Consider the following 140,894-nt stretch of genomic DNA (forward strand, 5'->3'; position numbering starts at 1 on the left):
CATATTAATAGCAGCTAACCCCATCATGTCCCTCACATTAACCCTTGTGTACCTCACATAAGACTTTACAGATAATGAACCGTCACTTGGTGTTATGCTGGTGCCTGGAAATGGCCTCTCACCGCCATATCAATATAATCAAAGAAATTTCCAGCACTCAATAAGTATGCTTCCAAGAGTGAATATTTATTTTGACAAAAACGTTTCGGTCTAGAAGACCTTCGTCAGTTTGTCTGCAAAAGATATAAACAAATATACAGTTTGTGATGTACATATATACAAGTCAAAATTGAAACAGAAAACAAAAAAAACACAAACATAGATACAGACATACACTACATATAATACGATATGTACATGGAATACAGATATACCAAGGTATAGAAAAATGGGATGTTTCTGAATTATAATGGATCAAGGTATACATTAGTAAATACATAGCCTAAGGGAGCTGCAGGTGAAGATTTAAACGAGTCATGATATAGCATGGTATCCGTGGTGATAAACATGATGTAAATGCCTGGTGACTAGAGGACAGTTTACAGGGTAGACAATACATCAAAATGTCAATTTGCCAAGGTAAACAGTACAAAACAGTACATCAATAAGTAAATAGTTTGAGCATGGGTGCCCAGCTTGCTAAACAGTAACATGTAGCCTAACTCAATCTAGTATCCTAAACAATCTTACCGGTAGGAGATATGAGTAGCAGGAAGCCAAATGTAGACATGTGGGAATTCAGAGATGAAGATGTGCAAGGTGTTGTTAGTAGGTGGATTTATATAGGGGAACTGGCGCCAGAAGCCGTTGGGCCGGGAGCCCCGCCACTATTCCGGCGTGGCCCCAAGTCCAAAGTCCCCCGGCGCCCCCCCTCACTGATGCCAAGATGGGTAAACATTGGTGGTGTACAGTGGTAAAGTAGAAGAGTCATTGGTGGTGTGGTGTGGAGAATAAGGCCAACCGGCCTGTCAGTAGCGATCCCGGAGTCCAACTGAGTGCAGAGAGGGTAACTTCCGGTTTGCGATCGCAAAACCGGAAGTGCATGCGTTCCACGGAATAGGAGCACTGCAGATACCCTATATTCAGCCAGGCTGAATTTCAAGTGGGGGGAAAAAAACAGTCTCAGGGAAGGGGCAGTTAGACAACTTTGTTTTCCAGCTACAGCATTTACCGTACACGAAAAATATTTTTATAGATTGGTAGAGTGGGCGTTTTCGGACACAGGGATACCTAATGTGTATATGTTTCACAGTATTAGTTTTATATGTGTTCTAGGGAAAGAGGGGGTGATTTGAATTTTTTATACTTTATTATTTATTTTTTTACTTTTTTTTTTTTTTTTTGCATTTATTAGACCCCCTAGGGGTATTGAACCCCAGGGGGTCTGATCACTAGTGCAATGCATTACAATGCTAATGCATTGCAATACATTGCAAAAATCGTCATTTCTTTTGCAGGCTGCATAGAGCAGCCTGCAAAAGAAAAGCACTGCAGCTGGGGAGCCTTTACAGAGGAGCTGAGGGGAATCCCCGGACGCAGGCAGGAGTATGGACCTGAAGTAAGACCTCTGCCGCCGGACCTGAAGGGGAACTGTGGCCGGCCATCGGCAAAAGCGCTGAGGGGAATCCCCGGCAGACTCTGCTGCCTGGATTTCCCCTTAGCGCTTCTGCTGACGGCCGGCTTTTCTTTTGCATGCCGAGGTCTTCAGGTACGTGCTCCTGCCGGGGATCTCTCCTTCAGCTCCGGCGGCCGAGGTACGCGCTCCTGCTGGCAGCCGGGGATCACCCCAGCGCTTCAGGACAGCATTTGAGAGGGCGGCTCTCTCCAGGGGCATGGCGGCATCTCCACTGTAACTATGCCATTACCACTGTAAGAGTTACAGTGGAGGTGCCGATTCTAATGGCGACCGCTCTGGAGCAGAGTGGTTGCCATTATAGCTACAGACTACGCAGCACAGACCCGGCATCCAGATACCGGGGCAGGTGTCAGGCCCGCAACATCGCCATGGCGATGCTGTTCATCGCAAACTACAGAAGTACTTACGGTACTTCTGCTAGAAGGCCCTGGTACTTCTGCCAGGAGCGTGGCGATGCTGTGGCCCGGCACCAACCCCCATGTCTGTATGCCGGGTCTGTAACTACGGTATTACCGTAATGACCCGAATATAAGCCGAGGCAGACTTTTTCAGCCCAAAAACTGAGCTGAAAAACTCGGCTTATACTCGAGTATATACGGTATGTCAGACTTCAATTGAAAGTAAGTTTAATATTTCTATCATTTTCATTCAAATGATTCATGAAAATTTCCAGATAACCAACTGTGCCCTGCCAAATCATAAAAACGTCATCAATATACCTACCCCAAATTGAAAATATTCAAAGGGGGAGGTTCAGTAAGAAAAATATGATGTTCCTACAGCCCCAGTAACAAGACACCCCCATAGCTGTTCCCTGAAGCAATAGGTAAAACATATCCTTAAAAAGGAAAAAAATGTGTCAAGGCCAAAAATAATAAGTAATGTAAAAGCTCATCTAGATCTTCCTCTATGATAGACATGGCTATATTGACTCAACGAGAACATCAGTTTTGCTTCATTTTTGTGATGGTTATTTTTATTCTTTGTCTGGCGATATGTATTTTGATGGTTGCTTCTCTCTGGTATTTGTTTTTATATGCTTGTCATTGTGTTTGTAATATTTTGTTTTAACTGTTTGTCTTCTCTTTTTTTAACGTTTAGTCAATTTCCTTATTTTGTGTCCAACATCTACCTATTGTTTATATCCCCACCTGCATCTTGGACCTATAGAAACACTTCCATGTCCTGTTTAATCATGCTATTCCTGCATTTGTGCACTTTATACAGATTCGATACATTTTTTTCCTTAACTTTATACACTTTATTTTTTTGTGCATATTATTTATTTTTGAAGTATTCATGTATATATTTTCACTTTTGCATATATTGTTATACCTGTTTATATATAGTGCGATGACACCGCTTCCAATGGTATTAATATAGAGATCTTTAATGATTGATACACGAATGTGTGAAAGCTCATTTGCTTACTATGGAGCATGAGATACTTTGCGTTTTATTGTGCATGCATGATTTCTTTCTTTAGCGCTGTTACACATCTGATTTATTACGCATGCTCGCATAGCACAGGTGATATTTCAATATCGGTCCTTTTTTATGTTTATGCATGTTCTCTGCTCATTATTTTTTTCAGGATTACACTTTAGAAGCAGGGTTTTGGTTTATTTAGTATATACGAGGGGTGGGGTGACTTATTTTAGTTATGCCTTGACACCCATGTGTTATTATCATTATCACGCATGCATGGTTAATACATGGTTAATGGTCTCTGCCCTTTCTTTGTGCCTGTGTTTGACACACGTCGCTATTGTACATCTGTGGCACCTATTACATGGCTGCAATAGTAATTTTTTGAGCATTTAGCCCATTTCCTGTCCCTGGGCTCATGATGCGGTATCCATGTATATGCTCTACAATGATTGAATTCTGATTTACACATATATACTATTGTATACGTACACACACACACACTTCTGGCACTCCCCCTGCCGAAACCATGGTGGTGAAACGTGCGTTGGGGCATGCACATTGTGACTGGTTGGTGTTTTACTGCATTAAAAGGGCTCTATCAGCAAAATCATGCTGATAGAGCCCCACATATGGAGGGTAGTTTAATATAACTTTAGCGGTGCCTGAATAGCCTTAAAGGCTATTAACGCATATGTGGGGCTCTATCAGCATAATTTTGCTGATAACGCCCCTTTAAGTTGTGTATTTACATTACTATATGGTGTGGAGAGTCTGTTTGGGTATTTGAGGTATTCATTTCATTGCATACTGTTAGGATGGGGTCCCGCAGGTTTCTGTCCCGGCGCACAGCGCCACCTGCGGGTCAATCCAACGCTCGCCCTCGACCTCGTGCGGTGAGGCCTATAAAGGATAAGTCCCATTTTTCCTCTACTGAGCATCCTCGGACCTTTTGGAGCCGCTCAGAGGCTAAGTCCCATTTTGCCCATACTGAGCATGATCGGTGAGGTCATGGCCACCGCCCTGCTGGGCGGGGACTTCCCTTTATATGGTTTGAGATTGCCTCCGCCCGGTGCTCACACTTTGACTGGAAATTGTTAATGACAGAGGTTCCAGTTTAGGCAGGTAGCCAGACCTGGCCTATGTGTTAGGATACCTTGGCCCCAGTCTGAGCATTGCTAGTAAGACCTGTAATCCTCCTGAACTGACAGTTCTACACTAGGGCTTTGGAGCAGTGGTCGCTGTTCCAGCCCGTGGCGCTGTCAGCAGGTTTGGTCTCTGTGTTAGGGAGCGTTCACACTACCGTCGGTGTCCGACATGTAGTGTCCGCTCCTAGTGTCCGCTCAAAATCTGTCACGGACACTAGGAGCGGACACTAGATGTGTCCGTGACACCTGTCATTCACTTAAATGGGCATCGGGTGCGTTCTTTTGCACTCCGTGCCCGTCCTTCCCTGTCCGCAAGAGAAGATGTCCGACTTCTCAAGCGGACAGAGGAACCCATGCAGGGTTTTTCTGTCTGCTTGAGAAGTCGGACATCCTCACTTGCGGATAGGGAAGGACGGGCACGGAGTGCAAAAGAACGCACCCGATGCCCATTCAAGTGAATGACAGGTGTCACGGACACATCTAGTGTCCTCTCCTAGTGTCCGTGACAGATTTTGAGCGGACACTAGGAGTGGACACTACATGTCGGACACCGACGGTAGCGTGAACGCCCCCTTAGCCTGTGCCTTGGTCCTCTATCCCTGTCAGTTCTAAATACTAGGGGTCTGTGAGCCACTGACCTCTTTGTTTGTGTTGCTGACCAGGGGCGACATTTAACCCCTGGCAGCCTGCACCTGTGTTTAACCAGTGCAGTTAAACTGGTGAAACCTTGTTGCAGTCTGTTCACACTGTATCACAGACTCTATTATCCCAGTGTAGTTGAACTGGTGGAAACTTTGTTGCAGTCTGTGCACACTGAATCGGACAAATCTCGACTGTCCAGTGCAGCTAACTGGCAGTCGTGACTAAGGCCTTGTTCAGACAGACGGCTGCCCTCTGGGGCCTGTGGGCCTTGACTGCAGCTACCAGCGCAGTCTACAGGGTTCTGCCGTCATTCACATTATAATTTAAATATATATAGGCAGAACCGTAACACATACTTGTTTGGCTACATATATACATATGCTCAGAATTTTACCCAGGAACCTCCAGATTTTCTTTCCTACAGGTATATTGGGTGTTCATTGTATTCATATGTGCTGACCATTCACAATGTTGTTTATGTGTGGTTACTTACTCATGTTTTCCTCCTTGTATCTTTTGTATTATCTATTGTATCACTTATTTAATAAACATGTTTTATTATTTGTCTAGTGAGTTTTCTATGTGAATTTACTGTTTGTTGCACACAGACCACTGAGATATTTGGGTATTTTTGCCTTTTTTCTGGTTGTCAGCTGTTTATACGGTATACTGAACTACAAGGATAAACACTTCACAAACATTTATTGACAAAACTTATGCAAAAGCTCAGTATGTACAGTGTTGTTTTTGTTTTTTTGAAAGTATCAAACAACAGTAAGGCCTGTCAGACCTGTATGGAAGGTCACGAGAACAATGAAACGGGGTGGCCAAACGCCCAACTTCTCAAGTGCACATAGGTTAAGCTGCATGTTAAATAAGGTACACAACATGTGATATTATATATATATATTCTATTCTATATTGTTAGCTAAACATTGGAAGTTGAAAAATGTATATGCTGAGAATAGGGCATGCATAAACGTAAGAACAAGTAGTTTTGGACTATGGACAAGGGAAAGGAATAAAGAAAAGAAATAAGGTTAAGGGGAGGGAGCAGAGGAGGCTAAAGTTCCACTGGTACCAACATTGTAGATGCTTTTCCATGGTCTCCATAGTTTTTCGAATTTGTCTATAGAGTCAGCTAGCATATGGGACAGATGATCATCTGCCATGGTCCACGAGATATCTGTCACCATAAATACAGTTGAATATATTGGGAGTGCTCAATGCCTGGCTGTGGCAATTTTGGCTGCCAGTAGACAAAGTTGTGAGTGAGTCACCCGCCATGGATGAAAAGCAACCCCACACATGAATAGTCTCAGAACGCATTAATGTTAGCATGACACAAAACTCATGGTAGTGTTAAAGGGACCCTATCATTAAAATTGAATTTTTTTCTGCCTACCACGTAGGAATAGCCTTAAGAAAGGCTATTCGTCTCCTACCTTTAGATGTCTTCTCCGCGCCGCCGTTTGATATATAATCTGGTTTTTGTCAGTATGCAAATGAGTTCTCTTGCAGCACTGAGGTGGGCCCCAGCGCTCAAACAGCACCACCGCCTCCATCTTCTTCAGGAATGGGTCTTCTTCGCGTCTTCTTCCAGCAGTGGCCCTAGCCCCGAGGCCTAGAAGTTTGAAGCCAACCCCCGGAAGAAAACACATGAATACCAATTCCTGAAGAAGATGGAGGTGGCGCTGGAGAATTCTCTCGCAGTATTGGGGATGCCACCAGTACTGTGAGAGAACTCATTTGCATACCGACGAAAACCGGATTATATACCGAACGCCAGCTCGGAGAAGACATCTAAAGGTAGGAGATGAATAGCCTTTCTTAAGGCTATTCCTACGTCGTAGGCAGAAAAACATTTAGTTTTAATGATAGGATCCCTTTAACCTTTTCTTCTCAGGACAATCAGTATTTGTTTCAGTCTGAAGGTAGCTTCATCAGAGAAAATAACCCTAAATCTCTAAAGCACAATCCCTGTTCTTCCTTCAGAATGTCAATATTTCCTTTTTCTTGGGGGAAAAGCAAATTCTTTGACAAATTTCCCATACCATTTTAAAAATGTACTTATGGTATACTAAAGTACAATTATGAGTATAAGATCTAAAAACACTGAAGTAGAATGCATAGTGAAAAAACTAAATTTGCATCAGTCTTTAAAGCTTTTGGCCATGACGATAGAACGGGTGCTGGAAAACTGTGTGGGAAAAAAGGGCTGTTCCTCAACCAACTATAGCGGGAGAGAGCTGTAATACATTGTTCCCCTTCAGGCTTTCTGGATCTGATTTTCATGTTCAGTCAAGACTGACTGGACTGAAAACTGCAGCTAAATTCCTCACTTATGACTATTGTCAAAAAGTCCATATTTTGAGTGTGTAAGAGGACGGCAGATATTTTTATTTATAAAAGTAATTATCTTCCCGGTTAAGAATGAGCATATTTTGCTGGTTAACCAAACATCCACCATTCTATTAGGCAGCTGTTGGGTATTTAAATGTGGAATCACTCAGGAGCTGAGCAGTCACCACAGCCACCAGGTGTTTGCTGTATTATACCGCAAAGACCCAGTGCTAATGCCCTCAATCAGTGCCCCCACTGATCGCTGGGATTAAGGCATAAAGGCGAGTCAAGGCACCATTTTCCAGCTGGAAAAGTCTTTTTGGGGAGGATTGCTGGTATCCTGAAAGAGATCTGGGCCCACCGACCCATTACCCTGACAGCCGGGAGCCTATTAAAGACTCCCAGGCTTGTTTCGGCATTACTTCTATGCAGCCTGGAATAGAATTGCCAGTATTTTGAAACGCATTAGCAATGTAATGCATTGCATTACTGACCCCATGCTCTGGAGTTCAAGACCCCTAGGGGATCTAATAGATACATTATAATATATATATATATATATATATATATTAATAAAAATTTAAATTTAATTTGAATCACCTCTCTCACCTCCCTTCCGTTCCCTAGAAATCTGTAGTTACATCAGCCATCTTCTCCGGAGTGGCCTGCTGGGGGAGTTGCATAACAGCCAGGGACAGAAATAGACTTGACAGGCTGATTAGAAGGGCCAGCTCTGTCCTGGGGAGCTCCCTGAACCCAGTACAGGTGATGGGTCACAAAAGGGTATGGTCTGACACATAGGGCTTTATTTTTGCATTTTTTACATACAGGAAATATAAACAAAACGAGGGAAAACGTGTGTTTTTCACTTTTTTAAAATTTATTAGCACAAAGTGCTACTCAAACTTTTTAAAATAGTTTTTCCTCTCTGTTATGGTAATTTTTATTTTTTATGGCACCGCCTGGGGTGGGGCTAGAATCTGTAATAAGGGTGTTTTATTGGCATACTAGCCACTGTCTGCGACTTCGTCTGCGTGTTGTTGGCGTCGATGATCTGCCTATATTCAGCAAATTGCTGCCGTCGATGGTTTGCCTGCTCTGGCATTTCAGGGTCTCTCAAGCTGTCCTGCTGCTGAACTTGTTCCTCACACTGTGCCTGTGATTGTTCCGGCATCTCAGCAGCTTGCTGGAACACCATATAATGATTGTGTTGTTGGTGTTGATGATCTTTCTGCTCCGGCGTTTTGACAGCTGTCAAGCTGGCCTGCTGCTGAACTCGTTCCTTGCGCTGTGCCCGTGATTGTTCCGGCATCTCAGCAGTTCACTGGGAAGCCATAAAATAAGCGTGTTGTTGGTGTCGATGATCTGCATGCTCCAGCGTTTCGCAGCTCTCAAGTTAACCTGGCACTGAAGTTGTTCCTTGCACCGTGCCTGTGATTGTTCCGGCATCTCAGCAGCTCGCTGGGACGCCATTTAATGAGCGTGTTGTTGGCGTTGATGATCCCAGTCAGCTCCAATTGAGGAGAACTCAGTGACTTCTAGCTACCTTCATAGCTCTTGTTGTTTGCGACAAATTAGATTTTATTTTTCTCGGCATGTTTAAAATTGACAAACTGCCAATTTGGATTAAAGGTCTTTGCCCATGTCAGTGTGTCAGCACTGTCTGGAGCAGATCAGATAATATGCAAATGCCTGTACACAATCCACTGAGGATTAGTGCTGTGTTTACACACAGAAATAACAGACCTGGCTTTATCAGAACCTGAGATAAGCTGCTGCGAGAACAATTTAATATAGTATGTGAACATAAATTCATAACAGTTGTAAAGCCATGTCATTTACCGGTATAAAAAGTAGCCTGTGTGTTAATCGAGGTTAGAAACTATCTATGACCCTGCAGCTCTAACAGACTCTGCTCCCAGCGGATCCTTGTGACCGCCATGGTCAGAGAAGAGCCACATCATGGACGTATATAGTCTATGGGCGATCCAAATGAGGTTAAGTGTATTATTATGTTTACTAAATGGAACATATTCTTGTTTATTCGGGAGCCCTCCCTTAAGATAGTTTCTCTAATTGATTTTTACAGTCATCTCAGTTACTAACAAATGAGGAATTTAACTGTAGGAAAATTTGGGGAAACCCAGAGTTATGAGGAAGTGCGATTTTCTATGTGAAAGGTGTGCTTGCATTAGATCAGCTCCTTTCTAATTTCTGGGTCTCTAAGTTTTATTTTAATTTCAACATTTTTTTAATAATTGACATTTATACAAATCAAAACATAATGTAGTTTATAAATTGTGGAATGACTAATAATAGTACAGTGTGTACTAAAGCACATAAATCTTGAAAGTGTTTGTGGAAAAAAACAATATAAAACCCACCTTATCTAATGAAGGAGCAAAATCTCATTCACCTTGCTGGTATTGCTTTTCCACAGCAAGAAAAGCTATCTATACTGCTGGCTTATGTGGAGTTAAGACTTTTCCTAAATACATTGCTTCATCGAAACTACTTTGTTTGGTCGCTATCTTAATTTATTTACTTCATTGTTTACACTGTATTTTCATAACCACTGACCTGGGGATGGTCTTATCTCTCCGCCCAGGACAAGTGATGTAGCTACCTGCTCTCAGGGAGGGGAGGGGGAGCTGAGTGTGTGGTGCTTGTATTTCTGTATCTCTGCCCAGGATAAGTGATACTGTAGCTCCCTATCAGGGTGGGCGAGCTGAGTTCTCAGGAGAGAGCTTGTATTTCTCTTCCAGTTATCAGTCTGCTAATTGAATTTAGCTGATAAGGGCTGAGACAGGGAGTCTGTTACCTCAATGTGCAAACACAGACCTAAAACGTAGTTTATTGCAAGCTGAATCTTGTTCCTGTAGCATGTAAGTTTGGGATTCTCATCACCTATCAAATCCAGTTCTGGTACATCAGCTTTATATTGTGCATCTTCTAGTGATACTGTGATAATTTATTTTCAACCATCCCTCATTGCTGACTGAAAACACATACTGCTTGTAAGGATTGGAGTCAGGGTCAGGCAGTGCAAAGTGACACAGCTTGGAAAGCAACACTGTGCAACTAATGACAAAAGGGGTCGCAGGCCCTGCAGCTATAACTATGCTGTAATATCTGAGATGAGGCAGACCAATGCACTTCCTAATTGAAGTGCGCCTACCACGGCTCCTAACCTTCTATCCGGCGGCTAGGATAAGGGGAGAGGAGGCCCTGAAAGTCCTAGGGACTGGAGTCACGGGGTCACACCTAAACAGAATGAGGAACAAATGATAATACCGAGCAACCACAGGAATAGATTGTTAATACAATACAAGGAAGATTGGCAGCAGCAGTAATTCAATCCAGAACCCCTTAGGGAACAGAAGATGCAGGAGAATGACCGATGGATATGAAGAAAACCGCGCTACTCTCTTGGGATAAACCAATACACGCACTTTATTCCACTTTCTAAAAACACAACGCTACAACACAGCGTTTCGGGGATTCCCCTTTTTCAAGTGTCACAAAACACACAATATACCCTAATAAAAATAACAAATGGCATAATAAATAAATGCAACAGAAGGCAAAATAAATAAAAATACACATATGCATATAAATATATAAATATATAAACATATAAAAATAGGGAGAATGGCAGGTCTTAAATATGAATGTTCCATTACACAAGTATTTGTCGTTGTTTGTCATTAATCCAGCAAAGTCAAACAAAGTTGCTACCCCAGCTATTGGTGATAGTTGTAGCTACATAAAGTGACCAACTGTAGTATAATGCAGGTCAGCAAATGTTCTAATAATAAAAGAGTAGGGTAACCAAGTATTTCATAGGCATGGCTCAGACAATAATGAAATATATAAATAAATAAATAAATTACTGTACCAGACAAGGAGTTAGGAGCATGAATCAGGAGCAGGAGCTTCCTTGTACGAGTAGAATGTGATGCACAGCGTGGAGTGTATGGGCTGCGTGTGTAACGCGGGCTTATTACACCTGGGCGGGCTGGAGGGGAGGGTCACGTGCCAGGTGTTGCTAAGAACTCCCCGTTACTTACTTAGAACTCAAGCCTGAAGGTCATATATTATACAATCCACATAATGACTGTGGATTGTAGAGACATCCAGCTTATTTGAATAAAATTGGATCGCTACTCCGCGATGCTCGTGTCTAGGGAGAGCGGTCGGGCCCGCTCGTGTGTTTAACCTAGTGCGCATGCGTATTGCACGGCACTAGGTTACGGGAAAAGCCGAGCCGAGTCGACGAACGACCGCTCGTGTGTCGGGTTTAATACGCATGCGCGTACTCGTCCGGCCGCATAACCGGCACTAGCAGTACACTGGCATGTCCTGCCTATTGGATTCTAACGGCAGTTAGTTTAGACGGATGTCAATTAGTGTGAACCGCATACTGACATGTCTTGCCTATTAGATTCTTACAGCAGTTGTTTAGATTGATGTCAATTAATATAAGTAAAATACTAAGGGCCATTCAAGCCTCTATGGAGTTAATATTTAAGCAAACCATAACATGGAAGCAGCGGACCCTGATGCTGCTTTACAAACCATAGATATTTCAGATGTATACACATCATTCTGATGAATTAAAAGATTCATTGCCAATACAATATTATTGTCAAAGAATTACATTTAAAAACAATTATCTTTTTTAACAAAAGTCTTGGTCCTAAAATAATGACATTTGTAAACATCCACCTAATTATTAGTATGAATATAATAAAAATAGTAGTGTAATAGTGAAAAATGGACAAAAAATTAAAATTAGAATCAAAAAATTCCATAAATATAAGAACAAAAGTTAGAGTGTACTAACATAGTAATATATCAAGAGATTTTTCTAAAAACTGAGATCATAGTGGTTACTCTTTACTTCTCTATGCTTAACAGCCAACATGTAATATATAAACATATAATAAATATATAAAGGGACTTAGTAGGAAATATCCTCCAGGGCTTCATTAAGACCCTCAGGATGGAGGGTATTTAATTTAAATATCCAAAACATCTCTTTCTTTTTTAGTGCCTCGAACAGGTTGTAAATGCTGGTAGGTATTTGTTCGAGTGGAGTTACAATAAAATTGGAAAAACTGCACCCATGTTTGATCTTGGCATGTCTGGAAACACTATGCTTTTCGTACCCGTTGGAGACATTGGAGCGATGTTTCTTAATTCTGTCTCTAAGGGACATTGTTGTCCGTCCTACATACTGTAGGCCACATGGGCAGCTTAGAATATATATAACGTATGAAGATGAGCAGTCTAGTCTCGATTTGATAGAGAATTTCTCGTTTGTGGATCTACTGGTAACCTCACTTATATTATGTGCTATATTTAAACAACACTTACATCTAGAATGTTCACATTTGAAGCTACCAGCGTTTCCACTGATATATGAAAAATTGGTACTGGTTCTTGTAGAGGATTTTAGTTTACTTGGGGCAATAATACTCTTTAGAGTTCGAGCCCTCCTAAAAGTCATCTTGGGTTTTTTTGGGATTACTTTTTTCAAGAATTGGTCATTAGCTAAAATATGCCAATGCTTCTCCAAGATTTTCCTGATGGAACTGTGGGCTATATTAAAAGTTGTTATAAAGTTGTGTTTGAACTCATTTTCTTTTTTGGTAATTTTTTTGGGGACAAGGCATTCCTTTTGACTCAAATTTGCTGTTCTAGACTGAGCTTCTTTTATAAGAGAGGCTGGATAATTTTTGTCCTTAAATCTTGAAGCCATAATCTTACTCTGAGCCACAAAGTCCGATTGGTTTGTACAATTCCGTCTCAATCTTTTGAATTGTCCATATGGGACATTCTTAATCCACTTATGGTAGTGTAGACTTTTAAAATTCAAAAGACTATTACTATCTACTTTTTTGAAAAATGTTTTCGTTTGTATGCCTTTCTCGTTACCCATTAAGACTAAATCCAGATACTCAATTTCCTTTTCATCTATTCTGCCTGTTAGATTTATCCCCCAGTTATTATTATTTAAATAGGCTGTAAATTCGTGAAATGATGTGGTGGTGCCTTCCCAGATAAAAAGCAGATCATCAATATATCGTTTATAGAATTTAATATTGGTGGTCCAGGGATGATCTTTTAATATAAAGGATTCCTCGTAGCGGCCCATGAAGAGGTTTGCAAATGCCGGGGCAAATTTAGTCCCCATGGCCGTTCCCTTTACTTGAATGTAAGTTTTTTGCTCAAATTTGAAGACATTATGAGTGAGAATAAAATTGATTCCCTCCAAGATAAAATCTTTTTGTTTCTCAGGCATAGAGGGATCAGTGCTTAAGTAACTCTTAATCGTCTCTAAGCCTTTATCGTGTGCAATATTACTGTAGAGTCCTGTAACATCTAATGTGGCCCACTGATAATTTTTACCCCATCCCATGGGTAATAATTCATCCAAGTAATATAGCACATAATATAAGTGAGGTTACCAGTAGATCCACAAACGAGAAATTCTCTATCAAATCGAGACTAGACTGCTCATCTTCATACGTTATATATATTCTAAGCTGCCCATGTGGCCTACAGTATGTAGGACGGACAACAATGTCCCTTAGAGACAGAATTAAGAAACATCGCTCCAATGTCTCCAACGGGTACGAAAAGCATAGTGTTTCCAGACATGCCAAGATCAAACATGGGTGCAGTTTTTCCAATTTTATTGTAACTCCACTCGAACAAATACCTACCAGCATTTACAACCTGTTCGAGGCACTAAAAAAGAAAGAGATGTTTTGGATATTTAAATTAAATACCCTCCATCCTGAGGGTCTTAATGAAGCCCTGGAGGATATTTCCTACTAAGTCCCTTTATATATTTATTATATGTTTATATATTACATGTTGGCTGTTAAGCATAGAGAAGTAAAGAGTAACCACTATGATCTCAGTTTTTAGAAAAATCTCTTGATATATTACTATGTTAGTACACTCTAACTTTTGTTCTTATATTTATGGAATTTTTTGATTCTAATTTTAATTTTTTGTCCATTTTTCACTATTACACTACTATTTTTATTATATTCATACTAATAATTAGGTGGATGTTTACAAATGTCATTATTTTAGGACCAAGACTTTTGTTAAAAAAGATAATTGTTTTTAAATGTAATTCTTTGACAATAATATTGTATTGGCAATGAATCTTTTAATTCATCAGAATGATGTGTATACATCTGAAATATCTATGGTTTGTAAAGCAGCATCAGGGTCCGCTGCTTCCATGTTATGGTTTGCTTAAATATTAACTCCATAGAGGCTTGAATGGCCCTTAGTATTTTACTTATATTAATTGACATCAATCTAAACAACTGCTGTAAGAATCTAATAGGCAAGACATGTCAGTATGCGGTTCACACTAATTGACATCCGTCTAAACTAACTGCCGTTAGAATCCAATAGGCAGGACATGCCAGTGTACTGCTAGTGCCGGTTATGCGGCCGGACGAGTACGCGCATGCGTATTAAACCCGACACACGAGCGGTCGTTCGTCGACTCGGCTCGGCTTTTCCCGTAACCTAGTGCCGTGCAATACGCATGCGCACTAGGTTAAACACACGAGCGGGCCCGACCGCTCTCCCTAGACACGAGCATCGCGGAGTAGCGATCCAATTTTATTCAAATAAGCTGGATGTCTCTACAATCCACAGTCATTATGTGGATTGTATAATATATGACCTTCAGGCTTGAGTTCTAAGTAAGTAACGGGGAGTTCTTAGCAACACCTGGCACGTGACCCTCCCCTCCAGCCCGCCCAGGTGTAATAAGCCCGCGTTACACACGCAGCCCATACACTCCACGCTGTGCATCACATTCTACTCGTACAAGGAAGCTCCTGCTCCTGATTCATGCTCCTAACTCCTTGTCTGGTACAGTAATTTATTTATTTATTTATATATTTCATTATTGTCTGAGCCATGCCTATGAAATACTTGGTTACCCTACTCTTTTATTATTAGAACATTTGCTGACCTGCATTATATTACAGTTGGTCACTTTATGTAGCTACAACTATCACCAATAGCTGGGGTAGCAACTTTGTTTGACTTTGCTGGATTAATGACAAACAACGACAAATACTTGTGTAATGGAACATTCATATTTAAGACCTGCCATTCTCCCTATTTTTATATGTTTATATATTTATATATTTATATGCATATGTGTATTTTTATTTATTTTGCCTTCTGTTGCATTTATTTATTATGCCATTTTTTATTTTTATTAGGGTATATTGTGTGTTTTGTGACACTTGAAAAAGGGGAATCCCCGAAACGCTGTGTTGTAGCGTCGTGTTTTTAGAAAGTGGAATAAAGTGCGTGTATTGGTTTATCCCAAGAGAGTAGCGCGGTTTTCTTCATATCCATCGGTCATTCTCCTACACCTAAACAGAAAGCACAGTGTAAATGCAATGCAAAACAAAAGACAAAACAGCATGGAACCAGGGAGTACCACAAGTCCCAGCAAGACACAGAAGAGAAGATGAGGTCAGACGAGCAAGAGGTCAAGCCAGGAGATATAATAAAAGGTACCAAATCAAAAGACAAGGGATAGTCAAAAATACAAGCCGGGTCTAAAAACCAAGAAACATATGGAATACAAACAGACAGGGAATCAGACTGAGCAGGGGGACCAGGAAACACAAAGTGAATGGCTGGCAAGGATCCATGCCTGGGTGGGGATTAAATAGCAGCAGAGAAACACACCTGATGGCTAACGGCATGGAGACTGAAGGAAAGGAAAAGATTAACCCTTAATGACCTAAGCACACCCAATAGAACTCCTAACACGTCTCCCAGGGAGACGCCGCGCAGCAAGGAGACCGCGGCGACCCCGTATCCTGACACTGCTATGAAAAGAGATAGCAGAGCTGGCTTTGCCTGGGAGACAGCATGTGAAACCCCGCCCACCAATGTACCAATAAAACCAGGAAGTGAACAGAGAACTCAGCATGCAGGTTGGTGAACAAGCCAGTTGGGAATTCCCCTTTAAGCAGTGTGGGGCCTTATTTTAAGGAGGTCTAAAAGGCTCCTTTGCTATATAAGGGTCCTATGCCAGGACTTCAAGTCTTGTTAAAGATTCTGCATTTCGTACCAGGTGCTTTAAAGCAGTTGTCAAAAATAAATAAATAAATAAATTGCAAATTTAATAATAATAATAATAATAATAATAATAATAATAACACCTACAAATGCTACTCACTTCATCTGCTATTTCTGCAGCACTGATGCTGTAGTGCTCTGCCAAGGACGGTTCATATTTGCTTTTTTTTTAAAAAAAAAATGAGCTAACAACTCATATCAGCACTGAAAATGGGTCAGATTTGGTAACGGCATTTTTATAGTACAAAATAATGTTTTAAACAAAAGACATGAATGGAGTTAAAATCAGTCAGAAATCTAAATTCTGTGTCATAAAAGGTATTTCTGTACATGGATGTAATAAAATAAAAATACCTACAACCGGTGAACTAATAATAATAATAAGAAGAAGAACTTTATTTATATAGCACCAACTTATTTTGCAGCACTTTACAAATCAGTGGGTACGTAAACAAACAGTATTTGACATTAAAACGTTACAAAGAATATAATACCAAACAATAGGATTGAGGACCATGCTCACGAGAGTTTACAATCTATGAGGAAGTAGTGACAAAAGGTAAGAGGGCTTGCTTGGTACAATGGTGATAAGCCTGCCTAAACAGCTTTAATTTTAGTGCATGCTTGAAGCTGCTGTAGTTAAGTATTAACCTACTTGTCCAGGGTAAAGCATTTAAGAGCACTGGTGCAGCTCAAGAGAAGACAGAAATGGGATGTTCGGATAACAGAGGAAACAAGTCTAAGGTTGTTGAAAGAACATAGAGGATGGTTAGAATGGTCTGGTGGCTACATTCAGGACAGAATAGGTATTCTATCTGGGAGAGTCCGCATGAGGACCCCCCTGAACGGAATACCAAACATAACTGCAAGCGGTGTGCCAGTGAAAGTACACACGCCCCATAGACTATAATGGGGTCCATGTGCTTGCCGCCAGATCTCCGTAGGGATCATATGGAGAGGTAAGTAGTTCACAATCTACTTTCCTGCCCGCATGATTCATGCAGGCAGCACACGGACCCCATTATAGTCTATGGGATCCATGTGCTTTTACTGCACAGCTCTTGCAGTTGCGTTCAGTATTCCATTCGGGGAGTCCCCATGCGGACTCCCCGAACGGAATACCAAACACAGATGTGAACGAAGGGTAACAGGAAACCAATTAGAGAATTACAATAGTGAAGATAAAAGTAAATGGGATGTATTCTGGAGAAAGGGCGTATTCTGGAGATGGTTTGAGGCGCAGCTTGCAAGTGCTGCAAGTGTCTGAATAAGTGGCATGAAGGAGAGATCCAACAGATGAAAATGAAAACTGTCAGAGGAGGATCACAGGTAAGTCGCAGCAGTAATGCACACTAATATGGCACTCAGGGCAGCTCATTGGCTGCTCTGTTCACAAATCCCAGAGGGAGAGACACAGAGCAGAGCAATGGCCGTTACTTTAAACTGCCCTGCACATTTATAATTTGTCAGTCTGTACAGCCTGACCAATTGTGGTGATGGTAGGGTGGCACCACTGCCCAGCTCCCTTACACTCAACAGTGATTGGTGTTATGTATAGAACCAATCACTGACGGTTTTCCAGAAACCTGTGACACAAATCATTGCCTATGCAAGAAAGAAGATTGTCCGCTGTCATAAGACCCCTATGTCACATGACAAGAAGACCCCTTAACATCCGGATGAGCTATTATATCCATTTGTGTCAAGTACCAGCCACCCAGGGCGTAATAGTACGTCCAAGGTTGTTAAGGAGTGAGTTTAACTTTTAATTGTGTGAAGACTAAATATGGTTATGTTGATAAGAAAACCCTTTTGATCCCTTAAGGACAAGGCATAAAAAGAAACTTAAGGATCACAGTTCTATTTTTCAAAAGTGACATATGTGGTGACAACAGTAGGATTCTTTAACTTGGGTGGTTTTGAGTTAGTTTTTTTTGTGACACAGACAATGGGTACTGAAAGTATTCAGACCCCTTTAAATTTTCCACTCTGTTTCATTGCAGCCATTTGCTAAAAGCAAAAAAGTTCATTTTATTTCTCATTAATGTACACTCAGCACCCCATCTTGACAGAAAAAAACAAACTAGATATTTTTGCAAATTTATTAAAAAAGAAAAACGGAAATATCACAGTCATAAGTATTCAGACCATTTGCTGTGACACTCATATTTAACTCACATGCTGTCCATTTTCTTCTGATCCTCCTTGAGATGGGTCTACTCCTTCATTGGAGTCCAGTTGTGTTTAATTTAACTGATTGGACTTGATTGGGAAAGGTACACACCTGTCTATATAAGACTTCACAGCTCACAGTGCATGTCAGAGCAAGTGAGAATCATGAGGTCAAAGGAACTGCCCAAGGAGCTCAGAGATAGAATTGTGGCAAGGCACAGATCTGGCCAAGGTTACAAAAGAATTTCTTCAGTACTCAACGTTCCTAAGTGCACAGCGGCCTCCATAATCCTTAAATGGAAGAAGTTTGGGACAACCAGAACTCTTCCTAGACCTGGCTGTGTAGCAAAACCGAGCAATCGTGGGAGCAGAACTTTGGTGATAGAGTTAAAGAAGAACCCAAAGATCACTGTGGCTGAGCTCCAGATGCAAGAGGGAGATGGGAGAAATTGCTTATGGGTGTGGTGGGGTACCGGGTTATTCACAGTGGGATAGGGTCCCAATCCATATATTACAAATTAAAGAAGATCCCACTGAGGCTAAGTGGTTCCTCCCTGCTCACACAGTACAGCACGATAGGAGATAGGACTGACTGTCAGAAACGCCCTTCTGACTGTACCGGGACCGATAGCACTTTACCCGGGGCACAGATCGGGAAAGCCGATAGTGCGCTGAATTCAGCGCACTGTCGGCTTTCCAGCAGTATATGGAACTGCCTGTGCCCAATCTGATGAAAGGTCCTCTTTAAGGAGTTTATCAAGGGGTATAGTGAGCATTTTGGACACCAAAGATGGACAGATTGCTGCCTGACACGGATTACAAAAATGAGCAACCCTCCTCTAAATCTGAGTATACATACTACTAGCATCACACAAACGTACACAATTTATAAAGAACTTCAAAAGAATACACAAGTTAAAACCATTGCAATGCATATTACAAAGTGTCCCCATTAGGTTTCACCATAGATTACAGCTAATCACTGGGAAGCCCAACTCCAATGGGTTGTTTTTATAATTCTGAAAAGGACAGGTCATCCACAGCAAAAGACTCTCCCTTATGCCAAGAGATGAGGATCCTAAAAAGAGGACCCCTTCTATTTACTTACAATTCCTTATCAGAGTATATAAATATTAGTTTTCTAAATTGTACAACTCCTATAAGTTCCACGTAGGCTTTAGAGGAGCCTCTTCACCAGAAATAAGTATAAGCTCTGAGCCTGAGCGTCTATCAGTCTAGACGCTACAGCGATGCCTCCGATCTGTGCCAATCTCTACATTGGCTGCCTATAAAGTTATCACCCCCATCCACAAAGCTCTCCATAATGCTGCACCTCCCTACATTTCCTCCCTCATCTCTGTCTACCATCCAACCCGTGTTCTCCGTTCACTCAATGACCTAACACTTACATCCTCTATTATCAGAACCTCCCACGCTCGTATACAAGACTTCTCCCGAGTTACATCACTTCTCTGGAATGCTCTATCCCAAACAATCAGATTAACTCCCAATTTCTACAGCTTCAAGTGCAAACTAAAGACACATCTTTTCAGACAAGCCTATCACAATTCCTAATGTAAACCCTTCTGTACCGTAGTTAGAATCCCTAAAATTAACCCTTCTCTGTTCCAGCTCCCACATTTCCCCACATGATATGATGCCATTTCAGGCTAACTTTATATGTCCAAGCACCATCCACATGTTAAAGGACACAACTGGTGACGGCTCAAAGTTTTATGTTTGTGCAATAACAGTAACCTGTATTACAAAATTGTCTGACTACTGTATAAGCAATGCTGCCCCTGATGCAGTCCCTGCTACTTCTTGTGCTACACATTCTACCTCATAGATTGTAAGCTCTTGCGAGCAGGCCCTCAGTCCCATTGAGTGAAGTGACTATTTCTTTGTAATGTATCTTTTTTTTTTTTTTTTTAAATGTAGATTGTGAGCCCCACATAGGGCTCACAATGTACATTTCTTCCCTATCAGTATATCTTTTTTGGAATATGGGATGGAAATCCATGCAAACTCCTTGCAGATGGTTTTTTGCCCTTGGTGGGATTTGAACACCAGGACCCAGCGCTGCAAGGCTGCAGTGCTAACCACTGAGCCACCGTGTGGCCCCTGTAATGTATCTTTTTGTCTGTTCTTGAACCCTACAAATTGTACTGTGCTGTGGAATATGTTGGCGCTATATAAAGAAAATTTATTATGATTATTATTATTCACACAAAAATTAAAAAACGGCCATGCAAAAGCTGTCACACATTGTAAGAGTAGTTTTGTCATGGTTGCTTCAGTCATCTCGCTGAATGAACCCTAAAGTGCTCGAAATCTTATTTTTGCCTTATGTTCTTCATTTCTGTACCTTTCCTTGACTTCAACAAAACATACCATCAGTTATCTATTCTTTATGACTCACTTTGAGTTCCACTTCCAAGTTAGTGAATGTTGTGGTGTTTTTCAAGAACTGAATTAAACTCTACAGTTGCTGTCACAAATTTGAGGAAGTTGCCATTCCTCACATCACAAAGCTTTTAAGATCTTCCATGAATGTGAGGTTTAATTTTTCCACTGCTGTGTTTCAGATGCAAAAAGTTCTTTTCATCTTTAATGGTTTGATTTAGCCGTGGTCTAATTTCCACATTTTTCCATTTAAGGAAAGCTGTCATGCGATTTCGTTTTTCATGACTACCCAAATTTCTAGAAATATTTTTCCAATCACTCATCCACTTAGTTCAAAACACAGATACAACAGATCTAGATGAAAACAGTTTTCAGCCAAAAAAGTTTACTGAATAGTAGGTTGTTGAGTACATTGCCTTTATGATATTTCTTGGTTAGGCAGTGCTCCACAATAATGTCTCCAGACAAGTCTTCTATCGTATTTGGCGTTTGGAAATCTAAAGGACGTGATTTGGACCAGTCAAAACTAGGAAATCTCCTGTTTATATTAATTTCATCACAAATCAGGATCTTGAAGAAGTGAATAGCTGAAATTTCGAGTCTGCTTCAGACGGTGTTTGGCCCTATGTCCCATTATCAGTTCTACAATCCTCAACTTATACAACCATTGTTACTGTTGATGCAGTAATTGTCTTTTCTGAGTTTTTCACATCAGTTTATAGTATAGCTGTAGTAACTCATCACCTGCTGCTCCTGTGAAAAGTTCTTGAGGTTCACATGAAATTTGTGAAGATGGTGTTGTATGTCTAGGCAGTTCTTTAGTTACTGCCTGAGTGCCAGAAAGCATACTTGTACGTTTTACATCAGGACTGAAGGCTTCTCTCTTTGGTCTTTAGAGGATTCTTGCATTTCAGAAAAAAATTGTTATTAACAAATGCATTAAAGAGACAGATAGTAAGTTCCGAAAACCAGGCACCCCTGCACACTATCGTAAACAGTGCTTAGCATCTGGCGTCCTCCAAACCGAACCAAAACTAGTCTCCAGAAGTTTTCACCAGCGCTCCTGATTGTGGAGATGGACTTAGCTGCTTCCTTTGGCCAGAGTAGCAGTAGCCTGGAGAGTGCAGGACGCACAGCACACCACAAGTCACAGCAGGCCTAGAAATCTGAAACCACTCACCTGAGCACTTGCAGAGGTTGATGGAGAATCAGAAGTATTTGCAGACAGGTTCCAGGTAGTGGCAGAGGATCAATTATAAATGTGTTTGTACAATCCAGTCGGCAACAGGAGGTAGTGCAGGAATGAGGCGTGAGAATAGTCAGTAGGCTGGGTCGGTATCAGGAGGTCAGCGAAGTACACAAAGGAATCAGTGAGGAGTGGTCTAGAAGGCAAGTGATGGTCACAACAGGAGGAAGTGGAGATACAGAACCAGCAGGCAGGAAGCAACGTAGTCAGGGAGCGGGAGCAAGAAGTCAGACACAAGAAAACATGAGACATAGATCAGTAACTAATATCCAGAGAACTGTATAGCCAGCGGTTCAGGAGCGGCACAAGTACACAGAAATAGGTTCGGGAGCAAAAGGAAAAATATCCCATGAAGAGACAATTACCATCATGTGTAAGGAAAAAAGCAGCAACCTCATAGGGCAACTCCAGTCCTAACAATAATTACTTCAGAATCACTCCTTTTTCTTTTGAAAGAGCTGCCTCAGGTTGTTTTTTTTTTGTTTGTTTTTTTTGGGGGGGGGGCATGCTGCACCAAAAAGCTATTTTGGTCCATCAGACGTCATTACATTTTCTGTTGCACAACACTTTTCTAGGAGAAGAAATAATCTATGTCTAGTCTTTACTATACATTTAGAGAACTATTTATCCCATGCCATGCCACTGCCATGTAATACACCAATACAATATACAGAATGTATTGTAAGCTGATGGCTGGTCAGGTAATGGCGGGGGTGTACATCTCACCCAGACTACTCAGGTGGGTGAGATGAGAAAACTCCAGAAGGAATGTTTGTTCTCAGCAGACAACTTTCATCTGCTGAGCATTTTGGTAAATGCTCAGTATTGAGCAGGATTTTTAGTAATAACAGGTAGGTTGGTAGTGGGACCTGTCATTCCACCCTCCTCCAGTCCACACTTTGGGGATGTTCCGGAAGCGACTCAGCTGCAGAGAGTCTGCTCATCAAGGAGGCTTAAGAAGCCAGCTCCAGCAGCAGACCTTTGGCAGAGATTGGCTGGAGTGACAAACAGAGAGGTCATATTTTTGGAGCTGTGTCCTGAATGATTCTACTGGCTTTTGGATTTCTGTTATCCTAGGTGAGGTAACCTAGTCTATGTTTAGTTAGAGCTTAGCCGGGCAGGTATTTATTTTTGTATTGTTTCCTTTTGTTCACTGCATTTTTGAGTAAAAATAAAACTCTACCTTTTTGGACTAAAAATCTGAACTTATGTGTCTATGCCACCCCACCTAGCAACCTCAGACCCTGACAGTATATAAAAAGAATGGCTAGGATATCACTTTGTGACACTATATCACAAATATTTATTTTGGGGCCCTAGTAAAGGTGCTCTTTTGGCCTTCACTGGGATGCTACACAGCAGAGATGGGGAAACTGCTCATGATTTATTTTGTTTCTGGTAGTTCAGAACCAACATTTGTTTTGGGTAGATCAAGTTTGGTACGAATCACAGCTTAAAACAAAGCGTATGAACACGTCTCCTAGGAAACTATCACATTTCTAGCTCTTTCAAGGGAATGTGCAAGACTTTGAAAACTTGGCTGCTTTCTTTTTCTCAGAAAGTGACCTCACATATCTTGGTCACATGGCAATTCCAAATCTCCATCCCATTAAAATGAATGGGACTGAGTCGCAGCATGACCATGTGACCAACAGACATGTCACTTCCTGAGGAAAGAAAGCAGCCAAGTTTACAAAATCATGCACAACAGGCAAACACAGCCAAAGTTATGTCAAAGTGAAAGTGACATGGAAGTCTATGGAAAAATGGACAGAAAGCAGTGAATACAAACTGCGAAGCCACTCATTTTTGAAGTTTTTTAAATACTAAAATGCATAAAAATTGCCCCTTTTTGGGAAAATTTCTTGCCTGTTTTTATGTAGACAGGCATGGTGGTTATATTGCAAAAAACAATGGTTTTATATAAATATTAGCCCCTTTTTATGCCTTGTAAGTGCTGCAGGTTTGTTGTCTGGTTTGGGAGACAAATTTAAGCATAGTTGAAAAATGATGAAAAATTGGCTTTTCAAAAAACAAAACAACAAAAAAAAAAACCTGGCACTGGCAGAGGAAGTGGATTGCTGGCTGAGTGAGTTTGACTAGGAGTGGGAAGAGTCCACCTGGGTACATATGCGACTGGACGTTGTGGCATACTGGGTATACACCCTATCCTGATAATATTCCAATTTTTCTTCCCTTTAGGAGACACTTCGCCTTTATAGAAAGGGTATAAGAGCACTGGCATCCGGCACTCATCTCTCTGCTTGATGCTAGTAATATGCTTCACCTTAATGTGTAAGTAGCAGAGTATACATTCTGCCATGCTTGTCAGTGTTGTGTGCACAGACCCAGGGGCCTGCAATGGTTGGAGTTTCTTGGCCAGCATGGTCATCACCATTTTGATAGAAATAAGGGTCATGTATCTGCCCTGCATGGTGTTGGCCACGTGCTCTAAACGAATGTAAAAATTAAAAAAACGCCTGGCTTATATGTCCCACATAGTTATGGCATAAACAGAGAGCTATAGAGGGTCACAATCCAGTCTACTCCTCATAGCAACATATTGCCTCTGTATTTACCAAATATAGATGAAGAACAGGGCCATCATTCATAAATTTTATTTATTTATTTTTTAAATTAAAAAGTTTTTGTTTTGCAAAAATAGTAAAACTTGAAAAATATGCAAATTTGATATTAATTTAATTATATCAATCCAGTGAATAAATTTATCAGGTTATTTAAACTGCATGTGAATGTCTTAAAAAGGCAATGACAAGACAGCAGTTTTTTTTCTATTCCCTCCAGAAAGTGTTAATATAAGTTAATCAATGAGGTTTCTATACCCCAAAATAGTGCCCTTAAGTACTGATAGTTGTCCTGCAAAAACAAACAAAAAACAAAACAAAAACAAAACAAACCTATAGAGCTTGTTACATGGCGAAAAATGCAAAAAAAATAAATAAATTGTGTGGTCATTGTAAGAGGGGAATCAATATTGGTTATTAATATCTAATCAAGATATCAATAATTAATAATTATTCAATTTCTATCACCTTTTCCCTTGTATTAATGATTATCTCTATTACCTTCCACAATATGACAATGAATACTCAGTGTAGGATAAAATATGTTTATTAACTATCATGAATACACTAAATATTAAAAGGATAAGACCGTACAAAGTAAACAAATTTACAATGCAATGTCCAAACTATGCATACTTGTACGTATGAAGCAAAACAATAAATCTACAACTTCATAGTATAGTATCAATCAAAAAAAAAAAAAACAACACAAAAACATTTAAAGAGGACCTTTCACCATTTATCACACAGGCAGTTCTATATACCGCCGGAAAGCTGACAGTGCGCTGAGTTCAGCACACTGTCGGCTTTCCTGATCTGTGCCCAGTGTGAACAGCTTACGGCCCGGTACTGTAGCTCTTCTATGGTCAGAAGGGCGTTTCTGACAGTTAGCCAGGAACGTCCTTCTGCCTCGCGGCGCCTATCGCGCTGTGCTGTGGAGCAGGGAGGAACGCCAACTCCCTCCCTGATAATGCTCGTCTATGGACGAGTACTGCGAGCAGATGGAGGGGGCTTTCCTCCCGGCTCCACAGCACAGCACGATAGGCGCCGCGAGGCAGAAGGACGTCTCTGGCTAACTGTCAGAAACGCCCTTCTGACCATAGAAGAGCTACGGTACCGGCACCGTAAGCTCTTCACACCAGGCACAGATCGGGAAAGCCGACAGTGCGCTGAACTCAGCGCACTGTCAGCTTTCCGGCAGTATATAGAACTGCCTGTGTGATAAATGGTGAAAGGTCCTCTTTAAGGCTAAGGCCCCACTTTGCGGAAACACAGCTTTTTTTGTTGCAGATATTGTTGCTTTTTTTTTAGCCAAAGCCAGCAGTGGATTGAGCAGAAGGTAGAAGTATAAGAGCTTCCTATATATTTCCCATTCCTTATGTAGCTATTCATGGCTTTGGCTTGAAAAAAAAACAAAAAAACTAAAAAAAACCCCACGTTTTAAAACCCATTTATTTGAATGGATCTTAAAAGCAAACCGCCAGTGTCCGTATGCAGCCTCTCCGCATTGAAAATGTTTTTTTTTTTTGGCCAGATACAAGGTCCTGCATGTCAAATGAACGGGTTTTAAAACTGACCACCGGGAAGCCGTCTCCTATCCAGTTTCTCTAGGGAATAGGGCTGAGACCCGGCTGGTGGACACGGGCCCAAGTGTGAATGCCCCCTTAAATGATACATTAAACCCACTCACAATATGGATATTGTATACACAATTCCTTGAACCACCAACAATTGCTATCCCAATATTTGAGACATATTAGAAGGGGGTTAGATATGACAAGTGGGGAGAGGGGCAGCAGTAATAGGAAAGAGAAGAGAGGGAACAGGTGGGGAAGATAGAATTAACTGAGAGCACTTAAGGGTGAGAAGGAAAGAGTGAGGTACATGCTAATATATTTGATGGGTACTGTAGAAAGTCCACCACAGGTTTCTTTTTTTTTTTTTTTTGAATCAAAAGTTTTATTTGGTTTTTACAATATTTGTAATAGAACAAAACAGAGAACAGCAGATGATAACATGTTAAGTATCTTCAAAAATAACATGATAATAAGAAAGAGAAAAAAAAGAAAACATTTGAACAATAGTAGCGTAGAAGCTCAAAGTTACGAAAGCTATCAAGAGAGCTAAACGCCACTACTTATACACAACTATATTTCACGGTCTTCTGGAGTACGAAGCAGGAAAAGTAAGCCAGACCCAATAAGGGTAAGGAGAATCCAGAGAGTGAGAGAGAAGAAGAGAAAAGAGAAAAGGTAAGTAAGAGGGGGAACAACCAAAGAGGCCGTCAAAGAGGGGAAAAAGAAAGAAAAAGAAAGAAAGAAAGAAGGAGAGCTAAAGCCAGAAAGAAAGGGTTCCTTAGACGATAAAGAAGGCAAAGAGGAGGAAGGAGGACATGCCAGGTAAGAAACTCAAGAGACATGCAAAGCCGTTTCAAGCATGCTTCAAAATCCGATTATCAGCAGTCTCAATGCTTATGTAAGATCCAGGGGGTCCACGTCTTGACATAGCGGTCATGAGATCGAGTAGACCAACACATCAATTCATCAAATCGAGCCACCTGGTTAACCTTATCGATCCACATCGAGAGCGGAGGAGCCGCCGGATTCATCCAGAATAAAGGAATAAGTGACTTCGCGGCTGCAAGCAAGTGTGTGATCAGTCTGTCTTTTCCGGGTTTGTAGTCCCCAGACGGTAAAAATAGAAAAATTGTTTCAGGTGTAAGCCGAGAGTATGGGTAGCTGACGGCACATATCACCTCCTGTATCTTTTCCCAGAAATCCCGTATGGCCGGACAGGACCAGCAGATATGTAGATACGAGCCTTCTCCAGTCTGACATCGCCAACAACGGTCCGAGCTATACAGTCCTTTGCGAAACAGCCAAGCCGGAGTCCGGTACCACCGGGATATCAACTTATAGTTGTTCTCCTGGAGCCGGACACACGGTGAGAAACCATGGGAGTGCGACAAAGCCGTGTCTACCTCTTCGTCCGTAAGCGTAAGCTGCAGCTCTCTTTCCCATTCCAGGATGAAGGATGGTCGAACAGGTACATGGGGATCTATGAAGCGAGTAAGACAATGCGATATTTTCTGCAACATCTTGGTCTGGGAGAGTAATAATTTCTCAAACTCGGTCAGAGTTAATCTGAGTGAGAATTGGCGCTGCAGGCTGAGTAGCGCTCCATGGAGATGACGTTTATGCAAAAAAGTGAAGCGTTCGTTAGGAAGCAGCTCACATATTTCGTCAGCCGATAGCACGCCAGAAGAGTTGACAATGTCTCTGAGAGAGATCTCACTGAGCCTACTCCATAGATCCTCATAGGCGTCCGTCGGGAGGCCGATCAGGTAGGGCAACATGCTCAAGGGAAGGACCGGTGAGGGAGAGGGAAGCAGCACTTCTAGTAAATCCAGCCAGGATCTTGAGGTGTCCGGTAACAGGGGACAGGTGCGCCAGCTCTCGGAACGGGCTCTGCGAGGGAACCATAATGAAACTTCAAGTGGTGTCTCCAGGCTGTTTTTCAACAGAGAGGCAGGAATCGAGGACGTGAGCGGGCAGGACAGCTCCGTCCACCAGCTTAGTCGAATGGAAGCGTGATACTTCTGCAGGTCTGGGAGACCAATACCGCCCTGGCGTTTTCGTTTGGTCAGCTGTTGCCAGGAGATTCTAGGTGTTCTATGTCTCCAAATGAAACCTGTGATAAGACGTCTGATAGCCTGGAAGAATGTTGCAGGTAAGGCAATGGGGAGCATCGCCATTCTGTATATGAGTTTGGGGAGAAGATATATTTTAACGAGATTTTTCCTGCCGAACCACGAGAGTGGGAGATTCTCATAACTGGTCAAAGAGCGTCTCAATTCCTCAATCATAGGAGGGAAATTGGCAGCATATAAGTCTTCTAAGCGTGGCGTCAGGAAGATTCCCAAGTATTTAAGCGAAGACCTGGACCATTGAAAGAGAGTGGTATCTTTCAAGGCCGAAACCTCGTCTGTCGACAGCGTGACATTCAGTACCTCCGACTTTGAGAAGTTGGCTTTATAACCCGACATCACTCCATAAGACTGCAGTATATCCATAAGAGCTGGTAGTCCCCTGGCGGGATTCGAGACAACAAACAGCACGTCGTCAGCATAGGCGGTTGATTGGAAAAGATGACCTCGAACATTAACGCCAGAAACTGAGTCATCCTGCCTCACTGTTTGCAGAAGTGATTCCAACACAAGGATGAAGAGGGTGGGGGAAAGCGGACATCCTTGGCGTGTGCCGTTTGATATGGAGAAGCTGTCAGAAAGAGTCCCATTAACTTTCAGTCTCGCAGAAGGACACGCATATAAGGACAGGATAGCTCGTATGAACTGATCCGGTATAGCAAATCTGCGTAGAGACGCCTCCATAAAGTCCCATGCTACCCGGTCAAAGGCCTTCTCAGTATCGACGCTGAGAAGGACCAGTGGGAATCTGCGCCTGCAGGCTGAGTATATCAAGGGTAGCAGCTTTGCTGTATTATGCTTCCCCTCACGGCCGAGCACAAAACCCGATTGATCTTCATGGACCAAATGGGGGACTAACGGTTGAATGCGTCTGGCCAGTATCTTGGCCCACAATTTCACATCCTGGTTGATGAGAGAGATGGGGCGATAGTTACCGCATTGAGCGGGATCCCTACCTTCCTTCGGAATGAGCGTTATATGCGCTTCCTGAGACTGCGGAGGCAGAGGAGAGCCATTCATTAGGGAATTGCAAAGGAGGGACAGTTGAGGGAGTAATGTTTTGGCAAACTTTTTATAATAAAACAGCGGGAACCCGTCAGGGCCAGGGCTTTTCCCAGTGGGCACACTACGTACAGCATCTTCAACCTCCTCTAGGGAGATCAGTCGCAACAAAGCCTCGGCATCAGCTTCAGGGAGAGAGGGCAGCGATAGCGAGTTAAGGAACTCTCGGATTTGTGCGGGTCTATTTGTACTAGGTGGCGAGCCAGCATTCAGGTCATACAATGATTTGTAGTATGAAACAAATTCCGCCGCTATATCCTCAGTAGATTCAAGACATTTCCCGGTGCCATCTTTGACAGAGGATATGAATGACTTCGCTTTCTCCTTCTGTATAAGGCGGGTCATCAATTTCCCCCCTTTGTCGCCATGGGCGTACATAAGTTTCCTGAACTGTAGATAATGCTTCGCCGCTCGGACATTCAATAAGTCCAACAATTTACCCCTCAGGAGGGTGAGTTCTGCCAGGTGAGTGACCAAAAGAGATTGTTTATGTTGTCTCTCTAACCCAGAGATCTGGGTGAGCAAATCGTCCAGGTCTTTCTGTCTCTGTTTTTTGGTCTTAGAGGCTAAGGCTATAAGTACCCCCCTCATAAACGCCTTGTGCGTTTCCCAGACAATCGGGTAGCTCACCTCTGGTGTGGTGTTGAGAGCGAAAAAGTCCTCCAACTGTTCAGAAAGAAATTTGACATTATCATCAGTATCTAGCAACGTTTCATTTAAACGCCACGTCCAGTGCGGTTTGGGCAGGCGCTGTAGTAGGAAAGTAGCGTGTACTGGTGCGTGGTCTGAGACCGTAAATACACCTATAGAGGCTCTCCGAAGCAGGGGAAGCAGATGGTCAGACATGAAAAGATAATCCAATCTGTGGTAAGTATTATTTGGAGTAGAAAAAAATGTATAGTCCTTCCCGGAAGGATGAAGAGTTCGCCAGACATCGATAAGGCGGAGGTCTTGTAAGGACGACAATAGTTTCCGAATGGCCCGTTGGGAAATGCGCTGACGGGAAGAGGACGAGGAATCCAAGGCATGATGAAGCGCCACATTCAAATCTCCGCCCAGTATAATCGAACCTTCAGCGAATGTTCAGAGAGTAAGCAGGGCTGCGAGAATCCAAGCGAGTTGACCGCTGTTGGGAGCATAAAAGTTAGCAAGGGTATATCGCTCAGAGGCGATGGTGCCTTTAAGAAGCAGTATCCTGCCTTCTGGGTCGAAAAATGTCCAGAGCACACAAACGGTACGTCACGATGAATCAGCGTAGAGACCCCTTTAGAGGCTGAGGTCGGATGTGGGTTATGAAAGCATTGGGAATATTGAGATTTCGGAAAACAAGGAATATGCGAGCCTTTGAAATGGGTTTCTTGTAAGAATACCAGTCCAGCTTTAGCTTTGCGAAGGAAAAGAAAAACATGTCGCCTCTTCTGCGGTGAGTTCAGGCCCTTCGCATTATAGGATATACAATTCAGTTCCGCCATGAGCCACTGACTTGCGCGGGCAGAGGGAGAAAGAGACAAAAGGAGAAAAAAGAGAGGCAGAACAAGCAAGAGAAACTATAGAAAGTGAAGAAAAGGGGTGAAGCAAAGTAAGAGAAACAAACACAAGGAGGTGAGGGCGAGGGAGAGAGAGATCACAAATAAAGAAGAGAACAAGAGACAGAACCAGCCTACCCTAACATTCCGGTACAATATACTCAGGACGTATCCTAGAAGCAGGAGCCGTAAGCACTGATCTCAGTCGCCCAGAGCGGTCATATGCAATACAACTCCAACACCAGCAAGACCTGTCAGACTATAATGTCAAAACGACCATAGTGTATAAAACAACAACGGGGGGAAGTAAAAGTTCCTGATCGGGACAGGAGTGCCATTCGCCCCAAAACAAAGGTAATAAACGGAACAAAGGGTCAAGGGCACAGAGACCGAAATAAGTATCAAGCAAGGTAGCGAGCCAAATAAACTGTGCAATACTATAGAACTTGAACAGCAAATCGTATCTCACGACAGATACAGAAGGCTAGTTATATCCCTATGCTATAAAGAAGGTGCCAGGGCGGGATGCTACTAGTTACCAAGACATAGGGTATGACTAAATCTCCAGCTGTGGAAAGGAATGAAGTGAACCATATAAGAAGAAAACCTTAATCCAATAAACGAATAAACGACTAAGCCCTGCAGAAACTACTGGGAGGAGGAGTTGGAAAGAAGAGGGGGAAGGGAAGGGAAAGGAAAGGGAGGGGTGTAGGACCGGCAGCACGACAAAGTCCAAAGGAAGAGAGTACAGCTTCCAACAACCTATGATCAGGAACACCTCCCGAAATATGCCGCTGCATAAATACAACATTAAGGCGAGGTATAGCCGAGAACAGAGAGAGAGATAAAAGGAAGGGGAGGGGGGGGGGAGAAAAGAGGACGGGGAGGGACCAGGGTAGAGGAGTCAGAGAAGAGAAGAATGAGAAAGGGAAGGGAGGGGAAGAAAGAGAGAAAAGAAAGAGAGGTGTAGGTGGGGAGAGGAAAAGGAACGAGGGTAATAGGACACGAAATAGAAAAAGGGAGAGGGGGGGAGGGGGGTTAAGAAGAAGAAGAATAGGATTAGATGAAGAAAAAAAAAAAAAGGGGGGGAGGGGAGGAAAGGGAGGGGGTAGGACCAGGAGGGACGGGGGAAGAAAGGAAAGAAAAAGGAGGGGTAAAAAAGGGGGGGGGGGGTAGAGGAGAGAAAAGGTGGGGGAGGGGAGGAGAGCACGTGAAAAGAGGAGAAGGAAAGGAGAGAGGAAGAAAAAGAGCTAGAACAAGCCGACCTGGCCTTGCAGCGGATCGCTGAGGATAACTGACAGTCAGTTCAGCATGTAGGCAGTCAGTCCTTCATTGGCGTGGAGCGATTGGAGGTGTTTCCAGAATGGCAAAGTAGCGCTTTCCTCGCTTTCGGGGTACCTTGGCGACGGATATGTCTAGAAGAGTCTTGCAGGGATGTGTGCAATACGGGAATCGGTATAGAGTCCTCTTGGACAGGGAGCCACGATGGTAGCACAATAGGGGGGATATCAAGCACTTCCCATAGCGAGTCTAGGTCTTGCGGTGAGTGCACCGTATATCGCCTGCCTCCCTTCAATATAGAAAGTCCAAAAGGGAACAGCCAGGCATATCTGATCCCCTGAGACTTCAGATGATCCAAGAGGGGTTTAAGTACTCTCCTCTTCTGCAAGGTGGAGGGAGCCAGGTCTTGGTATAGCCATAATGCATGTCCCTCATACGTCAGGTCAGACCAATCCCTCGCGGCAGTAAGTAGCTGAACAGTGTGAGCGGAGGAAAGGACGGCACATACTATGTCTCGGGGAGGCTCATCTGGGCTTGGCTTGGGCCGCACGGCCCTGTGCACCCTCTCAACCGCCATTCCTGCTGCCACATCAGGACCCACCAGCAGTTTAAAGATATCAGAAGCTATGTCCGGCAGTTGCTCCGGTTGGTAAGTCTCAGGGAGACCACGTATGCGCAGGTTTCGCCTGCGGTTCCTGTTCTCTAAGTCCTCTAGGGTTAGATATGCATTATTCAAGTGTGCAGTGTGCATATCTAGGCGCTCTGATACAAGGGAAGTAGACTGCACTAGTTCATTGTGTCCCGCTTCTACCCGCTTGGTAATACGGTCAAAATCAGCCCGAAGTGCCGCCAGTTCCATGGAGACTGGAGCCAGCGCCTGGGTAAGTACCTTCTTTAGATATCCTTTGGATATGGGAGCAGGATCTTCATCACGAGCAGAGTCGTCATCACCAGAATCCAAGGCCGAGGCCTCCCGCTTCCTCTCCTCCGGCGCCATCTTTCTCACGCCGGCAGGAGAGCCTGTCGTCTGCTTTTTCAGGTATTTCTGCAGCCCAGCTTGCTGTGAAAGGGTGCCCTTGTGGTCCAGAGGATCCCTGGACCTTTCTCCACCAACCTTGACCATGTTCCTGCTATTATAAGCTATTGTAAGGCGAATTCGGCAGATCCCTGAGACGGAGCTCTAAGAACAAGCGTCCATCTCACTACGCGGTCAGGCCACGCCCCCTCCCACCACAGGTTTCTTTAACAGTTAGACGGCAAACACTTTAAATAGGACATATATGGACCACCATTAAATTGAATGATTTAATACCAAAGGGTTCAGTGCTTACATAAAAAAGGCAAACAGAGGGTGACAACCCCCCCCCCCCAAACTAATGATGGGCATGGCTCATTCAGACACAACTCCTCTATTCAATAGTCCCATTCAGTTCAGATGCCTCTGACAGGACACTTCCCACCCTGCATGAGGAGGAGGCTGAACTGCCTCATCCCCACCTGGGAAAGCTGAGAGAAAAAAACTGAAAAGTGGGACGTGCAATATTATTTGGCCCCTTTACTTTCAGTGCAGCAAACTCACTCCATTCAGTTCAGTTAGGATCTCTGAATGATCCAATGTTGTCCTAAATGACTGATGATGATGATAAATAGAATCCACCTGTGTGTAACCAAGTCTCCGTATAAATGCACCTGCTCTGTGATAGGCTCAGGGTTCTGTTTAAAGGGCAGAGAGCATCATGAAGACCAAGGAACACACCAGGCAGGTCCAAGATACTGTTGTGGAGAAGATTAAGCCGGATTTGGATACAAAAAGATTTCCCAATCTTTAAACATCCCAAGCAGCACTGTGCAAGCAATCATATTGAAATGGAAGGAATATCAGACCACTGCAAACAATACAATCCATTGATAGTACTGTATATACACATTTTCATTACAATTGTTACCTAAGGGGATTTTCAAAATGATTACTGAGGAGATTGGTAGAGTAAAAAATGTTAGGATTAGTCAGAGTTCTTAGCTTCAAAGTTTATTCATGGTGGATTTCTGTTTCCAGATTTTTTAAACATTGTTTGCATCTTAGATACAGCATTTTATAGATTGACATTATGGAAGAGATTGTATTTTAGATAAATTTAGTAATGGGAAATTGAATGAGTTTTTCACTTTATTGGAAGCTTTGTACTTTGGCATACATAAAATGAAACAAAGTACTTCCAATAAACTTTTTTTGGGATACTGTTGTTACCTGATTGCCATTTTAGCCAGACACGAGGGAAATTTATCGATCCCTCTATGCCAGAAAACTCAAATGATATTGTGCACCGCTTTAGGGGTTCTGCACCAACTTTACTACACTGTGTGTATGTGAGAGGAGCCGGGCAGGCCTTCTCAGCCAGACATATTTATTATAATTTAAGCCAACTTTCTAGTGAGTTTTGTAAATCTATGCCAGTTCCTAACTGGCATAGATCTCTACTCTGGATCTCCACCTTATCAAGACTGGAGTACAATATGCCTGTCTCAAATCTGCCCCAGTGTGTATACAGTATAAAAAAAAACAAACAAAACAAACAAATTGAATGATTTGGCTGTTATTACTCAGGGCTAAGAGGAAGGGAGATAGTGTGTTTGAGTGTTAGATGCAAGATAGAAAAAAAAAGTGAATGTGAAAGACAAATGTGGTTGAAAATTGTGAGAATTCTGAGTGAGATTGCATGGTAACCACTAATAAACATACTTTTTGGCATAAGCTAAAGACATTCTAACATAAATAAAGAGATAGAAGATCAGTTGTATAAGCAAATTGAGTGGGTGGCAAAGGCTGGTATGGCAATCTTGCTAGGAGATTTTAACTACCAGGATTTTAACTACCAGGATATTGAGTGGAGTCAATATCCTTAAAAATAACCTACATGCAATATATGTTCTGGGGATGGGGGTTGGGAGTAAAGCTGGGGGAGTCACTGATGAAAAAAAGACCTCGAACTTATAGATCATGGGCTAAATAGAAGAATCAGATTGACATTGCATGGTCTACGTCCAGCATGATATTGCCATGTATTAAAAAGTGGTATGGACTTACTAAATAGAAATGTAATACCGTATTTTTCGGACTATAAGACGCACTTTTTTCCCAAAAAATTTTGGAGGAAAATGAGGGTGCGTCTTATAGTCCGAATGTGGGGGGAGGAGCGGATTTGCAGCATGGCCGCGCTACTGCCACCGCTGGTTTTCTTCAGCGGCAGGAGCGTGACAATCTGCAGGCCCCGGCAGCTAAGACACTCCCCGGCATCCGCCGGTCTATTACAGCAGATGCCGGGGACTGTCTTAGCTGCCGGGGCCTGAAGATTGCCACGCTCCTGCCGCTGAAGAAAACCAGCGGTGGCAGTAGCGCGGCCATGCTGCAAATCCGCTCCTCCTCCACAGGTCCCGGCAGTCAGTTAGCCCCGGGGCCGGTCCCCACCGGCCCCATACCTTTAGTGATGCAGGCCGGCTCCTGCACGGCGAGGCCGCAGGAGCCAACCTGTTCCGATGACAGCTGGGAGCCTAATGAAGGCTCCGAGGCTTGTCATAGATATATATTACTATCGCGGCTGGTCTATGACACTCCGCGATAGTAATGTATAGAATCTCCCATAGATGGCAATACACTTGTATTGCCGTCTATGGGACTTGCAATCAAATGATTGCAGGTTCAAGCCCCCTAGGTGGGGGATAATAAAATATTATTAAAAAAAAAAAAAAAAAACACTCTTAAAAAATAAAATCCAAAATAAAATAAATAAAAGTTCACCTCCTTTCCCTAGAATACATATAAAAGTATAACATTACTGTGAAACATACACATTAGGTATCCCTGTGTCTGAAAATGCCCGGTCTACTAATATTTTTATGTACAGTGAACGTCAAAATCAAAAGTGCTAAACTGCCGGGTTTTCCTCTCTGTTTTGCCTCGGAATTAAATAAAAGGTGATCTAAGCAATAAACATTTCCCAAAATGGTATATCTAAAAAGTACACCTGGCCCCACAAAAAAAACCGCCCTATACATCCCCATACAGCTGCAGGGTCACCTGTCAATGTGGCCTTGCAGCTGTTCCAAAACTACAACTCCCATATATTAAATATTTTACCATTTTTTGCCTGAAAAATTTTTTTCCCTATTTTTCTCCTCTAAAACCTGGGTGCGTCTTATAGTCTGAAAAATACGGTATATACTTTATGAATCATTGGTGTGGCCTCATCTGGAATATGCAATTCAGTTCTGGGCACCAATTCATTCACAATGGAAAGCTTTTATAAAAAAAAAAAAAAAAAAGCTTAGGTGCCTGCTTATAGCAAAATAGCATTGATGTTTATGTAAAATTATAGGATGCTTATTTCCTTCAATCTTCCCTTCTTTCATGCAGTTTCCCATTCCCTAGTTGAATTTGATGGACATATGTCTTTATTGAACAATGTCCCTGTGTAAAGTTTGTAGGAATATTGAATATGATTTGGCTACGCAGAGACGAACAAAGGATTAGCTGGATTACCAACCTAGCTAAGCATTTAGGGAAAAATTAATATAAAGGCATACATAACAATAGAAAAGTGTGAGAAATCCTCTCTCTACAATAAACAAAGTCTTCACAATGGACATTCAGAACCACTACAAGAAATGTATTTCCAAGCATCTAGGTATCTTGGATTCCAACACATAACCAGACCAATTGGTTACTACAACAAATATTCTTGAAATTCCTAATGATCTCAAAGATTATTGTAAAGAAGTCTTAGGGTCCCTTCACATGGAGTTTACACAGAATGGGGTGGAATTGGAGAAAAACTGCATTTGCACAACAAAAATAAATATTTTTTTTTTAGTTTTCCACCATATAACAAAAAAAATATTACATTCTTATAGTCACCATATTCTGATACCTGTAACCTATTTTTCCGTGTATGGGGATGCATACAGAATGTTTTTTGCAGGTGCTTTTTAGTTACACCATAAATTCTATTTATTTTAGTACTTTTTAGCCAAATCTTTATGGGAGGTAAAATAGTGCAAAGAAAAAAAAGAAAAAAAAAAGCAGTTAGGTGCTTTTGATCTTTCTTTTTTTTTTTGCCACTATGGCATTCACCATAAGGGAAAGACATTTGTTTTTTTAAATGTTTTTTAAATGTTTTTAAAATCCGCATTTTCAGACACCGAGATCCCTAATGTGTATGTGTTTCACTTTTTTTTTTGTACTTTTAAATGTGTTCTAGGGAAAAGGAATGATTTGTCCCCTAGGGGGCCTTGAACTACAGAGGGTCTGATTACTGACACAATATACCAATACAGGCTGCATGGGAGGTTTCTAATATATAGGCCTTTAAAATCCCCATCAGAATTGAAGAGATTCCTAACAAATGGATTTGGGAAATTCTCTTGTAAAATTTGAAGAAACCCCCCCCCAAAAGAAAAAACCCATAGTTACATTTGTAAGTCTTCTAACATCCAAAATATAAAGTATGATTAAAAGATGCCAATAATAGTGGAGATATGGTAGATAATATTTATTAATGTATTTGGGTGGCATGACCATCTGAAAAGCAGAGCATTTTACATTTTGAAAATTTCAAATTTCTTTTTTATAATTACTAAAATATAGATTCATTTGTGCCACTAAAATGAAGTACAATGCGTTATGAAAAAAACTCTCAAAATCACTTGGATAAATTAAAGCATTTCAAAAGTTATTGCCATAAAGTGACACATCAGTTTGGAAAAATGAAGCGGTATCCTCAAGGTACTTTTAGGCTGTGTCCCTAAGGGGTTACAATAGATTGAGTTACTATTCTTTGCACTGCACTTTACTAGTAAGTATATAAGTTATAAGGCCACTACCTTGGATATTTATATATTTTTACGAATTGCATTCATTACTAACATTCATTACTATATAGATGTATGTATCTATATATTTTGTTACCATACAATGAATTTTTTCTGTTAGTGTTCTTGTCCCCTAGAATTTATACATGAACTTGCCGGTATTTTGTATTATCTCCTCATCTGTATGTTTACATGGGATTTTCTAAGAGACATTTTACATCTCCAATAGTGTCTGACACCAGCTTTTTGTGTACCATCAGTCTCATCCTTTTGATTTCTTTTAATTTTGTTTAAAATTTAATAAAATATGTTTTTTATATTTGTGCTTAGCGCATTTTTTTTTGGTTGGTTTGTGTAGCTTTTGTTTTGATGCCTGCACACCTATTTAAGGGCATACCATAAGATAAATGTGAATTATATATGTCACATCCAGAAACTATGCTATGTACAGTATGTTCATGTGTGTGTATAATATATCTATAGCAAGACAGGAAGAGTATTGCACATAATTACAGTGTGTACTGGGCAGATAAAGAGTTTCTGAGGAAGGTGTAATGGGCGTGGATGAAGAACTATAAGGCTAAGGCCCCACGGGCGGTAATCGCAGTGCTAAAGCGCTGCGGAAAGAACCGCGGCGTGAACGCACTGCGGTTCTTTCAGCAGTGCTTTCAACATAAAGTTCGCTGAGTTTTCCTCCGCGGACTTTCTGTTGCAATTATATCTATGGGAAAGCCGCTGGCGTTTCCATAGATATACCGTATTTTCCGGACTATAAGGCGCACATAAAATACTTTGATTTCCTCAGAAATCGAAAGTGCGCCTTATAGTCCGGTGCGCCTTATATAAGGCTTGAAGCGGCGGCACGCGAGGAGTTAAGCGGCGGCCGCCGGCAAAGTCTCCATGCCGCTTCCATACATTGCAATGGGAGCGCGCTATTCAAATAGTATTCGTTCATCTCTAACTATTTGAATAGCGCGCTCTCATTGTAATGTATGGAAGCGGCATGGAGACTTTGCCGGCGGCCGCTGCTTAAAGAGATTCTACTAGAGATGAGCGAGTACTGTTCGGATCAGCCGATCCGAACAGTACTCGCTCAACTCTAGATTCTACCATTAAAAGAACCTCTTCCCCCTAACCACGTCGGAATAGCCTTAAAAGACTATTCGTCTCTTACCTTTCCCATAGCCAGCGCCGCCTTCTCCCTGAGCTGTGTTTGCGCCTTCCGTGTCGTCTTCTTTGGGCCTCATGGATGACGCATGCGCAGTCGGCTCTGGCTGCGAGAGCCTGTTAAAGCCGACTGCGCATGCGTCATCCATGAGGCCCAAAGAAGACAGAGACGGAGCTGCGGAAGAAGGCGGCGCTGGCTATGGTAAAAAGGTAAGGAGATTATTCCGACGTGATCAAGAAGGAAGTTCTTTTAAAGGTAGAATCCCTTTAACTCCTCGTGTGCCGAGCGCTTCCATTCATTTCAATGGAAGCGTACCATTGAAATGAATAGAAGCGGCTGGCACGTGGGGGGTTAAGCGGCCGCCGGCAAAGTCTGCCGGCCGCCGCTTTCAATCATATAAGGCGCACCGGACAGCGCTGCGCCTTGTAGTCCGGTGCGCCTTATATATGGACCTAGGCAGGACTATAAGGCGCTCATGGGTAATGCGCCTTATAGTCCGCAAAATACGGTAATCAACATGCTGCGATTTGCAAAGCTGCAATGGCTTTGCAAATCGTAGAGTGTCCGCACTACTTTTTTTTCCGTAAAGTGGGCATGGGATTCGCATGAATTCCATCCCCATTGCTTGCACTGTTAAAAGCCGCAATTTTTCCCACAGCGTCTCCGCTGTGTTTACGTCCCGTGGGGCCCCGGCCTTAAGCAGAGTTCACACAGAGTATTTTGGGCCGGATTTTGACGTGGCATTCGCCTCAGAATCCGGCTCCAAAAAACACCTCCCATTGACTTCAATGGGAGCCCTTCACTTCTTTTTTCTGCTAGCAGTTTTTTCCCCACTCGCGGAAAAAAAGAAGTGAGCTGCCCTACTAGGCCCATTCATTTGGGCCTAATCCAGAGCGGAATGGTGGGAGGCGTTTTTTGGAGCCAGATTCCCGCATCAAAATCCGGCCCAAAAAACTCTGTGTGAACTTATTATTATTATTTTTTATTATTGCTTATTTATATAGCACCATTAATTCCATGGTGCTTTACATTTGGGGGTTTACATACAATACACAAAATATACAGGTAGATATAATACTAACAGTGATCGGCTGGCACAGTGGGGTAGAGGGCCCTGCCCGCGAGGGCTTACAATCTATGGGGGAAGGGGGGAGAGACAGAAGGAGAGGGGGAGACTGTATAGATGGTGGTGTGGTAATAGTGTTATTGGAGGTTGTAGGCCTTCCTGAATAGGTGAGTCTTCAGGGCCTTCTTGAGTCCTGAGATTGTGGGGATCAGTCTTATGTGTCTTGGTAGGGAGTTCCAGAGTATGGGAGATGCACGGGAGAAATCTTGGAGGCGGTTGTGTGAGGAGCGAATGAGAGAAGAGCGGAGTAGGAGGTCATTGGAGGATCTGAGGTTACGTGTGGGCAGGTAGCGGGAGATTAGGTCCGAGATATATGGAGGGGCCAGGTTGTGGATGGCTTTGTATGTTAGCGTTAGTAGCTTGAACTCAATTCGCTGGGCTATAGGTAGCCAGTGGAGGGACTGGCAGAGGGGAGCAGCCGATGAAGATCGGGGGGAGAGGTGAATTAAACGAGCAGTACAGTTTAAGGTGGACTGGAGGGGGCGAGGGTGTTAGCTGGGAGTCCATGGAGAAGGGTGTTGCAGTAGTCTAAGCAGGAGATTATGAGGGCTTGGACAAGCATCTTGGTAGTTTCAGGGGTGAGGAAGGAGCGGATTCGTTGGATGTTCTTGAGCTGGAGGCGGCAGGAGGTGTTGAGGGTTTGAAGGTGTGACTTGAAGGATAGGTCAGAGTCCAGGGTTACCCCAAGACATCGGGCTTGTGAGACAGGGGTAATTGTGGTTCTGTTAACTTTGGTAGATGGGTCAGGTGGAGGGGCCACATTGGGTGGGGTGAAAATGATGAACTCCGTTTTCTCCATGTTCAGTTTGAGAAAGCGGGAGGAGAGGAAGGAGGCTACGGCCGCTAAGCAATCTGGAACTCTGGCCAACAGGGAGGTAATGTCTGGTCCAGAGATGTATATTTGGGTGTCATCGGCATAGCAATGGTATTGAAAACCATGAGATTCTATGAGTTGGCCTAGGCCAAGGGTGTAGATGGAGAACAGGAGGGGTCCTAGGACGGAGCCTTGGGGGACACCTACAGAGAGAGGGCGTGGTGAGGAGGTGGTGTGCGAGTGGGAGACACTGAATGTGCAGTCAGTGAGATAAGAGGAATCCAGGAAAGGCCCAGGTCTGAGATACCAAGGGATGAGAGAATTTCTAACAAGAGGGAGTGGTCAACTGTGTCAAAGGCAGTGGAGAGGTCAAGGAGGAGGAGGACAGAGTAATGACACTTGGCTTTGGCGGTTAGAAGGTCATTGGTGACTTTTGTTAGGGCAGTTTCAGTGGAGTGCCGAGGTCTGAAGCCTGACTGAAGTCTGTCAAAAAGCAGGTTGGACGAGAGATAGGAGGAGAGTTCGGAGTGGATGTGTTGCTCAAGTAGTTTTGAGGCGAACGGGAGCAGTGAGATGGGACGATAGTTGGCTGGAGAGGACGGATCGAGGGACGGTTTCTTAAGTATAGGAGTGATAGTGGCATGTTTGAAGGCAGATGTGCTCAGATGTGCTGTGCGCAGATTCTGGAAAGGGCTGCCTAGAAAAGCACTGCCACTCTCACAACCAAGACATTTAAACCAGGAGGTATGGCAAGAGCGTGAAAATGAGAAGTGGTTACTTTTAAATGAAAAAAAACAAAAAAAAAAAACCCCACAAACCCAAAACCCTACACACGCATGGATAAAAGTTATTGTTACGTTCGTTCAATCACATAACAGCAATTCCTGCCTTTAGTCAAATTTTCTTACTACAGGAAGACACGTTAGGGGTGCTGTTGAATGTGTGTGGGATCCCTGGAGTATTGAGTTTGACATATTATAAATGGAATAGCCCCTACCTTTTTAATGTCCAGGAAGTGGGCGATATGCATAAACCGTGTGCACTGTTCACTCTCCAACCCTGCAATAATCACTAGCACCAAACTGATGAAAGTGCTTAATGCTTTATGAAAAGATTACCGGCAATGCAGGGAATCCTTCAGATCAGGAAGAGTCCCTGCACTAAAACGGGGCTAACTTGTTTGTGCGTAATGACAGCGTGTAAACCCTTGACCGTGACGAACCCCTGCAAGTGATTAAGTTGCTGATTACCAAAGAAGGGGAAAATCACACGTATTATGCCCCATAGTGGCCCCAGCACACAGTATTATTCCCCATAGTGGCCTCTGCACACAGTATTATAATCCATAGTGACCCCTGCACACACTATTATGCCCCATAGTGGCCCCTGCACACAGTATTATGTCCCATAGTGGCCCCAGCACACAGTATTATGTCCCACAGTGGCCCCAGCACACAGCATTATACCCCATAGTGGCCCCTGCACACAGTATTATTCCCCATAGTGGCCTCTGCACACAGTATTATAATCCATATTGACCCCTGCACACACTATTATGCCCCATAGTGGCCCCTGCGCACAGTATTATGTCCCATAGTGGGCCCTACACACAGTATTATGTCCCATAGTGGCCCCTGCACACAGTATTATGCCCCATAGTGGCCCTTGCACACAGTATTATGCCCAACTGTGGACACTCATGAACAATTATTATACTCTGGGGTCTTTTCAGACCCCAGAGTATATTAATCGGAGACCGAGAGGAGACACCAACATAAAAAAAAATAATTTTACTTACCTATCTCTGGCTCCTCGGTGGTGTCAGCCATCTTTAATGACGTCCGGGATGTCACATGACCCGAGACGCAGGTCCTAGTCATGTGACGTCAGGGGGCGTCCAGAAGTAGATCCGAACCTGCCCGGGGAGGTAGTAACACTGTTTTTTATGTTACTTTACCTCCCCTGGACCTCCGATCGTTATACTCAGGATGTGTGTGTGTTTGGATGTTTGTTCCACTTTCACACCTAGCTGGGCGAAAGGATTTGGATGAAATTTTGCATACACATCCCTGGGGTCCCGGATTGAAACATAGGCTACATGCTGTGGCTGTAAAACCCCGGAATTCACAGCCGTGCCCAGTAATTTGCAGTTCTGCATTCGCTGAGATGACGTTATCCCAGGCCCTTCAGCCGCTCACCCGGTTGGCTGCTGCTTCACTGTGGGCAGAGCTATCGGCCACCCAGCGTCCACAACAACATGGCGTCTCGAAGAACTGCACAGTGTTCGGAACAAGCAGCCGTACTGTGGGTCAGCCAGCAATGTATCGGCCGCCCCATGACCACACTGATCTGCCACGGCCGGCCAGGGTTTCGCCTGCTACGCTGTCTGCAGTGCCTGTTCTGCATGCTGTCCTGTGCTGGCTGCGAACTAACCACTCTGCAACTGATTCCTTCCTGTTCCCTATGTCTGCACTCTGCCACAGTGTCGCGGCCCAAGGTATGGTGCGTGCACTGTGTCATTCGGCCGCGCATTGGGGATGTCACAGCAAGGAAGTTAGGGGACTTTAGGGAGTGGGAGGTGGGGGTTGCTGAAAGGGGGGGGGGGGTTTATTGGGGGTCCGGGGATTGACGGTTCGGTGGGGGCCATGGCAGGGGAGGGGGCCTTTGTAGCTAGAGGCAGGGGGCCCCTGGGAGAACGAGGGGCACAGGGGCGCTGCGAAAGGGTCCGAGAAGGGGATGGGCCGCGGGCCATGGTGCTGTGGGTCAGGGGGCGGGGACATAAAAATGCATAGGGGGCCTGGCCCCGCCAGGGCAGGAAGGCCCAAGAGTGTGAGGTACCAGGGTGGCCGGGAGTAGCAGGGGGCCTTGGACGGACTACACTAGCCGGCTTTCCTCTCTTAGATCAGTTCTGATGAACGTCCAAAGACCGAAACGTTAAAGAATTATTTATCTATTGTTCTTCCTATATGCCAATTTTTTTTATGTCCATGGCACAACGACTGTAAACACGATTTTTGTCCCTGTAAATAAATCAACTGCATTCTTTTCAATTTAGTGTGTGTAGCAGCATTTTTGCATATTGGACTGTAGGGTCGAAGGACCCTTTACTGCTAGCACCACGCTACGTCTATTGTAGGTGTGCGGTACCATTGCTTTTTGCATATTTGTGATGTTAAGTACAGAGGCCGCGGAGGCGGCCTTGGAGCATATGTGGCCGAGGCACACAAGAGTAGGCGTGGCAGATAAGAAGCAGCCGTGCATGCTTTACTATTACCGACTCACCGCCAATGCTAGTCACGGGCAGATGCTAATACGAGGGGTGATCCAAAAGTAATGATAATCAATAATAAACACAATGAATATAGTAAAAATAATTATTTATTTTTCTACATAGTCTCCTAACAAGTCTATACATTTAGTCCATCCCTTTTCTAAACTTAGAATTCTCTTAGAAAAAAATTCTTGATCTTTACCCTCAAAAAAATCCCTAACAGCGGTTATCACGTCGTTATTGTCGTCAAATTTCTTGCCCCAGAGTTGTTCCTTGAGCCGAGGAAAGAGAAAAAAGTCACTGGGGGCTAGATCTGGCGAATGGGGTGTGTGTGTGTGTGTGTTCCACCAGTTCAAAGCCCGCTTCTTGGACGGCAGCCACAGCAACTGCAGCTTTGTGAGCCGGCACGTTGTCTTGGTGAAACAGCACTCCAGCCCACAGTTTGCTGCGCCTTTTCTCCCTGATAGCCTCACGCAATCTCCTTCTTTGTTCTGCGTAGTAGGAGCCCGTAATAGTGGCTCCCTTCTCCAAATAGTCCACCATAATAATTTTCCAGCGTCCAAAAAAAGGACGCCATAACCTTCCCTGCTGAGCTTGACACTTTGAATTTCTTCGTCGTTGGTTCGTTGGCTCGTTTCCATTTCATTGATTGTTTAGTTTCGGGATCAAAGTGGTGGATCCAGGTCTCGTCCATGGTCACAAAATGTGACAAAAAATTTTCCTGGTCTGCTTGGAACTTTTTGAGATTTGCTCTTGAAATGTTGACTTGTTTCTTCTTTTGCTCGTCGGTTAACATTCTCGGCACCCAACGCGCAGAGACCTTTCTCATATGCAATTTGTTCTCAAGGATTCTTTGAATACTGCCATATGAGATCCCTGTGACCTCAGCTACATGCCTGATAGTCACTCTTCGATCTGCCAATACAACTACTTCAACCTTTTTCACGTTATCTTCAGTGAGGGACGTGGATGGGCGTCCTTCACGATGTTCATCTTCTGTCGATGTTCTTCCCAGCTTAAACTCCTCGGCCCAGTGTGCAACTGCGGAATATGGAGGAGAAGAGACCCCCAATGTTTCCACCAAGTCGTTGTGTATGTCTTTGGTAGACATTTTTTTCAAGCAGAGGTATTTGATGACAGCTTTGATTTCGTTTTTTTCCATTTTGATGTTGACTCCTCGGCAGTTCGTATTCAAATGAATGTAACTCCCGGGAATCGTGGCCTATTTCAGAGGGCTCGTTCACATCTGCGCCGGCACTCCGTACTTCAGGTTTCCGTTTCCTGCATAAAACAGAGCAGGAGACGGAAACCTGCAGGAGGCTTTCTCACCCTTTCATTTGAATGGGTGAGAAAGCTGTCCGGCCGTGAGTGGCGGTGAGCGTTTTGCGCTCTCCGCCGCGAAACTGGGTCTTATAATCCGGACACAGAGTCAGACACGCAGTACTCTGTGTCCGGATTAAAAAATCCGGTTTCGCAGCGGAGAGCCTAAAACGCTCACCGCCGCACCCAGTCTATGGTTTCCGTCTTCTGGCATGCAGAAGACGGAAACCATAGAACGAAGACCCTAAACGCAGGTGTGAACCTAGCGTCAGTGAGTTTTTTTTCCTGAACTAGTGGGTACCTAAGCGAGTAGAGGACATTTTATTTTTGTGTGCAATAGAAATAACCGATTATCGTTACATTTGGATCACCCCTCATATATACACGCACCGGCCACTTTATTAGGTACACCATGCTAGTAACAGGTTGGACCCCCTTTTGCCTTCAGAACTGCCTCAATTCTTTGTGGCATAGATTCAACAAGGTGCTGGAAGCATTCCTCAGAGATTTTGGTCCATATTGACATGATGGCATCACACAGTTGCCGCAGATTTGTCGGCTGCACATCCATGATGCGAATCTCCCGTTCCACCACATCCCAAAGATGCTCTATTGGATTGAGATCTGGTGACTGTGGAGGCCATTGGAGTACAGTGAACTCATTGTCATGTTCAAGAAACCAGTCTGAGATGATTCCAGCTTTATGACATGGCGCATTATCCTGCTGAAAGTAGCCATCAGATGTTGGGTACATTGTGGTCATAAAGGGATGGACATGGTCAGCAACAATACTCAGGTAGGCTTTGGCGTTGCAACGATTCTCAATTGGTACCAAGGGGCCCAAAGAGTGCCAAGAAAATATTCCCCACACCATGACACCACCACCACCAGCCTTACCGTTGATACAAGGCAGGATGGATCCATGCTTTCATGTTGTTGACGCCAAATTCTGACCCTACCATCCGAATGTCGCAGCAGAAATCGAGACTCATCAGATCAGGCAACGTTTTTCCAATCTTCAATTGTCCAATTTCGATGAGCTTGTGCAAATTGTAGCCTCAGTTTCCTGTTCTTAGCTGAAAGGAGTGGCACCCGGTGTGGTCTTCTGCTGCTGTAGCCCATCTGCCTCAAAGTTCGACGTACTGTGCGTTCAGAGATGCTCTTCTGGCTACCTTGGTTGTAACGGGTGGCTATTTGAGTCACTGTTGCCTTTCTATCAGCTTGAACCAGTCTGGCCATTCTCCTCTGACCTCTGGCATCAACAATGCATTTCCGCCCACAGAACTGCCGCTCACTGGATGTTTTTTCTTTTTCGGACCATTCTCTGTAAACCCTAGAGATGGTTGTGCGTGAAAATCCCAGTAGATCAGCAGTTTCTGAAATACTCAGACCAGCCCTTCTGGCACCAACAACCATGCCACGTTCAAAGGCACTCAAATCACCTTTCTTCCCCATACTGATGCTCGGTTTGAACTGCAGGAGATTGTCTTGACCATGTCTACATGCCTAAATGCACTGAGTTGCCGCCATGTGATTGGCTGATTAGAAATTAAGTGTTAACGAGCAGTTGGACAGGTGTACCTAATAAAGTGGCCGGTGAGTGTATATATTCACACATATTTAATTATGGATCTATAAACACACGACAGCCACAAATTATATGTAAATATATTTATAGGTCTGGGACTGTATTGTCCCTCCGTATAGAAACGCCACACTAGCTTCCCCTGTAGTGATGTGATAGATTGCAGTTTCTGTGGCAGCTCCTGTCAGCCCTCCATTCTAGTCACGTCAGGCTCCCGGTAGGTTCTCCCGCCATCATAGACATAACCCTGCCCTCATCTATTACAGGAATGGCGTTACTATCCCCACTTCTGAATGAAGGGCCTGTAACGCTGTATTCCGCTATCGCAGTCTGTCCTATAGCGTACATACGTGCACTATAGTTATCAATCATATCGCGGTTACACACACAGTTATGGTGGATTAATACTGTGGTCCCTACGAGCGGCCTCAATTCACAAGGAGAAGACGCTTCACAAATAAAACGAATTGCGCAAAGAAACATGAAGCAATGTCTCCGGCGGTAACGCCCCTAGGCCTCTCTGACGTAGGCTGACGTCAGCAGCTCAGTACCTTCTCGTTGCCATGGTGGTCTGCGTCACGCCCAATGATGTCAGAAGCCGGAAGTTCGTGTAAACTAAAGATGGCTGCAGGAAGCAGGAAGTGATAGCAGTCTTGGCTATACGGACTCCTAAAACCGGAAGCGTTAACGAAAAAAAAAAGTTGTAAACAAATTCACCGGGTGCGATTCTTCTAGTACGGGACACGTCTTCCAGACAGCAGCCGGAGTCCGGGTTCAGTGTGAAGTGAAGGCCCTGGAGAGAAGCCCCGGAAGTACAAGGAACCACTGTGGTGAGAGCTCTGGCTGGTATCGTCGAGTACACTTAGAGTAGCCTGGTGGCGGACTACATGTCCCAGCAAGCCGTTTACTGGCGACCTGTGGTTCATTTAGCCTGACGTACATACGGTTGTGGTGGGGATAAGACCTTACGGCTGCACACACAGACATTGGCTTCTGAGCCAACAGAGTGTAAATATGGTGGCTTTTAAAGGGAGCTGAACAATGTGTCTCAGCGATGAGAGGTTTAGTACACGGCAAATGTAGTTAGAGCAGCTCTGTCTCAGTTCTGGGGTCACAGGTACCTTCCCTTATAGGTGACACAATGATTAATCCCAGGCTATTGCTTATTACTGGCTTCATTACTAGCAACACCTCAAAATCAGTCATGAGAAATTTAGAATGAATCAGTTTGTTGATTATTAGGGATAGTACATCTGACCCCAGAACTGACTGATACATTTCAGCCTGTGCCAGTCTGCTCAAATTTTGAGATAGGCCAAACATGGCCTGTGTGTGCAGTGTGGGACAAACCTGATTTAAAGGGACACTACCATTAAAACCCTTTTTTTTTTCTCGTTGACACAATGGAATAGCCTTAAGAATGGCAAGCCCCAGCACTCAAACAGCACTGGGGGGTGGGGGGAGGGGAGTCCCCAATGCTGCGAGAGAACTCTCCAGCGCCACCTCCATCTTCAGGAACGGGGTCTTCACACATCTTCCGGGGGTTGACTTCAAACTTCTAGGCCTCGGGCAAAGCCGACTGCGCATGCCCACCAGCCACAAGAAAATCGCCGCTTACAATACTGTGTAAGCGGCCATTTTCTTGTGGCCAGCAGGAAAAAAGATGCGTGAAGACCCCATTCCTGAAGAAGATGGAGGCGCCGCTGGAGAGTTCTCTCACAGCATTGGGGACACCCCCAATGCTGTTTGAGCGCTGGGGCCTGTCCCCAGTGCTGCGAGAGAACTTATTTGCATACTGGCGAAAAGCAGAATTTTAACTGAAAAGCATCTAAAAGGTAGGAGAATAGCCTTTCTTAAGGCTATTTTGTCATGGCAATGAGAGGAAAAAAAAAAAAAAAGGTTTTTAATGGTAGAATCCCTTTAAAGAGGACCTTTAATATCCTCATGAATATGAGGTTTTATATACGACTAAAAAGTCAAGAGTGAATTCAGTGCACTGTCAGCTTCCCCAGGGCTGGAGATATTTGAGAGGCAGGGGCGTACTTCATTACCCATCGATGATGCTAGGCTGTGAGGAATGCTTTTCTGACAGTGGGGAGATATCTCCAGGGCACATCCCGGGGAAGCCAGCTTTCTAGTTATATATAAAACAGTATATTCATGAGGACATGAAGGGTCCTCTTTAAGCAGTACGATTGCCTGCCGTCATCTCCTATTTTATAAGTTGAATCCTTTCCACGTGCATAACACCAAACGTGGAGTTCCGAATTGCTTTTGTTTTAGAGAGTTCAGTTACATTGCAGGCGGGTACATAATGGGCCATATTTATCAATGCTGGTGAACTTTGCCTTTGTCTTCAAGTCCCATTTGTAGTTTTAGGGTGAATTCACACTGAGTAAACGCTAGCTTATTCTGAACGTAAAACACGTTCAGAATAAGCGGCGTCTAAAGCAGCTCCATTCATTTCTATGGGAGCGGGGATACGAGCGCTCCCCATAGAAATGAATGGGCTGCTTCTTTCACTCCGTGCAGTCCCATTGAAGTGAATGGGGAGTGCTGGCGTGTACGCTCCGGCATGAGCAGAGCTTGCCGTATACGCCGGCACTCCCCATTCACTTCAATGGGACTGCACGGAGTGAAAGAAGCAGCCCATTCATTTCTATGGGGAGCGCTCGTATCCCCGCTCCCATAGAAATGAATGGAGCTGCTTTAGACACCGCTTATTCTGAACGTGTTTTACGTTCAGAATAAGCTAGCGTTTACTCAGTGTGAATGCACCCTTAGACATATTTATGAGTCTGTCTCACTTTCCAACAAGCCAAAATTGTGTCTCATTTTGACCATTGCAACAGAAAAATCTGTCTTCATTGCCCATGGGCCAAAAGTCTACCTTAATTGAATCTTCAACTAAGTTCACACCAATTTAAACTTAGTATATTTTTTGCCAGATAATCCACACTGTATTAGTCTCAAATGTGTTGTAAATTTAGTCACACAAACTTTTGAAAAGTGTTGAACCAGTTGTGTTTTTCTGTTTTTTCGGCACAGGTTCATAAATCTGTTGAAAATGCCTCGTACCAAAGATTTTGTCCTAAATGTAGATAGAAAAGTGTTGGACTAAAGATATATATGCCCCATAGTTTGTCTCCAGTAACCTTCACATGGTGGCTGTGTAATAATGGAGATCTGATCTCAGAGCTCCTCCTATTGTCCGGCACCTGACATTGCCTGAATGACGGCACAGGATGCTGAAGGATTCCTGCTTCACCATTCTATTCCCAGTTGATAGAAATACGTGTGGCTGACTGTGCTGCAGCTGCCAGCTTTTGTCCTGGTGCCATTTGCAAATTTCTAGTCCGTTACCACCATTTTCATTGCCATCTGAAGCACAGCAGTTCTGTCTCTACTAGATCAGGTTTTTGCACCACAGTTGATTGTCCATACAAAGAGGATTTCCTGATTGTCTGGTTTAGTAAATACCATACTTGTATTCTTGCATAACTCTGCTCCTTGTTATGCCTGCAGAAAATATGTGAATATCTTCTCAGCTGGATGTCTCCTTTTGCAGTGGGAATTAGTTGTCAGATTATGCCTATATTTTCAAGAGGAATAATATGAACACCACACTTTGCCTGTGGAAACTTTTTTTTTAATACTCTGTTCACACCTTTGATGGAGGCCCATCACAGAGTCTGTTAAATAAGGAGACATACAACAAACATGTCACCAAAGGAATATCAAAAATCATCAAGACATACCAAGTTCCCTCTGTATGGGTCACATCATAAACAATGTACTCCTGTAACCCAACTAATAAACAAAACTGGAAAAATGGAAGGAATACTCAACATAGATAGATATAAAAATAAACTTTATTAAAAACACTGGGAAGGATAGTTATTAACAGACAGACATGAGTCTGCCCCAACCCAGTATCAATGGTAAGGTATGTGTAACAAAAACAGTTCAAATGTATAATGCTGGATGGTAAAAAAGTAGCAGAATAAATACCATGTATTCACTGAATATGACCGACTGACATACTGAATACCATAAAGCCCAAAGTTGGGAAAGAGCAGATCTGCCTAGATAGTCATATAAAAAGTGAACAATACTCCAGTAAAATACTGGAAGCACAATAATGAATATGGTAGGGAAATGTAGAAAAAACGGTACTATTCCGTTATCGGGCCAGCAGCAGCGCATTTCAGCACCAGCTTTCGGGACAGCAGTTCAGTTCAGCAGCGGGAATTACAATGACATCCGAGGACTGCTGGCCCGATGCTTGTGCCCAGTAGCCAGTACATCAATGACCCCCCCTCCATCTCCTCCTCCTTCCAGTGCTGCCCCCCAGCTCTCCTTACATCTACCCCGTACCCTCTCCCCGCCACATGACTAAGCCGATGCTGGCCCGATGATAGAGGCCGTGCTTGTGTGTAGTAGGCAGTACATCGATCGATGCCCTCATCCTCCTCTTCCTTCCAGTGCTGCCCCCCAGCTCTTCTTACATCTGCCCCGTACCCTCTCCCTGTAATAGGCCTCACCGTAAATCTTGAGCAATGAATGCTACTAGATAGCCGCCGGACGCTGCAGAAAGTTTGTCCCTCCGGCTCGCTGTAGCTCACCGTTCCTATAGTCGGCGTGTTTCTTGTCAGGGCCTGGATTGAGCCCCGGTGTCTTTCCTTTCGGTCTCGGTACTAGCGCTGAGGTGAGGCCTAGTCGTGTGGCGGGGAGAGGGTACGGGGAAGATGTAAGGAGAGCTGGGGGGCAGCACTGGCAGGAGGAGAAGGATGGGGGAGGGGGGTCATCGATGTACTGGTTACTGGGCACAAGCATCGGGCCAGCAGTCCTCGGATGTCATTGTAATTCCCGCTGCTGAACTGCTGTCCCGAAAGCTGCTGCTGAACTGCGCTGCTGCTGGCCCGATAACGGAATAGTACCGAAAAAACTACCTGTATATAAGGTGTATGCAGTCAGAATTAATGAACTGAGTAAGATAAAGTTGCCAGTGCAACAGATAGAGACAAAGGGGTTAAGCGTAGTCTTAAAAGCTCCTAACATACGCAAATGTCTGTAGTCTTACTTTACCAAATTGATACCAGACACATTCTTTATGGCCAGTGAACATCAGTATACAGTGTTGAGATTATGGTCAGTAGTGGAAGGCAAAGCTTGTCCACAACAGATAGACATTGTCACACTTGGTAGAGTGCAAACAAGGGGTGTCTGTTTTATTTGTGTAGTCCAAAACCAACAGAAAAGAACAGCCTTCTAGAACATTAACAAAAAGAGACGTTCTGGTCTATACCAAGTGCCGTTCTACCACTCACTGGGCACAATACAATTATTAATAAGCTTTGGTCACTTACAGGCACATTACAGAGGCCAAACTCTTCCAGAATCCATCCAATACTGAGCCCAGCCCTTGTCTAGGTTTTTTCAGGTGCAGCAGATTAAACCACAACTGGTCCTAATAACAGAGATGGACTAGGAACTGGAAATTCAGACAACTCTCTCGAATCCAATTCCAAAAACCCTGTTCAGCTTTTCCAAGAGATCAGTACTGAAAAGTCTGAGCTTTCCCCTACTGACACCATGTTCCTAGTGTACATATGCGAGAAACCTGGGGGGAATATATCTTCCATCAATGATTTTCCCCTGTTAAAACTGCAAGAAAAAAGGGTTATGGAATAGTGTAGCGCTGGATATTGATAGCATGGCCTATGAAGTCTATGGAATAGCATAGTAGACTATTCTATCCTATGGTGATCAGTTAAACAATGATTATGCTTCATGGAAGCCAAAATAGCCTGTAGGTGAAGGAGGCTGTTGTATGGGATCCATCTCAGGCTTCATTAAGGCTAAGGCCCCACATTGCAGAAATGCAGCTTTTTTGTTGCAGATTTTGTTGCATTTTTTTTTTGAGACAAAGCCAGGAGTGGATTAAGCAAAAGGTAGAAGAATGGCTTCAATAGGAATGGGATATATATAGGAATCACTTAGGCTGAGTTCACATAGAGTTTTTTGGTCAGGAATTTGGTCAAGAACTCTATTGGGAGGCTTTTTTTGAGGCGGATTCCTGATCGAATTCCTGACCAAAAAAACTCTGTGTGAACTCAGCCTTATACTATACCCTCCTAGTAAATTCACTACACTGTGGCTCAAAAAACCATATTGCTATACATGGGAAAAGGGACTGCAGCAGCATATCTCACTGTATACCTGTACAGTCAAGGTAGATGTTTGGAGTTAAGACTGTGTTCACATCTGTGTTTGGCTCTTCGTGCGAAAACAGTTTTTGAAACCGTCTCAAAATTCTCAAAAGCTGATTTCAGACTGTTCATATTAAAACCTAGTGATTTCAATGGGTGTAAAAACCATCCTCAGGTGTATGTTTGGAGCATTTCTGTCTGGTATCCGCTCTTTTGGGCGGAGAAAAAAGGAATTTTCTCCATTCAAGAAATAAGGATGCCAGACTGAAAGCAACCAAACAGTGTTTATTTAACACTGAGGTCTATGGAAAGAAGATAACAAATGTATAGTACTGTATATACTTGAGTATAAACCGACAATTTTTATGCTGAAAAAGCCCCCCTCGGCTTATACTTGAGTCAGGGTCCAACTCGGGGTCGGACTGGCCCACTGGGGAACCAGTGAATCCTCCGGAGGGCCCCCAAGCCCCAACTATTAATCCTCCTTTCTTTTTTTTTTTTTTTAATACAAATGCATTGGTCGGGGGCCTTGATCGGTTCCTTAACCAATGCGTTTGCATTGGCAAAATGAGGTATGGAGCACAGGATCTTCAAGGACCTGCATAAATTAAAGGAAGGTGAGGTTCTTTAGTGCTACAGTAATGATATAGGACACCCCCCCTCTTCTCTAGCAAGAGAGATGAAAGTCCGGGAGGCCCCTGCTGCTGCCCTGCATGGAGGAGAGGAAGCTATAATAAAGTGAAAGTAAAACACACAGGTATCTGCTGGAATACTATTCCTATAATGTTAGGCATTTGGGGTTATTGATTTAGTTTCAGTAACTCCATGTGCCTCACGTTAATAGCAGTTGTCCCCATCATGTCTCTCATATTAACCCCTGTGTGCCCCATATAAGGGTTACTAATATGTGAGACACATGAGGGTACTAATAATGCATAATTATGAAGATACCTAATTATTACCTCCATATGTCCCACATATCAGTAACCCTTATGTGAAGCACACAGGGGGTTAATGTGAGGGACCTGATGAGGTTAACTGCTATTACTATGAGGCACAGGGAGTTACTAAACTGTAATGGACATGACGTCTCAGTTAATGTAATTTTATTGGTATCCATTTTAATTTTTGAAATTTTCCAGTAGCTGCTGCACCCCCCCCCCCCCCCCCCCCCCATGGCTTATACTTGAGTCAATAAGTTTTCCCAGTTTATTGTGGTAAAGTTATGGGCCTTGGCTTATATTCGAGTATATACAGTAATCAGTTTGTGTCTGTTTTTTATACCATTTTTCCCTCTGCGCGTGCTCAGAATGATGAAGGGAAAGAAAAACAGTTGGTCAAGAACATTCACAAATGGACACAAACGGGCAGTTTGTTGTTGTTTTTTTTTTGAATGGAAGCCCATTGACTAATCCATCTAAAAAGATGGATTCTGGTATAACTGCTTTTTATTTGTTTTTTTAAACGGTTTACAAGCAGAGAGATACCAGGCTCAAGTGTGAACCTAGCGTAAGGCCTCGTTCCCATATGTATCGGTAATCCGCTCGAGGGAGTCCGCATGGGGACCCCCCCGAGTGGACCACCGTATGCATTGGCAAGCGGTGTGCAGTGAAAGACTATAATGGGATCCATGTGCTTTCCGCACGATTTCTGCATGGAACATGCGGACAGAAAAGTACTTCACAATCTACGTTTCTATCCGCATGACTCGTGCAGAGATCTCGCGGCAAGCACACAAACCCATTATAGTCTATGGGGTCTGTATGCTTTCACTGCACACCACTTGCCAATGTGTTCGGTAGTCCATTTGGGGGGTCCCCATGTGGACTCCCTGAACGGGTTACCAAATGTAAAGCAAAACAAGAAAACTCAGCCCTCAAAACAGATGTTTTGAATCCTGAATTTGTTGTGTGAAAACTGTTTTTACAAGACTATCGCATAGTGCATATGGACATCATAAATCTAGTCCTCTGTTTGGAGCTTGGGTCATTATTTGAGCCAGAATGGAGAGCAGCTACCAAAATGATTGTTTTCTAATACAACTTTCATCTTGCAGCTGAAGCAGGTGAAACATGCAGGCACATGCATTTTTCGAGAAATGGTTGCCAGGAGTTAAGGGGAACAGACAATCCTGTGATATTTTTGGGGTGTTAAGGAGTCATAAAAGATTTTACATACTGATAACTCACCCACAAGATAGGTCATTACTAGAACCCTGCACAGATCAGTTGTTCTAGCAGTTTCTAGGTGTTAGAAGCTACTAGAAGAAGGAGAGCATGCACAGCACAGATCCTATTCAAGTATTAGGAGCAGCATCACAACCCTTTCCATCTGTACTGATTGTTTTGTTGAGTTGCAGCACTGCTCCTATAACATAAAGGAGTTTTCCGGGCCAAAATAAAAAAAAATAAAAAATTTATATATATATATATATAAAAATATATATATATATATATATATATATATATATATATATATATATATATATATATAATTTTATTTTTTTTAAAAGTCTAGTAATTAGTTAATAAGTACACAAAAATATCTTTAGCAGTGTTTTCTGGGTGTCTGTCGGAGCTCCTGGCATCTTCTGCATTTGTTTACATTGTGTAGCTTCCTGCGTACCTTCCACACTACCTCCCTCTCAATGTCCCCCTCCTTTCTCACTCCGTTATACCCCCCTCACTGTCTCCCTAACTAAACTGTCTCGACCTCTACTAACTAACTCTGCCTCCCTCATCGCATCATACTTAGCTATCTTCCTCTCTGGGAGACGGCTCCTCCTTTCTCCTTTACTGTGTGCAGGCTGGAGTCACTGTGCACAGACCATAAGTACCTGTTAGGCCTGCGCAGTAGAGATGGAGTGCCAACTCTACTGCGCATGTGTTGAAGGCAATTTCAGACTTCAGCACCACGCTTGCAGAGAGGAAGAGGGGAGGAGACATTTCCAGACTGGAAGACATGTAAGTATTGATAGCGTTGGGAGAAAGAGTACTCTTTCGCTTGATCGCCCCAAGGATATGGATGATTATAGATTTATTTTAATAAAAGTAAATTAGAAGTTAGGCGGGGGAGGGGGTTTAGTTTAAGGGTTAATTTCAATTTTATGCCAGACAAGCCCTTTAAAGTACCTGATTTCTAAGAGCCGAACATCTAAAGAGATTAAAGGGGTATTCCCATGACGCTTGTTCACTAACCTGCAGGCTGTTGTGCTCTCTTCACTTCCTGCTTTTCTAGACACATAGTTGGGCGGGGTTTCACTTGCACGGGATTGGTTGTAAATGCATTACCACAGTGTGAAGCTGATGTGGCAGAGCTGGATTTGAGTCAGTTTGCATTACATACAGAGGTAACGACTCCCTATCTCAGCCCTTATCAGCCAAATTCAATTAAACTGACTGATAAGAGCTCAGAAATCCCGGAGCTCTCTGAGAAGCTCCGCTACTTCAAAGACACAAACAGCTCAGAGCTGCTCCCAGCCCCTCCCTCTCCCTCTGAGAACCGGCAGCTACATCACTTGACAAATGAGCAGATAATCCCAAGGACCATAGAAATGGAGTGTAAACAATGAAGTGAATAAATTAAGCTAGCGGCCAAACAAAGCAGTTTTGATAAAGCAATGCATTTAGGAAGTCTTAAATCCACATAAACTAGCAGTATAGATAGGATCCTTGTGATGGGACAACCCCTTTAAGGCTAGAGGCACATTGCATGCAAAAGCAAATGTAGGTTGAATAAGAACTTTGAAATCACCAGGATAGGCTATGACTCGTTAGTGGGTGCAGCCACACGGGACTGTGTGCTTGATGCAAGCTGCCAGCAATGGAGCTGCTGGATGATAAAGAGAGGATACAGCATGTGTGAGCAAGAGGGGGGAACTAGGGGCAGATGTAGGGGGGCAGTTAAACTGAATGCACATGGAGAGGGGACATTAAATTAGGGGGCAGATGGAGGGTGACATTAAACTGGGGCAGCTGGAGAAGGATATTAAACCATGGGGGGTAGCTGGAGGGGGACATGTCTGCCTCTAGTTGCCCCCAGTTTAAAGAGGACCTTTCATCAGATCGGGCACATGCAGTTTTATATACTGCTGGAAAGCTGACAGTGCGCTGAATTCCCGATCTGTGCCCGGTGTAAAGCGCTATCGGTCCTGGGACTAGCGCTTTAGTGTCAGAAGGGCGTTTCTGACAGTTAGCCAGGAACGTCCTTCTGCCTCGCGGCGCCTATCGCGCTGTACTGTGGAGCGGGGAGGAACGCCCCCTCCCTCTGCTGACACAGCTCGTCCATAGACGAGTATTATCAGGAGAGGGAGTTCCTCCCCGCTCCACAGTACCGCGCGATAGGCGCCGCGAGGCAGAAGGACGTTCCTGGCTAACTGTCAGCCAGGCCCTTCTGAGACTAAAGCGCTACGGTCCCGGGACCGATAGCGCTTTACACCGGGCACAGATCGGGAAAGCCGATAGTGCGCTGAATTGAGCACACTGTCAGCTTTCCAGCAGTATATAAAACTGCCTGTGCCCGATCTGATGAAAGGTCCTCTTTAATTTCCCCCTCCAACTATCCCCACTGTTTAATGTCCCCTCTAGTTTCTGCTAGTTTATACTGGTGCACCAGGAGAGGGACTTAATACTGTGGGGCATTTGGAGGGAAACAGTGTGTATAATGTGGGGGTGTACAATGTTAGGGTGACTGTAGGAGGATTATACTTTGTGGGGGCACATGGAAAGATGATTGAGAATGGGTGGAGTCATCGTATAAGTGGGTGGAGCTAATTTTGCAGCGGCGCGCATGACCTTCTAGAACTGTTACAATTTCTCATGTGGCCCCATGGGAAAATTAATTGCCCACCCCTGGTCTAGTAGGACAAATGATTAGGCATGTCATCATCCTTCTTTCCCTTGTCATCCAGAAATATATCACTGAACATTGTATGCTGGAAAAAAAAAACTTGGTAAGGGTGGGGCACTGTTCAGCCATTTTAGCTGTTTATTTCAGTTGTTTTATTATCCTTGTAGTTACTTTCTGTTTCTCTTCTATGTATGTGACCAAACAGGCTGCTGTGGTGGATTATTACTTCTTGCTTCTACACTAGGTTACACTAGTTACAGTTTGTGTTCTTAACATCATGGAGTAGAAAATGTTAGTGTATGTTAGGTAGGACTGGGCTGTTAATCAGAAAATAACCAAAATTTAAAGGGATTCTATCATTGAAAAAAAAAATTGATTTGAAAATGTTACCACAAATAAATAGCCTTTTTAAAGGCCATTCATCTCCTACCTTTACTTTGCTGGTCCTTGTATTTGTTTTCAAATTATGCAAATTATGCTCAGAATGTACCACCTCTGTTTCTGCTTCCTGATTTCTCTGTTTGATTTTCCCCCACACGCACAGTCAGCTCCGTCACTTTGGGTTTGGGCAGAGCTGAGTTCGCATGTGCAGTCGCCCATTTTGTGCTTGTCCATGGAACTACAAAAGCGTATTGCACATGTGCAGTATGCTTGTTTAAGAAACCACCACCTCTGTCCAAACCTGAAATGGCAGAGCCGACTGTGCATGCAGGGGATTTCGATTCCCAAAGTTGCACTCACTGACTGATTCAGTGGAGAGGCAGCGTAATCAAACTGAGGCATCACGAAGAAGAGAAAGATACGATGCTGCAACTGCTCGGAGTACAGGGAGAACGCCCCCTGTGTTCTCTGAGCATAATTTGCATAAAGACAGAATGGAGAATAATTTGAAAACGGTGGCAAGGGCCAGAAAATTAATGTTGTAAAGGCTATTTCTTTGTGGTAACAGTTTAATATCGATTTTTTTTTTTTTTTTTTTTTTTTTTTTTTCAATGATAAAGTCCCTTTAAAGTCAGCTCAATTAATGGTTGTGAATTTGCTCACATAGCTGATATCAATTATTTTGCATCCACTAACTGTACACTATCCAATCAGGATTTCTGATATGTGAATAACCATAACCAAGATTCAGTTGCATGGCACATAAAAAGGGAAGTAGGGAAATTGACTGGGTTTCAGACCATAGAAAATTCCTGCATTCATGGTCATATCCATTACCAACCAATTAAAGGGGCTCTATCACTGGGAAAAGTAATTTTCAACTAATCACATCCTTGCATAGCCTTTAGAAATGCTATTCCGCACCTACCTTTAGTATGTAAATTGCCTCAGTGGTTTCTGAATACGTCAGTTTTTATGCATATGCTAATTAGACTGGTGCACGATGCATTGTGCACCCCCTTTGATATTGTTTCCTATGGGTTTATACAGCACAGGCTGCTGCTGCTGATGACTCTGCTTCCTGTTTGCATACATGCATAGGAGATAATGGGAGAGGGAACTTCCTGTGCTGGCTGGAAGCTCATTAGCATATGAATAAAAACTGACTTATTCAGAAACCACTGAGGCAATGGTAGGTAAACTAAAGGTAGGTGTGGAATAGACTTTCTAAAGCCTATGCAAGGATGTGATTAGATAAAAATGACTTTTCCCAATGATAGAGCCCTTTTAAGACAACACTGTCACCACCAAGATGGTTAGAGAAAATTATTTAAATTTGCAGAAATGTTTAACTGTTATTGCCAGTAAATTTAAATATAGTTATATTTGTTGGAAATACCCCTTTAAAAGGAATATGAAGCCAGGAAATGAACTATTATTTAAGGCTAAGGTCCCACGTAGCAGGCCACAGCAAAAAAGCGCCGCGGCGATAACCTAAATCTGCTGGATGAATTATGGGTAAAAAAAATATGCAAATCTATTCTCCAGGATGGAATTAGGAGAACAGTGCACTCTGTACGCCACCCTATAGAGGGCAGCATCCTTAACATCATGCATGACTCAGTTATAAAGTCTTTTTAATCGTGATGTGGATTTAATTGCCAAATCAGTATTTCTGTCCCAAAAGGAACAGATTCCCAGCAATGGACAGCGCTGTTTCGGCCTATTAAGCCATCCTCAGCATAGCGTAGGGATACTGATTTGGCAGAGTGAGAGACTATAGACGAGGGTCAGGGGACAATCGTACACATCAGGGAGAGTGTTTTCCTACATAAGCAGTACGGAGACTTACAAGTCATTCCTGCTCCGCTAGGGATTCTGGGTAAAAAAATATGCAAATCTATTCTCCAGGATGGAATTAGGAGAACAGTGCACTCTGTACACCACCCTATAGAGGGCAGCATCCTTAATTATGGTAACTTTAAGGACAACCCTTTTACGAAGGTCTAGTTCTAGGACAGTGATGGCTAACCATTTGAGCTCAGTGTGTCAAACTTCATAAACAAACCCAACTTGGGTGCTGTGTCACAAAAACTAAGAAATATCCACAATTTTGTGACATTTGTAGTTCTAGAAAAGAAGAGTTATATTTTTGATATATGAATTTGTATAACATGTATTTCAGGCCCATCACATGATATATGTTCCCCCTTTTTTCTTTTTTTCTTTTTAAAGCCCTCCTCATATATAATCCCCTTAGTATACGACCCCAGATTTTGTGGGCCCCCAACAGTATATGTTTTCTTACTTAGGCCACCCCCACAGTATATAACCCCTTACTTTTGGCCCTCACGATATCTGACCCATTCTTGCCCCCCCCCCCCTTTTTTTTTTTAAACTACTTTTTATTAAAATTTTTATAACTTACAAAGCAACGTAACAAGAAATGAAGTTGAAATAACAGAGAAAATAATTCATGGGAAATCATCTAATGGCAACTCAAATAAACATAGTGGGGGGGACAACATGGACAAGAGGGAAAGAAGGGAAGGAGTCAGAGACCATGTAGAATACAATATGCATCCCAGGATGACCACACAGCGTTAAAAGCTGGTGTGATTGAGAGGTCGTCAAATACTCCATGCTATGGACGCCTTCATGCAGGCAATAAGCTCCGGACTAGTGGGAGGAGTGGTCTTCCTCCATTGAAGGACAATGAGGGTTTTGGCAGCAGTACAATCTAGAGGTCCACTTACCTATAAGCAAATAGGTAAAGGGATTCAGGGAGACACCCTGAATAAAAAGGGCGTCGGTAAGGGATCTGGCTTCAGTATAGAAGGGGCAGATCCAAGGGCATTCCCAGAAAATGTGATATAGTGCACCCACCCCTGCCTGACATCACCAGCAAATAGGAGGTATGTTAGGGTTAAGGGAATGGAGCAAGGCAGGGATGGGTTACCACTGCATAAGTTACTTATATTGGGTCTCCTGGAAAGTAATACATGTGGAGGACTTGGCCGCATGGGACCAAAATAAATGCCATTGGCTGGGTGAGATCTGCCTATTCAGAGCCTCAGACCACCTGACCGTGTACTCATGAGAAAGGGGGATCTGACCCCTTTTTATGGCTCCCACCCCCTGACGCTGAAGAATGCTGAGATGCTGTATGTAGCATGCCGGTGTTCTTCACCGTCGTAACATCAGTGTAGTTCCATTTAGAGGAGGAAGCGGAGGGCGACCAGGAGAGGCGTCTGAACAGCTGAGTAAAATTTATTAGTAGCTGCTTTTTGAAATAACACAATAAGTAGCTGCCCATTTGTATCGCCTAAAATGTCTTGGAATGTCACCTGTAACACACATGTAATAGGTTCACCATCACTGCACTAGGGAGTGTACCTGGAATAATTTATTTGATATCCTTCAATTGAGATAAAAAATACAGGGCACTGTACAGTTTGTGTTTTGTTTTTTGGGGGGGTTTTTTTGCTCATTTTTATTTCTCTTTTTTTATTCAATTTATTTGTTTAGACAGATTTCTCATGGCCAAACAAGGCCCCACAATTGCCTATGGACAGTATAAAGGCGCAAAAATAAGAAAGCAAATTGAAATAATTGACTTAGGGATAAAAAAGGATTAGATTATTGAGCTCCTCCCAAGGCACGTCAATAGTGAAGAAGTAATACAGGTAGTGATATTGCCTCTCCTTGAGACTTACAACTGCTATGTAAAAGAGCGTTAACAATCAGACATAACATTTGGTAAAGCTTAACTACTTTTAATTTTTTGGCTGTATTTGTCTCATTAATAAATTTTGTAATATACTTTATTAACAAATTTATCTCCTTTCTGTGAAATCTTGCAACTCTTTATTCTTTGACCAACGGGAAGAAAATCCAGCATCAGGCCACTTCAATTAAAACTTAACTTTTAATGTATCAAATCAACATATATACAAAATGAGGTCCTAATTTAATTTTGTATCTATGTTGATATGATACATTTAAAAGTTAAAATTTAATTGAAGTTGCCGGATGCTGGATTTTCTTCCTGTTGTCTTCGATTTGACTCCAAGCCCAAGGAGACCTCTTCGTCTGTGCAGCAGCTATACTTCTTCAGAATGATGATGTCAGTTATACTGTGCAAGATACCGGGAGTGGGATGTGTTTTCCTCCTTTTTCCCCTCTTCATTGACTCTTTATTCGTTCCCTTGCTTCTATATTGAGAGGTGTTTAACACTTTCTTTTAAACAAACAGTCTGCTGGCTTACGAAATCCCATCCGCTTAAAAAGTGGTTGCCTTGCTTGCAGGTCTTTTCTCTCTGCATATTTTAAGCTGAATAGGGGACTGAGTTCTCAAACAGTTATACAACGCTAGTGTGACCGCACAATATTGTGGCACAGACTTTGCCAGTTCTAACCATGAGATGACCATGTTAGGTTCAGATTTGGGTCCTTGGTAACACCAGCATAAGCATATATGTTGCCTGGACTGATGGCCTCCCCTCCCTTTTACTGTGCAGTACTAATGTTTGAAGGGGTTAACTGCCAGAGTTATTTTTAATCCCCTTATATGATGAAAATCGAGGTATTGAAATAAGCCTCAGACATTTTTGTCACTGGTTAACAACAGGTTAAATCCACTTTGGGATACTTTTGCACAGCCAAGTTGGTGCCAGGAAAACATGGTCCATGTATAGACTAGATTCACTGATCACATTTCATCTCAGCTGATCCTGGACTCGGCGTGATGGTTCAGTTCAGTAAGGCTAAGGCCCCACAGGACGTCCCGCTGCAATAAAGCACTGCGTGAAAAACCGCAGCAGGAACACATTGCTGTTCTTTCTGCAGCGCTTTAAATAAAAAGTTCATGGAGTTTTCCTCCGTGGACTTTCTGTTACAGTTATACTGATGGGGAAACCGCCAGCATTTCTGTAGGTATAATTGACATGCTGCGATTTCCAAAACCGTGGGATTGTTGATTAGTATAGATGGCATAACGTTTTTAGAAGGGGAAACTGAACTTCACCAGAAAATCGGAAAATGTGCCTAGGGTGGTCGCATGACCACCCCAGCGATCTATGTAATTATAGATTTTTGGTACACTAAGTAATTTAGAAGGTGGGGGTGGGGAGTAGCTTAGATTGGAAAGATCAATTTATCCCAGACAGCCCCCTTTAAATGGAGTATTTCTTATTCAGGACTGCTGCTCCATTCTTGCAAAAGTCATTCTGTTATCCCTATGCAAATTAGCAGAAAAGGGCTTTAGAGGCATTGCTTTCCATCAATGGACTTCAATATCTGCTGCTGCTAACTGCTGCTCAGCAATCTAACTGTCCTGTTCATGTTTCGGCTGCCCCCATCTGATGCCAGCTTTCTTTACTTCCGGGTACAGTGTGTCATCATCAGACAGGCACAGGGTGGAGCTGAGCAGCCGTTAGCAGCAGCAGGTAGTGAAGTCCATTGATGGAAGTAATGCCTCTAAAGCCCTTTTCTGCTCATTTGCATGGGGTTAAAAGGATCATTTTTACATGAATAGAGTAGTGGTCCTGGAAAAGAAATAAATCATTGTAAACTGTGCGGACAGCCATACAAGGTACATTAATTAGTTTATATCTTAAGTTTGTGCTAGCAGAATTCCTTTAACATAATTTTAGTATTATCTAATTTTGCGTGACAACAGATCAGGACAATAAAACAAAAGATGACACTTGTCAATAATGTATAGTGGAAAAGTGTACGTTCTTATTCATTATTTTTGTGTAGTCACAGCATTCCCAAGACCTTTGTGTGAGTGCATGAGAGTATTAGAACAAGAAGCTTCTGCTTATGAATATGTATGCCACCAGTCCTATTGAACTCCAGCCCCGAGGATAGGGCAGGGTACATACTCTGTGTGTAACAGTGTACAGTTTTGCACAGTGAACATGCATTCCATCATTTCTCATAGATATTGCATGGTGTCAGACCAGTCTGCCAGAGGCTACATGACAGGCAACATAAGGGTGCATGCACACAAAGTAACGCAGCTCTGATTCACGCATATGTGGGGTTCATACAGCAAAATTTTGCTGATAGAGCCTCTTTAAGGAAGGTACGCCGGAACGACACAGGTAATGATGTTGCATGCCCTTCACTATGGCTGCTGATGCGCCTTAGCGGTCTTGTGTGGTGGGGACCTTCCAGAATAAGGCTGAGTTCAGACGGAGTTTATTGGTCTGGAATTTGACGCGGAGGCCACTTCAGATTCCGGACCAAAAAAAACGGGTATCCGCGACTGGTTGCCAATGCAATGAATCTTTGCACTGTGCTCTGGATTAAGCCCAAATGAATGGTCCTAGTCGGGAGGAGGGAGTGTCTTCAGGCAGAGTCGCCTTGCGAATGAGCACGACCGTTCTTTGTTCCGGGAGCCAGAACAAACAGCTCCCGGAAAAAAGAACTGACCGCCTCCCATTGATTTCAATGGGAGCCATCTTTTTGGTCAGGATTTTGAGACTGATATGGCCTCAAAATCCTTACCAAAATACCCTGTGTGAACTCAGCCTTATTCTTCTTCACTTTCTGCTGTGTAAACCTGGCCTAAATAAAGCAAAGTTGGCTCATGGAGCAATCTGATTGGCTTTTTTGGTCTATAGTATTTTGTCCATCCATGAGTCATTTCACTTAAGACCAGATGGAAGAAAATGATATGACTGAAATCTTTTGCATCGCATATAATATTTTAAAGATGGGCACACTTTTTCTTACTGTTAGTCATGTTATTTACATGTTTTAAATGATATAATTACTCACCTTTATTCCTTCCCGTCTACCTTTCTCATTAATCCAGACCCACTGACATCATGCTACCTCAAGGATCCTAATGCCCTGCACGGTGTCTGTGATGGACAGGGGGGGGAGATACCCACAACCTGAGTCACAACACGGAGCCAACGGAATGTGCTCGACTGCTACAATACCATACCAGCCCACCTTGTCTGATGTTGAGGTGAGGTTCTTGTTATTGTTTTCATGCGTTATTGCTGTGGATTTGGATTTCACCCTCTGCACTGCAAAGCTTGTAAACCACAGTGATAATTTGTTGCAAAACTTATATCCTGCAGATTTTATCTTCATCACAGGTCATTTTCTGCTATTTTTTTTTCTTGTGTGGATTTGATTTGTTTAAAGGGATTTTTCGAGGCATTTTATTCATATAGGCAATATTCATTTGATGGCCTATCGACAGGATGGAACCATCTACCTCCTGCATTGAAGGCTAAATGGAACATCAATACAAGATGCCCAGAAAACTCCCTTAAATTTCATCCACTTTGCTGCTTCTATGAAAGCAGTGGATGTTGATGGATTTGTACCCCAATGGTACGTGGATGACGTCAGTGGGACGCGAAACAGACAGGAGTAGGGTCTGTCATGAGTTTTGCTCCTTGGCTCACGGCCCCATACACAAGACCATGAAAGTACACGGTTATGTGTATGGGGCAATAGAAATGAATAGGTCAGTGTGCAAGCCGTGAACAATATGGCTAGTAGGCTGACAATGCACACAGTATTGTGCATGAGGCCTTAAAACTATGCCCTTTCTTTGGCATCTGTTTGCATACTTTTATTTGTACCATGAAGCTAGCCTCAATATGCATTTTTGGTACTTTAATGGTACGCAAATGCTCCAGTTAAGGTTTTTAAGCTTTGCTGAATTGTCCTAGATAAGGAAAATGAGTTAGTCTTTTAGTCTTTGTTAGATAAGTAGAAACTGGGTTAAAGAGGTAGTCCAACCAACTGTATAACAGTAGTACTCATTAGAATTAATTGGTTATTCCTTTTTGCTGCCAAGATGGGAATATCTGCTCCCAAGTACCAATCCCTGCTCTAGACTGTGTTCATACCCTCTATAGAAGAGAATGGAAGCTACAGAAACAGTATGGCACATCAGGCTACTCTGTTTCTGTATCTTTGAAGTTACAGAAGTAGTGTATCTCAGCTGTGCTATGCTTTATCTGTAGCTCCCAGTCTCCTCTACAGGGGTTACAAGAGCAGCAATGCTTTGCTGTTTCCAGACGTTCCTGACGTAAGGGTCAGGACGGGACTAGTTATTCCCATTATGGCATCAATTTCAGAGAGAAGGGAAAAAACATTTTAAGCCTGGGAGTAGATGAATAAATAAGAATAAATCATTCTTCTACTTACTACAGAGGTTGAGTCAACAGGATATTACAATATGTTATCTCACAGTAAATTTGCTGGGCTGAACATGTGTTACATACATTTGAATGGGGTTGTTTCTGCAGCATGTGCATGGATTTCTGCAGGCATCATTCTGATGTATGGAACAATAGCTGTACTTCTCCCAACCCTCTGTACTGTTCAATATCTGATTCTGTTTCACATGCATGCACTATGCTGGTTGATGTCATATTTAATAGCAGCAAAGGGGCTGCTGATTTTAGGTCAGTGCATGTTATGTGACCTACTTCCTAACAAATGGAAGGAACACAAATATAGATGGCATAATATGGTCTATGGTTTATAGGTAGTGAGAGGATTAGTGGGATAGGTATGAATGATTTCTGATGCTCCTTTGCTGTGATTTCAGACCCCGGTGCTGGCTGGTACCCAGTGGACACATTTCTCATATTCACCTGCTCATTGCTTGCCCCATGCTCCTATCACCAGCTCAAATCCGTAAGTTTCACCTATCCCTCTTCACCTTTTGCTTGCCAAAATTTGTTGCTGTTGTTGCAAACTATCTGCAATATTTTTTGCACTTACATTTTTTATTTCATTGGCTGTGGGATGTGTGTGTTTAGACTTCTCTTTTATTTCATTGTATATCTATATTCAGATGTGTTTACATTTTCATTAGTTTTTTGCTAGCTGGTCTCAACTTGGGCTCAATTAAAGGGGTTTTCCAGGATGTATCCTTAGAATAGCTCATCCATATCCGTTTGAACCAGAGACCCCCACAGATCACCTGCTTGAAGCAGACATTGCCTCTTTTGAGACTTTTGACATCATTTTCATTCATGATGTGGAATATTTAAACTGCTCAGTACTATTCAAATGAATGGCATTACAATGCTAAGCACAGCCCCACTGCGGTGCTTGGTATTCAGTGAAGAGGTTTCAGCGCTCACTTGAATGTTATGAGGTGTCCAAACAGCTGATCAGAGGGGTGGTGGGGGGTTGGTTGGTTGGGGTCATAACTGTATAACCCCCACTGATCAGATACTGATGACCTATCCTAGGTTATCAATATGTAAATCTTGGAAAATTTCATGTCAGATTTAATATTTAATTTAATATCTAATTTGTATTACAGTATAGTGCTGAACAATTTAGATGAAAGATGTGGTTAAAAATGTTAACGGAGTTGCCTGACAAAAAAAAAAAAAAAAAAAAAGACTAAAAGTACTCAGCAGTATGTAGGTAAATGTACAGAAAAAAAAACAACAAAAAAAAAAAGAGCCCATTTGCCTCTCCCTGTAATTCCAGCAGCCTTGTGTCTACCAACACATTACATCTCCAAGCAGGCATGGCCACTAAGTTACATTTTCTGCACATTTTCTGTAGCTTCACAGTACCATTCACATGGCATGCACTTCCTGCTGCAGATGGGTCAGTCCATAGGGCACAAGTGCACATCTTTCCTGCTACTTAGAGGTTCAACTTGTGCGATAGAGCCTCATCATAAATCTCTCGATCCCTGCGTCCGTCGAGTCCTTTATTAAGACTGGTGTACTATACACCGGTCTTAATAAATTTATCCCACTGTCTGTAAAAGAAACCCTGCACACTTTAAAAATAATTATCAATCCATTTTGCGCTAATGTGAAAATAGATCAACCAAGGACACCACACATCCTAAAAAACAAAAAAAAAAAAAATCAATAGAACCATGAAAAACAGATACATAAATAAGGCCTTAAGAGAGACTATGCGAATCATATTTATCCTGTTGATTTGACATCTTCCCTGTATATCAGTGCGTGTATACAGCAGTCTGTTACTGAATGGGAGGCAGAAATCGAGACTTTTATTATTTATCCTTGGAGCCTTGTCGGGAGTTATTCCACCTCTTAATCAGAATATCTGCTCCAAATCCTATATACTTATGTATTGCATGGCTCAGCTGGTTTCCCTGCAGTCAAGACAGGGCAGAAGAAATCACCTGACAGGTTCACTTTAAATGGTCCTTAAATTTTCAATCGGCAATTATTAGAGACTTTGTAATATAAGAAATACACTTCTTTCTGCTCTTATCAGGCTGTTTTCCTGTTCTCTCTCCCTCTGCTAAACTTTCACTCTGAAAATTCTGCTACATCTGTCCCAAAATGGACTGCAGATTACATGCTGAAATTTCAGAGGGAGAAAGAGATGCTGCAGAAACACAAGTTTAGTTTGATGCTGGAGCTAAATAGGAGCTTTCTATCACAACCAAAGCGTTTTATTCAAGTACATACATGTTAGTAATTCTCAATATATGTTCTGCATGGTCCAAGGAATGTGCTGAATGGTCCTAGTGCTGATTGGGAGATAGATAGATATGAGCAGATTGTCTTGAACTTATTGGCCCAGATTTACTACTGTGGTTATGATTATACACTGGTATAAATGTGGTGCATCATTGGCGCAATGTGTATCTAGTTTGGGATAAAATTTTTGGCTTGCTAGACATGTTGATATGGATTCTCCTTAAAAAGAGGCATGGCTTAAATGTGCCATGATGTAATAAATCTGGTGCATCTACAGACTATCTGTCTAACTATCTGGCACATTGTATGTATATGGCAGCTAGTTTCAAGCTACAGGGAAAGTCTGCAAAGGGAAAACTGATTTAAATTTCATATATGTGGCCAGAAATAGTGTTACTTCTGATGTACTGTGGGAAAATAGCTTGGTAGCTGCAGGAGTTTAAGAGAAAGGTATGCTTTAAGGAGACATTAGTAAACACAATCAGTATATTATATTATACTACACTTATGAGCCAAGTCCACCCAGAATCCTATTCCTAATCAGACTTATATCTGTCAAACCAACTGGCCGACATGGTGCTCTATCTGGATTTTTTCTTATACATAAACAGTTAACATTTTTGCTAAGTTTATTTAAACAGGTTTTCTGGGCTAAAAATCTTTCTAATTCAATATCAGATCGTGCAGTTCGACATCTGGCACCCCCATGAATCAAATGTTCTCTGCAGCTGATACACAGAGAATGGAACAGGAAGCAGACAGTTCTTTTCTGTGTATTTTCCACACCAGGGTATTACAGACCAGCTTTCATTCATTTGAAAGTGAACAGAGGTACAGTGACTCAGTTCAGCACTACACACAACAAAACTGTCTGTTTCCTACTCTGTTCTCTGTATATCAGCTGCTCAGAACAGCAGATCGGTGGGAATGCTGGTTATTAGATTTTCAACAATCTAATATTAATGACCTATCCTTAGCCTAAAACACACACGCATGTTCCGGAAAGGCTGCAGATTTTTTTCCATATTTTTCTACCTTTCTAATAATATAGAAAATATATACAAAATAACTTTGCCTGAAAAGTGGCAAAAAGAAACTTATTTCTTTAAATATTGCACAGTTTCTTATATTCACCTGTAAAGTGGTTTCTAAATGGAGGTACGCTTTAATTAACAGAAATTTGCTCTAGGATATTGGAGAAATTTTGAGGCACATTATTGTATCTTAAGCCCCACCCACTTTCAGACATTTAATAAAGAGGCTGTCCAACTCCTTTTTATTGGTGACCTGTCGCATTCGCTGATCAGCTGTTTGAATGGGCCGTGGTGCTTGTAGGGACATGGTGACCTCTTCACTGTTACTTTGCATGCAAGGTATATCTTTTTTTTTTTTTTTTTTTTTTATAGCGGCTATGCAATGTAATTACAGCCTTGTGCAATGGAAGGAAAAGGCTATATTGAATGGTCACTATAAAACAGATGGTGTGAAATGTAAACGGTGAAGAGCACTGCAGCCCATTCACACAGCTTGTCAGTGGGGATCTTGGGTATTGGACCATTTACAATCTTACTGATGTTCTATCCTAAGGCTAGGTCATCAGTATAACTCCACACCTCACACATCAGTTTTCAGAACAGTGGAAGTTGTTTTGGTTTTTTTGGGGTTTTTTTTAGGTGTATGGGCATGTCCAAGTTTTGGTCGTTTTGTCACATTTGGACCCAATACAAGTCTATGAATCAGTTTTTAGCATCCCTCAAAATGGATGTAACGTGTTGCAACTCACGTGCAACTATTTAAAGTATTTTTGGCATATTACCTTTTGCAAATGCCAAAGTTGTAATTGGGGAAACAAGGTAATAGATAGGAGGTTGGGAAGTGCAATATAACTTTAATAAGTACATTCAGAGAAGCATATAATACATTTCTGTTTTTATAGCATGTTCATATAAGTAACATATCAGTAAGTCATTTTCTTGAGACATTCTGATGTCTTCTTCTTTAGAGAAGAGGATGGTGCTCATACTGTAATACATTTCTTTGTGAGTATGTAGCCAAGATGACAGGTTTTCTAGGGGTAGAAATGAATTACTCCTCCACTATGCACTCAATTTGTCCGTGTGTGTAAGTGCACAGCAGTCTCTGCTTTTCCAGCTTTGAATAGAGTCCACCTTTGCATAGCTTTTCCTCATGAATATTACAATTTTGCCATTTCAGAGCACATAAGAATTTGTACCAGGAAAGTGTCAGTGTCTAGTCAGGTGCTGAGCTGCAGAACAGTTCATGTTGAGTCCTCACATAGTATATCCACACTAGTTCTCCATGACTTTTTAATATACCAAGTATATATTTTCAATTGCTTCTTGCTTACTCATTGCCTGCCCAAAATATAAGTGTCATCATTTGTCTGTTCAGCAGATGTTCTTCACCTTTCGTTAGGCTGAGATTACAAATTCCAGAAAAGCTGTTTTATTTTTTATTTTATTGCAGATATTCCTTCAATAGGAATGTGAAATATAGCGGAAGCATTTATACTTCTCCCTTCTGCTATACCCACCAGTGGCTTTTAAGGCTGTGGAGTCGGTAGGCCAAACCGCTGACTCCGACTCCTCTATTTTTCCCACATCCCAACTTTTGCTCTATCTCTGCTCACAAACGGCTGGTGGCCGCATTCGGTCAGAAGCCGTAATAATCCCTTGATAGTTCAGAAAAAAACAACAACTAGTGGCTGAATGCCTATGAAAGTAAATATGCAGAAAACTAATTATACAATATTAGTAACTGTACAACATAAATAAAATCATTTTATTTTGAAGTCGGAGTCTATAACTTTATTCCAACTCCAGGCAAAATTGGTCCTGACTCCAACTCCACAGTCCTTTCTTTCCACAGTCCAGGTGGTTTTGGCTTAAAAAAAAAACAGTTGCAAACTTTTTTAAAAAACAAACCAAAACCCCAGAGCTTTTCAGCAGTGTGTGTGCCAGCCTAAAGATATTTTCTATGTCCTTTCTGTGTTCCATTTTGTTTTTTATGTTTTTTTTTTTCTTCTCAGATTACATTATAATGGTCAAACTGAATATTACAGTAGGAGCTACTCAGCACCATTCTCTAGTTACTTTACTGAGAGCCAAACCTACGTTCAGGTAAGCAGTTTGTCTTTAGTCCATTTGCATGAATCTGTGGCTTCCTCCTCTCCAGCAGCTCCTGCTTCCTTATTGCTCATGTACCCTCATGAATAGTCTTTTACTTGGTCCTGAGACTGATTGTGTTCCGTCCTGGCACTTCTTTTTTCCTGCTTTCCCATCTTCTACTTTTCTTTGCTTTTCCTATCAACCAAATGCTATCCTTTTCTTTGTTAACCCTTTATTCACTTACATTTTATTTAGCTGCAGTGTTTTCAGCCTCTTTCTGTGCTGGCTTCCTCTTCTTTCTCTAACCTTTTTCTTCAGAAATGGTCTTGCATTGTATCCCCAGTGCCGCTGTGAGCCCTCCCCTCTCCTGACCCTCCCCTCTGTCTGGCTGCAGTTTTGTGGTGACCTGTGCTGAATGTTGCGTAATGTTGTGCAGTGATATTTCCAGTAATGTATATGTGATCAGACTGAGCAGTAAGATGGGAGAGGCATTCTCCTCTGTAACCTGTAAATATGCTCCCATTATCATTGTGCTGCGCTTTGTGCATTGGATAAAGGCAAAAATCTTCCGAAATTTCCAGATTTCTGTCTGTGGAAAATCCCAGGAAGGATTATATGATATACTAAAGTGCAAGAGGAACTGTCCTAAAGTTTACAAGCTGCTCTTAACCATTGCTTTACCAAAACTACTTTATCTCTGTGTTTCTGTGCTGAAGGTGTATTCTTGTATTTATGGATTATATCTGATTTTGTGAATAATATTTCTGTTTGATTGCTGAGTCCGATCACTATCCATAGCCACCATTTTTAAAGTGCTTTATAAAATGAAACGTGCTGTTATTGACTGCTGTGTCCAACAAACATTTTTTCTTTGAGTTGGTTTTCAGAAATCTCCCTCCAATTTTTACAGTTATAACGAGTGTAAATAGTTATGGTGCAATCTTTATTTTATGGTTGTTTTTTTTTTTTCAAGAATATTTCTGTCATGATTTCTTCCCAACATTTGTACAGGGGTAGAAAAACATGGGTGCTGTCTTGCACAGACACTGCCCCACTTGTCCTTGGTTGTCTTTTGTATTGGTATACTACCTACACCAGACATCTGAACGTCTTAGGCTCGGGTTTCCGTTGGGGACCCCCTAGTACGGAAACCTAATCCGCATAAAAAAGCAGGTTACCGTAGAAAACCCATGGACTATAATGGGGTCCATGTGGTTTCAATTCAGTTACCGCACGAAAAAAGCAGAGAGAAAAGTGCTGTTTGAAGTGCTTTTCTCTCTGCATTTTTCATGTGGAGAGGGGAATGGAATCCCTGAACGCATATGTGAACTGAGCCTTATATGAGATTTGTTATACCAGTTTCATACAGATAGTTGTCAACCAACCTTTTCCCCCACATATATGTGCAGACGAAATTTGATAAAGCATGCATGTTTATTTCTTGGCTGCTCTGTCAGTTAAATATCTCCCTTATCTAATATTATATATATATATATATATATATATATATATATATATATATATATATATATATATATATATATAATCATCCCTTATCTAATATAATTTTATTTTATTTATTTCTTTTGTATAGCACCAACATATTTTGCATTACTTTTACAGACCTTGTCAGTCACTGTCCCATCTAGGGCTCACAATATAATTTCCTTATCAGTATGTCTTTGGAGTGTGGGAGGAAACCAGAGTAGAGGAAGAAAAACATAAGAAGAGCTTGTAAACTCCATGCAGATGTCCTTTGTCCTATTCGAAACTATAACTCTACCGCTGCAAGTTAAGAGTGCTAACCACAGTTCTGCTACATCCCATCATTTTTCAGGGGACATATAATACACAATAGATGGCTGACTAGTTCCTACCAACTTTCCAATATTTATAGGGAGCTTAATACTTTCCTATTGTGTAGTTTGGAGTTGCCATTTCAGATTTTTTTTTTTCTTCCTTAGCAGATTTCAGCCAGAGCAGTTGTCATTTTTATATTAAAGAGGTTGTCCAGGATAAAACTTTTTTTTTTTAAAGTTAGGCCAGGGGAGGTGAAAAAAAAAGTGTTTTCTTGTGGCAGAAGCCCTCTCCAGCTGTGACATCTCGGTTCCCTTTTCTTAGGCCACTGATTGGCCTCAGCGACCATGTGCAGCAGGGACTTCTGCCAGGAGAAAACATCGGAGCAGCAGGACTGGATCACAGAGGCATCAGAGCACCAGGGACAGGTTTTTTTTTTTTTTTTAAATCACCTCCCCCACCTAAATGCATAAAAAAAAAAAAATATCCTGTACAACCTGCTCAAAATTTATATTAGAATGCTTGAAATAAAAATCTGTGCATCTAAAATAACCTGAAGAGCATGTTTATATGGGGCAGTTTTGGTACAAGTTATATACAGAAAATCTGCAGCAAATTGCAGAATCCTTTTTCAAAATTAATTTTCTAAAAATCTCGTGTTTTTATTTTTATATATATTTTGTGATATATATTGTTGCATAATTTCAGATTTGTAGCACTCTTTATTCTGTTGCATTGTGAGAAAGGCAATATCCATCAAATGGTGTCAAAATTGGCATGGATATGATGCCGCAGCAAACCCAACCTGTGTAAACATATACTAATTTTGCATTGTTTGATGTTCTGCAGTTTTGTTACAAAAAATAGCATGTTTTTTGAAGGGCACTTTTAATGAGGAGGGTGGGTCTGCTGCTGGTGGGGGCTAGTGAACCATGTTTAGAAGAGGTTTTCATTCTTAGTTCCTGTAGCTGGTGCTAAAGTTAATGCATGTTCACGGTCTGCGATAAATATTAAAGTTCCTGGAATCCTCTCCATTCCCCTCAATTCAATTGCTCTCTTGGGGGAGGGAGGAATGAGCAGAGAAGGAATCAATGTCTAAGCAGTAACTAGTCACTTGGGTGAGGACCTTCAGGGAAGGAGTTAATGAGTTGGCATGTTAGGCTCTTCCAGCAGAGAAGAAGTTAATGCGCTCACAAGCAGTAACAGTGCAGTTCTCCGTGTTCCAGTAGGCGAGGAGTTAAGTTCGCTGCAGTTCTCATGCTGTGATTGGCTGGCATGGCAGGTACAGGTACATAAAGAGGAGGAGCGTGCTGCCAGGCACAGTAAGTGTTGTGACTGCCAGGAATCCTCGCATAGAATCATTTCCTGAAAGTCAGAAGAGCACTGAGAGGAAGTGGGATCAGGGCTGGCCATGCATACCCTGGGGGGAGGGAGGTAGGATAGTATGGGGAGGAGAGAGTGCAGCAGAACTGAAGCATCAGGGGGCAGCTTCTAGAGAAGGAGGAGAGGAGGAGGGGGGGGGGTGCCAGCTGTTGTCATATTGTACTGTCATGTGTAAAGCTGCATCTCGCCAGCCATCACCCGCTTCCCATCTCCTCTGTTCTGTTGGTATGTCACAACTGCACTTCTGGCTGAAGCTTTCCTCAGTGAACAAGGTACTGACACTCCATGTATCTCAGTATCCGTCTACTTGATCTTTGACTTGTGCTGAGAACTTGTGTAAGTGCTTTCTTTTTCTCTTAAGGACACTCTGAACACTAGCATGACACATTCAGTTTCATTTAGATCATTCTCACTAGAAACATAAGGCAGAGCAAATATGTTTTAGTGTTGGCTTCTTCCTCCTCCATGTCACACTTGGGAAGGTCCCTAACTTCACAAGGATATGAGCCTAACTACTTCTCATAAGGTAAAAGTTTTTTTTTTTTCTGAGAAAAGTATTGAGTCACATAAGAAGTCATAGGGAAGACAGCGTAAAGGGCTTTCTGTCTCATGCAAATATACTTCCTTGTACCCATAGGCAAGTATCTGTTTTTCTGTTTGTGTTGGTGGTTTTCTCCTTGTAGATTTATCCGGTATCACGTTTATGTTGATTGTAGTTTTGTTCCTGCATACATTATAAATATCTGTCCAACTTTGTTATATGACATTGTTCTGTCCTACTTTTTTATATAGTTCTGTTGGTGTGACAAGATGGATGCACTTTCTATACTGTACCTTTTTATACATGTGTAAGGAACGACTAACAGCACCTTGGGATCCTTGGAAAACCAGACACATTTTTATACATCTGTTAAAGTATTATGATTTTATTTCTTGTATAATGGAAGAGTAACTGTTCGTTCTGAAGAGTTTATGTGCATGTTTATGTATTGTGTCACAACCTCCCTTTGTTTTTATGATTCCCTTTTCTCAAAAAAATCTTTGAGAATGATAGCAGAAATCTTTTCCAATAGTATTAGTTTTAATGAGGGTTACTTGGGAGGAAAACCATAGGGGGTAGTGGTGGTGGGTGGTAACATATTTGCATTTACTAGTTTTATTCCTCCATAAATTGGTTTATGAGCGTGCCATGTTGAAAAAATGAAAAATAAGAAAAATTAAGAATTGGTAATGAACCTCATTTTCAAAACTTGATGGATTTTGGTGTCCTTTTTGCTATATAGAAGGAGTTTTGGAGAGGAAATATATGTTTATGGTGATTAATAAGCCTTGTGTATTATGGAATCTGCCAAAATTGCTGTCATTCTGTTCTGGAATAAATGTTGTAGTCTTTTATAATAGTGTTAGGCTAGGCCACACAATACTTGTAATGTTGGCCCACTTAACCAGAAATACGTCCACGGAGTTCAGAGGTAGTTTTCGTAATTTTGGTATTGAAGCCATTTCTCGGCATTATCAACAAGAGGGGGGGAATCGCATTTTTCCAGTAATATAAGGACCAGGGGATCTATCTCCCAATACAATAAGGGAGGGCTCTTATGGCTATGGGGGTTGGTGGGGAGGGGGTAGTCTGTCTTACTGTAATACCTAGACTAGGGAGGTGTTTCCCAGTAAAATTGGCATCCTCCTAAGAATGAGCGTTTGCTGTAAGGGTCATATATGTAAATAAACTGTTTCAGTCGTCTGTGCATGGTATTAACATTAATATAGAATGTCACTTCAACTGGTTAGTCAGGTGGATAAATAGTTGCACTGTGTTTTGGGGGGGGGGGTTGTTTTAAAGTAGTATAATTACATTTCTGTTACTTTTATTCTAGTAAAAGAATAACCAAAAGTTTCTCTAAGTGACAGGTTTACTGTTCGGTTTACCATTTTTTTTCTAGTCGGGTAATACTTCCCAAACACACATTTTAGGGTATGATAATAGGATAATAGCGTCAAGAATTGGGTCTGTATTAGACATGATAGGTAGATAGTAGCTATAGCACAACGTGTGGGGTTTTATATTATGTGAGTTTGTACTTTTTGCATTCACTGTAACAGTGTTTACAACCGGTTTCCCCTGAAATGCCATATATTGGCACATTCAGTGAATGGAGGAGATTTCATAACAATATAGTAATCATTACAGAAAGAAGTAATAGGGCAAAAGCATTCAGCTAACTAAAGAAATATTACCAAAGATTAATTCTAAAATATGCTGTCTGTCACTTCTAAATATGACCCGGACTCTTCAAAGAAGGTACAGTCTTGTATAACCATGGCATCGTGTGTGTAAAATATTCATATCATTTTCTCAGTCTATGTAGATTGAACATCTTTCACAACACTATGAACTCATGTTTTAGTCATGCAACTATTTGCATAAGAACCTGTCAGTATGTTTTTTTTTATTGTGTGGGTGAGACTGGAGTAGTCAGTGACAATAGAGTGATTGTCTATAAAATTACTTATTTTATGCCATCTGGCAACCCACACACACTAAACGTTGCAAAGATCATATGATACATGTTTACAGGGTAATAAGGAATGAATAAATCCCATTTCATTCAGACACATGTATGTTTAGCACGCTATATACATATATTTCACATTATGAAACCGCTCCTGATACCACCTGACTGGATGTAGGGGTTCAGCTGTTCACAATCTTTTTAATCAGGATTTGGGGTAATTTTGAGTCTATTTGGAAAATGCAAAATTAAAGAGTCCTGGAGTTATAATTAGAAAAAACTACACTGTCGGGGCCACACGGTGGCTCAGTGGTTAGCACTGAAGCCTTGCAGCGCTAGAGTCCTGAGTTCGAATCCCGCCCGGAACAACATCTGCAAGGAGTTTGTATATTCTCCCCGTGTTTGCGTGGATTTCCTGCCACTCTACAAAGACATACTGATAGGGGAAAAAAAACAAAAAAAAAATGCACTGTATGCTTTACTTAATGTATCTAAGAATGAAGGCAGCATTTGGCTGTGGATAACTGGACATCTCTGAGTGAAGTCGCTATGCTAACATTTTTTGGTGAATGTCTTTGCCGTAATGGTAAGTTGGTTCCTTTCTCCTGAGAAAATACAAAATCCTTGTGTAGAGGTAGAAGAGAGGAAAAAGGTTGGTCGCATTTTAACCCTTAACTGCAATAATGCCATTGTGTCTGGAATTAGAGGGTGATTTAATGGGAGTTTCCATCAGCCCATTTGTCATCGCAACTTGTACTAAACAGTTGCTTAACTTTTACAGCTTCCTTCTTTCATTCCAAAAAGATAGCCAAGTTCTGTGCCTGGCTAAGATCTGGCAGTTGCTGTAGTGCAAGGTCCAAAGATTATTTGTATCAGGATATAAATTTCTTAGGATTCAACAGTGTTTTACCAAACTATAACTTCTATTAGATTATTCTACCTGAGAAATGTAGACATTGGTCTCTTGTCACTTTCGGCTGTGGGTTTACTAGCTTATTCTGCTATTGTATGGGGATTTCTTTTTTAGATGATGTCTTTGTACTATTATATCTCGTACTGGATATACAAGCAAGCTAATACATAAATGGCAAGCACATAGACTAGTGCGCTCAACTTCTCCAATGCATCACCGTGCTGTATACAACTACTATGGACTTTGCCTTTGGCAGTCTGCATGCATACTAGTTTTTATATGACTAAACCAGTACTGGGATGGTTTAGAGACCAAATGTCCAATCTGTCTTTAAAATGGTTTTACAGTGTATTACAGATATATAGCTATATCTGTGTGTCTGTATAATTTGTTTACACCTTTTCAGAGTTCTTTACTGCGACATTCCTTGTATGTTTGCCACTTTGTAGTGACATATAAAAAAGTGTTATATACAATATTTTTTAAAAAATATTTGTGATGTGTTTTGTATTGTTTTTTTTTTTTTTTTTGTTTTTTTTTTAAAGTTCTGTATGGTTTGGGGTTCTTCTGTTTTTCCATTGAATTCACTTTGGGACTTGAACCCTGAAAAAAAAAAAAAATGACACAAAATAAAAAGCTACCAAATACTCATGTATTACTGCCATAAAGAGTGCAGGTTACTTTCAAAAACATTGCCAATTTTTACGTGAATTTATTTGCTCAGTTTAATGTGCCATAAACACTGTGTGACAGAGGTCTTTAATACATTCCCATCTTCTTATTTTGATTCTCCATATAAAATATTGCACTACCAGTCTTTTATGCTGATATACAATTCACCTCGTAACCTTGATAGGGAATGGATGTTTTCACTGAAAGTGATCTCATTCGTGTGGTTTTTCCAGCAGTTTCCAGTAAATTCAGTCATGAGAACTTTTTGCTAATTTCTAGTGCTAGTATGTTTCTCAGCATGTTGGTGGCTTGTTTGGATAGTATAATGGCGAGAACAATTGCCATTGTTGTCCCAGATTGAGAGCTGTTCTGGATATATGTTCTTTTCTTTTCTCAGAATAATTAGGGTCATTTAATAACTTGTATTTTTGCACCAGACCCTACAGGTATGGGTAGAGATTGGTGGTACAAATATTACAAACCAAGTGTGTTGCTGAGGGGTGTATTCACAGTGACATTTTATTTTTCATTTCCATTTGTCTGCTCCCTTCTAGGAGCAATGTACTGGTGACCAATGGACCCATAATACTACCAGAAACTTCACATTATGGATGTGAAGACTGCCTTAGTGCTTCTAACGCCAGTATAAAACTATCTATAAAACCTAGTATTCTGTTGAATTAACTTGATCTCAATTAATGCATCATCTGAGATCATGTATTACGAGTGTCAGAAATCCTAATATTGTGAATTTCTTTCAGCTAATATGTCTTATGACTTGCCAAAAACCAGCGATTTAATACCTTTTTAATTGGAAACTTTGATGAACTTTGGGAACTGGTTGTAATTCTATTGACTGGCTCATGTGGTGCGTCGATAGTTGGTCCATGTAATTCATTTAGTTTGATTAATCTGCTCCCTTCAAAGATGCACAATTCTCATCTTCCTCAGAATCTGGAAATCCATTTGAGTCCTACCCCAGAGTCTGGTATATTCGATGCAAGCTTTCTCCTCCCATTGGAAATAAAATGTTCAATTTCTTAACTGTATTGAATAGTTGGGTGGTAGGGCATCAGATATATCGGACTCTGTCGCATAGTGCCAGCATGCTGATTTTTTTTTATTTTTTTTTTTAAGGCAATTATCGTTTGAGAATTATTATTTGTAGGCAAAATTGCGAAGCATTATTCAGTAAAATGGAACATCTGCAGGATGAAAACTCAGACTGTAGTGGTAATGGGGTCTGGGGTTTTTTTTTTTTTTTGTTTTTTTTTGAGGTTCATGGATCTTGAGAGGTTTATGATTACATATGATTGTCTTTTTTTTTTTTTTTTTAATGGTAGGACAATATGTGGAAAGCTTGGATGGTTTCATAAAATATTGCAATTATGTATTGCTAGTTATCCAGTTAATATTAGAAGTCTTTTCCTGGTAATTTTGGGTTACACTTTTCCTACATGTCAGACAGTGTTAGGATTTTAGGTGCTTACTTCCTTTTATTTATTTTTTTTGTTTCAAGTGTCCTTCCTTTCTTTCTTAAAGGACCCGCCTCCTTATTTTAATGACTTATCCAACCACTCCATCCTTTCTTCTCCGGATTCTTTATCTGATATCAAGGATACACAAGATTATCTGCCTGTTGACAGTCTCAGCAATGTACCCACAATATGGGATATCACACCACAAGATACCAGCAGTACATCGGTAAGTGCTGCCTGGGAACGTTCTCTGCATCAGTACATCATTAGATTGTCTTTCTGTTCAACTATGCAAGTATTACCCTAAACTCTGTATGCGATCCTGCAGCCAAGGTTATCTGGTTTTATAAAAAAAATGTTGATGCTGTATGGTATGGTTAAATATATACTCTAATCAATTTCTTCTATCAACACTTCTATAAATTAAAAAAAAAAAAAAAATCCTGTAGTTGTCCAGGTGTCCCTAGGCAGGGACATCCCTGTTGTTGGCATTTGCTAAATATTAACCCCTTCCTGTTCTGCACTGTACTATTAACTCACTGTGAGCGTATAGTTAAAGGAGAGGTGTGACTCTGGCATGACTTCCTGGTCTCTGCCGTATTATACAGGCTGGACCTAGAACTACACGACGTAGTCGGAATATATTCCGACTCCAGCGGCTCAGCCCTCCAGATGCCATGATCAATAGCGATAACTGCATCTGGCTGGTTATGGGGCAAAATCGCCTCCCCCTTTCCAATTAATGGCCTTCTGGCTGCCTATCTCAGTTGCACATAGGGATACTATGTGTGACGTCCTGCAATACAGTGTATTGTAGTACATTGCACTGGGGATGAGCTGATCCGAGGCTCAAGTTTCGTTATAGAACAGGAAAAAGGAAAGTGTAAAAAAAAAAAAAAAAAGTTCAAAAACCTCCACCTTATACTTTAAATAATGCATAATGTAAACATAATAAAGTAACAAACATCCATCCTAGGTATCCCCATGTGCGTATAAGTCCACACTATCCAAAAATAGCGATATTTATCCCATAAAGTAAACAATGAAAAAAAAAAAGTATACCACAGCATTCAAATTAATTTTGGTCATCTTACTCTCTACCCCCCCCCCCCCCCAAAAAAAAAAGAAACAATAAAAATTGATCACAGTCATACATATCAAACATTGGTACCACTAAAATCTACAATCTGTCCCGCAAAAAAGAGCCCTGACCTAACTCCAATAACAAGACAGTAAAAAAAAGTTCTAGGTGTCAGAATACGATAACCCCAACCAAATTGTTCATTTTCAAAAAATGTTTTATTCAGTAAAAGTGGCAAAACGTAATAAAAGCAATACAAATATAGCATTGCTGTGATCGTAATGACCAAAGTTGCCATGTCATTTCTTAAAGAAGAGTAAATGCCATAACAACAAAATGCTAAAATATTGATACAATTGTAGGTTTGTTGCATACTGGCACGGATTCAGTTATGAATTTTGGAAGGCGGAGATTGAATATATAAAAAGTTGCTGAGCATTAAAGTCCAATTTACATTGCATCCTTAAAGGTTTTAAAAAAAAGTCTCCCAGCTTGTAGACATCTGATTTGCTTATATAATATGTACAGTCCTTTGGATTTGTCTTTGGTGTCATTTTGGCCATGTCATTTGAAGAGCATGGGGATTGTTTGCTGCTATGTATCACAACAGTAAAGGCAGACCGATCTTGACTTTTGTTAAATTTCCACACATGCCAGAATTATTTACATTAACTGATTTGTATATCTCTTCTCTTTGGTCAGCTTCTTTCCTCCAATCGCCCATTTCTAGGTCTGGACAGGTTTGAGGACCTGCAAGCGATAATTAATACGCCATCAGTACAACAACGTGTAAGCTATAAATACCAATTCTGCACCCATGGGTGACCTTTACAGTCGTCATGTCGAAGATAAATTCTTACTTTTGTTCTTTATTTTAAACAGCCATCAAATCCTGTTGTAGAAGAAGAAGATGATGATGATGAAGATGCTGAGGAGCTGGGGCACACTGAGACCTATGCAGATTATATGCCTTCTAAATGTATGTTCATTTACAACAGCTGAATTAATTTATGTGTTAAATTCTATTATTAATTATATTTTTAATTTACCATGATGTTATCATCGTTTTGTCTTGTGTCAGCCAAACTAGGTATCCAGCACCCTGACCGAGTAGTGGAGACCAGCACCCTCTCCAGTGTCCCTCCTCCAGACATCACATACGCTCTTTCTCTTCCTAGTTCAATTGTGGATAAAGGGCTTTTGTCTGCTTTACAGCTTGAAGCCATAGTATATGCTTGTCAGGTGTGTAATGACAATATTGCTGAAGCTTGTATGTTGCTTCTTGCTTCTGAAGACATTGGTTTTACATTTTCTGTTCTGCTCTTTTAAAGCAACATGAAGTGATCCTTCCCGGTGGTCAGAGAGCGGGATTTCTGATAGGTGATGGAGCTGGAGTAGGCAAGGGACGAACAGTTTCCGGGATCATATTAGAAAACTTCTTAAAGGGCAGGAAGAAAGCTCTTTGGTAAATTTGTCTCTCAGTGTATGACTTATTTAATATTGATAATTATGTACTTTTTTTTTTTTTTTTTTTTTGCTGGACACTCAGCAAATAAGCTGTCCTATTATGGAAAAATGTGGTGACACTTTCTTGCTGGCAGTGGCAGTTTTATGTAAGATAATAGCATGTCTGATTCGGGGCTTTTTATGTTAAAGAAAACCTGATTTTTATTTTATTTTATTTTTTATTTCAATTTTTTTTTTTTTTTTTTTTTTTTCAAAAACAGGGACAAATTTGTATGGTAACCTTTTTTTTTTTTCTTTCTTTCTTTCCTTTTAAAGAGATTTTCTCCTCTCCCCTTCTCATTCTGGTTTTTAGTTTAGGCAAACATCGTACTCTGTGCTTGTTGTAAATTGTGCAATCATTTCTGGATTTACATACAGAGTTAAGGGTGGCTCTGACCAGCACTGTTCTAGCCCTTATCAGGGCTTAGCAACCAAGAGTACTTTTCAGAGAAGGTGAAAGAAGAGACTATAGGTGGCCAGGAACAGGTACTGAGTAGAGATGAGCTAGCACTATTCGAAACGGCAGTTTTGAATAGCACGCACCCATAGGAATGAATGGATGCAGCTGGCACGCAAGGGGTTAAGCCCCATCTGCGTGCCGGCCGGCTCTATTCATTGCTAGGAGTGCGTGCTATTCGAAACGGCTCATCTCTAGTACTGAGTATTCTGCCCAATCAAAGAAAGGTGTTAGTAGGCAACGAGCTGTAAACACTGAGGAGACACATTCAACTATACCTGACAAACAGAAATAGATAGATAATGCAATGTATTGGGTAGTTTGATTATGATCCTGGAGATGTAAATACCACTTTAAAATTTAAGGGCCATCTACATCATCTGTCAGTGTAATACAGTGATCCAGATTGTTCACTTTTTTACATACAATACAAAACATTATTTTTTTTTAATCTACTCTACTGGTTTACTTCTTTCCAGGTTTAGTGTATCCAATGACCTCCGCTGTGATGCTGAACGAGACTTGCGAGACATTGAGGCCAATGGTATCCCAGTGCATGCCCTTAGTAAAGTAAGTCTGTCATAGTGTTTGACTACTTGCTTGTATACCTGTCTTTTATGTGTAAGTTAATCATCAACCAGATTTGAACCTCGTGAATGATAGATCAATTTTAATTTATTACCCACTTTTCCTGTTGGAAATAAACAACCTATAATTTTCCATTCATGAATAATTACTCTATAAAACTTCCGCCCGGCTGCAACACCCTCCATGTTGGCTCATTCATTTGAGCCGACGGGAGGTGAAAGCCGCGACCGCGATGGTCGCGGCGGGCGGGTTTTGACAAGAGAGAGACGCGGCTCTCTCTGTGTCAAAACCCGCGCGGGCAGTTCACGTGTGAACTAGCCCTCAATGTATCCAAAATAAATAAAAGTGTGTAATCCACACTTTCATGAGATCATATAAAGGGTATAGTGAATGCAAGGCTATCTGCCTGCTATTTATAATGTCTTATATCTCAGACAATCAATAATTCAGATACAATAGCTATTGTCCCAAGATCTGGGAGTAGACAGAACTTGTATTTCTACTTTATCCTAATATATTTTCTCTATCCTTTTATAATATATATATATATATATATATATATATATATATATATATATTATAATTTTCTCTGATCTCAAGTAGTATGGTAATTATGTTGGGATATCCTGAAGTGTCTGAAGTACACTCTAGCTCTAATAGTGAAAAATTCATTAAAATAATACACTCCCCTGACATGTTTCACCCACAAAGATTGTCCTCAGGGGTATAGGATAAGTCGCCATTGCTCACTAACACAGTACTTATATAGGGCTGGCAAAAGCTAAAGTGCCTCCCTTATGTAACATATACCCTCACTGAAAGTTAATGAGTACAATTCACCACCAAGAGCATAGATCAAACTTCTGCCATTGCACCAATCAGAAACTACACGGAATGCTCATAAATGAGGCATGGACGCTTTGGCAAGTGCATTGCATACCCGAGTGAACTTAGTCATTATTCAGAATCACAGGGTGCAAGTGAGCACATGTCCAATCATGCATGTGCACTGATAACTGCTCAGCATTTACCTTCCGATGCACGAAGAGAATGCCAGTGCACCTGCACAATTTGTGCGTGTGCACTAAGTAATCCCGTGCTCTTGGTCAATATTTGCCACATAAGCTACAAGTGCTTGGATCAAAAATGGTATTTGGTATGAATACTTCTTTTAGATATTAAATGCGCAGGCACAATGGCACTCCCACTCTAATTTATTCTTGAGATATTTATCTGTACGTATGTGACTATCTTACTTAATGTACATGTTGGCATGGAAATTGGTAAAATAACAGCAAAAGGAGCAAAATTATCTAGTAAGGCTTAATTTACTAAAAATGTCATTAAAAAGCCAATAAGATCTATAAGCTACTGAAATAAAATCTCCTTTTCATATTCTATCTCAATCATATTAGATGAAGATCAGCAACAAGAAAATATAAAAGTTTAGAAAAAGAAAATACTACAGTGTGCATCATAATATGCATAAAAAAACAAACTATTAAAATATCACTTTTTTTTTTTATCCTGTTTTTTTTTTGTACCTTGCCCCCCACCATACTCCTAGAATAAAAGATCAAGTCAGCTGTACCAAAAAATAGTACACATAAAAACTACCACAGTAAACTATGCTTTTCTATACTTCAGAATTAAAAAAAAAAATTACACCACTATATTATGGCATGTGTTTGAGGCATCTGTTTAATATATAGAGCATGCATATGTTAAGCATTGAAAAAGAAAAAGATTTGATCATTCCCTTGCACTTGTTGCCTGTGTTTATTTTTAGATAAAGTATGGAGACACTTCAGCTTCGGAAGGAGTACTTTTTGCAACCTATTCTGCGCTTATTGGAGAGAGTCAAGCCGGAGGTCAACATCGGACTCGTATTAAACAGATTATAGAATGGTGTGGAGAGAACTTTGATGGAGTTGTATCCTTACATGGAAATTATTAGATTGTTACCTATAGTTCCTACTTCAGTGTTCTTTAAATATAATATCTATTGCAATATCTTTATGCTTAAACAGATAGTATACTAAACTGGCTTGCATCCACAATCGTGATGAATCTCTGAGTTGTGTGAATTATTCTGTACAGTTAATCTGGTCATGTATTTCTATCATACTGTTTTATACTGATATGATAATTATTGATCTTTTTAGTTATATATTTGGACAACAAATTATTATAATTATTATAAATGTAGTGGAGCAGTAAAATAACCTCTGACTTAATTTTAATTGTAGCGGTCGTATATGTCATGCACTAGTCTAGTGGGTTTCAAGAAGTGGTTCATACACTTCTGGGGATAGGGGGGTACATCCAAATATCCTCAGGAGTATGCGCCGCAGTGAGAACCCCCTCCTCAAATGGGGTTCGTGAACCACAAACTACTATTATACTCAGAGTATAATTAGCAAACGACCAGGGAAAATGAGCCGTCATAAAAAACAGTGTTATGCTGGGTTCACACCAGCGTTCGGTACTCCGTATTGGGTTTCCGTCTTCTGCTGGCAGAAGACGGAAACCTGTTCGGCCGTGAGCGTTTTGAGCTCTCCGCGGCTAAACAGTTTTTTTTTTTTTTAAACCGTACACAGAGTACTGCATGTCCGACTCTGTGTCTGGTTAAAAAAAAAAAAAAGATGCCTTTGAAAGATGCCTGCAGGTTTCCGTCTCCTGTCCTGTTTTGTGCAGGAAACGGAAACTTGCAGAACGGAGCCCCGGGCGCAGATGTGAACGAGCCCTTAGGCTGAGGCCACACGTTGCAGAAATGTAGCTTTTTTTTTAATTTTATTTTTATTAAGCCAAAGCCAAGAATGACTACAAAAAGAATGGAAAATATTTCTCCCTTCAACTAAATCTACCCCTGGCTTTGGCTTAAAGAAAAACAAAAAAAATGCAGCAAAGTCTGCAACAAAGAAAGCTATGTTTCCACAACGTGAGGCCTCATTCTTACTCCCCTTCCCTGGGCACTGGTGCTGCTCCCCATGCTCCGCCGGTCTCCAGGACTGACGTTAGGGATCACAGGCCATTATACTGTATGAAGAGGCCACTATGGAACATTATACTGTATGAAGGGGCCACTCTGGGACATTATACTGTATAGAGATCACTATGACACTGCTGGATTTATTTTACATGATAGGGACACTGTGGGGGCCATTATACTAGGTCTCTGGGCACTGATGGGCCATCATTATATTTGAAAAGTGGGAATCGGTATGTATGAATGGGACTCAGCTCCTGAGGCAATGCCTTGGGCTAGATTCACACAACCGAGTTTTACTGTGAAACTTGGTCGGTGTGTTTGCTGGATTTACCAGCTTGACCTTCATGCCAGGAGTGAAACTCCTAGTTTCATAGATGATGCTTGGAGTTCCTGCCTTCTAGCAACGTACTGTCCCCTACCGATTACAGCACAGGTCAATCTCGGTCGTGTGAATTTAGCCTTACATTCTTTGCACCCCTGTGACGTACAGAAGTGTTACCATAGTCTAAGAGACTAAATATTGTAACTTTAACTATCTTGAAATTTTTAAGGTAAGAACGATTGGCTTTGGGTAAATGTTAATACTGTTTTAGCAGTTATTTCCTTGACCCTTCACTCAACAGATTGTGTTTGATGAATGTCACAAAGCCAAGAATGCCTCATGTACTAAAATGGGCCGTGCAGTTTTAGAGCTACAGAACAATTTGCCTTTAGCACGTGTTGTATATGCCAGTGCTACTGGTGAGTTTAAAAATCCTAGTGTCTTTCCAGTCTTGATATTTCTTCTCATTCCTTGTTGGTGCAGAGTGTCACTTAGGGGTTTTTTTTTTCCCTTAAAAAAAAAAAAAAAAAAAAAATTCACCATCTAGCTTCAGTTTTCTTGTCACCCTGTCACAGGTGCATCTGAGCCCAAGAACATGATCTATATGAGTCGGCTGGGTATCTGGGGAGAGGGCACATCTTTCAGCACTTTTGATGAGTTCTTGCACGCAATTGAAAAGAGGTACTCTATCCAGGGTGCAATACACGGTGATCCAGGGGTGGTAAATGATAAGAACCTGCCAGCATTTGACTCACGTTCTTATACGTCCCTAAATTAGTTTTCTTCCTTTTCTTCTCTTATACAGGGGTGTAGGGGCAATGGAGATTGTTGCCATGGATATGAAGCTGAGTGGTATGTACATTGCAAGGCAGCTCAGTTTCACCGGTGTCAATTTTCGAATTGAGGAAATTCCCCTGGATGAGCCTTTCACACAGGTGTACAACAGAGCGGCACAGCTGGTAGGAAAGAGGAGAAATTAAAATTATTGTGGCCATGTCGGCTAAGACAGTGTTATGCTTTAACTCCTGTTGACTTCTCTCTGCTTTTGGAATGTTGCGTGTTCGGCCCTTACTACATTGCAAAGACAGTAATTTCAACAATTCACTCTAATTCATTCTTTGCTATTGTCTCCTAGTGGGCTGAAGCACTGATCGTTTTCCAGACAGCAGCTGATTGGATTGGATTGGAGTCTCGAAAATCTCTGTGGGGCCAGTTCTGGTCAGCACATCAACGATTCTTTAAGTACTTATGTATTGCTGCCAAAGTACAGAGATTGGTAGCTTTGGCGAAGCAGGAGTTGTCCAAGGGCAAGGTGAGAATTTGTGCTCTTCTAATTGGTGTACACACTTGTAAACCTAAGAATGCTTTGCTGAGAAGCGTGTTGCTCATATTAAAAACCTAACTCATAGACTGTACAGTGGTTGTTTTTTCACTCAACTAGGCAAAAATGTGTGTCACAAGGTGACTGTGTACTGTGGGCAAGTGCATCTGCGCATGACCGAAACGCAGTGGCCACATAAGTTTGTAGGTAAACTGATCACCCAGGCGTTTCTACCATCATTGGGCACTTGTTGTCTTCCTCCTGCATAGTGGAAGTCCAGCTTCAAGTAGCAATAAAATCATTGGTCTGATTGCTTATGTTGCTTGAACGAATTTTGTCTAGATAAAAAAAAAAAAAAAAAAAAAAAAAAGTATTTTATTCACATAATAGGGCATAAAGCATCTGATAGGGAGTCCTCATGAGTGGTAAGCAGTAGGACCAACAGCAAACATACACTCAAACATACATTTCCTATCCTATGATTAAGGGACAGAATTTTAGCATATCTTTGCTGCATCAGAGCAATATTAACCACAAAAAAAAATTACAATTGTTATAAAAGTGTACATATCTTTTAAATTGAGTCTATCAGCAGCAATATTGGTATTAGACTAATGACAATACCTTGTATGGTGGCTTCTACACTTTCCAAAAATGCCTTTCTTACTCTATATTGCAGCCCAATATTTCTGAAATTCAGTGTTTTATTCTTAGGCAAATTATCTGAAAAGGACTCTAGTGGCGTTTCCTCTCCAACCAGGGCTTCACTGTCTGCTTTATATATTCACCCCTAACTGCCGCCCAGATCCACTCCCTAATGCTTGAGTGACATCTTTCATTTTGTCACACTTTGTCTGCAGTTAGGGGCAGAGATTGAAGCCCCAACAGGAGAAGAAACACCCCTAAAGCTCTTTTCAGCTTATTTGCATAAGAATAAAATGCTGATTTTCATGAAACTGGAGCTGTATGCAGAATAAGAAATACATCTTTGGGAAGTGTAGAAGCCACCCTACAAGGTACGTTTATTAGTTTGGTAATTAGTTTCTACAAAATGCAACAAAATATACATATCTTCACCGAAACAAAGAAACTAATATAGAGGTTTGTAAACAATTCTGTCGGTTATTCTAAATCAACTTTTCATAAATGAATAGCACAAGTGATAATAATGTTTGACTTTTTTCAAGAAATCTGTTTCCTTCTCCTTCTATCATGCTAAGTTACTTCTGAAATAGAAGAGGGGAGGGGGAGGAGGCTGCTGGAAAGACAAACCTGCTGCAGGTGCTACACGATGTAACACTTTATAACTAAGCTTATGTATTATAACCATGGAGGCTCTGACGGGGAGAGGTGACATTACAGCTCTTCCCCTTATCCTATACAAATACAGAACTGGAAAATAAAAGAACTGTTTCTTGAAATACTCTATTAGGCTTAGTTAAAGAGGCTCTGTCCTCGTACCTGGCATACCTGTTTTAATAATTGTATCCCCCCTGAAATAACAATTATAGATATTTTTTCTCATTGCTCTGTGTTTGCCCTTCCTCTGCTGTTCCTGCTTTAAATTTATGAATGAGTAAGCAGTTGGAGGTGTATCCTTACATAGTCTAACACTGCCTCACTATGTATCCACACACATCCTTTACAAGGGGAATAGTAACACCTAATTGTCAGTTTATTTATCATTTTCAGAAACCAAGATAGGGCATAATACAGAAGGCCTCAGAATTATGCTTATATTATGGTGGGTACAAGTGTACTAACATGTCCAAAAAGGCGACAGGTACTCCTTACAGTTCCTAGATTCGCCTTTGGTCTTCTTTTTACAGATTTCATTTACATCTAAGACAAAAAAAGTAATTTTGTGTAAGCAATGCTGTGTTTCATACATGTCCTGTATTACAATGCTTATCAACTACGCACCTGTAATACAGGACATATATGAAACAAAGTAATGCTTACACAAAACTACTTTTTTTTTTTCTGTAGGCTGCACAACATTCTTTAGCTTCAGAGCAAGATAAAGTAATATTACACCATTTTGTATGTGCATTCTTTTTAAAGCTAAATTTTACAAATGCCCATTTGGAGGTGATGTTGATAGCGTTGGCCTATGCACATTGAGCTGAGGCTTTAAAGCTAGTGGATTAAAAATAGCAGAAAACCTATTCGAAGAAGTAAAGGAGTTAAAAAAGTTACAGTTTGGGTGATGAGTTTGCCTGTGGTCGAACTGTATGATCACCTGTACAAAAATCACATGTTCAAAGTACATTTTGTCTCTGCCTACAAAGATGATTGCGATATTGTAATGTGACTCACACTGTAAGTTACATTTGTATCTTGGCTCCCCCTGTTGGTGGATAATAATAATGGAGTTTAAAGACTGACCAGTGAAAATTACTTGGAATGTTCCTTCATTACAATGAGACTTTTTAAATTGTTTTCTTGTAGTGTGTTGTTATCGGCTTACAATCTACCGGGGAAGCTCGTACACGAGAGGTTATGGATGAAAATGATGGTCGTCTTGATCGCTTTGTGTCAGCTGCCGAGTGAGTATGAGAGAATATATCCAAGAACAAGAATATATTGCATATTGTATATTGCATCTTTGGTTTCAAATAAAATGGTTTGGTTTTTTTTTTGTTTTTTTAAACTGCTCAGAGGTGTGTTCAAGTCCCTAATACTGAAGCATTTCCCTTCAAACAAAAGGAAACGTGAGAAAAACTTGCTGAAAAGGAAAAGTGAGTAATGGATACATTTTGCTGAGTAGGATGGGTAATGACATAGCAGTGGGAGGATCAGCTGTGACTGCACAAGACAGCGTAGGCAAAACGGGAGAGGGGTCCAAGTGGCAAGGGAGGTGACTGCCACATTTGCATTTTCCATGTTATTTTTTTCCCAAATCTACATAAATGGCATGTAAGTGGCATATGTTGTTTATCAATCTTTGTGTTGGTGGAAGTGTTTGGAAAGGTGGTAGACTTCCTTTAACCTACTTTCTTGGTGTATAGTCTTCTGTACCAAGTGAACGTTGTATTTCCAAACATTAACTCTATGTAGGTGCCAAATGCTTTGTTTTCTGAATGTTTACACCTATGAAATCTTTTCACTATACTGCACTTCTTCTGACACTTTGCAGAACGTGGAAAGCCGCGGAGCGGAAAGATGACTCGTGGAGATTGTGTGGGACTAATCCGAAACAGTGAGGAGAGCAGTTCAGATTCTGAAGGCGTGCTGGACAGTGATTTTAACTCTTCCCCTGAGTCCTTACAGGACAATGATGATGTCATATTTGTCGAACACACATTTAATGGACACATAGTTCCTGACCGTGGTAAGTCGTTAAGGAGGAGAAGTAATTAATGAGATCTCTGGCTGTAAAAAGTATGTCCAACACCTGACTAGGCCATATCTATACTAACTGTTTCGTTACCATGTGCTGTCCCTCATTTGTGTGAAAATGGGGTAGGCAATACATTTTCACAGACCAAACTCTCTGAAAGGCTCCTGTGAGAAACCTGTCCGAGAATGAGTATAGCCTAATGATACATTTGTTTGTTTTTTTTTGTTTGTTTTAATTTTGCGGTTCTAGGTCCAGAACAAGTGGAACAAATGAAGATGGATTTGTTGTCCAAGGTTGAAGATTTAGGAAAAGTGTTACCTCTAAATACATTGGATGTACTTATAGACCAGCTTGGGGGTCCAGACAATGTGGCAGAAGTATGTAAACTACATCTTGCTATCTTTATAGATTGTAACTTGTCCAGGTTTATAACCGGTTATTTTCCATAGATGACTGGTAGGAAAGGACGAGTGGTTCGCCGCTTTACTGGTGTGGGCTTTGAATCTCGAGCTGAACAGAACCTTTCTATAGATAATGTAAATTTGCGAGAGAAGGAACGGTTTATGAATGGCACCAAGGTGAGCTGATGTGGCTGTTTAATTGTGTAACAAAGCATAATACTTCTTGAACTATATTACTTTGTATATTTTGCTCAGTGAAATTTTTTACTATACTAAATTAATTTATAGGACTGCCTTTGTGGGTACATTTGTGCCATTGTTCTCCACTGCTAATAGGTTGACATCTTTTGGTCAAGTCTTTTAGTTCTGTTTGTCATACCAACCATGGGAAACTGTTTACATTTAAGACACCCTGCAAAATGTTTTAGTCCGGGGGGAGTCACGAAAATTGTAATTATAAACCTTCCCGGTAAATGTCAGTTATTTCAGTACCCGTGTTCACCGTAAGAACATTGGATTTTTAGTTTTCATTGGACATCTTTTGTTTTCCTCCTTATTTTTCAATTACAGCGTTACTGATCTCCTGAGCAACTCCTAGTATTTGTAACCAACGAAGGGAAATGTGTTGAGCGTATATGATAACCTCTTTTTTTAAAATGCAGTACAAATCATCTTGGGGTCTGACCATATACTGTATTATTGTACATAAACCTTTGATCTCATAGTTGTCAGTTGACTTAACCAGTTGCTGCAATACCCATGTGCAAAAAGGCAACATAGATTATTGTTTGGGGGCATTGGACCATACTTTATGAAGTTTTATTTTTATTTACATTGTTCTATGATCTCATAGTTGCTGACTAGTTTATCTTTTCTAAAACTACAAAACCATTGGATAATGGAATTCTGGCTCAATATCCACTAATAAGTAAACAAAAGAACACCTAAAACTTACTTTTTTCTACTGTTGCTCATACAATTATATATAAAAGGGCAGAAGATAGTGGTTATAGATAGATGTAGTGCTCACTGCATTATAATTGAAAAAGGGCTACTGTTAAGAAACCAGGCTATCTCTGTATGCTAATAATGTATATAACATATGTGCCCCAAAATATAGGTCCTAAAACATTGATGACAAGATCATCATGAAAGGCAGGCTATCAAACTGTAAAGTCACCTTAGCACCATAAATATTAGAGCATAAGTGGAATATAAGTTGTTGATGAAAGAGAGCGGCATTTTTGCTTCAGACTCATCAGCTGTTCAGTTTACATTAGAACAAGCGTGGCGGTAGCGACCTGTTCTCCGTCACCACACTAGCTAAATCCACTATCCTAGACTAAATTCTCATAAAATAGCTTGCTTATCCTAGAACAACAGTAGTAAAAGTTAAGTTCGGTGTTCTTTTGTTTACTTATTAGCCAGTTTATCTTCATTCTGCTACATATCTCTTAGTGGTATTCACATTTTTTTTATATACTTTTAGTGGATTTTGCATAGACTTTGGGATATATTTTCAGTGGTCACTAGGATAGAATTTCCCTGCATCTATACGTGCCCTCACATTTATTGGGAAGGTTTATAATTACAGTTGTTCCAGATCCCCACGAACTAAAACATTTTCCATGCAGTCTTACACTAGGCATGACCAATATTATGTGGACAGCCTGGTTATCTATGTTGACAGTATCGCAGGGAGATCTGTGTAGTTTTATTGGACTAGCCACACTGCCATTTTTTAATCATATTCATTAAACATTATATTGTTTTTGGCAATCCCTCACCTTGGCTAGTTTTGTTGAATTTGTGAGAGTGAATTTGTACCCCATAAGTGTCTCATTGAAAAATACTATGAATCTCACAAAAAACAAGCCCTTATTTAGCTACAAAAGAAAAATAAAACCGTTTTAGCTGTCCAAACAAGTCTGAACAAAAATGAAAAAAATTCTTGTGGGTGTTAAAGAGGTTTTCCAGGCTTAAATTTTATTTTTTTAACTTGGCTAGGGGAGGAGGGAATAATGAAAAGCATACTTGCCTGACCCCGGTGCTCCGCTGTCCTCCCAGCGTGGTACAGTCCTGCTGCTCAGCTGCTTTCCTGCAGTGGAATTTGTTAGCACTGTGCCTTCACTGAGGCCCCCAGTGGTCACATGTCTTGGGAAGATAACAGAGCTACGGAACCCCCAGGGATAGATGAGTGGATGTTTTGGGGGGGTTTTTGTTTTGTTTTGTGTTTTCACTTATCCCGGCTCTAATTTAAAAATAAAATTTTTATCTTGGACAATTAAGTCAGTACTCACATGATTGTTTTATAGTCTGTGCTAAGTGTAATACTTGGGAGTTAACAATAAGGAAGGGACAGGTGAAGGGTGGTATTGCTGCATAATCAGACTACACATTGTAGTCTGTTACCCTGGAAACAGATTGACTTTGATGAGAGAAGATTCTTTTTTTTTTTTTTTTTTTTTCCAATTTATTGGAGCAATGTAATGTCACTTTACTGAGCACATTTTGACCACTGCCCAGCCACATCAAGGCTTAAATTATCATTATAACTGCAGATTGCTTACAGCCCTTTTCTAAGGTCTTGCTTTTGTTTGATTAAAAAGTAATGCAGTTTTTGAATTATCCAGTGAAATTGTCACAGTTAATATCTTTGCCTTCCTTTTATATTTTGACCACCACTTGTCACTGTCTGATGCACATTCTATATTCAGCTTGTGGCAATTATATCGGAGGCATCAAGTTCAGGTATCTCTTTACAAGCTGACCGCCGAGTTAAAAACCAACGTCGACGCGTACATATGACACTGGAACTACCGTGGAGTGCTGACAGAGCCATTCAACAGTTTGGTATGTACATAACCGTTATCCTATTGCCTGGATTTACTTTTTCCCCACTTCTGCCATTCTAAGTAATGTCTAACGGCTTGACTTGTCCAGGTCGCACGCATAGGTCTAACCAAGTCTCTGCTCCAGAATATGTTTTCCTCATATCAGAACTTGCAGGAGAGAGGAGATTTGCTTCTATTGTAGCTAAGAGATTGGAAAGCCTGGTGAGTTGTATTTTGTGTCTGTTCTAATTCAGTTTAATCTCGTAGTCAATACTTCCACATTCGTGAAATCAACATGTTTATATACATAAACAGGGTGCTCTTACTCATGGAGACCGAAGAGCTACAGAATCAAGAGATCTCAGCAAGTACAATTTTGAGAACAAGGTTAGACTGACATTGAGTTGTGTTATAATGTATAGATGGTTGGTCCTTTGCCATACGTTTGTGGCTTCATTACTTTCTTTCTTTTTTTGATCAGTATGGTTCAAGATCACTGGAACAGATCTTATCTGCTATTCTGAACCAAACACAAAGGGATGTGCCTCCGCCACAAGGGTACCCTGGGGGTCCTGCTACTTTCTTTCAGGGTGAGTTGGAATGATGCAGTTACTTTCTCACCTGTTTTTACAATGAGAAAAATAATATCTTATGTTCTTTTTACTAGAAGCAACACTGATACTTCTGTATGTATTAAAATTACCATCATCATAAAGATTCACCTTGGGTTCTAAGGAAACTTGTCCACCATAAACTGACCCCATCATGTGAAGGCTGAAATAATTCCCTTTCCATTGGTCACTAATACAATCTTTCTGTTGCAAAAAAGTCAAGTTATAAATGTTGAATGCATAAAAAAAATCATATGCAAATTAACATAAGTAGTCACACTGGGCGTGGAGTCGTTTCAAGCTTTAGCCTAGTGTCTCTGTCTCCTCACTCCCTGACATCACCATACTATCTTCCTAACTGCTGGCTAAATCCATCAAAGGGTCCGACCAGGCACAAGCGCTTCTCTGTTCTCTGCAGTGCGCACTAAGCAGTAGGTGGAGCATCATAGGTGCTCTTGTTCTGCCGACTCCAGGACACAGGTGCATGTTCAACAGCCTCCTGAGTAGAAGTCAGTCATGCTTAGGAGGTGCTATTAGAAAGGATAGCGTGACTAGAAGCTGCTCTCCGGCCACCTTTGACTACTTAGGTTATGACTACTTTGCATATGACTTTTTCTTCTTTCAAACATTTATAACTTCATGTCACTACAACATAGATTATAGATGGGACCCAATGGAAAGGGAATTACTTTATCCTGCACATGATGAGGCCCATTTATGGTGGAAAAATCACCTGACAGGTTCACTTTATATAATAATATTAAATTAAATGTATCGTAAAATAGGTTGGCTACTTACCCAGTGCTTTTATTTACTGAAGATCTGAATGCAGTTTTTAATTGCAGTAATAAGTAACACATTTCTACAATATCAGTAAACCAGATGGTTTCAATTTAATGCCCATTACCGTACAGGTGAAATGCATAATGCATACTTATTACCACAATTAAAAACTGCATACAGTTCTTAAGTACAAATGCATAGTGTAAACCCAGTCTCGAATGTAGTATAATATAAAATAATGCTTATGACATTTACTTAAAGAGGACCTTTCACCTCCTGGGCACATGCGGTGTAATATATCACTAGAAAGCAGACAGTGCCAGTACCGTAGCTCTTCACTGTCAGAAGGGCGTTTCTAACAGTGAGTCAGGAACGCCCTTCCTCACAGTAGCATCTATAGCGCTGTATTGTGAGAGCGGTGAGGAACGCTTGCACTCCTCCTGATAGTACTCGTCCATAAACGAGTACTAGGAGGCGTTCCTCGCCGCTCAGGGTCATCGCTGTACGGTACGGAAGGCCCCCTCTCACAGGACAGCACCACGTCCAGTTAGCGAGCTGGTTGCTGGTGGACATACTTATCCTATCTGTCTCCCCTTATCCTTGACTTTATATAGTGATCCAGAGCTGGCAATAGAAATCATTCTACTCTGCTTTTTGATCACATTGCAGTATAGCTGAGAAGACGACTTCTGCAGGGGAAGTAAGAAAGGGACTATGTCACCTGCCTACCAAGGAGGAGACTTAATCTCTCTAGAGCAGGGGTGCTCACACTTTTTCAGCATGTGAGCTACTTTGTTAGCTGACCAAGGCAAAAGATCTACTAGGGCCGGGTGGGGGCGGGCGTGTCTGTGGGTGGGCCGAACGGATCATGAGAGCAGGAGACAGCGGCGTTCTGTTTCCGCTCAGGGATCCCCGGTGTCTGTGTTTTCACAGCACAGGCTGAGAGTTATCTCTGGACACTGGCAGGCTGGGGCTGCGGCAGCCCCGCCTGCCAGTATCAGGAGATGACTCTGAGCCTGCACTGTGAACAAGCAGACACCGGGGATCCCTGTATCCCGCGATCGACCCATACGTCCTTTGCGATCTACTAGTAGATTGTGATTGACGTATTGGGCACCCCTGCTCTAGAGTTAGCCCTCAGCTGCAAAGATTAGCAGCTACACCAGCAGGGACACATGAAAGCATAGGTTTGAATTGTATTTTTATTATTTAGAGTAGGGGTCAGAAACCTTTTTTGTTTCATCTGCCAATTAAAAAAAAATAAAAATCAAAGATGTAGTTGTCAGTGTGCTATGAAATATTTATAAGGAAGTTGACCTTTATATGAAAGTTTTATATAGAGCACACCATAACAAAAACCAACTAACTGGTTGATTATACTTCTATTTCATTGTTATCCTTGTCCATGACTTTCTTGTGCAAAGATGATTCTTTTCTGGTGGATATGACTTTTGGCTGGTCACAAATACTCGCCAGCTTGGCGGGGGCAGAGGATGTCCTTCCTATATCCTATATCTGATTTATGGTATAAACTACAAATCTGCCCAGTCTTGCTGAAGTGAACAAACGCCTACGTTGATATTTTCAGCGACTATATTATACTTTTGCGCTTGCATCAAACTTCAAAAACAAACTCAGACAATTGCTAGGACGCCCTGCCTCGTTCTTTCCTCCTTTAGTGCTTCTTCCCTTCCATATGTGTTTACATGGTCCATGAGACAGAGAGAATACCTGGAGCAGCAGCATTATAAACATTAGAGAGATTCCTGTGCTGAGTAAATTTGCCTTAAGTGCTAACCCCGACACAGGTGCCAGAGGCTGCAGATTTCTAGCAAACAGCTGGTAACATCCGTTATTGATTTTTAGCTTGAAATAATTAATGGGATAATCGCTTTATCATACATCATGGAGAAAAGTATTAGAACTTTAATGACATCCCATTCTATATACATAGGCATTAATATGGAGTTGCCCTCCCTCCCCCTTTTTGTAGCTAAAATAGCTTCCAGTTTTCTGAAAAGGCTTTGTACAAGATTTTGGAATGTGCCTGTAGAATTTTTGTTCATTCATCTAGAACATTTGTGAAGTTAGAAGTTGATATTGGAGGAGAGTTCTGGTTCATCCCAAAAGTGTACGTTGGGGTTTTTCTTTGCAGAATCTGCCTCAAATTCTATGTCAAAAAATGGCTCCCAACTTCACTTCAATGGGAGTCAGGAGCAGATTTTTTTTTTTTCTTCTAGCAGATCTTTCTGCTACACCTTGGATTCCACCTTGCACACCGCATTGAAATGAATGGGAGGCAGAAAGAAATGCTAGTTTTAGAGCATTATTATTTTTTAAAACCACTAGAATATTTTTTCAATAATGTTTTTAAGGTAAAATCCACCTAAAGATAGGCCTTGTACATGTCTGGAACTAATGTTTCCACCTCCATGATTGACAGTGGGGACGTTGTCCTTTGGCATTAACTCAACTCGCTGTGTTTGGAGGAAAAGAAATGCCCAAAGAGCTCAATTTTTGTCTCATGTGACTACAGCACCTTCTCTCAGTCACTCTGAGAATCATCCAGGTCTTCATTGACAAACCTCAGGTAGGCCTGCACATGTGCCTTCCTGAGCCAGGAGGACCTTGTGGGCATTGCAGGATTTTAATCCATTACAGCGTAATGGATTTCTTGGTGACTATGGTTCCAGCTGCCTTGAGATCATTAACAAGTTCCCCTTGTGTAGTTTTAGTTTGATCTCTCACCTTCCTCATGATCAAGGATACCCCACAAAGTGAAATTTTGCATGGAGCATGTCGATTGACAGTCATTTTGTATTTCTTCCATTTTCTTACTATTGCACCAACAGCGTCTTACTTATGGCTTTGTAGCTCATTCCACCCTTGTGCAGGTCTATGATCTTGTCCCTGACATCCTTAGAAACCTCTTTGGTCTTGCCCATGTTTTAGAGGTTAGAGTCTGACTGATTTGAGTATGTGGACAGGAGTCACTTATACAGGTGACAAAATAAGACAGTATCTAACTGGTCTGCAGGAGCTTTAGAAAGGCTATTTGTCTCTTACCTTTAGACGTGGTCTCTGCACCGCCGTTCCTTAGAAATACCGGTTTTCACCGGTATGCAAATGAGTTTTCTCATAGCAATGGGGGCGGGCCCCAGCGCTCAAACAGCAATGGGGGCGTCCCCACTGCTGTCAGAGAACTCTCTCCAGCGACGCCTCCATCTTCAGCTGCATTCTCCCTGCATCTCGCTGGCAGAGCCGACTGCACAGGCATCAGAGCTGATGCAGAAGGAAGGCGATAAGCGAAGGGGAGGATGCAGCTGAAGGAGGCATCGCTGGAGAGAGTTCTCGAGCAGCAGTGGGGACGCCGCCATCGCAGTTTGAGCGGTGAGGCCCACCCCCATTGCTGCAAGAGAACTCATTAGCATAACGGTAAAAAACGGGATTTCTAAGGAACGGCGCCACATAGACCACGTCTAAAGGTAAGAGACGAATAGCCTTTCTAAAGGCTATTCCGACGTCTAAAGCAGTAAAAATAGCTATTTAGTGGTAGAATCCCTTTAATGGTTGGTAGGGGATCAGATACTTATTTCTCCATGCAAAATGCAAATAAATGTATAAAATTTATACAATGTGATTTTCTGGATTTTATTTTTGATATCATATCTTTCACTGTTAAAACGAACCTAAAATTATAGACTGTTCATGTCGTTTTTTTGGGGTTTTTTTTAATGTAGATTGTGAGCCCCACACAGCGCTCACAATGTACATTTTTCCCTATCAGTATGTCTTTGGAATATGGGATGGAAATCCATGCAAACACAGGGAGAACATACAAACTCTTTGCAGATGTTTTTTTGCCCTTGGCGGGACTCCAGCGCTGCAAGGCTGCAGTGTTAACCACTGAGCCACCGTGTGACCCCTAGACTGTTCATGTCTTTGTCAGTGGGCAAACTTACAAAATCGGCAAGGGATCAAATAATTATTACCTTCACTGTACCTATCTTATTTAATATGTTTTTTTCTACATGTCTCAGTATGGAAAAGGGCAACAAACTATATAGGGTACTCCTATATAGTATAGGGTATACAGGGTACTCCTGACCTGGAATACCCTGTTTTGGTCTCTTTCAGGTGAATGGGATGCCTGTAGCAATGTTTAACAATACATGATACTAATATGCATGTTTATATTATGCCCAACTTCTTTACAAAGGTTGGAATTCTTAAAAAATAAAGGTTGAAATTAACACCTGCAGTCTATTCTTTTAATTCTCAAATATGTCTGACCAGAATTAATTTTTCTACAGATATGAAGCAAGGCTTGCTGTCAGTAGGAATTTGTTGCAGAGAGACAAAATACAATGTTGTTGTTGACAAAGGTATGTAACCAATTCCCCTCAGTTGAAGCATCCTACCTCATAAGGTTAAGTTGACACAGCGGAAAAAGTTTCCTATGTGTAACTTTTCCACACAACTAGCTGCAACGGGATGCCGATGCAGTGCATTGGCATCCTATCGTGGCATTCTGCTCCTGATTTGGCTTGAATGAATGGGCCTAATCAGGAGTGAGTCTCGAGCCACGGACGCAGCGGCTGACTAAGCCGCAGAATATGCGGGAAGATAGGGCATGCAGCTTCTTTTTCTCACTAGCTGAAGAAAATCGCTAGTAGGAAAAAAAGAGCGAGGGCCTCCCATTGAAATGAATGGGAGATATTTTTGCAGGCAGATTTTGAGGCGGATTCCACGTCAAAATCCGCCTGCAAAAAAACACCATGTGAACATACCCTAAGAAGTTATGTTTTGTGTTTCTGTGAGAGTAGATACTACAGCTCTTTTGTAGGCTTAACAGTAGTTTTGTGGCTTCTGATTGTTAGTAGAGATGAGCGAACACCGTTCGATTCAAATACAGATTCGATCGAGTATCAGGCAGTTCGGGATATTCGATTACAATCGAATACAAGGCCGCAAACGCAGTAAAAATTTGTATCCCCTCCCACCTTCCCTGGCACGTTTTTTGCACCAATAACGGCGCAGGGGAGGTGGGACAGAAACTACGACAATGGAGGCAGTGAAAAAAAAAAATCGGAAAAAGTAACTGGCGGCCGGAAACAGATAACCTCCAATTTAGACGAATGGTACATTTACCATTCGACTCTAACTTGGGACTCTGAACTATGTGACTGTGAGACAGGGACAGATCTACAGGCAGGGTTAGCTACGGATTACCGTTATTTAGGGGGGAATGTTACTCACACAGCTCTTTGGGGCTCCATCTCGTCGGGATACCTGTCAGCTTGCGATATGCGCAAGCTGACTTTTTCCCATAGGAATGCATTGACCAGTGTTGATTGGCCGAATGCCATACAGAAGTACGGCATTCGGCCAATCAACGCTGGTCAATGCATTCCTATGCCGAGATGAAGCAGGCTGAACCTGCTACACACTCAGCTCTACCGATGTAGCAATCCAATGCAGCAGCGCTGAGTGTGTAGCAGGTCCAGCTCTGCTACATTGGACACTGCTACATCGCCAGCACTTAGGGTTGAGCCGATCTTGACATTTCAGGATCGTTTTTAAAATCCAATTTCCGATCATTCGGAGATTGGATTTTAAAAACGATCCTATTCACTACACAGCATGTAGTCCAAAAATTGTTGGACCCCACGCTGTGTAGTGATTAACCCCCCCACCGTTGTCCACTTACCTACATAGCTGCAGCTCCCAGCTCTTCTTGGTCCGGTCCTCTGTCCACATGTCTTCAGAGCGCCCTGCCCCCTCCTCCAGAGACTAGTATTATGGAGAAGGTGGGGCTTAGGAGAGTGTGGGCGGGTACTGGAAGGGTAGATATGAGTGATGCACTCACGTCTCCCCGCCCACACTCTCCAGCCGCACTAAGCCCTGCCTACTCCCTACAGCTCTACAATACTAGTCTAGGGAGGCGGGGTCCTCTGTCCTCTTCAGAGCGCCCTGCACCCCGCCTCCCTAGACTAGTATTGTAGAGATGCAGGGAGTAGGCGGTGCTTGATGCGGCTGGAGAGTGTGGGCGGGGAGACGTTAGTGCATCTGGAGTTGAGCTGAGCGCATGGCCCGATGTAGGAGAGCTGACATCGGGCCGTGCGCTCAGCTCAACTCCGGAGTAGTTGAGCGCTCAACTACATCTCTGCTACACTACATTTCTGCTACACACGAGATGTGTGTGACAGGAGGAGTAGTATCTGATACTGCACACTCAGCTCAACTACTCCGGAGTTGAGCTGAACGCACGGCCCAATGTAGCAGAGCTGGCAGATATCTAGCAGTCCGATGCAGCAGACTAACACACTCAGCTCTGCTAACATCAGCCAGCTCTGCTACATCTCTGGTGTAGCAGCTCTGCACTACTTCCAACCATCTCTCCATCTACTCCTCCTGTCACGCACATCTTGTGTGTAGCAAAGCTCAGCGCACACTCAGCTCTGCTACATCTCTACAACAGAGTGTAGAGATGTAGCAGAGCTGAGTGTGTGCTGAGCTCTGTTACACCAGAGATATGTGTGACAGGAGGAGTAGCTGGAGGGATGGTTGGGTGTAGCAGAGCTGAACGTAGCGGCTGTAGTAGCAGCAGTAGCGTAGTAGCAGCTGAGTGTAGCAGAGCTGAGCTTCATCTCCGCGGTCGCTGAGCTAACCGCACGGCTAGCTCTGCTTCATCTCGCCATAGGAATGCATTGACCAGCGTTGATTGACCAGTGTACAACATTCGGCCAATCAACGCTGGTTCTGCCGGAGGAGGCGGAGTCTAAAATTGGACCAGAATGGAAACTGCTGTGGACCGATTTTAGACTCCGCCTCCTCAGGCAGAACCAGCGTTGATTGGCCGAATGCTGTACACTGGCCAATCAACGCTGGTCAATGCATTCTTATGGGAAAAAGTCAGCTCCAGCATATCGCAAGCTGACAGGGATCCCGACATAATAAAGGTACTTGATGCCCCCAGACATGCTTCCTCTGCTGTCCCAGTTGCATTCCAGGGTGTTGGCATCATTTCCTGGGGTGGGATAGTGAACCTGGTGACCCTCCTGAGTCGAATGGTGGAATCCCCTGTAGCGAAGCATTTTCTCCCATAGACTATAATGGAGTTCGATATTCGTTTGAATAGTCAAATATTGAGCGGCTATTTGAAATGAATAACGAACATTTTACTGTTTGCTCATCTCTAATTGTTAGGACAGTCAACAGTAGGGCTGGGTGATTAAACAAATGAATTTGATATTCGTCTTGAGGTTTTTTCTGATGATTTTGGATTTTTTTTTGTGAACAGAATCATCTAATTCAATTTTTCCTGATGCCCATCGTAAAAGTGTGTCAGATGCCAGGACTTGCAATATATCACCTGCTTAACTCCTGTGATGGGATTTCTGCTGTTTCGTAAAGCAGGGCCTGGGTGGCAGTGCCTGTGATCAGAGAGTTCTGTGATCACAGGCATTAAACCTTTCAAGTGATATGGAGGGGTTACATTGCTGTCACTGTCCTTCCACTCCTTGGCTACACTTCATGTTAAGCACTCCATTCACCAGGAATGTAATCCCCCAGTAGTGCCCATAGCCCATTAGAAGTGAATGAAGCGCAAGTCACGCAAGCACAGTGCTGCTCCATTCACAAGTAGGCGTTAGTGGGACTTTCAGTCCCCCAACCTCCTGATCAGTGGAGGACCTATTGTTTGGGCTCCCAGCGATAGGACACTTATTCCTTGTCCTGGATTCTCCCTGAATAAGGGATAAGTGTCCATATCAGCACAACCCCTTTAAGACTTGCCTTTGCCAGTCTTTAATAGTTATACAGGGATATTACCATAGACAATATAAAACTGTGTATTCTATATCATATTTTACACAATATTGTTCATATGTATGTGGAGTTTGTGTTCATAGCACTTGTATACTGCAGTCAAAGTCCATTGCATCACTGTCATAAACCAATTTCTGATTCCTTTTTTATTTTGATCCCTTCTAGAATGTTCTGTGACAAAGTTTTTGAATCGGATGCTGGGTCTGGAAGTCCACAAGCAAAACAGCCTCTTCCAGTTTTTCACTGACACATTTGACTTTCTTATTGAAAAAGATAAGAAGGATGGCAAATATGACATGGGTATTCTAGGTAAGATTAATAATTTGTTATTACAGTGAACTTCTCAGTACTGAACCCCACTGATTGGTCAGTGGTTGTGCTTAAAGTGAATACATGTCCATATTTACCATGTTTTTACTATATATTTCTTTGCTTACTTGTTTACTTTAGATCTAGCTCCTGGAGTGGATGAGATCTATCAAGAAAGTAAACAAACTTATTTGACCCCAGGACATCCTCAGGATGGACAAGTTGTTTTTTACAAGGTAAAGAATTTTGTAGAATGAAGATTTTATTTACTTTTAACCTTATTTTTTATGCATCATATCACCTGAAATGATAAAAAGATGAACAGCAAACTGACTCTGTAAATCAATCTTTTTCATTTTAACAGATCAGTGTGGATCGTGGCATGAGTTGGGACAAGGCGTTGGAAAAATCTGAGCATCTTCAGGGTCCGAATGAAGGTTTCTACCGGTCATACAAGGTTTGTGAATGCCTGTACATACAGCAAGCATGGAAAGATGCTGCAAATAAAGAACGCTCTCAAATATTGAAGTGTTAGGCTGAGGCTCCACGTCGCAGAATTTCATTGGGGGGGGGACTGGGGGGCTGCTGTAGCCCATCTGCCTCAAAGTTCGACGTACTGTGCGTTCAGAGATGCTCTTCTGGCTACCTTGGTTGTAACGGGTGGCTATTTGAGTCACTGTTGCCTTTCTATCAGCTCGAACCAGTCTGGCCATTCTCCTCTGGCATCAACAACGCATTTCCGCCCACAGAACTGCCGCTCACTGAATGTTTTTTCTTTTTCGGACCATTCTCTGTAAACCCTAGAGATGGTTGTGCGTGAAAATCCCAGTAGATCAGCAGTTTCTGAAATACTCAGACCAGCCCTTCTGGCACCAACAACCATGCCACGTTCAAAGGCACTCAAATCACCTTTCTTCCCCATACTGATGCTCGGTTTGAACTGCAGGAGATTGTCTTGACCATGTCTACATGCCTAAATGCACTGAGTTGCCGCCATGTGATTGGCTGATTAGAAATTAAGTGTTAACGAGCAGTTGGACAGGTGTACCTAATAAAGTGGCCGGTGAGTGTATATTGGTGTGTGCAGGGATCTTTATACAATTGGATTTGTTGGAGGACTTTTTCACTAGAACCAAAATTTTCTTTACTGAGTGTGCGGAACTAGTGAATTGCAGAATTGGTAAAAAAAAAAAAAATGGCCGCACTCCGTTTTTTTTTTTTTGTTTGTTTGTTTTTTTTGTTTTTTTTTTCTGCAAGAAGTGTTTTTTCACATTAATGCTTCAGAACTGGTCCTGATGAAGATCAGGCTAAAAGGGTGACAGAAAAGAAGAGGGAGGGGGAAGAACACAATATCAATAATTACAAAGTACAAGCACCATGTATAATAGTGTACAAAACAGTATTGCAACAATCACACAGAGAAATCTGCAAATGCATTGAGTACAATGCCAAAACAAACTACTTACGCTTCAATATGTGAAGATCAATAGTTAAAAAAAAAATCACAGAGGGTGGTAGGACGTAGAACAAAAGGTACTTATTCACAGAGGGAGCAAGAAATAGGGAGAGGGGATAAATTAGAGTAGTTATAACTTGAAAGTCAGTAAGGTGGCTGAGGGATTAAACCGTACTTATTTCCTGAGGAGTACCAACCGTGAGAAACCTAGCCATAAGAAGATGGGGATAAGTTAGAGCAGTTAGGGATAGTATGAGAGTCCAGAAGCAGAGAGGTGACACTGGGGTTAACAGATAGGAGAGGTTGTGACCTAGGTTGTTCGCATGGCCATGTACTTCCCTCCGTCTGGCTGTAGGACATCCCATGGTGCTGTGTCCCCCAGTGAAAAAATTGAGAAAATGGGATTTTTTTTTTCTGTACTGTAAACTCTTTTTCTCGTTGTATTCACTGGAGACAACAGATTCCACCTTTGTTACTGTTGTTTCTGCCTGAGCTGTTTTGGTTCTTCTCAGGTTCAGGACTTGTTGGTGGTTGTTTGATTCCGTGTTGTGTTTTTTTGAGGGGGTTTTTAAATGATTTTACGGTGAGTACAAAAAAAATCCAATTTTTCTGTAATGTGGGGATTTAATCTCAAATGAGATTTCTGAGACAATAGTGTAGGTCTTCAGTATGTGACCCCTGGATCCCACACAGATTAGCTCTTGTAGCAACCTTTGAGTGGAGGAAGTTGCTATTGAATGGGCGGCACTTGCGGAAGAACTCTTTAATATTTTATTGTGTCGGTTAACAAATTGAATGAACAAAAGAGAAATCTAAGTCAAACCAATATTTAGTTTGAGAATGCTTTGCCTTCAAAGCAGCAACAATTCTTCTAGGTACACTTGTACACAGTTTTTGAAGGAGCTTAGAAAATTAACCACAGCTCTTCTGTGAATATGAAGTTGCTGAAATCTTTCTCTTCACGTAATGTCAGACAAACTCTGTGATGTTGATATCAGGGTTCTCTGGTGGCCATACCATCACTTCTAGAAGTCTTTTTTTTTTTTTTTTTTTATGTAGATTGTGAGCCCCACATAGAGCTCACAATGTACATTTTTTTTCCCTATCAGTATGTCTTTGGAATATGGGATGGAAATCCATGCAAACACGGGGAGAACATACAAACTCCTTGCAGATGGTTTTTTGCCCTTGGTGGGATTTGAACACCAGGGCTCTAGCGCTGCAAGGCTGCAGTGCTAACCACTGAGCCACCGTGTGGCCCACTTCTAGAAGTCTTAACATTTATAGTCATAAGGCATGGTTCACATCTGCGTTCGGTATTCCGTTCGGGGAGTCCGCTTGGGGACCCCACTAAAAGAATACCGAATGCATTAAAAAGCAATGAGCAATGAAAGCATACGTCCTTGTGCTTTCATTGCTCACCGCTTTTTAATGTGTTTGGTATTCCGTTTTTGGGTCCCCAAGTGGACTTCCCGGACGGAATAACGAACGCAGATGTGAACCGGGCATAACATTAAATATTGATTTTAGACTTCTCTTTTGTTTATTTTCATTTTGTTAAATCACCTTTAGATGATAAAAGTTATGTATGTAAATTATAATTAATTTATTATTTTTATTTATTTATTTATTTTAAATCCAGGTACGAGGCGACATGTACTCTGCAGTTTTAGCTGAGCATAAACAAGGGAAGTTTTTTAACCTTTACAAACCTAATATTGGAAAACAAAGCCAACCAGAAACGCTGGATAGTTTGCTGAGCAAGTATTACAAGGTGTGTTTAATTGTAGCCTTTATTATTATTACCACACATTATCAATGTTATGTATGTCATATCATTTTATTTTTTATAACACACCTTAGTACTCTGAGATAAGCCGTCGACTTTTTGGGGTGATGTGTAGTTTGGTAGGCAGGTTGAACTTAAAGGGGTTGTCCAGGATATACAATTTTCAGCAAGGAGGCCAGGGAAGGTGAAAAAAAAAAAAAATAAATACTTATCTATCCAGTGCTGCTGTCTGGTCCTGCAGCACTCCGATGCTGCTTCTGGCATAGGTCTTTGTCTCAATATCAGTGGCCTAAGGAACCAGGACGTCACTCACATATGTCACCTGTGACATCCTGTGTCACTGACGTCTGTATGAGCTCAGTATGCTCAGATCTCCAACAAACTACACCAAAATGGCCGTAGGACATGCCTAGTACCGCTCTGACCGGAGCGACATTGCGCATGCTTGAAATTTGAACTGGTACAGCACGATCAGAGAAAAGAGGGCGGCATAGTATGCGGGGAGGAGGACAGACAGAGCACAAGCACTGAAGGAGCAGTATGAAAGATATGATGTAGAGATGAGCGAACACTGTTCGGATCAGCCGATCCGAACAGCACGCACCCATAGAAATGAATGGAAGCACCTGTGACGCTGATTTTGCCGGCGGCCGGCGTCACAGGTGCTTCCATTCATTTCTATGGGTGCGTGCTGTTCGGATCGGCTGATCCGAACAGTGTTCGCTCATCTCTAGTATGATGCTCAAGGTGCTCCGTGGGGTTCATTTGCAATAGGTTATCTATTGTAGCGATTTATAAAGAAACGGCGGGTTCAAATAAAAATGCAAAGGCATGTAAATGTAAACATGTGTATCTAAATGTGTAAATTAGTTCTCTGGCAGCGATGGGGGCGGGCCCCAGCGCTGAAAATGCGATGAGAGCGTCTCCACCGCTGCCCAAGAACAGGATCCTGCGCCGCTTCTATCTTCTGCTGGATCCTCCCCTTCTTTCTTCGGCGGCTTCACCTCTGTCGGCTCTGACACTAGTAGAGTCGAATGCGCATGCACGCAATTGCGGCCTCGGAACTATGGCCGCGCATGCGCATTCGGCTCTACTAGTGTCAGAGCTGACAGAGGTGAAGCCGCCGAAGAAAGACGAAGAAAGAAGGGGAGGATCCAGCAGAAGATAGAGGCGGCGCAGGATCCTGTTCTCGGGCAGCGGTGGAGACGCCCTCATCGCATTTTCAGCGCTGGGGCCCGCCCCCATCGCTGCCAGAGAACTAATTTACATACCAGTAAAAACTGGTATTACTAAGGAACGGTGCGGCGGAGATCCCATCTAAAGGTAGGAGACGAATAGCCTTTCTAAAGGCTATTCCGACGTGTTAGCCACAGAAAAAAGATTTTTAATGGTAGAATCCCTTTAAATTCAATAAAACAAGTTTTTTTTATAAAATAAAATATCTATATATACTATTACACAGGATTCACCATTCACAGAAGGTGATGCTTTTACCTGCTCCCTGCACAATGACTTTTGAACAAGTTCCAGAGCATGCGTATAACACCCATCCATAAAAGTCAATGGGGCAGATTTAGTAGAATGGCGTAAAAGCAAAACTGAATTAATTGTTCATAGCAACTAATCACAATGCAGCTTTCATTTTGTGTTATGCTCCTGAAAAATTAAAGCTGCATTGTTATTGGTTGGAATGGGCAACTAAGACTCTCTTGCTTTTATACCATTATAATAAATCTGCCCCTTACTGCAGCTTCCTATGGCTAATGGTGGTTACTGGAAATTACCTGGTCACTTTATTCTGCAATGCTGCAAATAGTCATTACAGTGATGCTAAATATGCCGTATTTTTTGGGCTATAAGATGCACTGGACCATAAGACGCACCTAGGTTTTAGAGGAGGAAAATAGGGGGGAAAAAAATTGAACTAAAATATGTGGTAAAAAATTTAATAACATAAATAAAATACGGGGGTGGTTGTTTCAAAGTTTCAAAACGGCTGCAAGGCCACATTGATAGATATCTCTGAAGTGGAATTTACTTATGTTTGAGCTAGAAATACCCACTATCAAATTGGACTCTTATCGTGGGCATTAGCATCGGGTTTCCACTGTTCATGACCTGGTAGTTATGGTAGCAGAGGAGCCACCATTACCTTTACAGAGCTGGTGATAATACGGTGGATGTTGGGAGATGTTCGCAGGGATGTCCTTGCAGCCCAGGACCCACAGCATCACCCCACTACTACCACCACCACTAGCAATAGCAGCCCCACCCCACCCATTCAGGCTATAAGACATCTTATAGTCCAAAAAATATGGTATATAGTTGCCCTTCAGGAGGTATTACAGACATTTGCTTGGTCATAGGCTATGCTGCATTCAAATATAGAGGAAGGAGATAGTGTGAGCTTAATGCTAGTGTGTTTCCACTGCCTGCCTATACTGTGCTATAACGTTTCTCCCCAGTAATGCCATTTACTACATACTGTCCAACTTGATATTTTTAACAGGTATCTGCAGAAGAAGCTCAGCAGCACTGGGAACGTCAGTACGAATTCTCTTTAAGTAACTGCTCTCATACCATGTGGTAAGGCAATTTTTACTTTGTTTACAATTAATATACAATTATTTTAGGGCACTTGCCTTTTTACATACCATGCCCCCTATGTATATGACATGCCATACCACTGAAATTTGGTTTAAGTTATTAACATATAGCTGATACTGACTGCGTAAAGTTACGTTAGCCAATGGTAGTGTCATACTGGGTGGCATTGATGCAAAAAAAATTAAAATACTTAATCTATCCTTAGTGTTAGTGTCAGATTGTTGGGAGATGGACTCCTAGCTGCCCTTCTGATAAGCTGATATCAGTAGCCCCCATACCTTTTAAACACAGTGGCAGGGCTGGAAGCATACTGCTGTGTAGTGGCAGTTGGCTGCAGCTCAGCTTTTATTGATTTAACTGCAATGATTTTGGAAATCCGCTGCACATATTTTTCCACGTTCGGTGTATGGGATTCTGTAGAATCTCATCCACTTTGCAGAGACTGTAAAACACCATTTATACCATGGGCAAGCTGCAGCGTTTTTGCCATGTGAGGCCCCAGCTAAGCTAAGGCCCCATGTTGCATAAAACCTTGTTTTTGCAACATGTTTTTGCATAAGTGAAAACGCAGCAGAAAGAAAAAACACAGCTTTTTACAGTACCAGCAAAGTGAATGAGATTCTGGTTAATCTCAAGCATAGATTTCAGAAATCCAATCCAAAATCTGTCTCTGTCTCCCACCCCCATTGAAATTTCGGGTGAGTTTAATTCCTCCATCTGAAATACACCAGGCTTATTTTTGAACAAGGGGAGATTGATTTTTTTAAAATTGGAGTGCTTCTTTAACCCCTTCCTACTTCAACCATTTTTTTACCCTTTTTTTATGTGGTGGGGTGAAACTTCAAGTTAACAGTGAATAATGGCACCACATTAATTGGGGCAGTGCTGCTTATAATACATGCCGCTGGATTAGGGATTGTTCTTCATTCATTTTGCATCGCCTGTGTATTCAACCCAATGCAAACGAGTACTGATCATTTATGCTGAGCACTGTGTGTGTATTTGTATAGAAATTTATATAAACAAATATCTACTTATGTTTCATGTCCTAACCCACCTCTCTTTTTTTATTACTGTAAATGTTGAATAGGAATGGTAATTGTAAAACTGTGCATCAAGGAAAGGAGTGTGTACAAGGTCTACGTCTTCGACATTATTACATGTTGTGTGGCTCTCTGCTCAGAGTCTGGAGTCGGATGGCATCTGTGATTTCTGACATTACAAGTAGTAGCTACCTACAGATCGTACGTTTAAAAACAAAGGATAAACACAAGCAAGTGGGTAAGTAGCCAATACCATAGGTCTTACAGTACCATACATCCATTAAAGTAGCTACAAATGTGTTATATAAAGAATGTTTTGTGTCCACTCTTTAGGTATAAAAATTCCAGAGGTGTGTGTATATAAAGTCCAAGAGGAACTCAAGCAAATGGACATGAGTGTAAAACGCAAACATGAGGAATCTCGTCAGAATGCTCTCCGTCAGTCCTTGCCCCCTGTACCCTCTGCATCCCTTCCTTTGGACTTTTCCTTACCTTTATTTCAGTCAGCAGCTTTTTCAGAACCAGACATTTTGGACTTAACTTACAGTCCTCCACCGCCAACCACACAGGAACAGCATGGGTATCCTTTTGAAACTCTAGGAAGCATCCTTTCTAATGACTTTCTCCTCAACGAGTCATTTAATGTCAAAGAGATCATAGAGGAGATGCTTCAAAAAGCAAAAGAGCCATCACCTACAGACCGCCAGAGTGTTATCCAATTTGGAGGGGAACAAAACAACTTCTGGGGTACAGACTGAGAAAATAAATGTTGCCCAGTGACATCTGACCAGCAGTTCTGCTCCCAGGCACTGCTCCAGCACTCTGATGCTGTTTGCTGGATAAGCCATTATAGCAGAGTTTGGACTCTACCATCAGGCTTCAATGCAAAACTGAGTTACAGAAATCTGAAAAAAATGGAAGTCTCATAGGCCAAAGCAAGCAGTACACCATTCATCATTTTCAGAGGACCAAGTTTCTTACAGATGCTTATTTTGACATCCCAACAAGTAACTAACAAGTCCCAATTCCTACTAACTGGCTGACACATCTGGTGCTGTTAACTGCAGTCTTTCTCTATTTCGTGGGACTTGAAATATGCAGAATTCACTCCAGGAGCATAACACTGTGTTTTTGTGCTTCTTGGTTTGACCGATTTGGGGTAGGCTCGGGCTACATGCTCCCAGTGTACATAGGTTCTTCTGTGTTCATGAGCTGTCTTCTCACAGCGCACAGCACTTTATTGTCTCCTCTGCCGAGCTTTCTACACTGCTGGCTAAACAAGCCTTTTGCAGAGCAATAGCATGTGTGATCAGTATAATGCGTATATGGAAAAGACTGATCTTTTAATCGTTATTTTAACCCTTGCTAATCTTTGCACTATTTGCTGCCCCATGACCACCTCCCTATGGATAGATGGGGCCTGGGTGTTTGCTCAGGGTATGTTTGTATATAAATATTTATATCCATATCTGTATGTCTCAGGCTGGGTACTGTTTGCTAGATAGAGGCAGACACTGTTTTAAGTTTTATGCCAAAGACATTTATTTCATCATATTTTTATCATCTATTTAATTTTATCACCTTGAAAGTGTAAGTGTTCTCCCAGTTAATTTTCCATGCACTTCTGCTTAAAAAGGGACGGCTGCAGCACTTCTAGTAAATCGCAGTAGAGCATTGAATGTAGACAGTGAAGACAGACTGATGCATACAATACACAAACCTTACCTCTGTTGCTTACAAGAAATATCCAAATCCATGTAATCATTGTTTTGTTTTGTTTTTTGTTCACATTATACACTGTTCTGTTTGCTAGGGAAATTCTGCTAGGAATGGATGAAACTACCCTTGTTACTTTGTGCAAGTCTTGCTCATGGTTTTCATTTCTTTTAGATTGCAACTGGACCTTACGTTATTGAATGTATTGATAGATATGCCTATCTGAGGTTGCGGACAAATACTTCATAGCCTATTAGTGTATATTATACTTAAAACATAAACAATGGTTTCATATAGGGATGAACAAAACTATTGCTTTATCCAAATGAAGAAGTTGAACGTCTGTGTTTTTCCATGCCTTTTTGCCGTTACTGGTCTGCATTTCACAACACCAATGGTGACACATCAGCTGGTGCTGTTTTGTGCTGACCCTACTAACAGACCTGTTTCACCCCTTGCTCCAGGCACCCAGTTGTCAGCCAAAGATTAAAATAGCTAAAGGTTATCCTATGACTGGATCTGTGCAAGCAAACATTACCATATTGTGTCTACCACTATAGCAAATAATTATATGCAAAGTCTCTCAACCAGTGCCTTGCTATGTACACCAGATAGTGTGCACTACTGCTGATCTGCTGCATCTCTTACTGTATGTGTCTTTGTGTTCTTTAAATGCCGAATTTTATCTCAGGTATTTAATCCCCTTTAACCTGTCGGGGGAGGAGGGGTTCTGCAAAACATTTCTCTGGAATTTTTGATGCATGCCTCTGTGGCAGTGATAGGGGCCAAGAGGAGCTGCTGCCCCCTCCATTCTGTCACATTATCTTTGTGTACCCAGTGAGATCACTTCAGTGCCTGTGATCTATCTCGTTTTACAATTAAGTTATTATGGCTTGTGTGTGCTACTGATTCTATGTACTGACACACACAGGTCTTCTACGCATATTTATAAGTCTGTAATATATATATATGTATACAGTTTTATTTAGAATATGTGCCTTCAACTAATTCCTACATTTTCTATTTGTAACTGAAGGCTGGATTCAGCAACTCAGTAAAAATTTCAATGTCAATGCAAATCTTTGAGTCTCTTTGATTTGAAGTGTTTTTGTGTTTTGTTTAGTCTTTGGTTTTGGGTTTCTTTTTAATTTATTTTATTTATATTTTTAAAGGTACTGTACAGAGGTAAGACAAAATAACGTGAATCCCCTCATTTTTACTGCCACACCTGCAATCACCAGTAATTTCTGCTCCTTTTTTCCCTTCAGTCACAGGGTTTATTGATAAATTTTTACTGCTTTTGGTGTTCTAATAATCTTTAATGATATGCCACAGTTCCAAAGGGGACTGATTGTAGGTGTCCGCCTGCGACATAAGTTAATAGGTATGTCAAGGTCTACTAGTTCCAGGATCATATCTCGCTATTCAAAGACAGGCAAAACATCTGCTGATGGAAGGTGAAAACACGACATGAAGAACAGAAGAGCACTGCGTAGAATCGTAGCCAACAAAATACAAAACTTTGCAGTAATCTGAAGAGCCAAGTTCAATGCAAGTTTAAGGGTACCAGGTGTGCACCAATAGTCTGATAACTTTTGGAACGCAGGCAGAGTGAACATATAATGCCTCTAAAAAATAAAAAAAAAATACACAAGTAATACATTTATCAATAGTTATATTAGCTATGTGACTGACAAAAAATGGGGGTGCTACCAGCAATCACAGGTGTGTCAGGAAGAGTTAAAGGGGTATTCCCATGTACATAACCATTTTTAAATTTGCAGATAACAGTTAAACATTTTTGCAAATATAAGTAATGAAAAATTTTTCATAATTTTAAAGATTTTTCTCTAAATATCTTGCGGTCACAGTCTATTGCCTTGATCAGTTGCCAGTGGATACGACCATGAATACAGGACCTTTCTAACGCCAGAAAATCAGCCATGATTTCCTTATTGTGGCCGGGATATCTTCTGATACCTGTAGTGTCCCTGCCTGATATCCCGGCTACAATAAGAAAATCATGGCTGGGTTACTGACAAGTCCCAGACCATAGAAAGTTCCTGCATTAGTGGTCGTATCCGTGGCAGCCGATCAAGATAAAAGACTGTCACCACTAAGATGATTAGAGGAAATCTTTAAAACTCTGCAGAATTTTTAACTACTTATATTTGCAAAAATGTTTAACTTTTAATTATCTAGAAGTATAGATATGATTATGTTCATGGGAATACCCCTTTAAGCTTAAGTATGTAAAATAGGGATGTTTGTTATTTTGTCCAGCCCTCGTATATGCTTTGAGATGGTTCACTTCTGGTCAGTATGTCTCCTTTTGTTTTTGAAGAACACTGTCTGACATAAGATAAATTGCAAAATTGAACTATTTGGAACAGTGCAATAACATCCACTTATGTATGGTCTATACACCAGATAAGCAGGTATCTAAAATATGCTTTAACTTAAAGGGTCACTCACCCCTTTTTTTTTTTTTTTACTCATATTGTCTGGGAGAGCATCCCTATAGTAGAAATAGTTATCTACTCAATAGTGTTTTATTCTCTTTTCACCTTATTCAGTAAGTCACGGCATGCTATGTAAATAGGATATGCCTCTCTGCTACCTGAATATCCTATTTAGAGATACCATGTGACCACCCCGTTTCTTTTGCCTTATCTCTGCTGTTAGTATTCCCTCCTGTGTCTCTTTTGCCTCTCAGTTGGGTCACCATGCCTCCATTATCTTCCCCAGTGTTACCCGCAGCAGTTGGTTCAGCTTTATAAGGACCCATGGGGACCTCATCCAAACAGTTCAAAGTCCTGAAAAGTATATTTTAGTATCAACCTGCAGAGGTTTGCGGAAACCGGAAATAGATATGGGTATCAGCAACAGCAGATTTTTAATCTACTTCCATGGCTACCTTTGGCTGTGTTCAAACGGAGGATTGCCACAGATTTGTGAGCGGATTTTACCCCAGAATTCGCCTCCCATTGTTTTCAATGGGAGGCAAAGATTGCAGCAGGACGTGAAAAAAAGAAGCGACCTGCTCAATCTTGTAGCGGATTCTGCAGTTGATTCAGCCGCGGTGTCTGCCTATTCATCCAGTCCTAATCAGAAGCAGGTTGCTGTGACGGAATGCCAATACAATGCATCGGCATCACATCGCAGCTAGACCGTGGCAAAAATGTCACCGGTGAGCAAAAAAAGAGGAATTACTCTTCATTTTCCGCCGTGTGAGCATATCCTTACATAGTTTAAAAACAAACTAAAAAAAATTTGCTTAAAAAAAAAACAAAAACAAAGAAAACCGAACAAAATTTTCTTTAGAATTATTTTGTGACCACGAATGATTATTTTCCTCTTTTATTAAAGTGTAACTAAACCTTTGGACAACTTTTGATTTTCTGGCAGTAATTTATTAACGCATTTTGACTACTGCTTTCTGTGACGTCCTGCATGTGTTTACTCTTCCCCTTGCTTCTGTATTAAGAGCTGTTCTCTGCTTCTCACTGAATGTTACTGTGTATGGAGTATGGGCTTGGAGTATGGGGCTGTGTAAAATGTAAAGAAAAGGAGGGGTGGGAAGCTGGTTTCAAACTGTTATATCTCAGACATTAAAGTTAACATTAAACTAAAGTTGCAGTACTGTCTATATTATTTTCAGAGATATCACTGGTTGAAAACAGTGGATTGGGATACTTATCCTAGTGTCATATGAAAGAAGAATCTCCTATTTTATGACACCAAAAGCATATTTCCATGTTTTATAATGGTCGAGACATGACTGTTTATAGTGACCCTCCCCTACCTTCATTATCTATACCTTTTACAACAGCCCGTACTCCAATCCAGTACTTCATACTTCATTACTCAGTGAGAGGCAGGAGCAGCTCTCAATACAGTAGGGGAAGAATAAAGAGATGCAAGATGCAAATTTGTTAAAGTATATTAATTATATATATATATATATATATATATATATATATATATATTTATTTAATATATATAATTATATATTAAATATATATATATATATATATATATATATATATATATATATATATATTTAATGTATTAACATTTTCCCTGCCGAGGACGTAGCTCTACGTCCTCCCAGGGTGGCACTTCTGTAGCCGAGGACGTAGCTACTACTGGACTGGATGTGGCTATCTTAGTCGTTTAAGATTCAATTTAAAGATGAGATCTTCATGATAGCACTTAGAGTTACGAAGCGGTTTACTGTTGAAAACGCTATTCGGCATTTATCTCAATTCCCAACAGCGTTTTTAACAGCAATTCGCTCCATAACTGTAAGTGCTATCATTAAGTTATTCGTATCATAATAAAGATTAGATTCTCATCTTTAAAATGAATCTTAAATCTGTATGATAGGCCCATCCAGTCCTGAGATACAGGAATCTAAAGTGCCCCTCCTGTCTCGAGAAGCATCGAGTGATTTGTAGTAGAAGGGGAAGGGGTGAGGAGGAGCCCTGCAGGCTGCACAGAGGTGAGGAATCCTTGTCATCTCTGTTCCTAACCTACAGTGGGGCAAAAAAGTATTTAGTCAGTCACCAATAGTGCAAGTTCCACCACTTAAAAAGATGAGAGGCGTCTGTAATTTACATCATAGGTAGACCTCAACTATGAGAGACAAAATGAGAAAACAAATCCAGAAAATCACATTGCCTGATTTTGTAAGAATTTTTTTTAAAATTATGGTGGAAAATAAGTATTTGGTCACCTACAAACAATCAAGATTTCTGGCTCTCACAGACCTGTAACTTCTTCTTTAAGAGTCTCCTCTTTCCTCCACTCATTACCTGTAGTAATGGCACCTGTTTAAACTTGTTATCAGTATAAAAAGACACCTGTGCACACCCTCAAACAGTCAGACTCCAAACTCCACTATGGTGAAGACCAAAGAGCTGTCAAAGGACACCAGAAACAAAATTGTAGCCCTGCACCAGGCTGGGAAGACTGAATCTGCAATAGGCAACCAGCTTGGATTGAAGAAATCAACTGTGGGAGCAATAATTTAGAAAATGGAAGACATACAAGACCACTGATAATCTCCCTCGATCCGGGGCTCCACGCAAAATCTCAGCCCGTGGGGTCAAAATGATCACAAGAATGGTGAGCAAAAATCCCAGAACCACGCGGGGGGACCTAGTGAATGAACTGCAGAGAGCTGGGACCAATGTAACAAAGCCTACCATCAGTAACACACTACACCGCCAGGGACTCAGATCCTGCACTGCCAGATGTGTCCCACTGCTTAAGCCAGTAAATGTCCGGGCCCGTCTGACGTTTGCTAGAGAGCATTTGGATGATCCAGAAGAGTATTGGGAGAATGTCCTATGGTCTGATGAAACCAAACTGGAACTGTTTGGTAGAAACACAACTTTTCGTGTTTGGAGGAAAAAAGTACTGAGTTGCATCCATCAAACACCATACCTACTGTAAAGCATGGGGGTGGAAACATCATGCTTTGGGGCTGTTTCTCTGCAAAGGGGCCAGGATGACTGATCCGGGTACATGAAAGAATGAATGGGGCCATGTATCGTGAGATTTTGACTGCAAACCTCCTTCCATCAGCAAGGGCATTGAAGATGAAACTTGGCTGGGTCTTTCAACATGACAATGATCCAAAGCACACCGCCAGGGCAACGAAGGAGTGGCTTTGTAAGAAGCATTTCAAGGTCCTGGAGTGGCCTAGCCAGTCTCCAGATCTCAACCTTATAGAAAACCTTTGGAGGGAGTAGAAAGTCCGTGTTGCCAAGCAACAGCCCCAAAACATTACTGCTCTAGAGGAGATCTGCATGGAGGAATGGGCCAACATACCAACAACAGTGTGTGCCAACCTTGTGAAGACTTACAGAAAACGTTTGACCTCTGTCATTGCCAACAAAGGATATATAACAAAGTATTGAGATGAAATTTTGTTACTGACCAAATACTTATTTTCCACCATAATTTGCAAATAAATTCTTACAAAATCAGACAATGTGATTTTCTGGATTTGTTTTCTCATTTTGTCTCTCATAGTTGAGGTCTACCTATGATGTAAATTACAGACGCCTCTCATCTTTTTAAGTGGTGGAACTTGCACTATTGGTGACTGACTAAATACTTTTTTGCCCCACTGTATATGTGACCCCAGGAGGGGGGATAGCAGGGGCTTCTGTCCCTATTACCCCCTCTCCTGTCAATCAGAAAGCATACTGTACTTTTGCTCTAGTATTCACACATAGAGGGATCATTCCCCTGGGATAATTTCCCTCTAAGCCTTACTAGAGGGGTATTCTTATGTAATACCCTCTGAACATAACCAGGAAGTTTTTTGGCGCTGTGACCCAGGTGTTTACCATTGTCCAGGTCGCAGTGCCCAAAAAAAGTTGCACCAAACACTTACACAACATACAGTGTTGTCCAAAAGTATTGGCACCCTTGCAATTCTGTCAGATAATCATTTTCTTCCAGAAAATGATTGCAATCACAAATTCTTTGGTATTATCTTCATTTAATTTGTCTTCAATGGAAAACCACAAAAAGAATTGTCAAAAAGCCAAATTGGATATAATTCCACACCAAATATAATAAAGGGGTGGACAAAAGTATTGGCACTGTTTGAAAAATCATGTGATGCTTCTCTAATTTGTGTAATTAACAGCACCTGTTACTTACCTGAGGCACCTAACAGGTGGTGGCAATAACTAAATCACACTTGCAGCCAGTTGAAATGGATTAAAGTTGACTCAACCAGGGGCCACACGGTGGCTCAGTGGTTAGCACTGCAGCCTTGCAGCGCTGGAGTCCTGGTGTTCAAATCCCGCCAAGGGCATATAACCATCTGCAAGGAGTTTGTATGTTCTCCCCGTGGATTTGCATGGATTTCCATCCCATATTCCAAAAAAAAAAGACATACTGATAGGAAAAAAAAAAAAAAAGTACATTGTGAGGTCTATGTGGGGCTCACAATCTACATAAAAAATAAATAAATAAATAAAGTTGACTCAACCTCTGTCCTGTGTCCTTGTGTGTACCACATTGAGTACATGAATCAACACTGGTTCTACCGAAGGAGGCGGAGTCTAAGATCGTTTGACAGCAATCTCCATTCTCACAGATGAACCTCCTGCAGAACCAGCGTTGATTGGCCGAATGCTGTACTCTGTATGACATTCGGCCAATCAACGCTACTCAATGCATTCCTATGGGAAAAAGTCAGCTCATGCATATCGCAAGCTGACAGGGATCCCGACGTAATACAGTGACTTGGGCGTTTAGGTGCCCCCAGACATGCTGTCCCAGTTGCATTCCAGGGTGTTGGTGTCATAGTGGACTTGGTGACTCTCCTGTGTCGAATAGTGGGATCCCCTAAAATGAAGCATTTTTCCCCATAGACTATAATGGGATTCGATATTCGTTCGAATAGTTGAATATTGAGGGGCTATTCGAAACGAATTTCGAATATTTTACTGTTTGCTCATCTCTAGTAAAGACCCATTGAAATGAATGGGATCTGTTTTGAGCGCTCACATTCTGACACGTGTATACGTGCCAGAATGCGTGCCCGTAAACTCCGTGTGAACTGGCCCTAAGAGTGCCACATCTAATTTGAGCTGGGGCAGAGCAGTGTCAGGAATATATTGAGTGATGTTAAGGGAGTTGTTCGGGTGTTTTGGTTAGTAGTGTGTGGATGGGGGTAGCTTGTATAAATTTTGGTAGTAGTTATGGAAGGCTGTAGTGATACCAGGAGTGAGATTAGAAATCGCACCAGTGGGATGCTTGATACACATGACATGTGAGGTCCCGGAATGCTCGGCCAGAAGACTGCCTTCTTTGTTGCCCCATTCATAGAACGAGCATTGATCCAGTTGACGGAGTTACTGATGCTTATGCTCAATGAGTGACCTGATCTTGTGGCATGCGAGTGTGGAGTGTTAGAAGAATTGTTTGTTTTGGGCCTCCAATGTAGTGAGAAAGTGGAGCAAAGTTTTCAATTTTGCACCTGCTTCTCTTTTGATCCTGGCCTTATGCTTCATTAATCCTCCCTTCAAAACAAATTTTATAGCATCCTATTGGATAGACAATGAGGTAGTATCCTGTTCTTAGTTAAAAATGGATTACTTGGTGTATGTCAGACAATGAGCATCAAGCAGATGGGAGTTAGGTAGTGGGGAGGGTGGTAAGAGTCTTGGGGAGCACAATACAGGGGAGTGGTCAGAGAGGAGAGAATTGCCTATGTGTAGAAAAGGATGTAAGAATAGGGGGGGGGGGGGTGAGAGCAGTTGAAGGAGGGTAGAAGGGTAGTATAGATACCCTCAAGGGGGCTATAAGTGAGGAGCACAAGTCTCAGAGAGGACCAATAGAGAGGTGGTGTTAAGTGATCAATGAGCCTGATCACTTAACACCAGAGTTTTTTCGGGCCCAAAATTGGATAGTGATGAAAGATGATGTGAGTGGGAGTATATGAAAAGCAGATATGAACAAAAAGGGCTAAACAGAGTAAAAATATAGTTGTGATGAGGAACAGTCCAGTATGAATTGGTCACCTGGTGATGAGCAGCTCAAGCTGGGTGGTCTCAGCCTTGGGTTGATCTATGTCTGTGATGAGGTCTCTATCTAAGTGGACTTTGGCGTCTACTGTCTGTGGTTTAACCCATGGTGAGGCTGGTGCCAGGAGGGCCTGTCTCGGAGAGGAGAAGTTCACCACCCTGGAAGCCAAAGAGGAGGCAAGTCCAAACACTGTATGAAAGTTGGGAGGTCTTCAGGAGCAGATAGTGAGCAGAGACCATATTTGTGTCTAACTTGAAGGGGGAGTGGGAAGCACCAGCAGTAAGGGATTGTTGTGATCCTGGAGAAAAGTGAGCAATGGTTTCAGTGCAGAATGTTGATGCAAAGTATGCCTTGAGCAGGGGTAGGCAACATTCGGCACTCCAGCTGTTGTAAAACTACAGCTCCCACAATGCATACTTGCTTTGCTGTTCTTGGGACTCCCATGGAAGTGAGTGGAACATGTTGGGAGTTGTAGTTTCACAGCAACTGGAGTGCCGAAGGTTGCCGACCCCTGGCCTAGAAAGATCTTGGAGTAGGGAGAGTTGTATGTCATCAAAGTCAGGAAACTTTTATCTGGCTTTCAGCATTATTTTCTCTTAAAGCTTATAGTAGTGTACTTTGCATATTACCGTATTTTTCGGACTATAAGACGCACTTTTTTTCCCCAAAATTTTGGGGGAAAATAAGGGTGCGTCTTATAGTCTGAAGGTGGCGCCTGGCACCCGCTATAATAGAGAGGCGGAAGCCGGCAAGTGATAGACGCCATTACAGGTGCCGGGGCCTGAGACATCGCTGCCCTGTCCTGCATGAAGCCAGCAGCGGCAGGGGCGATGCTACGGTATTCCGCTCCTCTGTGCCCCCGCCGCTGGCTTCATGCAGGGCAGGGCAGCGATGTCTCAGGCCCCGGCGTCTATCCCTCCCCGGCATCCGCCTCTCTAGTACAGCGGATGCCGGGTCAGTATCCGTGGCCCCTTCTCCCCCGGGGCCGGTCCCCACCGGCCCCGTACCTGTGAGGTTGCAGGCCGGCTCCTGCGCGGCGATATCGCAGGAGCCGACCTGTTCGGGTGACAGCCGGGAGCCTAATGAGGCTCCCCGGCCTGTCACTGCTATACAGTCCTATGAAAAAGTTTGGGCACCCCTATTAATCTTAATCATTTTTAGTTCTAAATATTTTGGTATTTGCAACAGCCATTTCAGTTTGATATATCTAATAACTGATGGACACAGTAATATTTCAGGATTGAAATGAGGTTTATTGTACTAACAGAAAATGTGCAATTGCATTAAACCAAAATTTGACCGGTGCAAAAGTATGGGCACCTCAACAGAAAAGTGACATTAATATTTAGTAGATCCTCCTTTTGCAAAGATAACAGCCTCTAGTCGCTTCCTGTAGCTTTTAATCAGTTCCTGGATCCTGGATAAAGGTATTTTGGACAAACAATTCAAGTTCAGTTAAGTTAGATGGTCGCCGAGCATGGACAGCCCGCTTCAAATCATCCCACAGATGTTCAATGATATTCAGGTCTGGGGACTGGGATGGCCATTCCAGAACATTGTAATTGTTCCTCTGCATGAATGCCTGAGGATTTGGAGCAGTGTTTTGGATCATTGTCTTGCTGAAATATCCATCCCCGGCGTAACTTCAACTTCGTCACTGATTCTTGAACATTATTCTCAAGAATCTGCTGATACTGAGTGGAATCCATGCGACCCTCAACTTTAACAAGATTCCCGATGCCGGCATTGGCCACACAGCCCCAAAGCATGATGGAACCTCCACCAAATTTTACAGTGGGTAGCATGTGTTTTTCTTGGAATGCTGTTTCTTTTTGGACGCCATGCATAACGCCTTTTTTTTATAACCAAACAACTCAATTTTTGTTTCCAAAATGAAGCTGCCTTGTCCAAATGTGCTTTTTCATACCTCAGGCAACTCTATTTGTGGCGTACGTGCAGAAACGGCTTCTTTCTCATCACTCTCCCATACAGCTTCTATTTGTGCAAAGTGCGCTGTATAGTTGACCGATGCACAGTGACACCATCTGGAGCAAGATGATGCTGCAGCTCTTTGGAGGTGGTCTGTGGATTGTCCTTGACTGTTCTCACCATTCTTCTTCTCTGCCTTTCTGATATTTTTCTTGGCCTGCCACTTCTGGGCTTAACAAGAACTGTCCCTGTGGTCTTCCATTTCCTTACTATGTTCCTCACAGTGGAAACTGACAGGTTAAATCTCTGAGACAACGTTTTGTATCCTTCCCCTGAACAACTATGTTGAACAATCTTTGTTTTCAGATCATTTGAGAGCGGGCTGTCCATGTTCGGCGACCATCAAACTTAACTGAACTTGAATTGTTTTGTAGAAAGAAATGGTCCAAAATACCTTCATCCAGGATCCAGGAACTGATTAAAAGCTACAGCAAGCGACTAGAGGCTGTTATCTTTGCAAAAGGAGGATGTACTAAATATTAATGTCACTTTTCTGTTGAGGTGCCCATACTTTTGCACCGGTCAAATTTTGGTTTAATGCATATTGCGCATTTTCTGTTAGTACAATAAACCTCATTTCAATCCTGAAATATTACTGTGTCCATCAGTTATTAGATATATCAAACTGAAATGGCTGTTGCAAACACCAAAATATTTAGAACTAAAAATGATTAAGATTAATATGGGTGCCCAAACTTTTTCATAGGACTGTATATTAGTATTGCGGCTGGTCTCTATGACCAGCCGTAATACTAATAGACAGAATGTCCCATAGACGGCAATACAGTTGTATTGCCGTCTATGGGACTTGCGATCAAGTGACCGCAGGTTCAAGCCCCCGGGGGGGAATAAAATAGTAAAAAAAAAAAAAAAAAAAAAAAAAAAAGCTTTAAAAATATGAAATAAATAAAAGTTCTAAATCACCTCCTGTTTTTTTTTTCAATACAAGGTGATCTAAGCAATAGATATCCCCCAAAATGGTATAACTAAAAAGTACAGCTGGCCCCGCAAAAAAAAAACGCCCTATACATCCCCGTACAGCTGCAGGGTCACCTGTCAATGTGGCCTTGCAGCTGTTGCAAAACTACAACTCCCATATATTAAATATTTTACCAGTTTTTGCTTCAAAAATTTTTTTCCCTATTTTCCTCCTCTAAAACCTTATAGTCCAGTGCGTCTTATAGTCCGAAAAATACGGTACATCATGGGGTTTGGTCGGATCCAAGTTACAGGGTCTGAGGGCACAGTGAGGTCAATTTCAATGTGCATATCAGCAGGGCAACATAGTGTTGAAGATGCCAAATGAGAGTGGGGACGAGGTCTGAGGATGGGGTGGCTTCTGGGAGACCTTTAAGTCTGATGTTGTTTTGGCAATTAAGATTTTCAACGTCGTCAAAATGTGATATTAGTCTGTGGTATTGGGCGGTAGTGTTAGCGGGAGATTGATGCCTAGATTGTATGGATTCTAAAACTGAGGATTTGAACTGTTCCAGGTCGTCCACACATTGCTGTAAAGTTGCTATATCAGACTTGACCACCCTGAGGTCCTGCTGCCAAGCCCTTTTCAGATCAGAGGCCAAGTCGTGCTTATCCCTTTTACTGGGAAGTAGGGCTAGCAAAGCTCTTAGTTCAGGAACACCTTAAAGGGTGTGAACTCCTTCCTCAGATGGTGGCAGCTGTGCCGCAAGAGGGAAGGTAAATTTCTGGAGGACGAGCCTGGCTTAATTCTGCAGCATGTAGAAGGTGGGTCAGCTTTGTCCTCTCATGAGGAATCAGAGGCAAAGGGCAGCCGTTCCTGTTCTGCCAGGTGTCCCCTACTTGGATGGAACTGAAATAGTGATTTATTTTTATTTATTTTTTTTAGTGAGGTGGACTTACTCCGCAGTCAGAGTCTCGTGGATAACAAGTCTTGGGTCTCCAGAGTGCCTGGAGAGTGGTGTCATGGATAGGGCAAGGAGAGAGTGTCACGGAAGTAGTGCCAGAAGTCACCTTGTGTGAGATCATATGTAGCTGCTATAAGGGTTCCCGCTGGTCACTGGGGGATGGGTAAGATGGGCTCTGCTCATCCGCGCCATGTGGGAAGGAGAAAAAGGACGAGATAGAGTCACAGGTACTCACTGGCACATGCAGACTGGAGAAAGTTGCTGAAGCAGAAACACAGTCCTCAGGTGCAGCTATCTGAGGATGGGGAACTTAATTGGTGTTCGTTGTAGCCAGGAGAGGTGAGGTGATGACACATGGCGGGGAGGCCAGGATATCAGAGCCGGTGTCACTGTCTGCTGAGCTATGAGAGTCAGCTAACCGTTGAAAAAAGTTTGAGATGAGCACCTTAGGTGTCTAGGGGCTGTAAGGGGCCCCTCAACTCTGTTTTCTCTACTTGAGAGGGCAGGAACAGAATGTAACATACACTACCCACTCGGTACCCCTTAGTACAGAAATGATAAATTTTCTAATTGAGTAGGGAATTCCTGTTGCCACAGGGAACTCTTGTTTCCCTTTAAGGATAAATTCATATGTTCTATAGGCACCGCATTTAAAGTTGCCTGAAGGGTGATCACTGCCCAGCCATGATGTACTAGATCTCAATGGGGCCTGGTGACTGTGTATGAAGTGTTCCCCCAAATTTCGTCTGTCTTCCGCAAATTTTCTATATAGTACATCACCAATGAAGAGAGCAAAACTATTTTGCGTATATGTCGAGGTCCTACCTTAGGATCTCCCAATAGATACATAAGGTGTCTGTCATATTATTAGACTTGAAATCAAAGGTGCCTATAAGGGGAACCATTTTGTCTGGGTCCTCACAGCTGTGAGGTAACTGGAGATCTTTCTGATCCTGAAATAACACATGCTTATTTGCTTCTTTCAAAATTTGTTGTGGAGAACCATGGTCTAGGAAGCAGGACTTTAAAAGTTATCTCTGATTGATAATCTGATACAGAAGAACAATTCCTGCAGGAATAGTTAATTTGATGGAGAGGGGGTGGTGGCTGTCCCACCTGAGTATACAGTCTCCTAAATACCATGGTCAAAAGTGTGCCATCAGCACTGATAGAGATCACGATATGCAAGAAGGCAATCTTACATTACTATCTCAAGTGTGACTGTAATCCTTAAATTTACGTAATTTTGGTTGAGAGCATCTGTGAACTCCCAGAACAAATTGGAGGGTCCTGACCACAAAATCAAGATATCGTCAATATAGAAAAACCACAAAAGTATGTGGGTGGTCCACTTCTCATAGGGTTCTGTAAAGATAAGATTCTCCTCCCACCAGGGCAGAAAAATATTGGCATAAGTGGCACGGTGGGACTCCCCATTGCAGTGCCTTGCCGCTGGTGGAAGAAGCATCTGTCAAACATGAAGGAGTTCCATATGAGAATGAACTTCAAAATGTTCATGATGAACTTATGTGAATATGAATCCCCCCGTATCCCTAGATAGTGTGTGACAGGCCCACACCGCTTGTCATATAGTATGGAGCTGTAGAGAAGCCTCCACATTAAGACATCCATAGTGTCTTGGACATACAGTGTTGGCCAAAAGTATTGGAACCCCTGCAATTCTGTCAGATAATTCTCATTTTCTTCCAGAAAATGATTGCAATCACAAATTCTTTGCTATTATTATCTTCATTTAATTTGTCTTCAATGGAAAACCACAAAAAGAATTGTCAAACATAAAAAAGGGGATGGACAAAAGTATTGGCACTGTTTGAAAAATCATGTGATGCTTCTCTAATTTGTGTAATTAACAGCACCTGTTACTTACCTGAGGCACCTAACAGGTGGTGGCAATAACTAAATCACACTTGCAGCCAGTGGAAATGGATTAAAGTTGACTCAACCTCTTTCCTGTGTCCTTATGTGTACCACATTGAGCATGGAGAAAAGTAAGAAGACCAAAGAACTGTCTGACTTGAGAAGCAAAATTGTGAGGAAGCATGAGCAATCTCAAGGCTACAAGTCCATCTCCAAAGACCTGAATGTTCCTGTGTCTACCGTGTGCAGTGTCATCAAGAAGTTTAAAGCCCATGGCACTGTGGCTAACCTCCCTAGATGTGGACGGAAAAGAAAAATTGACAAGAGATTTCAACGCAAGATTGTGCGGATGGTGGATAAAGAACCTCGACTAACATCCAAACAAGTTCAAGTTGCCCTGCAGTCCGAGGGTACAACAGTGTCAACCCGTAATATCCGTCAGCGTCTGAATGAAAAGGGACTGTATAGTAGGATACCCAGGAAGACCCCACTTCTTACCCAGAGACATAAAAAAGCCAGGCTAGAGTTTGCCAAAACTTACCTGAGAGAGCCAAAAACGTTTTGGAAGAATGTTCTCTGGTCAGATGAGACAAAAGTAGAGCTTTTTGGGAAAAGCATCAACATAAGAGTTTACAGGTAAAAAAAAAAAAAAGAGGCCTTCAAAGAAAAGAACACGGTCCCTACAGTCAAACATGGTGGAGATTCCCTGATGTTTTGGGGTTGCTTTGCTGCCTCTGGCACTGGACTGCTTGACCGTGTGCATGGCTTTATGAAGTCTGAAGACTACCAACAAATTTTGCAGCATAGTGTAGGGCTCAGTGTGAGAAAGCTGGGTCTCCCTCAGAGGTCATGGGTCTTCCAGCAGGACAATGACCCAAAACACACTTCAAAAAGCACTAGAAAATGGTTTGAGAGAAAGCACTGGATACTTCTAAAGTGGTCAGCAATGAGTTCAGACCTGAATCCCATAGAACACCTGTGGAGAGATCTCAAAATGGCAGTTTGGAGAAGGCACCCTTCAAATCTCAGGGACCTGGAGCAGTTTGCCAAAGAAGAATGGTCTAAAATTCCAGCAGAGCATTGTAAGAAACTCATTGATGGTTACCAGAAGCAGATGTTCGCAGTTATTTTGTCTAAAGGTTGTGCTACCAAGTATTAGGCTGAGGGTGCCAATACTTTTGTCCGGCCCATTTTTGGAATTTTTTGTAAAATGATTTGCCTTTTTTTTCATTCTCTTTTGTGTTTTTTCATTGCAAGCAAAATAAATGAAGATAATAATACCAAAGAATTTGTGATTGCAATCATTTTCTGGAAGAAACTGAGTATTATCTGACAGAATTGCAGGGGTGCCAATACTTTTGGCCAACACTGTACAACAGGAGGGCCAGCACAAAAGGTTATAAGACCTGATTGATATACATGCTAACCCCCTGTGTTACACCGATCGATGCATGAGACAGTAGGGCAGCTCTTGAGACTAAGCACCTTTGCATCTTGGGGAGGAAATACAAGGTAGGGACATGAAGGAATTGAGGACACATTAAAATCCCACTCCTCGTTGACCAACGCCTCTGATTTGGCCTGGTCTAAGATGGAATCGAGCTCATGGACATATTCTGGGAAGGGGTTCCGATCCAGAATGTCATAATTAGAGTGATCAGGGAGGATGTCCAGGCACATTTGTACATAAGTAGGCCTATCAAGTATAACGACATTCCCCCATTTATCAGATGACTTGATAACTATCTCTCTCCAATCTGAGTAGGGCTTTCATTTAAGAAGAGCTAAAATTATGACGTCTCCCACTCTGTGAATGTCCTGGACTGATGAACCCCTACCCTTCACTCAAAGGGTCTTTCAAAATTCAAAGACCCTCCTGATCACCAGTCTTCAAACCTTTTTCCTTACTGTTCAATCGTTTTCATGAAGTTAGTCCATCTTAATTTTCTAGTAAAAAGTGCAAGCTCTTTGACTCACACAAAAGGTTGAAATTACAGTAGTAGTAGGAGCAAAGGACTTGCCCTTCAACAGGAGAGCTAACTCCTAGTTAGTGAGGCAACGTCTAAGAGATGGATGGCCTGGAATCCATTGTTACTGTTTGTCAGGTGGTAGGATCTGTCTGACAGGTTAAATAACCTGTACTAACCTAAAAGATAAACAATTGTGAGAAGATATCTGGGGACTATATCAATTATCTGCCCACAATTGTTCATCTTTTATGTGGTTAAATGGCAGAGATTATTTAATCTGTGAAATAAACAGGTGTTAGGCTCTGTTCCCACGGAGTAACGTGCCGCTCATTTAGACGCGTAAACACGTGTCAGAGCGAGGTGCTTCAAAACAGATCCCATTGATTTCAATGTGTAGTGTGCGTAAGCCGGCACCTATTGAAATCAACTATTTTTTTTTTTTTACTATTTGTTTTTTTTTTTAATTAGGAAACACCTGAGGCATTATTAATAAGGGGAACTATTTACAGGGGTACACAGGGAATTTATTAATTTAAAGATGCACTTGGGGGTATTATTCATTAAGGGGGGATTATATTGTATATTTTTGAATTGGGTGTAGCAGCAGGGTGGGTGTGCAGGTGAGGACAATGTGGGTCAGATGCCTGGAAAAGTAAGGAGCCAAAGATGTCTGTGCTGCAAACTTTACAGAGACTGGAATAAATGGTCACGGCCAGCCAGATGAAAGATATATATATACTGTATATATATATATATATATATATATATATATATATATATATATATACAGTCCTATGAAAAAGTTTGGGCACCCCTATTAATCTTAATCATTTTTAGTTCTAAATATTTTGGTGTTTGCAGCAGCCATTTCAGTTTGATATATCTAATAACTGATGGACACAGTAATATTTCAGGATTGAAATGAGGTTTATTGTACTAACAGAAAATGCGCAATATGTATTAAACCAAAATTTGACCGGTGCAAAAATATGGGCACCTCAACAGAAAAGTGACATTAATATTTAGTACATCCTCCTTTTGCAAAGATAACAGCCTCTAGTTGCTTCCTGTAGCTTTTAATCAGTTCCTGGATCCTGAATGAAGGTATTTTGGACCATTTCTTTCTACAAAACAATTCAAGTTCAGTTAAGTTTGATGGTCGCCAAACATGGACAGCCCGCTCTCAAATGATCTGAAAACAAAGATTGTTCAACATAGTTGTTTAGGGGAAGGATACAAAACGTCTCAGAGATTTAACCTGTCAGTTTCCACTGTGAGGAACATAGTAAGGAAATGGAAGACCACAGGGACAGTTCTTGTTAAGCCCAGAAGTGGCAGGCCAAGAAAAATATCAGAAAGGCAGAGAAGAAGAATGGTGAGAACAGTCAAGGACAATCCACAGACCACCTCCAAAGAGCTGCAGCATCATCTTGCTGCAGATGGTGTCACTGTGCATCAGTCAGCAATACAGCGCACTTTGCACAAGGAGAAGCTGTCAGGGAGAGTGATGAGAAAGAAGCCGTTTCTGCACGTACGCCACAAATAGAGTTGCCTGAGGTATGCAAAAGCACATTTGGAGAAGCCAACTTCATTTTGGAAACAAAGATTGAGTTGTTTGGTTATAAAAAAAGGCGTTATGCATGGCGTCCAAAAAGAAACTGCATTCCAAGAAAAACACATGCTACCCACTGTAAAATTTGGTGGAGGTTCCATCATGCTTTGGGGCTGTGTGGCCAATGCCGGCACCGGGAATCTTGGTAAAGTTGAGGGTCGCATGGATTCCACTCAGTATCAGCAGATTCTTGAGAATAATGTTCAAGAATCAGTGACGAAGTTGAAGTTACGCCGGGGATGGATATTTCAGCAAGACAATGATCCAAAACACCGCTCCAAATCAACTCAGGCATTCATGCAGAGGAACAATTACAATGTTCTGGAATGGCCATCCCAGTCCCCAGACCTGAATATCATTGAACATCTGTGGGATGATTTGAAGCGGGCTGTCCATGCTCGGCGACCATCTAACTTAACTGAACTTGAATTGTTTGTCCAAAATACCTTTATCCAGGATCCAGGAACTGATTAAAAGCTACAGGAAGCGACTAGAGGCTGTTATCTTTGCAAAAGGAGGATCTACTAAATATTAATGTCACTTTTCTGTTGAGGTGCCCATACTTTTGCACCGGTCAAATTTTGGTTTAATGCATATTGCACATTTTCTGTTAGTACAATAAACCTCATTTCAATCCTGAAATATTACTGTGTCCTTCAGTTATTAGATATATCAAACTGAAATGGCTGTTGCAAATACCAAAATATTTAGAACTAAAAATGATTAAGATTAATAGGGGTGCCCAAACTTTTTCATAGGACTGTATATATATATTAGCAGGAGTACCCTGCTTTGCACGGGTATATTTCATTTTTTTGTTTGTGTAGTGGTGTATTTTTATATTGTTTGTGTTTTTCTCCATAAGCATCTCATTTCGGATATGAGTAAAAAAAAAAAATTAAATTGCGATCAGTTGTTATGGAGACCTGGAGTAAAGCTGTGTCTATCTGACCTCTTGTATAACAGTGTCATCCACAGCGCCCTGCCAGTTTAAAGCTGACATAAAGCAGTGAAGAAAAATTGGCTGGGTTGCTATGGAAACCTGGAGTAAAACTCTAATATGTAATACTCTGTGCAGAGCCGTGTACCTAATCCTCTGACATGTGGTATTGTGTGCAGTGGCGCGTATCTAATCCTCTGGCGCGTGGAATTGTGTGAAGATGAGTATATCTAATCCTCTGGTGCTTGGTACTTTGTGCATATGCGCGTATCTAATATTCCAGTTTGTGATACTGTGTGCAGACATTAATCTTCCGGTGTGTGGTACTGTGTGCTGACTTGTGTATCTAATCCTCCAGTGTTTGTTACTGTGTGCAGACGCGCATATCTAATCCCCTGGCGTGTGATACTGTGTGCTGACTTGTATATCTGATCCTCCAGCATGTGGTACTGTGTGCAGACGCATGTATCTAATCCTCTGGCATGTGATACTGTGTGCTAACTTGTGTATCTAATCCTCCAGCGTCTGGTACCGTGTGCAAATGCATGTATCTAATCCTTGTGTACACAGGATGTGTGAAGTGTACACAGACGTGCGTATCAAATCCAGCGGCATATGTAACTGTATTGATGCACGTATCTAAACATCTGGCATGTGGTACTGTGTGCAGACACGTGTATCTAACCCTACCCGTGTTGTATTGTGTGCAGTAGTACGTATCTAATTCTCCGCCATGTGATATGGTTTGCAGTGGCGCGTATCTAATCCTCCATTGTGTGGTATTGTGTAAAGACATTTGGAACTGTGCGCAGACAGCCTATCTAATGCTGCGGCATGTGAAACTGCGTGCAGCAGTATCTGCAGCATGTGTAACTGTGTATAGACACATGTATCTAATCCTCTGGCATGTGGTGCTATGTGCAGATTCGCGTATCTATTCCTGCGGTGTGTGTAACTGTGCATTGCCGCATATCCAATCCTCCGGTGTGTGGTATTGTGTGCAGTGGCGCATATCTAATCCTGTGGCGTGTGGAACTGTGTGAAGATGTGCATATCTAATCCTCCTGCATGTGGTATTGTGTGCAGTGGTGCGCATCTAATCCTCTGGCATGTGGTATTGTGTGAAGACGTGCGTATCTAATCCTCCAGCGTGAGTACTGTGTGCCGACAAACATATCTAATCCTCCGGCCGGCATGTGGTACTGTGTGAAGATGCGTGTATCTAATCCTCTAGCGTGTGATACTGTGTGCAGATGCTCGTATCTAATCCTCTGGCATGTAGGACTGTGTGCAGGTTCACATATCTAATCCTTTGGCATGTGGGACTGTGTGCAGATGTGTGTATCTAATCCTCTGGCATATGGAACTGTGCTGACTTGTGTATCTAATCCTCCCACTTGTGGTACTTTGTGTTGACATGCGTATCTAATCCTTTGGCATGTGGGACTCTGTGCAGATGCACGTATCTAATCCTCTGGCATGTGGTACTGTGTGCAGACGCATGTATCTAATCCTCTGGCATGTGGAACTGTGCTGACTTGTGTATCTAATCCTCCCACGTGTGGTACTGTGTGTTGACATGCGTATCTAATCCTTTGCCATGTGGGACTGTGTGCAGATGCGCGTATCTAATCCTCTGGCATGTGGTATTGTGTGAAGACGTGTGTATATAATCCTCCAGTGTGAGGTACTGTGTGCTGACGAACATATCTAATCCTCTGGCCGGCATGTGGTACTGTGTGAAGACGCGTGTATCTAATCCTCTAGCGTGTGATACTGTGTGCAGACACTCGTATCTAATCCTCTGGCATATAGGACTGTGTGCAGATGCACATATCTAATCCTTTGGCATGTGGGACTGTGTGCAGATACATCTATCTAATCCTCTGGCATGTGGTACTGTGTGCAGATGCATGTATCTAATCCTCTAGCATGTGGAACTGTGCTGACTTGTGTATCTAATCCTCCCACGTGTGGCACTGTGTGTTGACATGCGTATCTAATCCTCCGCCATGTGGTATTGTGTGCAGTGGCATCTATCTAATCCTCCATTGTGTGGTATTGTGTGCATACGCGCATATCTAATCCTCCGGAATGTGGAACTGTACGCAGATGTGTGTATCTAATCCTCTAGCATGTGGTATTGTGTAAAGTCGTGGGTATCTAATCCTGCGGCATGTGTAACTGTGTATAGACGCACATAACTAATCCTCCGCCATGTGGAACTGTGTGCAGACTGGCGTATCTAATCCTCCGGCATGTGGAATTGTGTAGATGCGTGTATCTAATCCTGCTGCGTGTTTGACTGTGTGCATTGACACGTATTCAATCTTCCAGCGTGTGGTATTGTGTGCAGTGGTAAGTATCTAATCCTGCGGTGTGTGGAATTGTGTGCAGACATGCGTATCTAATCCTCTGGCGTGTCGTATTGTGTGCAGTGGTGCGTATCTAATCCTATGGCATGTGGTATTGTGTGCAGTGGCGTGTATCTAATCCTCTGGCGTATGGTATTGTGTGAAGATGTGCGTATCTAATCCTCCGGTTTGTAGTACTGTGTGTAGTTGTGTGTATGTAATACTCTGGGAGGCGTGTGCTACTGAGGGAAGACGCGTGTATCTAATCCTCTGGCGTGTGGTTCTATGTGCAGACTTGTGTGAATAATCCTCAGGCATGTGGAACTGTGTGCAGATGCGCATACCTAATCCTTTGGCATGTGGAACTGTGTATAGACAAATATATCTAATCCTCTGCTGTGTGATACTGTGTGGTACTTTATGTAGATGCATGTATCTAATCCATTAGCATTTGAAACTGTTTGCAGACGTGCATATCTAATCTTTAAGTGTGTGGTACTTTGTGCAGATGCGCGTATCTTATCCTCTGGTGTGTAGAACTGTGTGCAGACACGTGTATCTAATCCTCTGCCATGTGATACTGTGTGCTGACCTGTGTGCTGACCTGTGTAACTAATCCTCCAGTGTGTGCTATTTTGTGTAGATGCATATACGTATCTAATCCTCTGGCATGTGGAACTGTGTGCAGATGCGTGTATCTAATCTTTTGACGTATGGTACTTTATGCAGACACGTGTATCTAATCCTCTGGCGTGTGGAACTGTGTGCAGATGCGCATATCTAATCCTTTGACATGTGATACTGTTTGCTGACCTGTGTATCTAATCCTCTGATGCGTGTATTTCACCTTAGATATCAGTGTTGAATTGTACATGTGGAGTGACTGTGTGTATTGCAGTTGGAATATGAATGAAAGGCTTGCAGGTTTGTCTTGGCTAATGGGGGTCAGGGTTTTGGGAAAGCTTTATCTCCGGAACGGTACGTCCGAATGAGTTGGATTCTCATCTTAAACTTGAAGTATCTGTGTGCCAAATTTGGTGAAGATCGGTCCAGTCGTTTGGTCGCGCATAAAGGACAGACAGACAGACAAGAATTTATTTTTAAAATATAGAGATTAGAGACTAGCCAGAGGACCCGGCTAGTCTCCATGTGTATTGCAGTTTGAATATGAGTGAATCACTTGCAGGTTTGTATTGACTAATGGGGGGGGTCATTGTTTTGGGAATGCTGTATCTCAGCAACGGTACGTCCGAGCGAGTTGGGCCTCATCTTAGACCTTCCCTGAAGTATCTGTGTGCCAAATTTGGTGAAGATCGGTCCAGTCGTTTGGTCGCGCATAAAGGACAGACAGACAGAGAGAAATAAATCCATTTTTATAATATAGAGAGATTAGAGACTAAGCTTATCCATTGTACCTAATGCCCTGGTAAACTTTGTCTCTGCATAATCCCTTTAAGTCGTTTATAGTAAGTATATAAGGCAACACAAACCCAGACACTTATGCAATAACTGCCCTAGTAAGACTCAGTAGTTCTGACACAATAACCGTATCCTCACAAGCACGTCATTGAGAATTCTGAAATGTAATCTAAATCATTGTAGAAATCACGTGGGATTACCAAAATGGGTAACCAAAAGATTAAAACTTCAGTAAACCTATGTAAAAAAAAAAGTCAAAAGGACTTCATTAAATAAGGTGTTGAAACTAGCTCCCACTGGGGTGGATCAATATAAAGGGAGATCAATAGGGAAAGAAGGGGAAAATAATGTCCTAAACAATATCCCTATCTCCCTAATATTTCAAATGAATAGTGTAACATAGACGCTCTGTAGCCATACAATGTCACAAGTGCAGTTCCAAATTGAATGTAGTAGTGGCTGAACACAACAGCTTTCCGGCGAGGTTACTGGCCTAATGCCACGCCAACACAGTGGTCAGAACACTAAAGGAATTGCAAATGGCTAACAGAGCTATGTACACACTATAGCTAGAGTCCAAGACCAGTCCCTGCCTATTCCTGTGTTGGCGTGGCACGATATGGCCAGGCAACAACTGTTTTGCGCTATCACTCTCTCCCTTCACATTTCTCAAGCTGTTTTTATAGAATATGGAATAAAGGACTAAGGAATAAGATGCCCTGGTGAGTGCCCCCCACTTATTTCTGATATTGTATAATTTATAGGGTAGGTTAGTGAGAGATAATCAAAAATAAAACATCCACAGTGCACCCCCCCCCCCAGTATTATATACTGTGCAGTGGCTCCCACACAGTATTATATGCTTTCAATACCCCTTCTTCCCCCAGAGCTGGTGCTATTATTATACTCCTCAGACCACAGAGTATAATAATCAAATGCCTAGGGGAAGTGATTAAAAATAACAAACACCTTCATCTCTTCTGGGAATCTCTTCTTCCTTGTGACTGAGGTCCTGCTCCCCAGACGTCACCCACGTGACTGCTGGGGCCCAATCACAAGCCCCAGCAGTGAGGCCTGGAAGCAGGACCTCAGTCACCAGCCGGAAGAGCACTGGAAAGGATGCTGAGCCCAGGACAGATGAGTATAAGTTTTGTTTTGTTTTTTTAAATCCCCTCCCCCTTGGCTGACATCCATAATCACCTTCCCCTGGGCTGGCATCCATTAGTAGTATGTATAGTGTTTGGTAAACCAGGCTTTCCGAAACCACTATCATGGTGGTCCAGGGCCCCAGCCATTTCAAGTTGGCCGCAGGCCCTGTACCCTATGCCATTGCCAAATGGGCCCCCTCAAGAGCTTGAGGCCCCGACACTTGCACAGGTGCACCAGATGCTGATACCGGCCCTGGGTGGGAACATTATGTTTTGAGGGTGTTTTTCTGCTAAGGGCACAGGACTACTTCACCGCATCGATGGGAGAATGGATGTCATGGAGTCATGTACTGTAAAATCCTGAGTGACAACCTCCTTCCCTCCGCCAGGACATTAAAAATGGTTCATGGCTGGGTCTTCCAGCAGGACAATGACCCAAAACTTACAGCCAAGGCAATAAAGGAATAGCTTAAAAAGAAGCACATTAACCCCTTCCCGACATGCGCCGTAATAGTACGGCGCATGTCGGGTCTGTAACTATGGCGACCGCCTGGGAGCCGGGCGGCCGCCAAAGCCGCCGGGTGTCTACTGCTTTAAGCAGTAGACAATCGGCTCTAATGCCTCCACAGTCAAAGGCGCCGGAGGCGCTATTTTCCCGGCAGCGCATGGGCGCCGCCATTTTGCCGGTGATCGAAGGCTCCTGGAGCCAGCTCCAGGACCGACGTCACGTTAGCATGACAGCCGAGAGCCTTTACAAGGCTCCCAGGCTTGTCTGCAAATTCTTTCTTTTGCAGGCTGTTCTATGCAGCCTGCAAAAGAAAGGATGATTTTTTGCAATGCATTAGCATTGTAATGCATTGCATTAGTGATCAGACCCCCTGGGGTTCAACACCCCTAGGGGGTCTAATAAATGCAAATAAAAAAATTTTAAAAAGTAAAAAAAAAAAAAAAAAGTATTAAAAATTCAAATCACCCCCCTTTCCCTAGAACACACATATAAAAGTAGTTAAGTACTGTGAAACACATACATGTTAGGTATCCCCGTGTCCGAAATCCCCCGCTCTACAAATCTATAAAAATATTTTTCCTGTTCGATAAACGCCGTAGCGGGAAAAATAGTCAAAAGTGCCAAACCGCCGTTTTTTCACTGTTTTGATTCTGATAAAAATTTGAATAAAAAGTGATCAAAGCAATAACATTTCCCGAAAATGGTAGAACTAAAAAGTACACCCAGCCCTGCAAAAGACGACGCCCTATACATCCCCGTACACGCACGTATAAAAAATGTACGGCTGTCAGACTATGGCGACTTTTAGAAAAAAAAAATTTAACACAGTTTTGGTTTTTTTTTAAGGGGTCAAAATGTAAATAAAACCATATAAATTTGGTATCCCCAGTATCGTAACGAAACACAGAATACAGGGGACATGTCATTTTGGCTGCACAGTGAACGCCGTAAAACCAAAGCGCGTAAGAAGGTCGCAGAATTGCATTTTTTCTTCAAATCCACCCCATTCTGAATTTTTTTCCTGCTTCCCAGTACATTATATAGAATAATTAATGGTGGCATCATGAACAAAAATTTGTCCCGCAAAAATTAAGACCTCATATGGCTCTGGGAGCGGAGAAATAAAAAAGTTATGAGGTTTAGAAGGAGGGGAGTCAAAAACGAAAAACGAAAATCAAAAAATGCCATCGGCGGGAAAGGGTTAAGGTCATGGAGTAGCCAAACCTTAATCCCATAGCAAACTTGTGGAGGAGCTGAAGCTCCGAGTTACCAAGCGACCGCCTAAAAATCTTAATGATTTAGGGATGATCTGCAAAGAGGAGTGGACCAAAAGTCCTCCTGCCATGAGCAAACCTCATCATTAGAGATGAGCGAATAGTGAAATATTTGATATTCAATTCAAATAGACCCTCAATATTCGACTATTCGATCAAATATTGAATCCCATTATAGTCTATGGGGAAAAAAATGCTCATTTCAGGGGAAACCAATATTCGGCTAACTGGAGTCACCAAGTCCACAATGACACCCCAGGAAATGATGCCAACACCTCTGGAATGTAACTGGGACAGCAGGGGAAGCATGCCTGGTGGCATCTAACACGCCCAAGTCCCAGTGTTACCCCAGTATCACAGCCTATCAACTAGACACTCCAAACTCAATATAACCTCTATGGAAAGTGGAAAAATACTTGGAAACCTTTTTTTTCCTCTACATTAGTATGGACGGAAAGATACATTGCACCCCTTTAAATCACGTTGCCCATGACAACCACAGATGGCATAGGCAATGGGAAATTCAACAGCTCCCACCCTTAACTGTCATTGTGTATGTGATGTGGTGAGACCTCCAAAAATTACTTTTGTGGCCCTTGATGTGAGCACTTCCAAATTAAGTTAGAGGCCTTTAAAGGGGTTGTCCCATAACAAGGATCCTATCTATACTGCTTGTTAATGTGGATTTAAGACTTTTCCTAAATACACTGCTTCAGCCAAACTGCTTTGTTTGTCCACTATCTTAATTTATTCACTTCATTGTTGACACTGCATTTCTATGGCCCTTGGGATTATCTGCTCATTTCCCAAGTGACATAGCTGCCTGCTCTCAGGGGGGAGGGGGGGCTAAGTGCCTGGGAGCGAGCCTGTGTCTGTAGCTGTTCCTGTGTCTTATATAAAACAGTCTAAATCCTAGTGGGCTAAAGGACCTGGTCCCTCTGCTCACTAGGATTTAGCTTTCTTATCTAGAGCAGGCTAAAAGTTAGTGGACAGAAGAACCTGGTCCTTTAGCCCACTAGGATTTAGCTGACTCTATATAGAACAAGCTAAATACAAGTGTTATAGGACCTTTGATGACATCACAGGCTCTTATTCGTCCCATAGGA

The 140,894-nt window shown here is 41.9% G+C and overlaps 1 protein-coding gene across 2 annotated transcripts; it reads left to right on the forward strand.

Moving 5' to 3' along the window:
* Window positions 1–48,084: 48,084 nt before the first annotated feature.
* On the forward strand, window positions 48,085–115,325 carry SBNO2 (strawberry notch homolog 2). 2 transcript variants are annotated; one of them, XM_075282788.1, is made up of 32 exons: window positions 48,085–48,304; window positions 65,742–65,900; window positions 67,506–67,594; window positions 72,434–72,524; window positions 81,333–81,494; window positions 83,052–83,138; window positions 83,232–83,328; window positions 83,431–83,591; window positions 83,681–83,814; window positions 84,792–84,882; window positions 86,690–86,833; window positions 88,516–88,633; window positions 88,790–88,895; window positions 89,020–89,173; window positions 89,350–89,526; window positions 91,987–92,084; window positions 92,197–92,276; window positions 92,675–92,869; window positions 93,128–93,255; window positions 93,328–93,456; window positions 95,997–96,132; window positions 96,223–96,335; window positions 96,429–96,500; window positions 96,595–96,703; window positions 101,821–101,892; window positions 105,503–105,646; window positions 105,788–105,882; window positions 106,011–106,103; window positions 108,745–108,876; window positions 111,401–111,477; window positions 112,589–112,779; window positions 112,875–115,325. In XM_075282788.1, exons 2-32 carry the CDS (start codon window positions 65,775–65,777, stop codon window positions 113,297–113,299), a joined length of 4,026 nt encoding a protein of 1,341 aa, XP_075138889.1. In that variant the 5' UTR covers window positions 48,085–48,304; window positions 65,742–65,774; the 3' UTR covers window positions 113,300–115,325. The 2 variants fall into 2 exon arrangements, with proteins under 2 accessions (XP_075138889.1, XP_075138898.1); XM_075282797.1 differs by lacking the exons at window positions 48,085–48,304; window positions 65,742–65,900; window positions 67,506–67,594; window positions 72,434–72,524 and adding an exon at window positions 75,864–75,964.
* The last annotated feature ends 25,569 nt before the right edge of the window (window positions 115,326–140,894 follow it).

This window comes from Leptodactylus fuscus, chromosome 1, assembly GCF_031893055.1.
Source record: "Leptodactylus fuscus isolate aLepFus1 chromosome 1, aLepFus1.hap2, whole genome shotgun sequence".
Classification (NCBI taxonomy): Eukaryota; Metazoa; Chordata; class Amphibia; order Anura; family Leptodactylidae; genus Leptodactylus; species Leptodactylus fuscus.

Excerpts from the sequence above, each read along its gene's own strand:
- SBNO2 (XM_075282788.1), top strand. The coding sequence starts at position 65,775 with ATGCCCTGCACGGTGTCTGTGATGGACAGGGGGGGGAGATACCCACAA. Across the intron at positions 92,277-92,674 it reads AAACTTGCTGAAAAGGAAAA|AACGTGGAAAGCCGCGGAGC; the intron begins GTGAGTAATGGA and ends GACACTTTGCAG. Across the intron at positions 96,133-96,222 it reads CAGAGCCATTCAACAGTTTG|GTCGCACGCATAGGTCTAAC; the intron begins GTATGTACATAA and ends TGACTTGTCCAG.